General features: G+C 54.4%; 5 protein-coding genes and 1 pseudogene across 17 annotated transcripts; 4 read left to right on the top strand and 2 right to left on the bottom strand.

Annotated features, from left to right (window-relative positions):
* Nucleotides 1-29,284: 29,284 nt before the first annotated feature.
* On the top strand, nt 29,285-38,209 carry DUSP9 (dual specificity phosphatase 9). Of its 3 annotated transcripts, none has more exons than XM_007993072.3 (4): nt 29,285-29,491; nt 34,782-35,189; nt 36,147-36,602; nt 36,871-38,209. In XM_007993072.3, exons 2-4 carry the CDS (start codon nt 34,817-34,819, stop codon nt 37,194-37,196), a joined length of 1,155 nt encoding a protein of 384 aa, XP_007991263.1. In that variant the 5' UTR covers nt 29,285-29,491; nt 34,782-34,816; the 3' UTR covers nt 37,197-38,209. The 3 variants fall into 3 exon arrangements, with proteins under 3 accessions (XP_007991263.1, XP_007991261.1, XP_007991264.1); XM_007993070.3 differs by lacking the exon at nt 29,285-29,491 and adding an exon at nt 29,715-30,550; XM_007993073.3 differs by lacking the exon at nt 29,285-29,491 and adding an exon at nt 34,080-34,296.
* Nucleotides 38,210-47,555: 9,346 nt separating this feature from the next.
* On the top strand, nt 47,556-52,879 carry LOC103232988 (large ribosomal subunit protein eL20 pseudogene; annotated as a pseudogene).
* A 2,314-nt stretch (nt 52,880-55,193) lies between these two features.
* On the bottom strand, nt 55,194-60,680 carry PNCK (pregnancy up-regulated nonubiquitous CaM kinase). 4 transcript variants are annotated; one of them, XM_073013336.1, is made up of 13 exons: nt 60,582-60,680; nt 60,100-60,394; nt 58,449-58,518; nt 58,029-58,160; nt 57,585-57,659; nt 57,339-57,477; nt 57,007-57,130; nt 56,743-56,818; nt 56,536-56,648; nt 56,376-56,454; nt 56,202-56,289; nt 55,909-56,053; nt 55,194-55,590 (listed from the first exon to the last, which is right to left on the bottom strand). In XM_073013336.1, the coding sequence occupies exons 3-12, from the start codon at nt 58,514-58,516 to the stop codon at nt 55,916-55,918; spliced, it is 1,032 nt and encodes a 343-aa protein (XP_072869437.1). In that variant the 5' UTR covers nt 58,517-58,518; nt 60,100-60,394; nt 60,582-60,680; the 3' UTR covers nt 55,194-55,590; nt 55,909-55,915. The 4 variants fall into 4 exon arrangements, with proteins under 4 accessions (XP_072869437.1, XP_037844722.1, XP_037844721.1 ...); XM_037988794.1 differs by lacking the exons at nt 60,100-60,394; nt 60,582-60,680 and adding an exon at nt 59,224-59,281; XM_037988793.2 differs by lacking the exons at nt 60,100-60,394; nt 60,582-60,680 and adding an exon at nt 58,961-59,206.
* Nucleotides 60,681-71,927: 11,247 nt separating this feature from the next.
* SLC6A8 (solute carrier family 6 member 8) lies at nt 71,928-80,514 on the top strand. Its single transcript, XM_007993075.3, has 13 exons — nt 71,928-72,823; nt 74,334-74,465; nt 75,253-75,502; nt 75,940-76,072; nt 76,974-77,108; nt 77,196-77,299; nt 77,385-77,509; nt 77,828-77,940; nt 78,054-78,191; nt 78,270-78,372; nt 78,458-78,558; nt 78,649-78,819; nt 78,988-80,514. Exons 1-13 carry the CDS (start codon nt 72,562-72,564, stop codon nt 79,126-79,128), a joined length of 1,908 nt encoding a protein of 635 aa, XP_007991266.1. The 5' UTR covers nt 71,928-72,561; the 3' UTR covers nt 79,129-80,514.
* A 3,841-nt stretch (nt 80,515-84,355) lies between these two features.
* BCAP31 (B cell receptor associated protein 31) lies at nt 84,356-111,666 on the bottom strand. Of its 6 annotated transcripts, none has more exons than XM_037988799.2 (8): nt 111,540-111,666; nt 110,337-110,473; nt 107,867-107,994; nt 101,922-102,069; nt 87,815-87,950; nt 86,792-86,915; nt 85,872-85,972; nt 84,356-84,836 (listed from the first exon to the last, which is right to left on the bottom strand). In XM_037988799.2, exons 1-8 carry the CDS (start codon nt 111,615-111,617, stop codon nt 84,798-84,800), a joined length of 891 nt encoding a protein of 296 aa, XP_037844727.1. In that variant the 5' UTR covers nt 111,618-111,666; the 3' UTR covers nt 84,356-84,797. The 6 variants fall into 6 exon arrangements, with proteins under 6 accessions (XP_037844727.1, XP_037844728.1, XP_037844731.1 ...); XM_037988800.2 differs by having other exon boundaries at nt 107,867-107,967; XM_037988803.2 differs by lacking the exon at nt 111,540-111,666 and adding an exon at nt 111,013-111,318 and having other exon boundaries at nt 107,867-107,967.
* A 348-nt stretch (nt 111,667-112,014) lies between these two features.
* ABCD1 (ATP binding cassette subfamily D member 1) lies at nt 112,015-131,586 on the top strand. 3 transcript variants are annotated; one of them, XM_073013337.1, is made up of 11 exons: nt 112,015-113,366; nt 116,372-116,552; nt 123,124-123,266; nt 123,357-123,525; nt 124,009-124,103; nt 126,911-127,056; nt 127,393-127,538; nt 129,841-129,925; nt 130,067-130,192; nt 130,335-130,527; nt 131,201-131,586. In XM_073013337.1, the coding sequence occupies exons 1-11, from the start codon at nt 112,467-112,469 to the stop codon at nt 131,555-131,557; spliced, it is 2,541 nt and encodes an 846-aa protein (XP_072869438.1). In that variant the 5' UTR covers nt 112,015-112,466; the 3' UTR covers nt 131,558-131,586. The 3 variants fall into 3 exon arrangements, with proteins under 3 accessions (XP_072869438.1, XP_037844725.1, XP_072869439.1); XM_037988797.2 differs by having other exon boundaries at nt 112,016-113,357; XM_073013338.1 differs by having other exon boundaries at nt 112,016-113,366; nt 131,229-131,353.
* The last annotated feature ends 6,891 nt before the right edge of the window (nt 131,587-138,477 follow it).

Raw genomic sequence — 138,477 nt, 5'->3', positions numbered from 1 at the left:
TTGTCGGACCTTATTTTCCATATGGATAACCAGCATAATTTATTGAACATCTCCTTCCCTCACTGGCCAGCAATGCCAACTTTGTCATACATTAAGGTTTTTGTTGTTGTTGTTGTTTGTTTGTTTGTTTTGAGACAGGGTGTCACTCTGTCACCCAAGCTAGAGTGCAGTGGTGTGATCTCAGTTCACCGCAGCCTCGACCTCCCGGGCTCAGGTGATCCTCCCACCTTAGTCCCCCGAGTAGCTGGGACTACAGGCGCCCGCCACCATGTCCGGCCAATTTTTTGTAAGTTTTGTAGACACAGGGTCTCACCGTGTGTTGCCCAGGCTAGTCTCAAACTCCTGGGCTCAAGTGATCCTCCTGCCTCAGCCTCGCAAAGTTCTGGGATTTCAGGCATGAGCCACTGTGCCCGGCCCGCACTATCTTAAATATGGCACCTTTATAATAATTTTTAGAATCTGCTGAGGCAACTCCACCCACCCCCTCCTTCTCTATGAGTGTCTTAGCTATGCCATTTGTTCTTCCATATAGATGTAAGAACCACCTTGTCAAGCTCCATTTACAAATGGCATTTAGATTACAATTACGTTCAATCTAAAACTTAAATTGGGAAGAACTGGCATGCTGAAAACCTTGATTTTTCAGAAAATCCTGTATATCCAAGGTAATGGCAGCCCCGTAAAGCTGGAACTCTCAACAGAGCTTCCAAACCAAAATCATTTTTTAAAAGCAAGCACAAATAAAACCACCCAAAACTCATGTCCTCAGCACAATCAGAAGACAAAGAGCATTTGAACTTCAAAGTACCTAAAACAGATCAAGTGACAAGGATGGGGAAATAGATCCTCACAGGAAATACAAACGGAAACAAGTGAAGCAAACCATATATCAAACAACAACACAACCACCTTGAAAGAGAAAAAAACTCAGCAAGCAGCCTGAACGCGGTATGGGACTCTATGTCCTCAAGGGAAAGACAAAAAGGACTCTAGACAAACCTGGAAATCTACATAGTAGTTTTCTTCTTTGCAGAGACATGAGTTGATGATTCTGAAACTACTTTCCAAGCATTCTAGGACTGAGCAAATACATAAATATATTGTGGATAATGGGAGCCAACTTTCTCAGCAAGAGGGAAAGAATTTACCAACCAAGAAGTAGGAGGAAGACTAGAATGGACCTGGTGCTGTTGGGTTGAAATTGGATGGGTCAGTATGAACTCATGGTAGATAGATACATAGACAGATAGATGTGGGACTGTATATACATATATATACATATATGTATCTGCATATATGTATGTATTCTCTATGTGTGTGTAATTTCCCAGTAAGCTTCTAAGTGCCATTATCCACTCAAAATGAATCAGGGATCCTAGGAGAAATGGCTGATTCCAGAAAAGGAGACCAGGGAAAGTCAAGATGAGCCTAGAATACCCTGTTCTTCCAGAAAGTAAGAAACCCCCAAATCCACACTGATAAAAAGAAATAAGCATAGTTGTACACTGAATAATGACATTTTGGTCAAAAACAAACTGCACATATGACAGTGGTCCCACAAGATTATTATACTGCATTTTTTTTGAGATGGGGTCTCACTCTGTTGCCCAGACTGGAGTGCAGTGGCATGACCTCAGCTCACTGCAGCCTAGACCTCCCAGGCTCCACCAATCCTCCCACATCAGCCTCCCTAGTAGCTGGCACCTGCCACCACGCCTGGCTATTTTTTAAACTTTTTTGTAGAGATGGAGTCTCATTATGTTGGTCAGGCTGTTCTTGAACCTCTAGGATCAAGTGATCCTCCCGCCTCAGCCTCCCAAAGTGCTGAGGCTACAGGTGTGAACCACTGTGCCCAGCCTATAATACTGCATTTTGACTGGACCTTTTCTAGGTTTAGATACACAAATACTTACCACTGTGTTACAGTTGCCTACATTATCATGCTGTACAGGTTTGTAGCCCAGGAGCAATAGGCCATACCATATAGCCTGGGAGTACAGTAAGCTACACCATCTAGGTTTGCGTATGTGCACTCTAGGATGCTCGAACAATGATGTAATCGCCTAACAACACTCTTCTCAGAACATAGCCCCATCATCAAGCAACACATGATGTAAAGGGGGAGAAGAGAAGCTCTTTCTCACAGAACAAAGCCAAATAATAAATGAAGAAGGAATGATGGAAATAGGAAATCGCCATTTGGCAACTATTGTAGTTATGAGTTTCAAGCAAAAAATAATCAATGAATGAAAAAACTCGTGGGAACTGGACAGCAGAGACACCTGGACGATGCCACCTTAACCACATGATCAAAGTGATCATCATCAGCAATGGGACAAGGGGACTGGCATCATGGCCTCCTGATGCCATACACAGAGAGGGACGCAGCACTTCTGAGCTATTGCCATGGAAAGTGCAAAACCTGGATGGAACCATGAAGAAACATCAGCCAAGCCCCAACACACAGAAATGCTGCAAAATCACTGGCCCATTTGCTCCTGAAAACTGTCAAAAGCCACAAAGAACAAAGAGCTTGTCCAGACTTAAGGAGACTAAAGGGCTAGGTCAACTGCATAGAACGTGTGATCACAGGTGCTCCTTTTCTGGAAAGAACTTTATAGAAAAGACATTATTGGCACAATTAACAAACTCTAAGGTCTGTAGATTATAGTATTTTTTTTTTTTTTTTGAGACAGAATCTTGCTCTGTCACCCAGGCTGGAGTACAGTGGCATGATCACAGCTCACTGCAGTGACAACCTCCCAGGCTCAAGCAACCCTCCCACCTGAGCCTCCCCAGTAGCTGGGACCACAGGTGCACAACTACATGCCTGGCTGAATTTTTTTAACTTTTTGTAGAGATGGGGTCTCACGTATTACCCAGGCTGGAGTGCAGTGGCACGATCATGGCTCACTGCAGCTTCCACCTCTGGGCTCGTGATCCTCCCGCCTCAGCCTCCACAGTAGCTGGGACCACAGGCATGCACCACCACACCTGGCTAAATTTTCTTGTATTTTTTTGTAGAAATGGGGTTTCACCATTTGCCCAGGCTGGTCTTGAGCTCCTGGGCTCAGGGATCTGCCCACCTTGGCCTCCCAAAGTCTAGGATTGCAGGTATGAGCCACCATGCCTGGGAAACACTTGTTGGTGTCCGTCCTTTTGAATAGAGCCATCTTAGTGTGAAGTGGTATCTCATGTGGCTTTGATTTGCATTTCTCTGACGACTGGTGATGTTGAACATCTTTTCATGTGCTCATTCGCCTCTCCTACATCTTATTTGGAGAAATATCTATTCAAATCTTTCACTCACTTTAAAAATTGGGTCATTTGTCTTTTTATTGTGGGGTTTTGTGAGGTTCTTGATATATTCTAGATACAAGTCCCTTATCTGATATATAATTTGCGAATTTTCTATCTCATTCTGCAAGTTTTCTTTTAACTTTCTTTTTAGTAACATTTGCAGTGCAGAACTATTCAATTTTCATGAAGCCCAATTTATCTATTTTATCTTTTGTCACTTGGACTTTGGGTATCACGTTTAAGAAATTATTGCCTGATCTAAGGTCATGAAGATTTACACCTACGTTTTCTTCTAAGAGTTTCATAGTTTCATAGTTTCATAGTTTCATTAAAGACTCGCATTTGAGTCTTTAATACATTTTGAGTGAGTGTTTCTGTATGGTGTGAGGTTGGAGTTCTGCTTCATTCTTTGGCATGTAGACATTTAGTTGCCCTAGCATCATTTATTAAAGAGATGATTCTTTCTCCCATTGAATGGTCTTGGTGCGCCTGGCAAAAATCAATTGACCATTGATGTGTGGGTTTATTTCTGGCCTCTCAATTCTACTCCATTGATCTGTGAGCCTTTTCTTATGTCAATACCATGCAGTCTTGATTCCCGTAGGTTGTCCTAAAGTTTGTATTTGATAATTCCACTATGGGTCTATTTCTGCTGCTTCCATTCATATTGCCTTCACTCTTCATATGCCTAGTTATTTTTATTGTTTGCTGAACATTTCAATTGCAGACATTTTTATAGTGATAGCTTAAGGACTAGGGCGATGTCACCTTCCTGCAGAGAAGATGCCACTTGACTGTCCCAGCTTCTGAGGATGCCAGCAATCTAAGATTAGTTGCCCTAATCCAGTTTCTGGTATTGAGAGGCTAAAAAGCTAGCTAAAGTACTAGGAGACTCTTTCTATTGCTGGATCACCTTTCCTCCTAGGGAACAGCCCTATAGGGTCCCCACCAAAATGAGAGAGATGCACCAGGGTGCTCCATGAGCAGGTCCTGGTTCCCGTGCCTGTCCTGCTAGCCCCAGGAGCCATCAAAAGCCCTGGACAGTTCGTACTCCTCTCGTTCTCAATCTCCAATCACGCTCAGGGTGTGAGCAGCTGCAAATACTGGCCTTGCCTCCCTAGCATCCTGCCCTGGAAGTTCTTCATCCTCTTTTTGCTCTATGATGCCTTCAAGCAGATGACTTTCATATTTTTCCAGTTTTTTTAATTGCCCTCAGTAGGAGGGAGGCACAAATTCACTAATTTATCATGATCACAAGTGGAAGTCCTTCACTGAATTCTTAAATTCAATTACCTTATTTTCCACTTTTAAAAGTATAATTTGGTCCATTTTCAAATGTCCTTGGTTGTTTCATAGAACACTGCCTTTTTGATATTTTCAACCCCCTCTTCGATTTCTCTCAATGTATTAAACACGCTGACGTTATGCTCTGTAGCTGATGATCCCAGCTTTGGCTGTGGGAACTGTGCTCTGCTGGCACTCACCCATGGAGTGGTTTCCTTTTTTACTCGTGTGTTTGGATTTTTTGACTGGATATTTTTCCTTCTCAGATCTCACACTGGGAATGCCTTGAGACCTGGTTGAAGGTGGTTCCCTCCAGAGAGGATTTGCATTGCCTTCTGACAGTTTTCCGGGGCACTCTAACCCAGAACCTTTTTTTTTTTTTTTTTTTTTTTTTTGAGACAGGGTCTCACTCTGTCACCCAGGCTGGAATGCAATGTTGCGATCATGGCTCATTGCGACCTCCAACTCCTGAGCTCAAGCGATCCTCCTGCCTCAGTCTCCTGAGTAGCTGGGACCACAGATGCCACTATACCCAGCTATTTTTTTTTTTTTTTTGTAGAGATGGGGGTCTGTCTATATTGTCCAGGCTGGTCTCGAACTCCTGAGCTCTAGTGATCCTCCCATCTTGGCCTCCCAAAGTGGAGGCATGAGCCACCGCACCTTGCCCAGAAGTATTTAAACTAAATTCTCAGTTTGAGGAGTTTATGGCCTATCTGGGTGTTGTAAATTCCAGCTGCAAAGCCACGTGGTGCTGGCTTGTGAGTACAAATACTCAAGAGGAGGTATTGTCCCCTCCCCCTCATGCCAGGCTTGGAAATGAGCAATTCTCCTTGAGGCCTGGTGATGAAGAGGTAGTGGTCGATATTTCCAGTTCATCCTGACGATGATGATAACACCTTTTATGGTCCCACCTTCATGCAGATGGTGGTAAGGGGGCTGGTTCCTTTTAGACTTCTCATTTTGCAAGTCTTGGGCCTTGTCTTCTGTCCCCACAATCCATGAGGCCATGAAAACTGAAGCCCAAAGTCACCAGGGTCTGCAAATGCCCAAGGGTGACAGTTAGCCTCACTGTTCTGGTTACCTCTCGGAGTTCCTGCTTTGACTTAATTTTTGGACTCTGGGAATTCCTTACTTCTTTGCCATATCACTGGTGCATTAAAAAAAATGATTTTAAGGCCAGGCACGGTGGCTCATGCCTATAATCCCAGCACTTTTGGAGGCCGAGGCAGGAGGATCACTTGAGCCCAGGAGTTCGAGACCAGCCTAGGCAACAGAGTGAGATCCCCCGTCTCTATAAAAAATTAGCCAGGCGTGGTGGCACCTGTAGTCTCAGCTACTCGGAAGGCTGAGGTGGGAGAATGGCTTGAGCCCAGGAGGTCAAGGCTGCAGTGAGGCAAGATCATGCCACTGCACTCCACTCTGAGCAACGGAGCCAGACTCTGTCTCAAAAAACAGAGAGATGATTTTAAAATATTTTCTTTTCTTTAGCATGTTTAGTTGTTTTCATCAGAAGGGTCATGCAGAGCACCTAGTTTATAATTGTAATGAAAACAGAAATCAGTTTTTACCTTTTGAAATGTCACAAAACTGACATGCATGCTGACATAAAAACAACTTCTTTCTTGGTTTTCTCATTGCGAAAATCTGGATACATTCACCAAAGATGAATCTCTCTCTCTCTCTCGGTTTCTTGTTGAGGAGGTGGTCTCGTATTTTTCTTTCATAGATATTTTTGCAATAATAATTACACATTTACTTATTACGTGTGTCATTAAATGACTATCCCCCCACTTGATAATAACAAGACCACATCTGTTTGGTTCTCTCTTCTATCAGTTAGGATGAGATTCGGGTACACAGATGACAAACTATATATATATATATATATATATATATATATATATATATATGCATATGAATGGGGGAGAGGGAGGAAGGGAAGGAGTCCTACAGACCTAACAAGAATAGGTGATTATTTGTAATAGCAAAGTACTGGAAACGACGCCACCATCCATCAGCTGGGCTTGTTTGAACAAGCTGGGGCTGACCTGCGTGTTGGAATACTATGCAGCTAGAGTCAGCATGCTGCCCGGGGCGCCCCCAGCATACCAAGATACACCCAACAGTGAAGCACACAACAATATGCCATTTTTTTGTATAAAAATGTGGGGATATGAATGCACATACGTTGTTTAATGAAAAATGTTTTCCATAATATAAAAAATCAGAAAGAAAGATCACTACCATCCCTAAGAATCAAAACAAACAGAAATAGATGAACCAAACAATATAAAATTGGTGGCATAATCATATGTAGAAGTATTTCAAGTGTCTTGAAAACACAGTATTTTGGTTGACTGGACGCGGTGGCTCACACCTGTACTCCCAGCACTTTGGGAGGCCGAGGCGGGCAGATCACCTGAGGTCAGGAGTTCAAAACCAACCTGACCAACATGGTGAAACCCCATCTCTACTAAAAATACAAAAACTAGCTGGGCGTGGTGGTGCACGCCTGTAATCCCATTTACTCAGGACACTGAGACAGGAAAATTGCCTGAACCTGGGAGGCAGAAGTTGCAGTGAACCAAGATTGCACCACTGCACTCTAGCCTGGGCAACAGAGCAAGACTCTGTCTCAGAAAAAAAAAGAAAAAAGAAAGAAAAGAAAAAGAAAGAAAAGAAAAGAAAAGACGGAAAAAGCAGTATTTGTATTGTCCACACCTGGCGGGATACATGTGGTTTTTTTGAAACACGGTCTTGCTTTGTCACCCAGCCTGGAGTGCAGTGGTATGATTACAGCTCACTGTAGCCTTGACCTCCTGGGCTCAAATGACCCTCTTACCTCAGCCTTCTGAGTAGCTGGGACTACAGGTGCACACCACCACACCCAGCTAATATTTTAAAAATTTTTATAGAGATGGGGGTCTTACTCTGTTGCCCAGGCTAGTCTTGAACTCCCGGGCTCAAGTGATCCTTCTGCCTTGGCCTCCCAAAGTGCGAAGATTACAGGCATGAGCCACTGTGCCCTGCCCCTAATGGGATAAGGATGAAAAAAATTGCAAAGAAATCTGAAATGGTATTCAGTAATGCCTAAGTGTGGTCTCTCTGAATACATTTCCCCCTAAAAGGACCTGGGGTTCCTTGGAGTGATGTGTATATATGCAGGTCTGGAGCGGAGAGTGGAGAAGATGAGACCAGGACATCCTGCTGGGACTGCAGCAAGGGACATGGAAGCCCCCTCCAAGGCACCCCCACTGGCCAACAGCACCAAGAGGAGGAAGGATGGCCATGGAATAAAAGCATGTGACATATGCCAGAGTCAGAATAGGGATTCTTTGTTTTCTTTTGTTTTGTTGTGTTGTGTTTTGTTTTGTTTCGTTTTTTGACAAAGTCTTGTTCTGTCACCCAGGCTGGAGTACAGTGCTGCGATCTCGGCTCACTGCAACCTCCACCTCCCAGGTTCAAGCAATTCTCCTGCCTCAGCCTCCCAAGTAGCTGGGACTATAGGCGTGCACCACCATGCCTGGCTAATTTTTTTTGTATTTTTAATAGAGACGGGGTTTCACCACGTTGGTCAGGCTGGTCTCGAACTCCTGACCTCAAATGATCTGCCCGCCTCGGCCTCCCAAAGTGCTGGGATCACAGGCATGAGCCACCGCACCCAGCCCAGAGTCAGAATATTCTTAACAATGAGTCACTTGCAGAAATTGTTGGGGACTGGCCTGTGACTCTGAAGGGTGATGCATAGAAAGAACACTCACATGGCTATCTGGCTTTTCCTGCCTCGCCTGTTTTGTGTGTGTGTGTGTTTTTTTTTATTATACTTTAAGTTCTAGGGTACATGTGCACCACATGCAGGTTTGTTACATATGTATACATGTGCCGTGTTGGTGTGCTGCACCCATTAACTCGTCATTTACATTAGGTATATCTCCTAATGCTATCCCTCCCCCCTACTCCCTCCCCACAATAGGACCTGGTGTGTGATGCTCCCCTTCCTGTGTCCAAGTGATCTCATTGTTCAATTCCCACCTATGAGTGAGAACATGCGGTATTTGGTTTTCTGTTCTTGTGATAGTTTGCTGAGAATGATGGTTTCCAGCTGCATCCATGTCCCTACAAAGGACACGAACTCATCCTTTTTTATGGCTGCATAGTATTCCGCCTCACCTGTTTTTTATGGTGACCAGTCGATGAAGGAAAGCTCTTCTGTTACAGAATTCCAACTAGGAAATGCCGGAATAATTATAGAATCGAAAAATCACCGTTTTCAACCCTAAATAATGGATCTAGGTGCTAAAAACACTGGGCAAAGGGATACTAGAGAATTCTATAAAGGCCAGATCAGGCTGACACCACTTGAATCGCCTGATCAGTCTTACCATCGTCAAGAGGTACATGAAAAGGGGCTCAGCATCACCAGCCATTAGGGAGACGCAAATCAAAAGCACCGTGCAGTGCCATTACACACCTATCCCATGGCTGAGCTAAACCACAGCAGATGTCGGAGTGGGTGTGGAGAAACCAGCACTCACCCATTGCTGGTGGATATGACAAACCGGGCAGCCACTCGGGAAAACAGTTGGCAGTTTCTTACAAAAACACTCATCTATAAAGGGGTAGCACAGGGGGTTTTGTGGTGAGGAAACCGTTCTGTAATTTGATTGCACTGAGTGTTACATGAATGTACACAGTGATGAAGTTGCATAGAGACGTACATACACGAGTGCACGCACACAGGAGACACCTGAGCATGGACATTGCGTCCAGGTTCCGGTCGTGCCTCGGGTGTTCAAGTAACCAATGTCAGAGGGACCTGTGGGGAGGGGCCACAGCTTCCCAGGCACTTCTCGCCGAAGTCCTCGTGAATCTAACGGTTTAAAAAGAACAAGTTAAAAAATATTCCAGCAGAAAAAAAGAAAAGTATAAATGAAAAATATGGGCAAACTATTGATGCCAGTTGATGGATCCACAGGGTTTCATGAACTCTCTCTTTGTTTATGTTTGAACTTTTCCATGATAAACCATTTTCTTAATAGTCACCGCTAAACAAGTGTCTGTTGAATAAGTGAAACATTCGTAAATAACTGCAGTCCAACTCTGTCCTTCCAGAGATAATGCGAGCAAGATCCCGCAAGGGGAGATGACTACTCAAGGTCACGCGGAACAGTCAAGGCTACTGAGATCCCGTCTAGCTCTTTCTTAATGTGTGTTTTTAACTTTATACAAGCAGTACATTATTTTTAAAGGAAAAGTGACCATAAACTGAGGGCTGCAACATCGGAGGGGGGAAGGGCAGAGGGAGACCCAGGATGCCAGCTTTGCCCAGGGGCAGGGGCAAGGCAGACAGCCTGGGGAGGTTAGAGGCTCTGCTGTGAAAGGGTTTCTGCAAGATGAAATCACTCGAACGCCGGCTGTGTTTGGACATCTTGAGAGAACATTTCCACACATGGATGGGGTCTAGGGTTGAGTTCGTGATACATGCAAACAGCAAACCCAAAGGACAATGATTAACTCCTGGGAAAACAAAATGCAGCTTGCATGGCCCCACCATGAGCAGCATTTATGTGGCCGCATAATTTCCAAGCATGGGGATAGGAAGGGGTAGAACAGCAAAGGTTTGGGGGATGGGACTCATGGAAGCCTTCGAGGAGGCCCCCAAGACGTGGGCGGACCCTTGTCTTGGCACACTCCTGCCCCCACATCCTTCGGGCCCCAGCGCTCCCTGACACCACTGGACCCGCCGCCCCCACCACTCTGCTTCCTGCCAGCCTTCCAGATGGCCTGTCCTTGCCCCCTGTGTTTGCTCCCTCCTGAGGTCAGCCCCTCTGCAAAGACACTGGCCTCTCCCCTCTGGCTAGGTTAGGTCAAGGACTTGGCCTCTCCAACGCCCACTCCTCTCTTTCACAAACAGGTGTACCCTAGGCATCAACCTGTACCCAAGCTCAGCCACAGACACATCCGGGCCCCCAGAAGGGCCCTCAGCTCTCCAGAGCCAGAGCAGGCAAGGGTGACAGAGCGTGTGGCTTTGGCGACTGGGCCAGGAGGAGGGAGGGGTCCCCACTGCAGGGCTTAGCCCTGTCACACTTCAGCAGAGAGAAGCTGCCCTGTCAGCATCCACGTGCTGCTGTCCTCAGAAATGGGGTGCCTGTCGGGGTGTGCTGGTCCTCAAAAGATGTGTCCACGTTCTGGAGCCTGTGAGTGGGACCCTGTTAGGAAAGAGGGTATCTGCAGATGTGATGACAGTCAGTCAGGCTCTCGAGATAAGCTCAGTCTACATAACGGGGGGCAGGGGGTGCCAAATCTCATGACAGGTATCCTTCTGAGACACAGGAGAGACAGAGAGGAGAAGGCCATGTGGAGATGGAGGCGGAAATTGGGGTGATGCAGCCATGAGCCAAGGAAGCCTGGAGCCCCCAGGAGCTGGAAGAAGCAGGAAGGATCCCCCCGGAGACTCGGCCCTTCGCACGCCTAGATCTCACACTTCTGGCTTCCGGAGCGTGAGGGAATCGATTGCTGCTATTCGAAGCCCCAGGGCCCATGGTCATTTCTTATGGCAACCATGGGACACTCGTTCGGTGAGAAAAAGCCCCTTGAAGCACACGAGTGGTGGGTGCCATGGATCAAGGGCCGCCAACAAGTCAAGCCCCAGGGCCACTGGCTGGGCAGACTGACCCCACAGAACCAAGCCACATGGAACACCCCCTGACCTGAAGAACAGGTCCCTGTCAGAACTGGCTCAGGAGGAACTCACCGACTGCGAACACCAGGCCGGGCTGGGCCACTGAGAGGAAAGCTGGGGACACAGCCAAGGTTGGGGAAGGACAGGCAGACTGGAGCCCCCTCCAGCTACACCCTTTTGCTCACAGGACCGCGCCTCCTAGCCAGATTTCTGGAAAGCCTGGTCCCACTTGACAGTCACCCGCCCCAACCAGGTGTCACTCCCTTCTCCTTCACCCCCTTTAGACAGTTCCCTCTGTCTCCCATGACCCTCCTCCAGGGCCTGGTGCTTCAGCTCCATGACCTCTGGCTTCAAGTAAGGGGGAGGGGCAGGAGGGACTGGGATGGCCCAGAAGTCTGTTCTCAGAGGCTGGCACCGTGAGCAGGAGAAACAAAGGGCAAAGCCAGGAGACACCAAATGTAGGTTAACTGCAAGGAAGGAGGGAAGGGAAGGCCATGACGGAGACTGCAGACCGTGGGCCAGAGGTTCCGTTGTGCAGACCCACCCCACTGAAGGCTGCAGGCTGGCCAGAGCCCCAACGCTTCACAGGCCTAGGGAGCCCGGGCTCACCATGAAGCCCAGTAGCCACAGTTTCTGGGCCCCAGGGAGGTCTCATGGCTGCACAGGCACTGCCACCCAGGACCCCCCAGGTGCTACAGGACAAGAGGTTGGTGAGTCAGGAACCTGCCACAGCCATGCTCATGCTGAGGGGCTCAGAGGATGCCTGGGCCCAGGTGCACCCTGGCTTGGAATAAGCTGACCTTCATTCAGGTAACCTTCCGGCTCCCCAGCCAGGTTGTCAAAGTCATGGGTACAGCCACTTGGTCGAGTCCACTCTTCTATCACCAGCACAGGTGCTTCAATATGTGTTGAATGAATGAATGAATGAATGAATGAATGAATGAATATATGAACAGGTCCAGTATTTCCTGCAGGGAGCAGAGAGTGGTCTGGGCAGCCTCTGAAATGAACGACTGTTGCTGAGGCATGACTGGTGTACCCTCCCCTCTTTGAAGGGTAGATGAGGTACCTGGGGGAAAGAGCCTTCCACTCACTGCCCTGGAGCCATATCTCTTCCTCATGGTCGATCTTCTCACGCCACCCCTCCGGGCAATGGCCCAGAAGCCACTTGCAAAGCGGCCACTGCCCGGCAGGTCAAAAGTCCAGGGAGTGAGACAGCCCCTGGCAGAGCCAAGGGAGGAGAAAGAGCTGGAATGTGAAGGTGGGTGAGGAGGGGCTGGGGAGGAAGAGTGGGGGTCTGGGAGTGGGGAGATCCCCTCTCCTCCCTGGGTCCTCGCCACCCCCTCCCAGTCTGGCTGGCCTGGCTGCTCCCCAGCTCCGGTCTCCCATTCTCCTCTTGTCCCAGGCTGGTCCACGAGGGGCAGGCAAGGTATCCGGGGCACAAGAGAGCAGGCGCTGTCCCACAGCTGTGGTCCTGCCCGCTGTGCTGGGGGCACCTGCCAGGCCAGAGGCAGCTCCCTCCTGGGGGCAGGTCAGCAGCAGGCCCCCAGAGGCCCAGCAGGGAGGTCCAGGGTGAAGCCAAGGTGTCCATGGGAGGCAAGAGAGTCCCCCAGAGGACTGAGCTAGTGGGAGAAGACCAGGCCAAAGGGGGCTGTGGGCCACCTTCACGGCAGGGCAGGGGCCAAGGCGGCACCTCGCCCCAGGGCTAACTGTGGAGCTACATGGTCTGAAGGAGGTAGAAGGAGAGTGGGGGCGGCCCTCCTCTGCCTTGGGCTGGCTCAGCTGACCCAGCTGGCTGCGGGATCCTGGGGGCAGAGGCCTTTCCCACATGTGCATCTAGTTGAAAAAGGAGGTTCAATGAGTTGAAGCGTCCTGATCCGGAGGACAGAGACCTTAGGAATCTGCATTTACCAGATGCCAGTGTCCCCTTCATATACTAAGGGCTCAGCACTCCCATGTCCCAGCCTTGCCCACCCAGCCCTGGCTGCTGGCAGCTGAGCATGAGTTAGGAGCCCCCTCGGCCCCTGAGAAACCAGAGCTCAGGGATTTCTTTTCTTCAGAGACCCTGGGCCCTGGCCAGGAGCACTTAGCCCACAGCAAGGATCCCTCAGCAGGCCTGTGCTCCCAGGATGAAAGCTGTCCATCCGGGGCTTAGGGGAAGGGTGGAGACACTGCTCAGGGAACCTCCGGCTGCAGGGAGCAGGGCCCCCAGGGGGCCTAGTGCAGGGACAGCTTCGGAGCCCCTTTTCCCGAGCAGAGGCAGGGAGGTGCCCAGTGGCCTTCGGCTGTGTGGCCTGGTGCCCAAGCTTGTCCCTTCACCAGGGCGCTGTGGCTGGGGCCTGGGCTGTTGACACGTTGTGGGGTGACTGGTAGGTGCCCCCACCAAAAGATACATCCACATCTTAACACCCGGACCCTGTGATCAGGGCCTTATATGCAAAAAAAGGGTGTCTGCAGATGTCATTAAATTGAGGATGTGGAGATGAGAGCAACCTAGAGGATCCAGAGGGCCCCAAATCCAAGGACAGTTTCCTTAGAAGAGATAGGAGAGACACAGAGAAGACCATGTGGAGGCAAAGGTGGGGAGTGCCCGGGGCCCCCAGAAGCTGGAAGAGGCAGGAGGATCCTCCCCCAGAGCCTCTGGAGGAAGCGCTCAATTGTGGACTCCGGCCTCCAAAACTGGGAGAGTCAATTCCTGTTGGCTGAAGCCAGACGGTTTGTGGTCATTTGCTGCGGCAGCCCAGGCCACTCCGACACGAGGGAATGGGCTGAGCCCAGAGTCTTCCTGGGCCGTGGAGGCGGGGGGGTGGGGGGACCTTTGCACCTGCATCGTCCAGTAACCTGGTGGGGGCTGGAGCGACCTTGGGAAGGCAGCTCCTGTTGTCCTTGGCTCATTTCCAGACAGCGTGAGCGGCCAACCTGCATGGAGGCTGGGGAGTGAGCCCCTTAGGCCGGGGGCCCCTGGGAGTGCACCCCACTTCCACTGCAGGAGGAAGAGTCATGTGCACTGGGCTGTGGGTCCCACAAAAGCCTAGAAATAGGGGAGCAGGGACTGCCGTGTGCACCATTGTTGGCACTGCGTGTGTGGACACATTGGTGGTGGAGGCGGCACTGCGGTCAGCTGAAGAGCGCGACGCCTAGAGCAAGTGAAGACGACCTTGACAAGTCCGTGATCCTGTCAGGAGATCAATCTCCCTTCCAGCATGTTTTCAGTTTTTCACTGTAAAGAATTGCAAACACACGCCCAACCTCCAGAGGATGACAGGGCACACCGGCCCCGCCGGCGGTCCTCACACGGCCCTCTCTCCTCTCCACTCCCCTTACTGTGGCCCCGAGGCCTGGGGCCTCCTGAGAGAGGCATCTCCATCTGCCTTAAGTAGGGACAGGGCCTCCCAGGCAGCAAACCCGGATTCAAAACCTGGATGCTTGTCTACACCAGCCAGGGCTGGAGGTTGGCCCTCTCAGCCTGGGGACTCACAGGGGTGCCCCAAACTCCAAGAATCAGCCCCCTAGACCTCCACCGGGTCGGGTCAAAGTCAGTATGGGTGGGAGGTATTCGCAAGATCGCCATGCAGGAAGTAGGGTCCCGGAGAGAGGACAGGCCCAGACAGCCATCGCCGCAGGCATCTGCCCACATGGAAAGCAAGGCGGTAAGCAGAGGCGATGGAATGTGTGTCAACACCGTGCAAAGGGCCAATGTGGCCGGGGCTGGGGCAGCGAGGGCGGCAGCCGGGGGCCTCAAGGGGCGGGCAAGAGGCCCGGGAGGCTGGGACTGCCAGGAAGTAAGCCAGCTGCTCAGCCTGGGGCGCCCTCCCCGAGGCCTGCCTGCTCCCTACCAGCCAGACTTCTAGCCAAGCTCCAGACCCAGGAACCCTGCTGCCCACGTAGCATCTCACGGGGACGGCCTTGCACACCACGCACCTCCACCCAAGTGTATATGCCAAGCACCTGAGCAATTTCTGATGCCAGGCTCCCCTGCCCCACCACATCTAGAGTGGCTCCAGGTGCAGTTGCCTCTTCTCTTCACACCCCTCCCAGGAGCACACACACAGGCATGTAGGCTGTTCCGAGGGATTCTGGAAGGCTCTGGCCCTTTCTCCTTCAGCAACCCCCTAAGGGGCTGGGTGAGGGGCGAGCAGCCAACACACATACATGCATACACACACACACACACACACACACACACACACACACACACTGGTCTCTGCATTTCATGTACATGTGAAAATCGTTTGCTCCCCAATGTAGGTAACATGGGAGGCTGGGCCCTGCAGCCCTGAGGCTCTCTACACAAACAGATCCTGAGACAGGACAGCCTCAAGGGGCCTGTCAGCCTGTGGCCAAGTCAGACGGTCACGTCCTGTTTGCCCTGGGAGGTGACTGGTCCAGAGGTGGGCCTCCCCGTGAGGACTCAACTGGTAGGGCCAGCAACGGGCACTGAATGCTCGTAGGCCCAGTTGTGGGCCAGGGGACCTCCCTCCCTCCCCCAGCAGGCTCCTCTCACTCACACTCTGGAGGGTACAGAGGGCCAGGAGCAGGGGGGAGGGGCAAGGGAAGGGATTAGTCCCAGGCAGCCAGCTAAAGAGGGGTCCAGGAGCAAGGCAGCACTGAGGGGCGCCTCCAAGGGCCAGCAGCATCAGGCTGACAAGGAAGCATACGTGAGCACACATTCGGAACACGCGGGAGTGCCTGCCTGTGTGCCTGCAGGCAGGAGTGTGCAGGAGGCCATGTGAGAGCCTGGGGAGGGCTGCGCCAGTGAACAAGGCAGGCTTGTGTGTGTGTGTGTGTGTGCGCGCGCGTGTGTCTATCTGCCTACCTGTGCATGTCTGTGTCTGTGTACACACGTGAGTGCATTTGTGTATGACCCAGGGGAGCAAGTGCACTCTGCCTCAGGGACTCCAGGAGCCGAGCTGGCATTCAGGAAGCATCTTTAGACTCTTGAACAAAAGGGCAGCCTCTGCTGTCTCCCTCCCCGCAGCTCCCTCTTCTGATGCGGCAGCCGTGTGGCACATCCAGGCTCTTTGGCTTTCAGTCTCATTTTTATCCTGAATATCTACACACTTGCGTGCACACGCACATGAGCACACGCACAGACGCCCTGTGGTACAGTACACTCCAGGAATACTATGGACCCTCTTTCTTTCTTTCTTTTGAGATGGAGTCTTGCTCTTGTCGCCCAGGCTGGAGTGCAATGACGCGATCTCGGCTCACTGCAACCTCCGCCTCCCAGGTTCAATCAATTATCCTGACTCAGCCTCCTGCGTAGCTGGGATCACAGGCGTGCCCCACTACACCTGGCTAATTTTTGTATTTTTAATAGAGACGGGGTTTTACCATGTTGGCCAGGCTTCTCTCGAACTCCTGACCTCAACTGATCCAGCCGCCTCAGCCTCCCAAAGTGCTGGGACTACAGGCAAGAGCCACCGCGCCCGGCCTACGGACCCTCTTTCTAGGTCCCTGAGCAGGGGAAGCATTTCCGTGCCTCCATGCTCTTGCCCATGCTGTGCCCCCAGCCTGCTATGACTTGCTTTCCAGAGCCACCTGGTGAACTCCTACTTTGAGTGGCAGCTCAGTGGTCTGCCTTCTTCCTCTGCAGAACCAGTGGCTTTCCCTGGTCCTGTCTTACCTGTGGGTCTTATGAGCTACTTGTTAAAAGTGGATCACTTGCTCCTGATACCTCAGCCACCATCCCAGTAACTATCCCAGACCTAGATTGTACCCAGAATCCAGCTGAATTGGTTCATCCATTCACTCCACAGGCACGGATTGGGAGCTTACTGCATCATGCTTCTCCCTAAAGATAAGCTCTTAGTTAACATCACCAACCATCAATTACTATACCAGAATACACACTCAGGAAAAACCATAATGTAGACCAGGATTTAAAGAAATGCCATTAACTAAGAAAAAACTAAGGACCTTGTTTCAATATCAGCCATGAGCTGCCACTGCTTGTTAAATATGAGTCTGTGTCAGAGGCAGAATTAACAATTCACCAAACACCTCCTTAAGGAGTTACAAGTTTCTTATCAAAACCTCCAGCCCCATTTGTGCTTCTGTTATATTGGCATTTCCAAGTGGATGAGAATGTTCACTGGTAGCTTTGTCCCTTTTCCATGGTGAGGGGCAGAGGGAGGTGCAGACTGTCCTTCCTCTTCCTCAGTCTAGGCCTAGAATAGCTAAAGAAAGCAAAACTACCTCCTCTGAGTTGAGTCTTTTTTCACTGAGACCCTCTTCTGTTGCCAGGCCTCAAATATCATGAAAACTGTAACTGGTTTAAAAAAAATCACCTGCATAAAAATCTTTAAAATTCATTTTAACAACAAAAGTGTTTATGATAAAGGGTCATTCCCCCAAGAAAACATAGCAATTTTAAATGCATATACACCAAACAACAGAGCTACAAAATATGTGAAGCAAAAACTAATAAAACTGGAGGGCTAGGTGCAGTGACTCATGCTTGTAACCCCAGCACTTTGGAAGACTGAGGCAGGTAGATTGCTTTGGCTTAGGAGTTCAAGACCAGCCTGGGCAACATGGCAAAACCCCATCTCTACAAAAAAAAATATATAAAAACTAGCCGAGTGTGGTGGTGTGTACCTGTGGTCCCAGCTACTTGGGAGGCTGAAGTGGGAGGATCACCTGGGCCTGGGAGGTTGAGGCTGCAGTGAGCTCTGATTATCCTACTGCACTCCAGCCTGGGCAACAGAACCAGATCCTGTCTCAACAACAAACAACTCTAACAAAACTGGAAGGGGAAATAGACAAATCCACAATTACGGTTGGAGATTTTAACACACTTCTCTCAAAAATTGACAAAACAACTAAACAGAAAATCAGCAAATTATAAAATAACTCAACATCACCATCTATATTGGGCACATCCCAATATAGATTATATCCCAGGCAAACTTCAATGAATTTAACAGAGCTAAAATCATACAGTGTGTTCTCTGACCACGATAGAATCAAATTCCAAATGAATCACAGAAAAATCTCCAAACACCAGGAAAGTAAGCAACATGCTTCTAAATAACCCATGGGTCCAAGAGGAAGTCTAAAGGAAAAACTTTTTAAATACATCAAAATAGTCAAAAACAAAACTACAAAACAGGAAAATTTGTGGGATGCAGCTAAAGCAGTGCCCTGGGGGACATTTATAGCACAAAAAGAAAGGCAATTGTTTCTCTCCCTAAAAAGGAATCAATTTCTCAGAGGCAGGTTGGTACATGGGAGAGGGTTGACTTGAACAATATCTGGAGAGCCCAAAGCTTTCAAAAAACATTAAAACTTGAATATATTGGGAAGCTGGAAGATGTTAGAGCACTTACATTTACTTTCCTGGATCCAGACTTCACATTGAAGAGTTGAATTGAACTCTGGGTCTACCTCCAGCTGGCTGAATTAGTCTGAACAAGTCATTCAGATGTTCAGAGTCTTCATTTCCTCATCTGTGAAATGCTAAGGCCCTCAACTTCACAGGGATCTTTTCGAGTTAAACGTTAAAGCACTTAAGAAAACTTCCTGAAACTCCCGAAGCATTGCATTCATTTGCTAGAGCTGCTGTCACAAAATCCTGCACATGGTGTGTGTGAAAATTGCACACATTTATTCTCTCCCAGCTCTGGAGGCCAGAAGTTCAAGATCAGGGTTTGGGCAGGGCTGTGGTCCCTCCGAAGGCTGGAGGGAAAGGTCCGTCCCAGGCCTCTCTCATGGCTTCTGTCAGGTTGTGGCTGATCTTCGGTGTTCTCTGGCTTGTGGATCTCTGCCTCCGCAGCAAGCTCTATACTAAACTATACTAAGGCTCTACTAGAAAACGTTAGCCTTGTCTCTATTGGACCCTTTGAGATACACACACACACACACACACACACACGCACACACATACACACATATATAGCTCAACCTTGGTTGCGTCCTTGCCAGTCGGCCTACGTGGCTGAGAGGCATTCTGCTATCCCTGTTCCTGTGAAGGTATATGCACAGCTATGCGTGGACGCAGTGTGGCTGCTCCGGCTCTGGACAGGGCCAGCTTCGTTACTGCCTCCAGCCCCATCTCATCCAGGGCATCTGCAGCCCTGGGAGCAGCCAGGCTCTCAGCGCACATCTCTGGGCCTGCCCAGGAGGATTCGGGCAGTTGCCGGAGCACCTGGTCCCTCACAGAGGCGCACTCTGCCCAAATCCCTCCTCCCAGATGACGAGCACTCACACAAGACTTCAGTTTCATCAGTAACGAAGGCCTGCAGCTGACTGGTCACAGAATTCGAGGCAGAGGTGTCCCAGGGACCACCATTGTGATGACATGGCAGCTGGCCCTCCTCCTGCCCCTGCCCCCACTTATTCCTCTAGCGCATGCCTAGCCAGCGCCTGGGGGGTAGCCAGCCCGCCTCGGGCCAGGCCAGCTGAGGGAGACTGGGAGGCCTGTGGCCAGCCTGGCCCTGGCAGCCACACTCTTTGCTCTCTGAGATGGCGCACAGCCACCTGGAGCATCATGAAGCCATGAAAGGTGCCCGGGTGCCAGAAGAAGGGAGCAGGGCTAGGCCGGGACTGGGCTGGGAAGGCCAGAGGGGCCTCCGACAGAGGTCAGGGTGCATTTAGAGAAGGGGAATGGCAGAAACAAGGGACAGACAGCAGAAACAGGGACTCAGCGGGCTCCCTGGAGCGGAAATGGGGACAGGTGGGCAGGTGAGGGGCAGCGGGAGAAAAGGCTCGGTGCCCTCAAGTTTTGGGGCACACCAGTGCACAGGAGAAAGGGATTCCACAGCAGGCCCATGAGCCTCACCCAGGAATCCCCAGTCTTTTCAAGATGGGACAAGGCTATAGAAAGAACGGGGGCCACACGGTACACACCAAGATGAGGGTATGGGGAGGACCTGTGCAGGGAGGGGACTGTGGGGTGTGCATCGAGTGCCACCTATGGGCATGGGCCTCTCTGGGCCCCAGTAACCTAGCCAAGCAGAGAGCCGCCCCAGTTCGCCATGCTCCACTCAGAACTCGGTGCCCAGTGCAGTGGCTCGAACCTGCAATCCCAGCACTTTGGGAGGCCCAGGCAGGAGGATCACTTGAGCCCAGGAGTTCCAGACCAGCCTGGACAACATAGGAAGACCCTGTCTCTATGAAAAAAAAAAAAAAATTAATTAGCTAGTGAGGGGTGCGTACCTGTTATCCCAACTACTTGGAGGGCTGAGGTGGGAGGATCACTTGAGCCCAGTGGGTTGAGGCTGCAGTGAACTGTGATTGATCCATTGCCTTCCAGCCTGGGTGACAGAGTGAGACCCTGTCTCAAAAACAAATAAATAAATAATAACCCACCAGAAATCTGTGCCCAGGCCCAATGCCAGGCACACTGGTGCACAGAGGCATCTGCAGTGCCCATGCCCTTACCAGCCAGCTGATGCCACAGGGGAGGGAAGCAGGGCACCTGAGGGGCATGTCCAGCACTGTAGGGCCAACGGGAAGGAGGGGAGGACCCTGCACGCAGGGAACATGGTGCCAGGACACCAAGCCAAGAAGCGACCTGCTGAGGGGGGTAAGGACCATGCCCACTGCAGGCCAAGGGGTGCCTGGAGGGAGTGGGGCATCTTGCAAAGGCGGGAGGGCCCCTCTCAGGCCAGGACATGACACTAATGTGGGGTTCCCCATTTCCCTCTCAGCGCACCCCACAGCCCATCAGAGGCCATGCCCAGCTGCTCCTCCAGGCCCCAAGCCTCCCTCATCGTCATCTGTCATCGGCGGCATCCCCCTCCTCCCCGGATTCTGTGCTCATGGACAGATGCCCACTCTCTCCACCGAGAAAGCATTGGGAGAGCATGGCCGGGCTGGGGACAAGACCTAGAGGGGTTGATTTCTGCTTTGCGTGCTCACCCCCTCCCCTACTCCTTTGGGGGGCACCCCAACACTGCCCATCTCCATCACAGGCACCCCCTCCCATGACTGTGCTATAGCCCGGCTTCCTCCTTCAGTGCAGGGTTGAGGGAGCGCAGGGAGCCAGGCAGTGGCCAGGAGCCCTGACCCACTCCCCACCTACTGCCCCATCCTACCTACAGACACAGCTACACAGGGCCACCAGAGCAGGGATCTCAGGCTCTTTAATTCCTTCCTTCCTGGTGTCTACACACATTGCTACGGCCCCATCCCAGAGCCAGGGCAGGGGCAAAGCCCCCGATGGAGACAGATGCCGCTCCTCCAAATGTCCTGTCTGCTCCGCAGCCAAGGACAGCAGTGGTCCGGGGCAAGTGGGACATAGGCATTCTGTGTTGGGCGGTCCTAGCAAAGGAAAGAAAGGACTTTCACGCCAGCACCAGCGTCAGGGGGAGGCTGGAAAGATGAGTGCCCTGCCAGGCAGATGTGGGGGCAGCAGTACAGCAGGAGGGTACAAGCACACAGGCACAGATGTGGGCAAATGCACTTTGCACATGTGATGGACATGAAGTGGGGGAACAGAGAGAGGACTGCAGTAGGCTAAACAGTGGCCCCCCAAAATATCTGTCCACCTGGAGCCTCAGCATGTGACCTTCTTTAGAATAAGGCAAGGGAACACGCGACATCCTGCTTCATTCTGGCAACTGCAAGGCACGAGTTGGGGCTGGAATGTGGGCCTGGAGGAAGTGGGGGAGAGGACGCTGGGGAAGGGAGCAGGAGCCAGATGGCTCAGGGCCGTGGAGCTGGACTTTGTCCTTGAGGCCACGAGGGGCCACTGAAGGGGGCTGAGAGGAGGAGTGGCCAGGCATCTGGGCAAGGACACTTCCTCTGGCCTTGATGTGGAGGATGGGTGTGAGGCTGGGGCCATCATCCAGGAGAGAAGGGACAGGGCCTGGGTCAGGAGAAAAGCTGGCAATGTGAGGGGTGATTATGGAGAGAGAGGAATCAAGGGCACCCCTGAGTTTGGGGTGTGGAGGGAAGAACTTTGGGACATCCAGGTGGCAATGGAGCTACAGTCATGGAACTCAGGAGACACTGATGTCACAGTTGTCCCCCAGAAGAGGGACATGAGAAAGAGACTTGGGACAAGTGGCCAGAGTCGGGGGAAGAAAACCAGGAGGGGGTGGGTATGAGGAGGGAGGCCTTAGGAGGGGACCCAAGCAAGCAGGGGCAGGTGGAGAAAGAGCCTTAGAGGCCTTGGCGTTTGACAGGAGGCAGATGAGTCCCGTGTGGAAGCCACCACTTCTCAAGGAAGGCAATGCCAGCTGGCCTGGGCTCTGGGGAGACGGGTGGAAGAACACACAGCACCCACCAGCTGCAGCTCAGGAGAAACCAGACCAAAGGGGGCTCTCGACTTGGAAGCCACGGGGTAGCATGGAACGATTTCGAGATACTCAGGCCTTTTAGGGAGGTCAGGATGGGCAGGCTCAAGGCTGGTGGCCAGGGGATGAGGGCCAGAGGATGGAGGACACGGGGATAGGAGGAGCCCTGGGGGATGGGTGGACTTGGCTAAGGAGAAGACGTTCTGGGCACTACAGACCCCCTTTTCCTGAAGACAACCTCTGGACTCCTCTCCCTTGCGGCCTACAGAGCCTGCCCAGGCAGAGCCGATGTGGCTGTCACTGAGAGAAGAGCCCTGGGCTTGAGTCTGGGACATGTGAGTTTGAGGAGCCTGGAGGTCACCCAAGGGAACTCACCTGGGGGCAGCTGGGCCCAGGAGCCTGGGGCAGAGACCTGGTGTCACAGGCCAGTGTATGAGCACTGGAGTGATGTCAGCCAGGCAGTGGGCTAGGAGGTCCCAACACTCATCCCTCCCTCAAAACAACAATCAATAAATGACACGCCCAGAGAAACAGGACAGCAGTGTGCTGAGGATCACCAGCTCCTGCTCCTACAGGTCTTCGGGCAACATGAGAAGTGTCAAGCGACAGGTAGCACCGACCCAAATTATGAGGACACAAAAGACCCTTCAGAGGCCGAGCAAGGGCCTTCACTGTGGCTCCCTTGGGGCCCTTGAGGTCCTGGCTGGGCTGGGCGGAGAAGAGGGAAGTGAGCATGCATCAGAGACGCCGCTGGCCAGGAGATCCAGCCCAAGAGCTCCCAGGCAGACCTCCCTGCCTTGCCTGTGCTGAGCTCCAAGGAAACATCCACCATCCACTATAGGGCAATTATGACCACAGCCAGCCAGGGAGCAGGGCCGGGAGCAGGCCAATCCTCAGATGCCAAGCAGCCAGCCTCAGCGCCAGCCATCTGTGACACCTCCCTCTGGCTGGGCTCACCACTGCAGCGGGTGGCGCAACAAAGGCAGCAGCCCTGCAGCTTCTGCTTGCATCCTCTAGAGACGGGACACTCACCCCTCCAGGAAGCCAGTCTCAAGCTGGCTGCCCTGCCAACCAGGAAGTCTTCCTAGGCTCATGGTCCTAGGGATCCCATCCTCAGCCTCCCCTGCTTTCCCCTTTAGGGCTGAGAAGAACAGGCAGCCATGGTCCTCATGGTTCTGGCCAGCTCTCCAACCATGCGTCCTGAGAGCTGAGCCTTATAGGCTGACAGACTGGACCCTGGGTCACCCTCATGGTCCTAGCCCATGTCAGCCACAGCCGTTCTTCCTGGGGTTCAAGAGGCAGTGAAAAAGGAGTCTCAGGCCCTGTGCCAGGTGGTGACAGCAGTGGCCAGGACTGATGACTAACTCCCAGAGCCCCCTGTGTGCACCCTCCTTTTCTCTGTGTAACGTTGACATGGCAGTGGGGATGCAGTGTGCAGTGGTAGAAGGGAGATGGCTGTGGAGATGGTTACCCTGTCATTGCAAGCAGGGCAGTAAGAAGCCCTGGAAGGGGCTCAGTGACCTGCCACAGCCTCCCACCGGGAAGGCCAGGCTGTGTGCCTGATCCCACACAAGGAGCCTTGGCTGTCCCCTTCCCACCCATGGCATCTCTCAGGCAGAGGCCCACTGGCCCTCTCCACGTGGATGCGGTTGATCCCTGGGACGTGGCTGCCACCTTCCTCACCTTCCCCCTCCTCTCCACCTTCTCTCTGCCCAGGAGCTGGTCCCGAGGTGTGAGAAGGTCATGTGGCACCGCGTCTGCACTGATCTCCTCTCCGGGGCTCTCGGGACCCAAATCAGCCACTGATGTGGGAAGCAGGTATTGAGGGGTAATTGCTGCTTTCTAAATTTAGACGGGAGAACTCCCCAGAGAGCTGGCAGAAATATCCTGAGCCTTCCTGTGGCGAGGCCCTCAGGCAGGAGAACGAGGAGGGGGCAGCGAGAACCCGAGGACAGGGGGCGGCAGGACTAAGAGATGGTGACAGAGGAGAAGGCCCGCACTTGGGCTGGAGTGCACATGCTCTGGACCACAGCCTTGAACTCCACTGTGGCGGGGGTGGCCCACATTCAATGGCAGGCCAGGTCCTCTCTGCAATTCGGGTCGCACCTGTGGCTCTCCAGCACCCTTCTGCAACCAGGAGGGAGTTGCCTCCTTCCTTGCTCTGGCCGGGTGGGTGGCTTGCCAGGTGACTGAGGCCTGGGGTAGCACATCCCCTCCTGCCTGTCCCCCAGCCTATGAGAAAGAGCCACTCAAGGGCAGAGGCAGTTCCCTGCAGAGGGGTGCTCTGGCCATGGGGCCCTGGTTGCTAGTCCATGGACCTGAGTGCATCGCCCAGTCACCGTCCCCCCATTCCATACTTCGGCGTCCTCATCTAGAAGCAAACAAGAAGTGCAGCAAACAGCATGGCTTGTCCTCACGGTCACGGACCCAGTGGTGGGAGGGGGGAGACCCTCATCTGTCCCTGGAGCTGCTGTTACCATTACCCAAGGGGCCTGCACACAACGTGGAAGCTTCAGGACAGCAGTGCTTCCAAGGGTAGCCCACCCGGAGCCCCTGTCCTGGAGGCTACAAGGCTCCATCAGCTGGGACTCCTTGTTTGGAAGGTGACTTGTGGCACCCACAGCTGTGATTCTGGCTCCAGCTGTGCCCCTGATCACTGCAGGGCCTTGGGCAAGTGGCAGTGGTGGGCAGGAGAGGTGCTGGGTTCTCCCAGACGCCAGAGCAGCAAGGGGCTCAGCAGCCTGAGGGTTCGGACGGGTCTGGGTGCAGGAAGCCAACAGGGCCCACCAGGCTGGGCCTTTCAGTGCTGGGAGGAGATGGGGAGTGGTGGAGGGAGGCAGCCAGATAAGCCAACAGGTGCTGTGACAGAGCGCGCAGGGGCAGAGGCCCCCGAGGAGTGAGATGAGAAAAACCCACAGCCTCCAGGAGCCCCTCTCCACTCCTGCAGACATCTGAGCCAGGGCAAGCACTCGCCACAAGCCCCTGCCTGGGCCTGGCCATGGCTGCCTGTCTCATGTCTTATCTTGTTACCTGTGATGAGACACCCTGACTGAAGAATCATGTTCCTGGCAGGGGAGCGAGGTGAGGGATGCTGAAATGTGGCCAGAAAGGCAGGTGGGCCTTCCTCCTGAGCCAGGCAGGGCAAAGCGGGGGAGGGGGGATCTGCAGTAGGAGAGCTAGGTAGACTGCGCACACCCTTGGCACCCCCAATCTCCCCAGACGCATCATTTCACCCTTGGTGGTTCCCCTCTCTCCTGGTTCCCTTAGCCCTGGACGTCCCTGGGTCACGCGGGAAAGTCACCTGCTGTCCTCTCTCCAGCTCTCCCCCTGCACGGGGTCTGGACAGAGGCTCCTTGTCTCCCCTCACTTCCCTTCCCCTGTCCAGCCCAGGGGTGTGGGTAGCTGGTTCTCCTGCTAAAAGGATTATATCATCTGTAATGTATATCCAGACACACATGCACTGCTGCTTGGGAGGACTAGACAAGGAGACGGAGCCTATGCAGCTGGCCAGAGGGGGATTGTATTGAACCTGAACCTGAGCCCTCCCTGAATGGGGGTGTTAATGGCTCACCAGGTCCCGGCCCCCAGAAATCAATCGTTGCACAGGCTGACGCTCTACGTTCTGCCCCCCTCCCTTCCCTCTCACCTACCTCCTGTCCCTCCCTGATACTCACACCCCTGGGCACTCAGCTGCCCGATTGACCTGCCTTTGACCTCGTCTGCAAGTGAGATTTCAGAGCCATTTTGTTTCAAATGTCTGGGCGTGGCTTCTTTGGGAGCTACTTCGGACGGGTAGGGTGCTTCTGAAGGCATGGTAACTGGTAGCGGGATACATCTAGAAGATGCTGGCTGAAGTGCTTCAGATCTGGGAGGGGTGCAGAGGGAGGAGTCGGAGGGTTGGTGCGGGGCGGGGGGATTGCCATGTGAGCAGATGGCTTCAGCTGCAGAAGCCATCTCTGTAGGACTCAATGGTTACCCAGAAATGAAGTCTTGGATGTGTGTGCACCCTGGCTCTGGGGCCTGCAGATGTGATCCGGGTTCCATGCAGGGACACAGGCAGGGAGGACCCAGCATTCAGAGGCAGCAGCAGCAGGCGCTGAGGTATGCTGAGACAAGCCAACAGCAAGGCAGCCTGGGGACCCTGGGCAGGGCCCTGCGGAGGGCGCTAAGCTTATGGCAGGAACATGCCTGCCCCTGTGCCAGGTGTGAGGCTTTGACGGCCATCACCTTTCCCACGGTCTCTTCCAAAACCTCATTTGCCTGGAGAGTGGCCCGCAATCGGGCCCTGAACAAACTGCCCCTTAACAGATACGGATGCCTTCAGCCAAAGCCCTCCATGTCAGAGGGTGTCAGTCGGACCGGTCGCCGGAGGCACTGCCAGGCTAAAGCAAAGCACACCTACCCCAAGCAAAGCACAGCTCCCTGGCCCCTCCACCTTGCCCGGGGCTGGTGGTTCCTGTGGCTGCTTTCAAGATCTCTGGGGAGCACCTTTGGGATTTGGGAGGGTGTGGGGTCTGACAGGAAACAAGATGGCCACTTCCCAGTGGCCATCCCCAAGGAAGGGACAGGAAGGACGGCAGTGGCCTTGGGGTTCCGGGTGGAATGGAGGGTGAGGGCTGGGGCGGCCCCATCACCTCACCCTGAGACTCCTGTCAGCAGCAGATGGACCCAGCTGCTTCGGAGTCAGAGGCCCAGCTGTGCCCTCGGTACTGCGAAGCAAACTTGCACTCACTGAAGTCCCCCTTAGGAGTTTTCTGCATTTTCTTCCCCAGCCCTGGGCATGAGGAGGGAACCACTATTTCCTGAGACCGAGCAGGCCTGTGCCTTGAGAGCTCCCCGGGCATCTCCGGGCAGGCCTGGCCTTTGCATGCTCCTCTTCCGGCAATGGTTGGGTCTCGTTGCCTGGAGAGCAGAGACACCAGGAAGGCTAGAGTGGGAGCTGTGCAGGGGTGAGGGTGGCATTCTTTAATCCAAATGTTTCTTCCCCAGCCTCTCAGCCCTGAGTCACTAAAGCACGGGATGGTGGCGGAGGGGGGGATGTTAACCAACCTTGCTAGAAACTCCTCTGAGTCAGCTCACCCACCAAGACTTTGCTGGTGGTCAGCTGGGCACCCAGGCCATGGGCAAAGCTGTCGTCCATCCTCCCCAAACAGGAGGCGCCCTCGGTGGAGGGGGAGTGTGAAAGCCAGCCCCCTGTTTTTAGAGCACAGCTTCTACGGTATATTGATTTATTAGGAAAGGTTCCGTAACTTCAGCACATCTAGCAGTACTGGAACCAGTGGCAGCTGCATGTGCTTGCCTGTGTGGCGTGGCTAGGGTAGGTGCAAGCTCAAGTCCAAGGCTGTAGGGGAGAGCCCCAGTGCAGTCCCACGAGGCCCAGCGTTCAGAGCAGGGAGAGGGTTGCAGGGCCAGAGGCCTCCTCCCAGGAGGGACTGTGCTGCTGCCAAGGCTGAAAAGGTGCAGAGGAGCAGTCGGGGCCCAGAGCAGGGTGGGCAGGCCTGGCTGGCCACAGCAGGACCCTCCCAGCTCCGGTGCCATGGCTTGAAACTGCAGCACAGCTAGGAGGGCCCTTGAAGATCATATGGTCCCACCTCTCTCCCCAAACCTACAGACCAGGAAATGGAGACCCAGATGGGACAAGGACCTGGGCTCCAGAGGCAAAGCCCTATACCCTCGTCTCTTCCAGGGGTAATGACTCAGGGGAATTCAGCGCTGCCGCAGACACAGCCAAGCGGCCAGCGGAGCTGCTGGCATCCCAGCCCTGCCTGGCAGCACCTTATCCTGTGCTCCCTGGGCGGAGTAGACGGCCCTTGATGCTCACAGCCTCCTGCCGGGTCTCAGGCAATCCCCCACTGAAGGCACCAGGCCAGGCTGGCCTGGAAGCCCCAGGAAGGCCAGGTGCACATCCCGGCGGGCTGCCCTTTGCCTCCCCTCCCCACGCAACCTTCCGCACTCACACTTGCTCAGGCTCTAGGCTTCTGAACTCAGCCAGACCAAGTCACATCCTACTCTGCCACTACACTATTGTGCCACCACCAGGGAGCCACGGCCTCAGTTTCCCTGGCTGTAGCATGGGGACAAACTCCTCAGACTTCCAGAACTGCTGTAAGGATAAAATGAGGTCCTCGATGGCAATGCGTGTGACCTTTGGTACAGAGGAGAAAGCTAACGGGACCAAGTGACAACAGCCTCTCCCTACTCACTCCCAGCCCCTCCCCCACCCAAACGTCCTGGCTCCACCTCTTCCAGGCACTGAGGCTCAAATGCTATTACTATTAGCCAGAATCTGACACATGAGAATGAGAGGGGACACTGCAGGGGGACCTGGGGTGGGGGGTGGAATTGGCAGCGCTGTCAGCCGGACTTTATACCCTCTCCACTGTGGGAGCAGGAGGTGGCTCTGGGGGACCAAGCTGTGCCCGGTCCTCAATGGGCCCCTTCGCTGGGGTGCCAGTGCAGATTCTGCGCTGTAACTGTCCCCCTAGCCCAGGCCCAGCTTAGTTCAGGGCCCCCAACCCCACTCCCGCGCCCCAAGCTCGGGAGCCCCCACTCAGTAGCGCCACTGGGGACCGGGGAGCGCAGGGCGCGTCGGACAGGGCTGGCCTAGAGGGCAGTGGCTTGCAGGTGGGAGGAAGGCGGGCGGGGGCGTGGGAGGTGGAGGGAGACGCCGGGCAGGCTGCGGCCCCTCCCCGCTCCCTCCCTGCGCGCCGCCAGCTACAGTGCCCCTCCTGGGCAGGGGGCGGAGAAGACGGCGACGGGAGGGGAGGAGGCGGCGGCAGAGGCGGAGGAGGCAGCGGCGGCGGAGGCGGGATTTGGAGTTTCCCTCCGCAGCGGCGGCGGCTGCCCCTCCGCTCCAGGCGAGGCCGCCACCCGGGGTTCCGGTGGCGTTAGGCGGCAGCAGTGGCGCTTCCCGCCGCCCGAGCTTCGGAAACTTCCCGGCCGCGACGCAGGGAACCGGCGCGGAGAACCGAGCAGAGCGGAGGTGAGTGAAGCACGCGGCGCCCAGGGGACCCCCACCCCACCCCCACCCCACCCGGCCTGGCTGCCCCCGCCCCGACGTGCACTGCTCCGTCCTGCAGCCCCAAAGTCCTGAAAACGCACACCCCACGAAGCCGGCGCACGCGCCCCCACGAGACCCATTCGGTGCTGCCGCCGCACACCCCCGCACCCCGCCCGTGCACCTCCCGTGTCCCCTGTCACTTACACCGGCTGCACACTCGCGCGCATACAAACCTCGCACCACAGACCCGGGTTCCGGTAGTGCACACACTAGCAGCCCCTGCCCCACCACTCACCACTGTCCCCAACTCATGCCAACCCACCGAGACCCTGCCACGCCCCAGTACACACCCAGGCGCACACGCACGCTTCCAACACATCTCTGCGATACCTGCAGTAACACAGCTCCCCCTACCATGCCCCCACCACCTCGAACTGCCCATCTGCCCATTACAGACACCCCACCCACGTTCCCAGCCCACAGACACTGCAGTCCACCCACCCCGGAGCAAGGTCCCATCAGAAACCCACATCCCAGCGGCTGACACTCCCCACGTCCCAAGCACACACCTCCAGCATCTCCAACGCGCACTCTCATCCACCCCAGCAAGCGCGCACACCTGCTGGATTCACGCTCTCCAGCACCCTGCCCCGCCCCCATCACAAATAGCCTTCGACACCCCCCAGCACATCTCTGAGTCCCTCCCTTCCTCCCCCCCCAACACCTGGCACGCGGGCTCTAGAGGCTGCAGCATTTGGTGGCATCCCTGCCAGGCACCTCTGGCTCTCCTTCGGCAGCGGCTCAGCAGCCTTGGGCCCCCCAGGTGCCTCCCTAAACAGACCTTGAGACTCCCCAGCGACTGGTTTGGCCTCTTCCCTAAGAGATAAAGAAGGCACTTTGGGGTCCAAGGTAGGGTACTTAGATGTGGAAGCAAGGGGCCCCGGGAAGGGGCGGGGAGGAGGCGGAGAGAGCCCGGCGCTGAAATGGAGGCGGCCCAGGTGGGACCAAAAGGACGCCAGCTGCCCGGCAAGCACGTAGTAGGTGGGTTCCATGGGGGCTGGCGTCCGCGCGCGCTGTCTGGGTGCCTGCCTGCGTGTGTGTTACGGGGAGGGCTGTGTGTGCACGTGTGCTTGTGCGTGTCGGAGTGGGGGAGGAGTGCGTGATCGGCAGAAGGAAAAGCAGGAGCAGCTCCCTCAGGCAACAATTGGTTTCATTCATTCATGCCTTCTTTGTTAACGAGCATTTCTTCCGCGAGCGCCGGGCGCGTGCCAGGCCCTGCACTGGGGGCTGGGGCCAGCTTGGGGCCGGGCACACACCCGTTCCTGCCTTGGAGGAACTCCCAGTCCCGCGAGGAGACCGACCAGGAAAAGCAGAAAGCCATCCCCAGCAGAAAGTGGATTTGATGGAAAAGACACTGGATTTGGCAGGCACGCTGTCGCTGGGACTTGTGCTCTTGGCCATGTGACCCGGCCGCGACAGCCGAAATCCTGTCACTCGGCCCGGCGGGAACGATGCATTTCGTGGGGGAAGGCGGCGCGGCGGCGCTCTCGGGAGGCTCCCGGGACCAGAGGGCGCACGCGGCGCGCGCGAGGCCTGCAGGCGGCGGCGTCCCCTCGGCCTCCAGGGGGCGCTGGCCCGGCCCGGCGGAGGCCCAGGGCGCCCGGCGGGGGCGGGGGCGGCAGGCGCAGCGCCCACCCTGCGGCTAGCAGCGAGCGCGCGGCCTGGCTCCGCCCGCGGGAGGGGGCCAGGCGAGGCCTGGGCGCGCGGCGGGGCCTCCCCTAGCACAGCGCACCCGCGAGCGGCTGTGGGCGGGTCGGCGCCCAGAGCCGGCGCTGCAGGGGGCCTGAGTCGGGGCGGCCCGGCTAGGGTCGCCGGTGAGAGGGGCGTTAGGGGGTTGGCTGCGCTCAGCCCTGCAGTGCGGAGGTGGCAACAGGTTCCCATTTGTCCTGTTGCTGGCGCTGAGGGCGCTGTGGGCCCCAAGCACTGAGCTCTGACTTTGGAAACTGAGCCCCTCGTGGCCTCCTCCCAAATGCTTTCTCCCGGTGGGAGGGCTTGCCAGCAGGGCTCCGCAGTTGAGTGCAGGGGAGTCCCTCGCCAGGCGTCAGGAGACGTGGACCCTTGGATCCTAGGCTTCCCCTTCCTTCACCATTGCGGAGGTTGCCTCTCCCCGTCCTCATCCCAGCCCAGCTCTCACCTCCAGGGATCCCTCTCCAGAGAGCGCGTCTGAGCACCTCAGGAGCTCCTTCTCCAGCCAAACTGAGTCCCCACTGCAGGGCAGGCGGGGGAAGTGGCTGTCCAGCTCCCTGCTGGTCACAGCCCTGTGCCACCCCCACTATCCACAACCAGACTGGCACATGGCAGAACCTCCGTGGTGCCTTCAACCCCTGCCCACTCTTAGCTCCCACCCACAGCTGCAGTGGGCCTGGAGGCAGCCCCCAGGCTGGGTGCCGGTGTCCACCTCCGCCACTGTGGAGCTAGGCTGTGAGACAGGAGAAGGTAGAAGACAGAAGACAAAGTCCCTGCCCCAGGAACACACTGAGAAAGGGGGAAAGTGACCACACTAGGGAGCACAGAGGAGGGAGACTACTGGCTCTGAGTTGGGAAGGCTGCCTGGAGGAGAGGGCCTGAAGAATGAGCAGAATCTCAGAATCTGGGCAGAGGGCATAGGAGGGAGGCCTGGGCTGGGGCCCATGCCCACTGGGCAAGAGAAGGAAGGACACAGTCCAGTTGTCCAAGGCCCTTAGATGCAGGAATTAGGACTCATGTTAGAGACAGGGACATGGGGGTGTGGCCAGACAGCAGCCCAGTGCCAGGGTCCTGGGAGTCCCCAGTTAGCAGCCCACTGCCCGAAAGGGAGGAAGAGGGGCAAACTGGAAGCCCCTTAGAGGTGACCCACCTAGCTTTCCATCACCTGCCCTCTTACCTAACCATGACCTCAGACATTTTCTCCTCTAACTCCATGGCTCCTGAGAGGAGTCTTTGGACTCATAGTTTGCTTTGCATTTTCCACTCGTTAGAAAAATGTTTTGTGGTGCCCATCTTTCTGTGCATAACTTTGCTTTCTTTTACTTTAGTTCCTTAGATTCCCAAAAGTGGTCAGAGGGTTGGGATTCTTTCCTAGCTCTTGATATTGCCAGATTAATTTCCAAAAGGGCCGCACCAATATATAACCCTGCAACAGTTGAACAGCACGCTGATTTCGCAGCAATCTTGCCAGCACTGCATGTTCTCAAAAATGAGAACATTTCTAACGCGCTAGGTGGGAAGTGTTACCTCCTTGGTCGTTGTTACTTGTTTATTGGAGTTGCTTTCCTTCTACGCCTGAAGTTGAACCTTCCCCCAAATATTTGTTAGGCCACCACATTCCCTCCTTCCTGCAGTATGCAGTGTTTTCAGGTCCTTTGCCCATTTATCTACAGGGGTCTTAACCTTTTGGTTGGGTATGAGCTTTATCTTATCTATTGTACATTTTCCTTCAACACTGTTATTTGCTTTTGTTGGGCTTTAAGCAGAGAAGGGACTTTTAGCCAGATCAGCATTGTGGACACCTCCCCCTGACCCTGGTCTCCTGCCTCAGTGCTCACCACACCTGAGACCTTGTCCAGTGCTCTTGCTGCCTGTGGATCTGTCCCTCCTGTTGTGCCCATGGAGGAAAGGATGGAGGCCGTCAGCCTTGGTTGAGTGGATGGCATTCTGACATTGGGCAGGGCTGGGCAGGGCAGGGTGGAGGGCAGGTCGTTGCAGGCCCAGAGGCAGGGAGACTGTTGTGCAAGACATGACAGTGACCTGGCCTAAAGCTGATGAATTTGAGCCCTTGGCTAGGGCAGGGGACAGGAGAGAGAGGCATGGATGTGAGAGATATTTAGGTAGAAACTACTTCTCTCCACTTTGATCAGCCGAAGGGGGGTTAAGGGAAGGAGGCAGAGTGGGGAGACAGGGGTGACTCTTAGGATCAGTAATGTGATAAGACCAGAATGCCCCAGTTTAGGGCTGGGAACTCAGGGCTCCTGGGTGCTTTTGGCCTGTCCTGTGCGAGTGAAGCAGGCTGGGGTTGGGAGGTATTCAGGAGCTGCCTCTGCCTGCCTTGCCCTGCAGCAGAGCTCTGGGACAAAGCTGCACTAAGTTTCTGGTCCTGCTTCCTCCTCCCCTCCGTGATTTCGGTGGCATCCCATGTTTGCCCAAGCTGGTAGCTATGAGCCCATTACAGAGATGCGGCCACTGAGATCCAGGAAGGGGAGAAGATGGTCCAGTATCACCTAGTGAGTTGGGTTGGAGGCAGCTTCCGCGGCAGAGGGGCTGGGCTCTGGTCCCCACCCCTCCCCCTGCCTCCCGAGGCCAGGCTGGCGCCGGCCAGGGGAGCCGCAGCTGGTCCCCTGCTGGGCCCCTGACCTGCCCTTGGCCTCTGCCCCGACCCCGTCCCGCCTCGGTGGAAGCCCCAGCTCAGCCGACTCGCAGGTCCCACCCGACTGCTTCGGCTAGCACCCGTTGGCTCACCGGCCCCCCGGGCCCGCCCCCGGAGCCCCGCCCCGGCCCGCCCCTCGGAGTTGTAACTCCACGTCCGAAGGCAGTTTCCAAGGTGGAAGCTGGGTCCGGCTGCCAGGAAGCGGCCAGTGCGCGGGCTGCGCGGGGCTCGGCTTCCACGTGCAAGCCTGTACCGCCACCCCGCCTTCTCCTGGCGGCCAGGCCTGGGGACTCCCTGCCCCGAGACGGCGCCCCGCGTTCCGCAGTGGCAGTGACCGTGGCCAGAACGTCCACGCGCGGTCGTCCACCTCCGGATTTCGCTCCAGGTCTCTCTCCTTTTGTTCCCTCCTAGGGGTGGGGGAAGATGGGGGACCGGGGACCAGGTCACCTCTGAGAGGACTCGCTGAGGCCCAGCACCTCGGCGCCTCCTCTGTTCCCCTGTCCCACCTGGCCGTGGGGGAGATCTAGGCCTCGAACTGGCACCCCTCACACGCACACCCCCAGCCAGAGTCGGAAGCTCGAACTTGGGGAGCATTCGCGAGAAGGCCGAGAGAGGAGCAGAAAGGCGGTATGGAGGGAGGCGGCTGCGGCCTCAGGGATGAGCCTCGAAGGGGCAGTTAGTCGCTCAGCCCTCTTCTCGAGGACCCTTCCCCGGGCCAAGCTGCTGCCTGGGGGTTTTCTTGGGGCGCCTTGTTGGGAGTCCTCACGGTGGGGGACCCTGGGCTCCCGCCTTCAGGACGCAGGGCGAGCTTCAAGTCTCAGCCCCCTCGGCCCTCCGGGAGCTCACACTGCGCCTTCTCTCTCTCCGCAGCGACCGTGGCCCGGCGTGTAGGGAGCCGATCGCCCATGGAGGGTCTGGGCCGCTCGTGCCTGTGGCTGCGCCGGGAGCTGTCGCCCCCGCGACCGCGGCTCCTGCTCCTGGACTGCCGTAGCCGCGAGCTGTACGAGTCGGCGCGCATCGGTGGGGCGCTGAGCGTGGCCCTGCCGGCGCTGCTGCTGCGCCGCCTGCGAAGGGGCAGCCTGTCGGTGCGCGCGCTCCTGCCCGGGCCGCCGCTGCAGCCGCCCCCACCTGCCCCGGTGCTCCTGTACGACCAGGGTGGGGGCCGGCGCCGGCGCGGGGAGGCAGAGGCCGAGGCCGAGGAGTGGGAGGCCGAGTCGGTGCTGGGCACCCTGCTGCAGAAGCTGCGAGAGGAAGGCTACCTGGCCTACTACCTTCAGGGTAGGTGCCGTGGGGCCCTCCTTCCAGGGCGTTTGGGATTCATTTGACCTTAGGCCAGTCCCACTTCTTTTTTTCCAAAGCGAGTTGAGGCCCCCCTCCTCTGATGACCTGCCAGGCTGCTTTGAGAGGAGGGAAGCCTGAGTGTGACCGTGGGCAAGTTCTTTACCCTTGGCAGCCCAGTCTCTGAGCCTGGAAAATGGGGAGAATTGGCCTGACCTGAGCTAGTTCTCAGGATGCTCAAGAGCGAAGTAGAAGGTGTGGGCTCCCCAGGGTCTCGGCAAGGGTATCGCCACCTCTCCCACCTGCTCAGCAAATGAGCAAGGGAGGCAGGGGTCAGACAGCATTGGTGCAATCACGGCTCACTGAAGCCTCCTGGGCTCAAGCGATCCTCCCACCTTAGCCTCCTGAACAGCATATAAAGTGTCAGGTTTCCAGCCAGGGGAAATAGTATGTCAATAGAGATGCTGGCTTCTTGAGACTTTAGAACCATTCTGGTGGAATGTCACATTCTCCCCCAAGTTCCCCACATCTTGGGGTCCCACTTCATCCCTGAGGGTCAGGATATGCCCAGGCAGAGAACTTCCTTTTCTTTAACTGATGGCCACAGTCCTCCCTAAGGCTGGCAGTATATCTCAGCTCTGTTGAGCCCTCACACCTGCCTCAGCTTGACCCTAGGGGTGTAAGATCCTCTCCGGTGGTTCAGCGTGAGCCCAGCTTCTTGCAGCCCCAGCAGCTGCAGTGGGCACTTGCTGTCCAGAGCAGTGGCCGAGAGTGCTGAGTGAGGGTGGCTAGGGCTCCACGTGGCACCAGGACACACCAAGCTGCTGGGTTTTGTGTTCCTTTTAGGAACATTTGCAAACCCTCCAAGTTGTCTAGGGTCAGCTCCCCAGCCCCAGACAGAGGTACTTGGCTGCCCAGGAGGCCAGGTCAGCAGGCCCCATGCCCTCTCCCCCACAGGTGGCTTCAGCAGATTCCAGGCCGAGTGCCCTCACCTGTGTGAGACCAGCCTTAGTGGCCGTGCCGGCTCCAGCATGGCCCCAGTGCCCAGTCCGGTGCCTGTAGTGGGGTTGGGCAGTCTGTGCCTGGGCTCCGACTGCTCTGATGCGGAATCCGAGGCTGACCGAGACTCCATGAGCTGTGGCCTGGATTCGGAGGGTGCCACACCCCCGCCAGTGGGGCTGCGGGCATCCTTCCCTGTCCAGATCCTGCCCAACCTCTATCTGGGCAGTGCCCGGGATTCCGCCAACTTGGAGAGCCTGGCCAAACTGGGCATCCGCTACATCCTCAATGTCACCCCCAACCTCCCAAACTTCTTCGAGAAGAATGGCGACTTTCACTACAAGCAGATCCCCATCTCCGACCACTGGAGCCAGAACCTGTCGCAGTTCTTCCCGGAGGCTATTGAGTTCATCGGTGAGTCCACCCCACCCGCCCTCCCCAAGACCTGCTCTGGCCTCCTCCTTGTGAGCACTCCTCCCAAGCCCAGCCTGCCAAAAGCCAGGGTGGCACTTCTAGGGGACAGGCAGAGCTGGGGCGGCCCCCAGAGGCCACCAGCAAAAACTCCAGGCCGTGGCCTTCTGGCTCAGGGGGCAGGGTGGGGTCTTCAAGGGCCCTTCGGAAGGCCTCGGCCTCACACACGCTTGCCCTCGGGGTCTCCCGGGCCCTGTCCTGCCCCATCTAGATGAGGCCTTGTCCCAGAACTGCGGGGTGCTCGTCCACTGCCTGGCGGGGGTCAGCCGTTCTGTCACCGTCACTGTGGCCTACCTCATGCAGAAGCTCCACCTCTCTCTCAACGATGCCTATGACCTGGTCAAGAGAAAGAAGTCTAACATCTCCCCCAACTTCAACTTCATGGGGCAGTTGCTGGACTTTGAGCGCAGCCTGCGGCTGGAGGAGCGCCGCTCACAGGAGCAGGGCAGTGGGGGGCAGGCATCCATGGCCTCTGACCCGCCCTCCTTCTTCACCACCCCCACCAGTGATGGCGCCTTCGAGCTGGCCCCCACCTAGGGCCCCGTGGCCGGCGGGCCGGCCCCTGCCCCACCCCCACCCACGGGTGTCCCTGCCCACTCGTGCGGCAAGGGAGGGGAGGGCAGGAGGGCTCGGCCTGAGCAGGGTGCTGGGGGGAGAGCGCAATACCTCACGCGGGCTGGCGTCCTAATCAACGTGCCTACGGCAGGGCTGCTCTGAGCCTGCCTCTTCTGCGACTGTTACTTCTTGCTTTGCGGGATGGGGGTGGGGGTCCCTCTCCAGGTGGTTGTCCAGGCCCCGGCCCCGGCCCTGGGTGCTCGGCCAGCTCGGCTGGGCCCTGCACCTCCCTGCGCTTCCTCCTTCAGGAAGGGTGTGTGCCACCTTGTTGCCACAGGGACTGGCTCCCAGTCCCTCCCCTGTCCCCAAATGGTTGCTTGGGGGAGAGGAGTTTGCCATCACTGGTGTTGTCACCTCCCTGTTTCTCCACCAAGGGCTTGGGCCTCTCGGGGCTGGGGCCTCCCAGGGAATGGGGACCCAGAGGTGCAGTGGCCGCCTACATCCATGGCCTAGGAGCAACTGGGCAGGTTCCCGGCCACACATCTGGTGGGCTTTTTTTTTTCCCTCTTCCCCCAGATGTCTTGACGGCATCACTGGGGCTCTTTGTGAGTGAGGGTGGTCAAACTGCTGCCGGAGGAGATGGGGTCTCAGAGCGAGAGCGGGGGAGGGGGAGGGGAAGAAGAAGGCCTCACTTTTGCTGCTGCGGGGCCCACACAGCCGCTGCTACTTTGGGGGCTGGGGAAGGGGCCAAGCTGCAGACACACACAGTCATTCATTTCTGTCCACACCCCTGTGGGTGGCGGGTGTGCGTGTGTGTGCGCGCGTGTCGGCACTCACACACACATGCTAACCCACTGATTCACCCAGCCCAGGGCTGGCAGTCTTTGCGGCATGGGGCCATCTTACTCTGGAGCCTGGAGAGGAGCTATGCTTGTTTTTGTAATCCATATCACAGTTGCTTTCTTTAATTATTCCTTCTGAATAAACAGTTTATTTAAGATACTGAGTAGAGAGGCAAGCTACCTCCTGAGCACCTTGGAGGGTTTGGGGGAAGGTGGGGAAGGAGGCCCTCTTGGTCTCTCTGGACTGCCCATGGTGGAAAGGGGGGTATGTCGGGCTGGCCAGGGACTCAGGCACCACCCCACTCCCCGCCCCATGTTATCATTTCCCATATTGTGCTTACACTGCCCGCTGGCCCAAGCTCTGAGTTGCACATTCATTCACCTCCATTTGAACCCCTAGTCTGTGCCACACACTGTCGGGGGACTGGGTTGCAGCAGTGAGCTCTGCCTGCTCAGAGCAGACTTCCTAGTGGGGGAAGAAATGATAAATGCAACAGTCACAGCACTGCAGTTATGCCATAGATGTCCACTGCCATGGACACAGCAGAAAAGCGAGGACCCAGCACTCACAAGTGATCCCTGAGACACCGGCCAAGTCAGCCCGGAGCCCTGTCTGGAGCCTCCTGAGGGCTGCCACGGCTGGGTGGCATCCTGAGAGTGACAGGGAGGGGTGTGGGCAGACTGGCACATGTGAGTGTTGTGGTTCTCTGGCTGTGGAATTTGGGCTGCAAAGCCCAGGCTGGGGACTAGAAGAACCCCATGGAGAACATGGAGACCAACAGGCTACCTAAAGGGACAGAGGTGAACTGCACCTCTCCTCATCTTGGGACACTGCCAATGCCTTCTCCACACCGTAGCTTCCGGGGTCTATAAAGCTGTGACTCTCCACCATGGAGATGTAGCAGAGGGAAAGGGCAGCTGGAGGGTGGCGGGGAGCAAGCGCAGCCCGAGAAAGCTGCGGAGACTTTGGGAACAATGTGGCCCAGAACCCACAAGATGTTGGGGGCAATCTAAAGGCATTTGTGTGAATGGCTGAGCTAGTAGGAAAGGAAGAGCAAGGTGATGAGGTGAGAAATGATGCGAATCCTCTGGGCCAGTGGAGTAAGCCACCCTGGGGCTAGCCCAGGAGCCAGGACCCTCCATGGGAACGCAACCCCACCAACAACTTGATTTCAGTCCACTGAAATCTATTTTGGATGGCTGATCTTCTGAAATGGAAGATATGAAATCTGTGTTACTGTAAGCCACCAACTCTGTGGTAATTTATTACAGCAGCCACAGAAAACTACTAGAACAGGTGACCTAGGAAGATACATCCCAAAGAAAGAAGAGGGTGTGTGCTGATCTTGACCTTGGATCTGGGGGGAAGTGGGATAAAAGGAAAATGTTCCCCCTCCCCTGAGAGCTTATAGCCACAAGCTGAACTGTTCTTTTAGAGTGGTCTCAGCATAGAGTAGTGAACACTCCAGAATCTCTCTCGGAGGCACTTAGAAACAGTGATTCAGCCAGGCACCGTGGCTCACACCCGTAATCCCAGTACTTTGGGAGGCCAAAGCAGGAGGATCACCTGAGGTCGGGAGTTCAATACCAGCCCGGCCAACGTGGGGAAACCCTGTCTCTACTGAAAATGCAAAAAAAAAAAAAAAAACACAAAACTGAGCTGGGCATGGTGGCACGTGCCTGTCCAAGCTACTTGGGAAGTTGAGGCACGAGAATCACTTGAACCCGGGAGGCGGAGGTTACAGTGAGCTGGGACTGCGCCACTGCACTCCAGCCTGGGTAACAGTGAGAGAATGATGAGAGAGTGAGAGTGAGGCCCTGTCTCAAAACAAAGAAACAAAACAAAACAAAAACAGTGAACTGGCTGCTGGAGAAGGCTCCTGGATTTGTCTCGAAGCTGTATTTGACTATCTTACATACAGTTTTACTTAGATTGTGACAGCCCAATAAAAAATAGCAGTTTAAAACATTAATAAAATACATTTTTAAAGTTTTTTATTTTAGAAACAAGGTCTCAATATAGAACTTAAATAGGCCAGGTGCAATGCCTCAGCCTCCCAAAGTGCTGAGATTACAGGCATGAGCCACCACACCTGGCCTATCTAAGTTTTAAATGAAATGGTTCAGAGGTCACATTGCTCCAGAGTGACCAGCAGAAGCAAGCACAAATCCTCTGTGGAGGGAGGGATGTCCTTTAAACACAGGCCTCAAAGCACTCCTATAGAAAATTCCAAAATACGTAATTGTTTTAAATCCTAAAATGTACAAGGAAATAAGCCACCATGAGTTATAGAAACATTTAACATGTGAATTCAAGTATCAGTCCTGCAAAGATAGCAGCTTTTGAAATTATATGACAAAGGCTATAAGTATAATTAATATGCTTAAAGAAATAAAAGGAAGTATTGAAACTGTAACAAAAAAGCAAGAGAATATAAAATGACTAGATACACTTGAAAGAAAACCAAAAAGAGCTCCTAGAAATGAAAAATATGACAATCGAAATTGGACATTTAAAGTTTAAACAGCATATTAAACATAGCTGAAGAAAGAAATAGTGAACTGGAAGATGGATTTAAGGAAATTACCCAGAATGCAGCACAGAGAGACAATAAGATAGACAGGTCACACATATATTTAGTTGGATTTCTAGAAGACAAAAAGGAGAATAGGGAATATAAAATATTTTAATAAACAATGCCTGAGAATTTTCCAAAACTGATGAAAGACACTGTGGAAGAGACTACTAAGTGTCCCCCAGTATCCATTCTCTGCTTCCCCTTTTTAGAAGTAAAATGTCCAAAGGTTAATAGTGTATATGGCTTCACAGCTAGAAACTTTATTTCCCATCCTCCCTTGCAGCTAATTGTGGCCATGTTTTTGCATATTGTCTCCTATTTCCATTACAGCCCTTAGCATTTTAATCATAGTTATTTTAAACTTCTGGTCTGATCGTTCCAACACCCCTGTCATAGCTGAGCCTGCTTCTGGTACTGGCTCTATCTTTTTGAACTGTGTTTTTTGGCCTTTAGCATGCTTTGTCTCTTTTTTTTCTTTTTTTTTTTTTTGGTCAAAACCTGGACATGTACTGGGTAAAAGGACCTGCTACGAATAGGCCGTAGCGATATAACAGAATGTGGAGGGAGGAAAAGCATTCAGTCCTGTGATTAGGTTTCTGTCTTTGGGCGTGCCTGTGCCTCTGGACTGTGAATTTCACCAGTGCTTCTCAGATTGTGCCCTGCTTAGATGGGCCAGAATGGCTACAAAAGACTGAGTTGGGTATTTTGCTTCCCTCAGTTCAGTTAGGCTCAGGCAAAACCCTAATAGGTTGGGCCTGGTAAGGGTTACTCTTGAGGGCAGGACTAGTTAAGAACAGAATGCCCTGGGCCTCTTTCAAAATGACCACTTTCCCCTCCCCTTGCCAGAAGTACGATGAGATTTTTCTCCTGAACCAGGAGGCGAGGCCGCAGTGAGCCATGAGTGTGCAGCAGTATGATCGGTGGAAACGACTTCTTGGAGGCAGGCTGGCAGGGAAGATTTTTTCCATTTAAAAATATATATTCTACTTAAAAATGTTAAGTCTGGTTTCCTAGGGGCTACCCTGTATCTGCCTAGCTTGGTGGTCAGCCAATGATTGGACAGAAGCTGTGCTCAAACATCTCAAGCCAGTAAGGCTTGTGTCCTCTGTAGATGGGTCTGGGTGTGGGTAGGGGAGCTTATTCAATGTTCAGGCTACTTTCAGGTCTTCTGGGCTTTCCTTTCCACCGGGCCCTCTCACATCTTTTATATACACGTGCATAGTCCCAGGGCAGTCCAGGAGAGCATGAGTAGCATGGGACCTCTCCAGTCTCTGGTCAGCTAGAAATATACTGCCACAAGCACATCCATAGCCTCAGTTGAGTAGAGCTGATCTGTTTGCCCTTCCCGGCCCGCCCACCTCCAAGAAGTCACTTCCACCGATGACACCACTGGGCACAGGTGTTGCCCACCAATCCAAATGAGCGAGCGCCCTTCAAGCCTACGGGGAGAAGCTGCTGGGCTTCATGACCTTCCCTGCCTTGGCGCAGCCTCCATGCCCAGCAAGCCAGGAGGGATGGGAGCAGCCCTGGGCCAGAATGCCATAGACTCCCGCTGTTCTTACTCAAAATCCAGCCGCTTGGATTATGAGACATCTTCGTTGGCTTCCAGATCAAAAAGCTTGTTTTTGTCAATTTGGTCCAGCTTTATGGTTACTTTCTTGGGGAGGTTGTTTGCTGATATCCACATTTGGCCACAGCTGGAGGTCCTGCGCTTTCTTTTTCTTTTCTTCTCTTTTTTTTTTTTTTTTTTTTTTTTTCCAGACAGGGTCTCACTCAGTCACCCAGGCTGGAATACAGTGGCAAAATCACAGCTCACAACAGCCTCAACCTCCTGGTTCAAGTGATCCTCCTGCCTCAGTCTCCCAAGTAGTTGGGACCACAGGTTCGCACCACCACGCCCAACTAATTTTTTTTATTTTTTTGTGGAGATGGGGGTCTCACTATGTTGCCTAAACTGGTCTCAAACTCCTGGGCTCAAGTGATCTTCCCCCCTTGGCCTCCCCAAGTGCTGGGATTTCAGGCCTGAGCCACCACTGTGCCCAGCCAGTCCTACCCTTTCAGCCTTTTTCAGCCCTATTCTTTTAGATGTATCTCTTACAAACAGCTTATAGTTGGATTTTTTTTTTAATCCTAACTGGATAATTTAATCTATTTATTTTGCTTAATGCTTTTTGGATCTATTTTTAACATATTATGTTATACTTTCTACTTATTCCAATGTTTCCGTTTCTTTTTTTTTTGAGACAGAGTCTCGCTCTGTCGCCCAGGCTGGAGTGGAGTAGCATGATCTCAGCTCACTGCAAGCTCTGCCTCCCGGGTTCATGCCATTCTCCTGCCTCTGCCTCCCGAGTAGCTGGGACTACAGGCGCCCGCCACCACGCCCGGCTAATTTTTTTGCATTTTTAGTAGAGACAGGGTTTCACCATATTAGTCAGGATAGTCTCGATCTCCTGACTTCATGATCAGCCCGCCTCGGCCTCCCAAAGTGCTGGGATTACAGGCACGAGCCACCAGGCCTGGCCTATTTCCATTTCTTTATTTCCCTTACTTGACCTTTATTTGATTAACTGATATTTTCCTTCATTATCTGCTATTTTCTTCTACTAGTTTGGAAGTAGTACATCCTATTTATAGTCTAGTTCCTCTAAAAAAGTTAACATGCATATTTGTCTTAACAAAACGTAAAGTCACTCAATATCAATACAGCCATGAGGAAATCAGAGGGTCCAGAATTACTGTCTCACCATAAACAGCTAGAAACTGGGCAAAATATATGAAAATCCATTGTTTTCAGATGGGGGACAGCAATCAGTGAAGGACTGTGGTCCCTGAGAGAAAGGAGACAGACTAGGAGAGCTCTACGTCCCGGCTTTCTGACTCAGGTAGAAGAGACATAAAAATGTGGCCCATATGGATTGCTTTAGCCCAGGAGTTCAAGACCACTCTGGAAAGTATGGCAAAACCCCATCTCTACAAAAAACACAAAAAATTAGCCAGGTGTGGTGGTGCACACCTATAGTCCCAGCTACTCGGGAGGCTGCATCAGGAGGATTGCTTATTGCTTGAGCTCAGGAGGTGGAGGTTGTAGTGAGCCGTGATCACACTAGTGCACTCCAGCCTGGGTGACAGAGACTCCATCTCAAAAAAAAAAAAAAAAAAAAAAAATCCCATAATGAGAAGAAAAATCCGCCAATGAAAACAGACCCAGAGGAGTTTCAGTTTCTGGTCCAACATGTAAGGAGCCCAGAAGTCATCAGTGTCTCCTAACAACAAGTACAAGCGGAACAGACTTAAAACCGAACACATATTTTGATATGTGTAATTGGAGGCTCTGAGGAAGAGGAGAAAGAGAAAGGGGCAGAATAAATATTTGAATAAATAATGGCTAAACACCAACGTTTGGTGAAAAGCATTAATCGGATCCAAGAAGTTAGATTAACCCCAAGTAAGATAAACACAAAGAGAGTCACTCATAGACATTTCTTTTTTTTTTTTTTTTTTTTTTTTTTTTTGAGACGGAGTCTCGCTCTGTCGCCCAGGCTGGAGTGCAGTGGCCGGATCTCAGCTCACTGCAAGCTCCGCCTCCCGGGTTTACGCCATTCTCCTGCCTCAGCCTCCCGAGTAGCTGGGACTACAGGCGCCCGCCACCTTGCCCGGCTAGTTTTTTGGTATTTTTTAGTAGAGACGGGGTTTCACCGTATTAGCCAGGATAGTCTCGATCTCCTGACCTCGTGATCCGCCCGTCTCAGCCTCCCAAAGTGCTGGGATTACAGGCTTGAGCCACCGTGCCCGGCTCAGAGAGTCACTCATAGACATTTCATGGTTGAATTATTGAAAGCCAAAGACAGACAATTTTGAAAGTATTATAGCAGAAGAAATAAATGACTCACATAAAAGGGAACCGCAATAAAATTAACATCTGACTTATCATCAGAAACAATGGAGGCCAGAAGGGAGTGGAATGACAAACTGAAAGCATCGAAAAAAAAAAATACTATCAACTAACAAAAAAAAATTTGTTTTGAGACAGTCTCAGTCTGTCACCCAGGCTGGAGTGCAGTGGTGTGATCTCAGCTCATCGCAGCCTCAACCTCCTGGGCTCAAATGATCTGCCTGCCCCAGCCTCCCAAAGTGCTGAGATTACAGGTGTGAACTACTGCACACAGCCCCCAAATTTTATATCTAGCAAAACTATGCTTTAAAAATTGAAGGTTTAGCTGGGTGTGTTGGCTCACGCCTGTAATCTCGACACTTTAGGAGGCCAAGGCAGGCGGATCACCTGAGGTCAAGAGTTTGAGACCAACCTGACCAACATGGTGAAACCCCATCTCTACTAAAAATACAATAATTAGCCAGACGTGGTGGCATGCACCTGTAATCCCAGCTACTCGGGACACTGAGGCACAAGAATCGCTTGAACCTGGGAGGCAGAGGTTGCAGTGAGCTGAGATCACGCCACTGCACTCCAGCCTGGGCAACAGAGAGAGACTCCATCTCAAAAAAAAAAAAAAAAAAATTTGAAGGTTTAAAAAAAGACATTCCCAGAAAAACAAAGGCTGACGTAGTTCATTGCTAGCATGCCTCATTACAAGAAATACTCAAGGAAGTCCTTTAGGCTGAAAGGAAATGACACCAGTTAGTAACTGGAATTCAAAGTAAGAAATGGAAAGCAGAAAAAATGGTTAAAAAGTGAGCTAATATAAAAGCCACTCAACATATTTTTATTCATTTACTTTCTTTTAAAAACGTAAGATTGGCCGGGCGCGGTGGCTCACGCCTGTAATCCCAGCACTTTGGGAGGCCGAGGCGGGCAGATCACAAGGTCAGGAGATCGAGACCATGGTGAAACCCCGTCTCTACTAAAAATAGAAAAAATTAGCCGGGCGCAGTGGCGGGCGCCTGTAGTCCCAGCTACTCGGGAGGCTGAGGCAGGAGAATGGCGGCAACCCGGGAGGCGGAGCTTGCAGTGAGCCGAGATTGCGCCACTGCACTCCAGCCTGGGCGACAGAGCGAGACTCCGTCTCAAAAAAAAAAAAAAAAAAAAAAAAAAAAAACGTAAGATTGCATTTAAAAAAGGTATTACACTGTATTTCAGGGTTTATAACCTATATAGATGTAATATACATGGCATTACTAGCTCAAAAGAAGTGGGAAAGAATGTAGCCATACTGGGGCAAAGTCTCCATATTTCACCAAAATTAAGTGAGTATTCACCTGAGGTGGATTGTGATTAGTTAAGACTCATAATGTAATCGCTAGAGAAAACCCTAAGAAAATAACTCGAACTTGGAGTGAATGAATGCCTATTTATGTCTAAATTTCTGCTTCAATGTAATTAAAAATCAACAGAGGAAAATTGGCCAGCGCAGTGGCTCATGCCTATAATCCCAGCACTTTGTGAGGCCGAGGTGGGTGGATCACTTGAGGTCAGGAGTTCGAGACCAGCCTGGCCAACATGGGGAAATCCCGTCTCTACTAAAAATACAAAAGAAAATTCAAATATAACAGATGGACATTTCAATGCTCTATTTTCAATAGTTGATAGGACTAGACAGAACATCAGCAAGGATATATAAAATCTGAATAATACTATCAACAAATTTGACCTAACTGATACCTATAGAACACACCATTCAAAAATTGCCAAGTATACATTTTTTTCAAGTGCACATGAAACATTCTCCAGGATAGACCATAACCTAGGTCATAAAACAAGTCTCAATATATTTAAAGGAATTTAAATAATATAAAATATGTTCTCTGACCACAACAGAATTAAATTATAAATCCAAAAAGATAGAAACCTAGGAAGTCCAAAATACTTGGAAATTATGCAACACTCTTCTAAATAAGTGGCAAGTCAAAGAAAAAACAAAGGAAATTAGAAAAGCCTGAAGAGAATGAAAATGAAAACACAACATATCAAAATCTATGGAATGCAGCTAAAGCAGTACTCAGAGGGAAATTTACAGCTTTAAAGGCCTACACCAGCAAAAAAAGAAAGATCTCAAATTAATAACCTTGCATCTACCTTGACAAACTAGAAAAAGAAGAGCATACTAAATCCAAAGCAAGCAGAAGGAAGGAGATAAAGATTAGCACAGAAACTAATGGAATTGAAAACAGGAAAACAATAGACAAAAATCAATGAAAACAAAAGTCAGCTCTTTGAAAAATCAGCAAAATTGATCTTGGCTAGAGTGACCAAAAAGAAAAGAGAATCAAATTACCAAGATCAAGAAGAGAAAAGGGGGGCATTACTACTGACCTATAGAAATTTAAAGGATTATAAGAGAATGCTTTGATGACTTCATGCCAAAAAAATTGGACAACTCAGATGAAATGGAGAAATTCCTAGAAAGACACATGACCAAAACTGACTTAAAAATAAATTAAAAATCTGAATAGACTTATACCAAGCAAATAAATTGAATTAGTCATTGAAAATATTCCCACAAAGAAAATCCAAGCCCAGATGGCTTCACTGGTGAATTCTATCAAATAACTGAAGAATGATGAACGCCAATCCTTCACAGACTCTTTCAGAAAATAGAGGAGTAGGAACACTTCCTATCTCATTCTATCAGCCCAGTATTACCCTCATACCAAGGATATCACAAGAAAACAACTACATCTCAATATGCTTCATGAACTCCTGGATGCAAAAATCTTTAACACAATATTTAAAAACTAAATCTAGCAGCACATAAGGATTAGACACCATCATCAAGTGGGATTTATACCAAGAATACAAGCTTGATTTAACATCTGAAACTCAGTGTAATACACCACATTAACAGAAAAAGGACAAAAACCACATGATCCTCTCAATAGGTGCATTAAAAGATTCAACAGAATCTAACATCCATTCATGACTTGAAACAGTCCTTTTGCGGGTGGCGGCGAGCGCAGAGGACGCCATGAAGGTCCCGAGCGCACTACAAGAGTACAAGGTGGTGGGTCGCTGCCTGCCCACCCCCAAATGCCACACATCGCCTCTCTACCGCATGCGAATCTTTGCGCCTAATCATGTCGTTGCCAAGTCCCCCTTCCGGCACTTCGTATCTCAGTTAAAGAAGATTAAGAAGTCTTCAGGGCAGATTGTCTACTGTGGGCAGGCGTTTGAGAAGCGCCCCCTGCGGGTGAAGAACTTCGGCATCTGGCTGCGCTATGACTCCCGGAGCGGCACCCACAACATGTACCGGGAATACCGGGACCTGACCACCGCGGGGCTGTCACCCAGTGCTACTGAGACATGGGCGCCCGGCATGGCGCCCGGGTCCACTCCATCCAGATCATGAAGGTGAGGGAGATCGCAGCCAGCAAGTGCCGCTGGTCGGCCATCAAGCAGTTCCACGACTCCAAGATCAAGTTCCCGCTGCCCAACCGGGTCCTGCGCCGTCAGCACAAATCATGCTTCATCACCAAGAGGCCCAACACCTTCTTCTGGGCGCAGGGGCCTCGCCCGGCTGTGCCCCAAATAAACTCAGGAACGCCCGGTGAAAAAACAAAACAAAACAAAACAAAAAACAAAACAAAACAAAACAAAAAACAAAACAAAACAAAACAAAAACACCTTTCTACAAACTAGGAACAGAACAGAATGGAAGTTACTCATGACAAAGGGCATCTATGAAAAATCCACAGCTAACATGACACTTAATGATGAAAGACTAAACGTTTTCCCTCTAAGATTAGGAACAAGGAAAGGATTCTTTTACCACTTGTATTTAATGTAGTATTGGAGGTTCTTGGTAGTGCAATAAGCAGGAGAAACAAAAAGGAAAAAGAGAGAAAAGGAAGGGAGCAAGGAAATAAGCATCCCAATTAGAAAGGAATAAGTAAAATTCTCTTTACTTGCAGATGACACGTGCTGTGTGTAGAAAATCACAAAGAATCCACACAAATAAAACCTATTAGAACTAATAAAAAGGGCCAGGCATGGTGGCTTGTGCCTATAATCCCAGTGCCTTGGGAGGCTGAGGCAGGAGGATTACTTGAGCCCAGGAGTTCAACACCAGCGTGTGCAGCATAGTGAGACTCCATCTCTAAAAACAAAATAAAATAAAGTAAATTAGAACCTAACATGGTGGCCTGCTCCTGTAGTCCCAGCTACTCTGGAGGCTGAGAAGGGAGGATTTGCTTGAGCCCAGGAGTTCAAGACCGCAGTGAGCTGTGATTGCACCACTGCACTCCGGCCTCTAGCCTGGGTGACAGAGCAAGACCCCGGTCCCCCATCAAAAGAGAGAGACAGAGCGAGAACTAATAAAAAGTTTAGGAAGGCCACAGAATACAAGATCAATATATTTTTAAAAATCAATGGTTATTTATATACACTTTTAATGAACAATTCAAAAATGAAATTATGAAAACAATTCTGTGTACAAGAGCATACAAAGAATAAAATTCACAAATAAATTTAACAACAAAAGAAGTGCGAAATGTATACACTGAAAACTGTAAAACATCATTTAAAAAATTAAAGAACAAAATAAGTGGAATGATATTCTGTGTTCATGGATTGGAAAACAATATTGTTTTAACATAGCAACACTCTCTGGCTGGGCACGGTGGCTCACGCCTGTAACCCCAGCACTTTGGGAGGCTGAGACGGGAAAATCACCTGAGGTCAGAAGTTCGAGACCAGCCTGGCCAACATGGTGAAACCCTGTCTCTACTAAAAATACAAAAAAATTAGCCAGCCATGGTGGCAGGCACCTGCAATCCCAGCTACTTGGGAGACTGAGACAGGAGAATCATTTGAACCCGGGAGGCGAAGGTTGCAGTGAGCCAAGATCGTGCCATTGCACTCCAGCCTGGGTGACAACAGTGAAACTCTGTCTCAAAAAACAAAACAAAACAAAACAAAACAAAAAACAAACAAACAAAAAAACCCATGTGCATCAAAAGACACTATCAAAGAGTGAAAAGATAATCCACAGAATGGGAGAAAATATTTACAAATCATATATCTGATAAGGATCTAATATCCAGAATACATAAAGAACCCTTACAGCTCAACAATAAAAAGATAAATTATCCAATTAAAAAATGAACAGAAGTTTTGAATGAACATTTTTCCAAATAAGATATACAAATGACTAATAAGTACATGAAAAGATGCTCAATATCATTGGTCATTAGAGCAATATAAATCAAAACCACAGTGAGATACCATTTCACACACACTAGGATGGCTATTTTAAAAATCACACACAATAACAAGTGTTGACAAGGATGGAGAGAAATTTGAACCACATGCATTGCCGGTGGGAATGTAAAGTGGTGCTGTTGCTTTGGAAAATGGCTTGGCATTTCCTTCAAAAGTTAAACATGGAGTTATCATATGGCCCAACAATTCTACTCCTAGGTGTATACTCAAGACAATTGAAAATACACATCCACACAAAAACTTGCACACAATTGTTCATAGCAGTATTATTCACAATAGCTAAAAGTAGAAACAACCCAAATGTCCATCAATGATTAATAAAATGTGGTCTATCCATACAGTAAAATATTCTTCAGCTGTAAAAAAGAATGAAGTACTGATCCATGCTACAATATGGATGAACCCTGAAAACATCATAGTAAGGGTAAGCCAGACACAAAAGTCCACGTATGGTATGATTTCATTAATTTAAAATATTGAAATAAGCAAATCCACAGATAGAAGTCAATTAGTGGTTGCCAAGCAGCGGGGGAGGGGTTGTAAATGGGGAGCTACTGCAAATGCATACAAGGTTTCCTTTCGGGGTGATGAAAATGTTCTGGAATTAGATAGTGGTGATGGCTGCAAAACACTGTAAATACACTAAAAACTGCTGAATTGTACATTTTACAGGGTGAATTTTATGGTACGTGAATTGTACCTCAATAAAAAACAAATTTTTAATTTGAACGGAAAAGGATTGGAAAAAATATACCAGTCAAATGTTAACCAAGAAAAGTTATAGTTGCTATGTTAATATCAGACCAAGTAGACTAGAAGGGAAAATCATTGCTAGTATTAATGTATATCACTATATTTTGATCAAATATTCAACTTACCTAAAATATATACCAATTCTAAACTCATATATACTGAATAACATAACTTATAAATACATAAAGCAATAATTGAAAGAACTACAAGGAGAAACTGGCAAAAAGCAGTTGAGCCTCTACTCAGGGCATCATGTGAGGAAAGACTTGGCTCCCTGGGGTGAGGGAAACTATGGAAATCTCCATGGGGTGTGAGGGAGGAGCTCTGGAGAGAGGGGCATGAGCTTTTGTTTTTTCAAAGACCAGCGTGATAGTAAGCCTGGGCTTTTTCTATTTCTCAAAAGGGGGCAGATAATAGGGTTGAAAAATACTGAAAAATTCTCTTAAAGCAAAAATCAGATCCTGTCACTTGTTCTGTTTAAAACGTCAGTGGCTCCCAGTGCCCTCTTGAGAAAGTTCACTTTCCAGGCTGATCTCTACCCACCTCCTCTCACAACCTCCTTCAACCAGACGGGATTCTTTGTTATTTCTGAAACATTCCATACTTCTTATCTTGCCCACCTGGTGTTGGGCTGGTGATAGGGATCCCTGAATGAAGCTGGGGTGGGGTGGAGAACATGGTCACCACATGCCCAGACAGTACCTGGCAGGAAGAAACATGTGGCTTATAGTGCCAACTCGGCCACCAAGTCTGGCTAGGGGGCCTGACTTGGTCACTTCGTCTCTTCAACAGACCTGTTGCTCTCGTGGGTTCCCTGGCAGCATCCTCAACTCCCTCACAACTCCACCCCTCCCACTCCCATTGACTCCATGACCAAGCTCCATCCTTCCAGTAGTCCCACGTCTCTTGCCTTGTCCTATACATGGTTCAGGCTTGTCTCCCAGCCACCAGCCCTGCCCTGCCCCACTTCTAGACCATTGCTCACACTGAACTCCAAAGGGATCTTTGTAGGGCCCAGCTCCCATGCCCCATTTCCACCACTGTGAAAAGACCTCCCTGGTTCCCACTTAACAGGACATAAAATTGAGGCACAGAGGACCTTAAAGGCAACACAAGCCACGTGGCATGGTGGCTCACACCTGTAGTCCTAGCTACTCGGGAGGTTGAGAATCACTTGAACCCAGGAGTTCTGGGCTGTAGTGTGCTATGTCCATCAGGTGTCCATATTAACTTCAGCATCAATATTCTGGGAGCAGAGGACCACTAGGTTGCCTATGGAGGGGTGAACCACCCCAGGTCGGAAACAGCGTAGGTCAAAACTCGTGTGCTGATCAGTAGTAGGATCACACTTGTGAAGTGAATAGCCACTGCACTCCATCCTGGGCAACATAGTGAGACTCCATCTCATAAAAAAAATAAAAAAATAAAAATTTTTTTTAAAAAAAGGCAACACAAACCATGTGCAAGACCCAAACTCAAATCCAGCGTGGGGTCCCCCAGCCCAGGGTTCTCTTTCCTTCAGACACACAGAGTTTGCATTCACAAAGAGAAGTGGGGAACAAATGCCGCCTTGTTTTCTTCAATTCCCCACACAATTATGTCCCAAGCAAGACCTCGCTTGCATGGATGCAAGCAAGAGGATGCAGTGGGAGAGCGTGGGTTCAAATCCTCACTCTGCCACAAGTTGTGTAACTTTGGCTCACTTAGCCTCTCTATGCCTCAGTTTCTCCATATGTGAAGTGGGGATGATGATCATGATAGCAGCTATCTCACAGGTGAGGTTCAAGTTAATACACAGGAAGCTCTTCAATAAAGAGTCGTTACTAGCTTTTTTTTTTTTTTCTTTTTTTTTTGTAGAGATAGGTTCTCTCCATCTTACCCAGGCTAGTCTCAAACTCCTGGGCTCGAGGGATCAGTGTTCTTTTTATTACAAGGAATAAACCTTCCAGAACTACTAGATACAATGCTAGACACATATTGCAAAGAGAAGGGTGAAAAGTAAGTCTACTTTCATAACCCTCAGGCAACTCGAACTCACCACATCCAGAATCAATCTCATCACTCCTCCCCCAAAGTGATGCCCATTGAACTCTTCTTGATGAATGTTCTGCTGCCAGAACCATGACCTACCTGGATCCTCTCGCTTCATTCCCTACCTGCAACCCATCACCAAGACCTGTCCACGTGACTCCCAAAGAGCTCCTAGGACCACCTCCGTGTCTCCCTGTCCCTAGGGTGGACCCACAGGTTGAGCTTCCCTTGAAACTCTGCTACCTACAGGTTTGCTTCAAGATGGAGCACGTGACCCACCCTGTGTGACCCAGAACAGCAGAGACAGCTTCCTTTTGTGATGCCCACCAGGGTTCCCCCGACCCTCGATTCTGGTCTGGTTCCAGACACTCCAATTCCCAGCAGCCAGCCCCAGCTCAGCACCTAACCCACACTGGACAAAAATGCTCTCTGGCTAAAAACCCCTTAGGTGGCTCCCCACTGCTCCTAGACTACAGCTCCAGCTCCTTCCCCTGCCAGGATTGGTCTGGCCCATTCCTCTTGCTGCCAGCCTCAGCAACGGCCCTGAGCCTGAGAAGCCCTCACAGGGTCCAGCGCAGCTCCCTTGCCATCACTTCACACACACACCACTTTTGCCTTTGGCTAAACCAGTCCTTTCTCTCTCCTTGGCTGCCATCCCACTGCCTAAGGGACCCAAATTGCCTTTCTCATAGGGGGTCTTGGAGGGATGAAGGAGGGGTGCCACCTCTGCTTGACCTGGGGGTTCCCCCTCTCACCCCTATCACAGATGGGCAGCACCTCTCCCCCAAGGTTGGACTTCCCCAGGGCAGGATGTGCAGGGTGTGGGGTGGGGGCAGTGGCGAAGAGGAACGGGTTTGAGAGGCTGCCCAGGTGCTGAAGGAACTAGGGGAGGCTAATGGACGTCTAAAGATGGGGCCGTGGCTCCCCCTGCTGACGGGAGGCCATATTGCACCCTGTGTCAAGGCAGCCCAGAGCTGGCTTGAGCTCCAAGCGGAGGCGATCTGGCCAAGTGCCTGGACTGGAAGAGCTGGCTGTTCCTGAGCAAGTGCCGGTTTCTTCTGGAAGGTTGGCTCTGGCACTCCTGCTCACGGCTCCCAGACCCACAAAGATCATTTTTATCATCCCCGTAAAACCACCCCTCCAATAGAGGGCGTCCTCCTGGAGGGCAGGCACCTATTCAGCGCCCAGCACCTGACACAGAGTAGAGGCTCAGTCAACATCTGACCAAAACAAGAGCAAGTAGGTATCGTGGGAGTCCAGTGTGAACAATGGAGAAGATGGGAAGGGGGACCCGCAGCAGGGGTGCCCGCAGGCAACAAGGCCCCGGGTAGGGGTGATGGCAAGTGGGACAGGTCTTGGAGGTGAGGAGGCCATGGTACTGGCTGACTGAGGTCCCCTGTGCGGCCCAGAGTCTGGAGCGAAGGATGGCCTGGGAGTGGCTGTGGGGATAGAGGAGGAGGCTGCCCACCCACCTCCAGCCTGTTCTCCCTGGTGGAAGCCAGGTCCCCTGGCTCCAACCCTGAACCCCACTCCAGCCTTCACCCACAAGGCCCAGACCAGCCTTGGTTTGACCCTCACCGCCTCCCTTTGGGGCCCAAAGTTCAACAGGGAGGGTAATCTTCTCTACCATTCTCGCCAGTCAAGCCGTGGGTCATCAGGCTACACTCTGGGGGCTGGCAGGGAGCAAGGGTCTCAGAAGGTAGGGAGGGGTGGCCAGCTTGCCTGGAACTCTGGCTGGGGCCAAGGAGTGGCTCTAGAGGTCTTCCCCTGATGGGCCCAAGAGAAAGGGCTAGAGGGGCCAGCAGAGGTTTGGGACCCAGCAAGGCAGGGCTCTGGAGCCCTGGCCGCTCCAGAATGGAGGTTGGTGGGCCTGGGGCCACTGAGACCAGAGGACAGGCCACGGCTCTTCACTTCAGAAGCCACTGCCAAGCTGCCACTGCTCCCAGAGCCCCAGCTTCCAGCCCAGGTCTACCCCAGCCTGGAGCCTAAGGGTTCCAAAGCCCCCCACACAGCAGAGGGGAAGAGGGCCCCGTGTGGCCCTCTCCTGGACAAGGAGCTCCTCTCACCCCCTGACCCTGGGGTTCCCTATTCTTCTGCTTGACAAGATGGCCTCTGGCCATCAAGAAAGGGAAGGGAGGGAGGGATGGAAGGTGACAGTTCTGGGCTCTGGTCGCCCTCCATGCACCTGTGAGCCCTTCCCAGTCCCAGGCACCTGGCTGAGGCACTCCAGGCCCGGCCCTGCATGGCAGGGGCACTGCAGCCCATCCCTGAGGGTCTGGAGCCAGCACTCAGCCTCCTGCCAGCGCCCCCTGCTGGCAGCCCAGCAGGCGTGTGCTGCCTCCACTTTGTCCCAGGACCCCAAGGCTGGGCAGTTACACCTCTGGGGTGGCAGAGCTGCCTGGCCACGCTGTCACTTGTTGGTGCTTTGGGGAAAGGGGACAGGAAGTTTTTGGACAGTTGGAAACTTGTCTGCCACGATGAGAGGGAGCAGAGGTTCAGGTGGCAGTGGGTAAAGCCGTGTGGCAGGGTCTCATTGGTTTCCTTCCCACAAGTGACCAGGTCCCCTCCACACTCGCCGCATCCCCAGTTCACCACTGGCCCATTGCTGTATCTTTCTTTATTGGTTTGGGGAAAACTGGAGGGGGCTGGAAGGCCATGACCATGACACAAGCAGGACCACCCACACTCAGCGAAGCACAGAACAGCCGTGCAGGAAAGACAGCCCCTGAGGCCCGCCTGCCAGTACCTCCTCGGCTTTTGGTGGGGTGGGGGGCAGGGGCGGGAGAGGCAACAGGGGAGGGGATCCACTGCCCCCAGGCAGGGCAGAGCCTGGGGACAGACTTGGGGGTGCTCCATTCCAACCCCAGCACCATGCGCCACACCCTCGAATCTCAAACTCCAGCAGAGGCCAGCCCCAGGGGTGAAGGGTTGGGGGAGGGGACCAAAAGCATCCAAGGGAAGGAAATCTGGGGGTCAGTCCACTTGGCCTTGGTATCTGCCTGAGAGGGAGAAGCAGAGGGAAAGGGGGTAGTTAGGAGCCGACCTGCCAGCCCTGTGCCCCCACCCCCACCTCGGTCAAATCCCGGATTTCTTAGAGGCCCTCTCCCCCTCCACTCCCTTGCCCAATCTCGGGCACCCACAGGCCCTCCCTGTCCTTCCACCTCTCCTGGGGCCCTGGCTCCTCCCTCTGCCCTCTGCCCTCAGCCCTCTGGCCTGTGGGGGCCACCCGACTTAGCTCTTGGCCACATGGAGTGCCACCACCCTCTAAGCTCTTCAAGGAGCCAGCTCCTGGGGGTGCAGGGTCCACCCAAACACACCTGGGGATCACCACTTGGGGGGCTGGCCAGCATGGAGGCCTGAGTGGCTGTGCCGGGCCAGGCCCTGCTCAGAGGCCCCCTCGGCCTCTGGGCTCTGCCCCAGCTTCCGGATGTGGCGCAGGAATGAGGTGGCATTGAAGGCTCGCTGCCAGAAGAGAGGGAGATCAGGCCAGGCCTGGGCCAGGCCCCAGCCCCAAGACTGTGAGGACCACAGTGGCCACTGGGCAGTCACAGCGATCAGGCTACAGCTGGGATGCAGCGGGTGACCACACTGGGTCTGTCTCCACACTGACCTTCCAGTGCATCCGAGCAAAGTTCTTCTGGATCTGCTCACTGACAGAGCCTAAGATGTCCCTGTCGAAGGCTGTGTCCCCAGAGATCCTGGGGAAAGGCTGAAGGTCGGGGGGGGGCCTCTCTGCAGGGGCAGTCCCCCGGCCCTGGGGCAGCTCGGCAGGGCTCCCACTCACCAAAGATGCTGCAAGGCCTGTTGGCAGGTGAACCTCTTCTGGGGGTCTCGCTCCAGAAGGTGCCGGATGAAGTCTTTGGCTGGAGCAGGGAGGCTGGGTCAGCCCATCGGGTCCCCACTCCCTTGCATCACCCCCAAGCACGGGCCAGCCTGAAGCTCACCTGATTCTGAGATGTCATCCCAGAAAGGAGAGTCAAACTCATAGCTGGCCCTCAGGATCTGGTTGAAGAGTTCAGGGTCGCTCTCGTCGTAGAAGGGGGGATACCCACACAGCCTGGCACCCACAGATGAATCACCCAGCTGTCCCACCCTCCCCAACCCAGTAGGGGCAGGCAGGTAGGAGACAAGCCTTCCCAGCAGTAACTCACAGGATGTAGGAGATGACGCCCAGTGCCCACACATCTACGGCCTTCCCGTAGGGTTTCTGCTCCAAGAGCTCTGGGGCTGGGGGCCAGAGACAGACAGACGCACGCACAGGCACACACGCAGCCATGCTGCTCAGTGTCGCTGGCTCAGCCTACTCAAGCCCAGGAATGGCCCACACAAAGGCAACGGGCACAACAGCCTTCCCGGCTATCTAGGGTCCCCCAGGCCACCCCACTCCCAGCAAGCCTCAGGGTGCCGTCCCTCACCCACATATCCGGGGGTCCCACAGGCGGTGCCTAGCATGTTGCCAGCCTGGATTTTGGAGAGTCCAAAGTCAGAGACCATGATCTTTGAGTCCTCAAAGGGCGTGGCATACAGGAGGTTTTCGGGCTGTGACACACGGACACCGGGAAAAGGGCCAGGTCAGTCCTGATGCGGTGCCGGTGCTGGGACAGGATGAGGACTACACACTCTCAGGTTCCCCAGAGCCTTGGTGGAGTGGGAGATCAAGAAAGGCCCCAGCCGTGCTCCCGGGAAAACAAAGGCAGGACCAGGTGGGCAAGTGGGAGGGTGGGGCGCAGAGGCCCCAGCCAGGCACCTTGAGGTCCCGGTGCACGATCCCCAGGCTGTGCAGGTAGGAGACGGCGCCGAGGACCTGACCCACCAGATGGCTGGCATCCTTCTCTGTGTAGGAGCCGCGCTCCATGATGCGATCAAACAGCTCGCCACCCGTCACCCTGGGGGTGCCAGGGGTTTGGCTGACCCAGGCACTCAGCCTGGCCTTCAGCCCCACTCACTGCTCAGTCCCTCCCCGGCTCCCACAGCCTGCCCAGGCCCTCCTCACAGTTCCATGGCCAGGTAGAGGTGGGAAGGGCTCTCGTGGACATCCTCCAGAGCGACAATGTTGGGGTGGCTGATCCTGCAACGGCAAGGAAGCACCTGTGGGCCAACAGAGTCAAGGGGTGCTCTGTCCTGAGGCCCCGGGAAAAGACTCCTCCCTCTTCTCCTCCTCCCACCTCTGTTCCCCATTCCCTAACCACATGCCACCCCTGCCCGGTCCAGGAAGGCAGAGCTCCAGCCTGAGCCCTGGCCTTCCTTCTAAAGCCCATTTGAAAAGCACAGATCAATATCCACTAGCTCCCTGTGGCTGCCACAGGGACGTGCAGGCCCAGAGAGAGCACTGCCCCAGGCTTCCCAAAGGTTGGTGGCCAGGCCTAGACTAGAGCCAGGGACTCCTTGCACCCCTCATCGACCTATGCCACATCCCAGGGCCCCGCGAGGTGCGCACCTTCGGAGCACTGCGATCTCGTTCTCCACCAGAGCCTCCTTGCCCCGGAGGGCCTTCTTGGGGATGCACTTGAGGGCCACGAGGTGTGCGGAGCCCCGCTCCTGGGCCAGCACCACCTCGGAGAAGGCACCCCTGCCGCAGACACGAGCGGTGGGAGGTGGGAAGGAAGTGGGAAGAGAGAAGAGGCAGGAGGGAGAGAGAGGGGAGCAGGGAGGGCCCCCTGTGAAGAAGATGGGGAGGCCCTACCTGGCCCTGTGCCACCCCCCACGAAACTCAACACATGCCATCTCACAGACTCACTCACATTCACACACCCCTATATATTCACACACACATCATCTCACACCCACTCGCGTAGTCACATACACATGCCATCTCACACAGGTACACACACACACGATCACACGCGCGCACACTCACGAGCCGAGCCTCTCGCGGATCTCATAGACGCTGCTGATGTCCTCCGTGTGTTTCTTCAGCAGCAGCATGTCTGCAGGGGCAGGGGAGAGGTGATGGGGGTCCCTCCTCCCTCCCCCGCACCGGGGGCGAGGGCAGCTTCCTCCTCCACCCCTGTCAGGCAGGCCTCAGCCGTTGCCGCTGCACTCGACCCTCCCCTCCCCCGTCCAGGTCCACACCCCCAGACGGACGCCTCGCAGCGAGGCCACCGCAAACACGCCTCCACATCCCAGGCCTACAGCTGCCATCCCACGCCCCCACACCCTGCACCCTGACAGCGACCAGCGCCTGGATGCTGCCTCTCTGCCTCCACATATCCGGCCGCTTTCCAGAAGGCTCCATGCTCACCCACGCCGGTCCCTCCCCCATCCACACATCCACAGAGCCCACGCCCCCACCGCCGCCTAGACCCGCCACCCATGGCACAGCGCCCACAGGCACCCGCTGCCCAAGCCACCAAGCCGCCCGGGATGCACCTGCGACCCCCGCGCGCAGCCACCTGCCAAGACCGCGGCCACCCACGCGGCCGCAGACGCAGCCCGGCCTTCGGCGCCGCGGAGCAGGGGGACCTGGCAGCCTGGGCCGCACGCGTCCCAAGCTGCGTGGACCGAGCGCGAGCGGGCAGGCGGCGCGCCAGGCGTGACAGGTGTGCTGCGGGCGCGCAGGGCTGTGGCGGCTGTGGGCCAGACCTGGTGCGCCCCCGCCTCGCGCGTCCCCGCGCCCCGAAGCAGGTGCGGACCTGGAGCGGGTGCCGCAGCGTCGTTTCGTGCAGTGGCCGCCTCGCCAAGCCCCCCGCCCGCTTCCCGCCGGCCCCGCCCCCTCCGCGCACGCCCCCGCCGGCAGCCCAAGCACGCAGTGGCCGAGCGCGGCCGCGGCGCCGCAGGGCACCTTGTAAGGCAATCGCCGGGCTCCGACTCGGGCGCCGGCCGCCACCGCCCGGCCCACTGCTCTCTCGCGCCGCCTCCTGGAGCTGCGGCCCAGCTGGGCCGACCCCAGGACCTTTGCACCACCGGTGGCTGTCTCCCAGAGAGCTCTCTTCGGCCACAGGTCGGCAAGGCTCTCTGCCTTCCAGTCTCTGCTTTCACCGCCTCTCCGAGGACAGGCCGACCAGGCCACTTGCCCGAAAACAGCCTCCATCCCTAGCTCCAGGACCCTGCAACCCTGCACCACAGCTCTGCCACCCTGGGCTCCCGGCACTCACTGGGCTCCCTCTAGCTCCACCATTAATCCCTCACCCTCACTCTCTTCTCTACCCAGCAGCCAGAGCATTCCTTTTATTGAGATCATGTCACCCTCCCGCAGCTCTCTATGTCAATCCAAGTAAAAGTATGAGTCCTTAGGGGGTGGCCTAATGACTGCTCTGGCCCCTCCCCACCTTTCCCGGCCACTGGCCTCCTGACTGGCCCTAACCCGGACCACATTTGCAGCTGCGTCCCAGCCTTTGCTCCCCTGCCTGGAATGTTCTTCGCTCAGATATCTGCCTGGCTTGGCTCCTCACTCCATCAGATCTCGGCTCAAATGTCCCCTCCTCAAACCGGCCTCCCCGGCTCTGCCTCTCCCAATTCTCCCCGCATACCCCTGCCCTGTCTTTAGAACGTCCAACAGCAAAAATCACCTTCTTCACCTGGTCGTCCTCACCAAAGCGTCTGCTCCTAGAGAGTGTATCTCCGCGAACCCAGCCAAGACGAGCACAGGAAATAAGTGCGGGTGACTGAATTCAATTCTGCATCCAACAGTTACTGGACGCCCCTCGCTGCCCGCCATCCAGTCCCATGAGGTTCTGGTACCCTCCCCAGGGTCTGTGCTCCACATCCCCGCAGGTCAGCATCACAGGGGTTCCATCAAGTGGCAGGGTCCAATCTTCACAGTGACCCATGGACCCTGGCATGGCACAGAGTCTTCAAGAGAGTCTGCGGGGCAGGAAGAGTTTTTTAAAAATCATTTTTCCAGACCTCAACTCCCATATATACTCTGTGTAAAAACTGGGAAATCTGAGAAGGCCCTGGCAGCTCTTGCCCCCTGGCCTTTCCCAGTCACCCCTCCCAGGGCACTGCAGAAGGCTCCAGGGACCCCAGCACTCAGAAGCTCCAGACCTACCTGCTCATCTATGTGAACAGGGTTTCCTGGGACCGACATCTAAAACAGAAAAAAAACAGGAGTGGAACTGATGCTGAGCCCCTTCTCATGACAGCAGGAAGTGCAATTTGTTCACAGATACCTACAGATAATTCCCCAGAATGTCTAATATGCCAATGGTGCTTTGCTCAAGCCAGAAGCAGCATGAGCAGAGTCCTACAACATGGTCCCGGGTTATAAAAAGAAATCGAAATACACATATTTCTGTGTCCCAGAGAAATATGGTGGCGTGAGTAATAAAAAACTGCCCACGTGGACAGAGATGGCACAAAGAGACCTCTCTGAGGGGCAGCAGATGGAAACTAGGAAAGAAGAGCCAATGGGCAGGTATTGGTCCACGAGGTGACTCAGATGCCCCTGGCCTCATGTAAAAACTGATGGCACAATTTTTGTTTTAAATCATTGTATCATGGGGTTTTTTGGTTTGTTATTGTTGTTGTTGTTCTTGTCGTTGTTTGAGACAGAGTCTTACTCTGTCACCCAGCCTGGAGTGCAGTGGTGCAATCTCAGCTCACTACAACCTCTGCCTCCTGGGTTCAAGCAATTCCCCTGTCTCAGCCTCCTGAGTAGGCTGGGACTACACGTGCACGCCACCACGCCCAGCTAATTTTTGTATTTTTAGTAGAGGCAGGGTTTCACCATGCCAGGCTGGTCAGGCTGGTCTCGAACTCCTGACCTCAGGTGATCTGCCCACCTCAGCCTCCCAAAGTGCTGGGACTACAGGTGTGAGCCACCACACCAGGCCTGTATCATGTGTTTACAAGAGAAATTACACCTTCCGGCCTGGCAAGGTGGCTCATGCTTGTAATCCCAGCACTTTGGGAGGCTGAGGCTGGAGGATCACTTGAGCCCAGGAGTTCCAGCCTATCCTGGGCAACATAGCAAGACCCCACTTTCTTTTTTTCTTTTTTTGAGATGGAGTGTAGAAAGTAAAAAGTTCCTCTTCAAAGTTTCCCTTCTTATTAAAAAATAAATCATAAGTGTTAGAAATAATAGTTTCTTTTAAAGACTAACTTCCTTCAAGCCTCCTTGCTTTGTGCTAGTAACTCTTTGTTAAGCCCTATCCTATGTAGCTGTTAAACATGCTTACAGGCACGTAGTACATTCTATGTCCTTGTACTTTAACCAAGATATCTGTGCTGGACGTGCTCACAGGCATGTCCCAGCTCGCAGCCTATGTCCCTTTCCTGTTTGGGAATATTATTACTTTTCTAAGTCATTTCGTAAGCAACTTCCTCTTTTCCTTTATCCTTCCATTGCTTTTACCTATTTTTAAAAGTTTTAAACTATTAGCCAATCAGGTTTTAGTTTAGATTGTGAGGTCTGGCTCCAGCCAATGGAAACAGGACACAGTAGCAAGGACAAACTGCGTAGGCGATAAAAATTGCTTCCCTCCTTTGTTTGGTGTACTTGCATGGCAAAACTGCTGGCGAGTGTAACCTTTCCACAGAAAGTTAAAAAATGGCCTTGCTAAGAAAATTAAACTTATGCCAGGTGTGGTGGCTCACGCCTGTAATCCCAGCAGTTTGGGAGGCCGAGGTGGGCAGATTACCTGAGGTCAGGAATTCAAGACCAGCCGGGCCAACATGGTGAAACCCTGTCTCTACTAAAAATACAAAAATTAGCTGGGCATGGTGATGGGTGCCTGTAATCCCAGCTACTTGGGAGGCTGACGCAGGAGAATCGCTTGAACCCAGGAGGCAGAGGTTGCAGTGAGCCGAGATTGTACCACTGCACTCCAGCCTGGGCAACAGAATAAGACTGTCTCAAAAAAATGAAAAGAAAAGACCCAACTCAATAAGAAAACAACCCAATTTAAAAATGAGCAAAATATCTAAACAGATGGCCGGGCGCGGTGGCTCACGCCTGTAATCCCAGCACTTTGGGAGGCCGAGGCAGGTGGATCACGAGGTCAGGAGATCGAGACCATCCTGGTTAACACGGTGAAACCCCATCTCTACTACAAATACAAAAAATTAGCCAGGCGAGGTGGCAGGTGCCTGTAGTCCCAGCTACTTGGGAGGCTGAGGCAGGAGAATGGTGTGAACCCGGGAGGTGGAGCTTGCAGTGAGCCGAGATCCGGCCACTGCACTCCAGTCTGGGCGACAGAGCGAAACTCCGTCTAAAAAAAAAAAAAGATCTGAACAGATGCCTCTGCAAAGAAGAAATGCAAATGGAAAATAAGCATATCAGAAGATGTTTAACATTATACATCATTAGGGAATTGCAAATTAAAACCACAAGGAGATACCGCTGCATACCTACTAGATAGCCAAAATCCCAAACACTGACAACCCTAATGCTGGCAAGGACCTGAAGCAGCAGCAAGAACTCCCATTCATTGCTGGTGAGAATGCGACAAGGTACAGCCACCCTGAAAAACGGTTGGCAGTTCCTTCCGAAGTTAAGTATACTCTTACCATACAATTCAGCAATCATACTCCTTGGTATTTACCCAAATGATTTGAAAACTTATGTCCACACAAAAACCACCACACACATATTTATAGCAGCCTTTTTTTTCCTAAAAGACCAATGTGATAGCATTAGCAACTTTATTCGTAATTGGCAAAAACTGGAAGCATTTAAGATGTTCCTCAGTAGGTGAACAAATAAAATGTGGTATATCTGGACAATGGAATACTAGTCAGTGATAAAGAGGGAAAAGCTGTGAACCCATGCAAAGAAATAAGTGAATCTTAAATACATATTGCAGAGTAAAAAGCCTGACAAAGCTGCCTACTCTATGACTCCATTTACCTGACATGACATTCCCGAAAAAGCAAAATAGACGAAAAAAAGACAGAAAACAGATCCACGGTTGCCAGGGGTCTGAGAGAGGGGATCATGCTTGACTAGGGGCAGCACAGGGATTCTGTAGGGCAGGGAAACTTCTGTATGATGCTGTAATGGTGGACACGTGACACTCTGAATATGTCAAAACCCACAGAACTTTACAGCAGACAGAGGGAACTTAAAATAGGCACCTTTTAAAATGATCTTTTAGAAGGTTGGGGGATCACAAGACGGAATGCAGATTGCAACAAAAGACAATTAGAAATGTACAAAACAAACAAACAAAAAAGGAACAGAAATGTACAAAACAGCCTTACTGAAGGGGGTCAGGGAGAAAGGGGTTGATCTCAGTCACTCTGAAAATGAGTGGCATCTGTCAGACTAAAAGCAAAAGGAAGCACATATAAGCGCTGTACTCTGATTGATAAGATCGCTCCCCACCAGGGTAGGGGTGAATGATTCTGAAACCTCTCCACCTTTATACCGGAATTCAAGAACTATGGCAATGGATGGAAGACGGTGGGAGCCAGGCTTCTCACTTTAATTTGAATTTTTTATTTTATTTTTAGAGACAGGATCTTGCTGTGTAGCCCAGGCTAGAGTGCAGTGGCACAATCATGGCTCGCTGCAGCCTTGACCTCCTAGGCTCAAGAGATCCTCCCAGCTCAGCCTCCCGAGTAGCTGGGACCACAGGCATGCACCACCATGCCTGGCTAATTTTTCATATTTTTGGTAGATTTGGGGTTTCACCATGTTGGCCAGGCTGGTCTTGAACTCCTGACCTCAGATAATTCACCCGCCTCGACCTCCCAAAGTGCTGGGATTACAGGCATGAGCCACTGCGCCTGGCCTGGGTTTCTCACTTTTAGAGTGGGAGGTTATAGACAAGCAAGGACAGACAGCTAGAATGACCCAGGTGGTGATGGATTAGAGTTGGAGACATCAGTGTGCACTCATGTTGAGTTTAATATAGATACTGATGCGCATATGTATCTGTTTATAGATGTTATGTTAGTAACATAACATGAGTTAGTATATATATAAAATGGGTTAGTATATATATGGGTTTATATATATCTCTCTATCTATATGTATATGGGTTAGCATGCATATATATATATATATATATATATATATATATATATATATATATGTTCTTGCTGTCAGCAGAGAGGGCCTAGAAGCAGCAATACTCCAGGAACAATGGGCACACCTAGAGCCCAGAACTTTGTCTCCAACACCATTCTCTCAAAAATGGCTCCTTAAAGAAAATGGCTGGTTCTAGGACTGGTTCAGGAAATTTAAGGGATGAGCACAGAGCCAGAAAGTAAGGAAGTGCTCACACAGACAGCCACACCCACACCCACACAGGCATGCAGACACACAAGCAGTGATGAAGGGACATCAAAAGGACATAGGTGGCAGGGTGCGGTGGCTCACTCCTGTAATCCCAGCACTTTGGGAGGCCGAGGAGGGTGGATCATCTGAGGTCAGGAATTCGAGATCAGCCTGGCCAACGTGGTGAAGCTGTCTCTACCAAAAAATACAAAAATGAGCTGGGCGTGGTGGCGGGCGCCTATAGTCCCAGCTACTTGGGAGGCTGAACTGGGAGAACCGCTTGAGCCCAGGAGGGGGAGGTTGCTGTGAGCAGAGATCACACAACTGCCCACCAGCCTGGATGACAGAGTGAGAACCTGTCTCAAAAAAAAAAAAAAAGGACACAGGAGCCAACTGAAAGAGACCCCAATGGTCCAAGATGGAAATTTTGAGCAAGAAAATAAAGAGTTGTGTTAGATTAAAACCAAATATAAGGTACACATGTACGAGTCCATACGGTTATAAATAAATGATTACATAAATAAATGTGGGAGAACAGACGAAATTCCTGTGCAGAACTCCACATCACTTGTATAGATATTCCCCCTCCAGGAGGTGGCCCCACTCCCTAACTGGGCCACACGGAGTAGCTTCCTTCCCAAGACCAAGGTATGGAAAGGGGGAACAATCACTTCCCAGTGGAGAAACCCGACAAACAGGACCCCAGCCGGTTGTTCCAGGTCCACAGGGGCCCCGATGAGGCGCCTCATCCCCGTGGTCTTCCTCCCGATCACCCCGGAGGCCCACCTGATCATGGGAAACAGCAAAAGGTTCTCAAGAGACGTTGTTTTACAACATACTGCCCAGTCCTCCTCGAAGCTGTCAGGGCTACCAAAAACAAGGAGTCTGAGAAACTGTCACAGCCAAGAGGAGCCTCAGGAGACAGGATGACTAAATGCAACATGTGATCCTGACAGAAAAAGGACATTAGGGAAAAGCCAAGAAAACCTGAATAAACTATGGGCTTTAGTTACTAACAATGTTGATTCATTGTTTGCAATAACTGATGTTGATTCATTAACTGCAATAAATGAGCTGTCGTAACGTAAGAGGCTAATAAGGCGGGAGATGGGGGTGGGCTGTATGGGAATTCTTGATACCTCTTCACAGTTTGTCTATACATCTAAAACTAGTCTAGAAGGTGAGGGTTGAAAAATTACCTATTGGGTACAACGTTCACTATTCAGGTTGTAACCACCTAATGGGTTCATTTTGCCCGCTGCCCAAATAGATAGAGCCGATTTATCAAGACAGGGTAATTACAAAAAGGAAAGTTTTGTTTTTTTGAGACAGAGTCTCGCTCTGTCACCCAGGCTGGAGTGCAGTGGCGCGAGCTCAGCTCACTGCAACCTCCGCCTCCCAGGTTCAAATGATTCTCCAGCCCCAGCCTCCTGAGTAGCTGGGACTACAGGCGTGCACCACCGTGTCCGGCTAATTTTTGTATTTTTAGTAGGGACAGGGTTTCACCATGTTGGCAAGGCTGGTCTCGAGCTCCTGACCTCAGGTGATCTGCCTGCCTCGGCCTCACAAAGTGCTGGGATTACAGGTGTGAGCCACCGCACCTGGCCTGTTTTGTTTTGTTTTGAGGCAGGGTGTCGCTCTCTAAGGCTGGAGTGCAGTGGTACAATCACGGCTCACTGCACCCTTGACCTCTTGAGCTCCTCTTGCCTCAGCCTCCCCAGTAGCTGGGACCACAGGTGCATGTCACCACCCCAGCTAATTTTTAAATTTTTTGTAGAGACAAGGTCTCGCTATGTTGCCCAGGCTGGTCTCGAACCCCTGGGATCAAGTGATCTGTGTCAGGCCTCTGAGCCCAAGCTAAGCTACCATATCCCCTGTGACCTGCACGTATACATCCAGATGGCCTGAAGCAACTGAAGATCCATAAAATTAGTGAAAATAGCCTTAACTGATGACATTCCAGCATTGTAATTTGTTTCTGCCCTACCCTAACTGATCAATGTACTTTGTCATCTCCCCTACTCTTGAGAAGGTTCTTTGGAATTCTCCCCACCCTTGAGAATGTGCTTTGTGAGATCTGCCAAACATTGCTCCTAACTCCACCGCCTATCCCGAAACCTATAAGCACTAATGATAATCCCATCACCCTTTGCTGACTCTCTTTTCGGACTCAGCCCACCTGCACCCAGGTGAAATAAACAGCCTTGTTGCTCACACAGAGCCTATTTGGTGGTCTCTTCACATGGACGCGTGAGACAACTGCCCACCTAGTCCTCCCAAAATGCTGGGATTATAGGTGTGAGTCACCAGGTCCAGCCCAGAAAGAGTTTAATACACGTAGAGGAGACTGGAGTTTTATTATTACTCAAATCAGCTGCCCTGAAATTTTGAAGGCTATGATTTTTTTTTTTTTTTTTGAGACGGAGTCTCACTCTGTCACCCAGGCTGGAGTGCAGTGGCATGATCTGGGCTCACTGCAACCTCCGCCTCCCCCAGGTTCAAGTGATTCTCCTGCCTCAGCCTCCTGAGTAGCTGGAATTACAGGCTCGTGCCACCACACCTGGTTAATTTTTTTTTTTTTTTTTTTTTTTTAGTAGAGACAGGGCTTCACCATGTTAGCCAGGATGGTCTTGATCTGCTGACCTCATGATCCACCCATGTCAGCCTCCCAAAGTGTTGGGATTACGGGCATGAGCCACCGTGCCCAGCCCTGAAGGCTAGGATTTTTTTTTTTTTTTTTTTTTTTGAGACGGAGTGTCACTCTGTTGCCCAGGCTGGAGTGCAGTGGCATGATCTGGGCTCACTGCAACCTCCGCCTCCCGGGTTCAAGCGACTTCTGGCTAACTTTTGTATTTTTAGTAGAGACAGGGGTTTCACCATGTTGGGCAGGCTGCTCTTGAACTCCTGACCTCAAGTGACCTGCCCGCCTCGGCCTCTCAAAGTGCTAGGATTACAGGTGTGAGCCACCGTGCCCAGCCCGAAAGCTAGGAATTTTTTAAAGATAGTTTGGCGGACAGGGGACTAGGGAATGGGTGCCACTGACTGGTTGGGTGGGGGATGATTCTTGTGTGCTGAACTGAGTCTGCTTTTAGATGGGGCCACAGGACTTTGAGTCATAGGTCTCTGTGGTCCGGGTGGAGCCATCTGGTAGTGAGAAATGCAAAAATCTGCAAAGACCTCTCAAAAAGCCTTAGGTTCTACAATAGTGATATTATCTACAGGAGTAATCGGAGAAGTTACAAATCTCTTGACCTCTGAACAATGGCTGGTCATCATTAATGCTTACATGTTAGCAGAATCCAGGCCCCTCTCATCCTCCTAACCTGCTGCTCTTTAATTAGTTTTTCGTCTTGGGAACGTCTATTATCATTTAAACTATAAACTAAATTTCTCCCAAAGTTAGCTTGGCCCATGCCCAGGAAAGACCAAGAGCAGTTTGGAGGGTAAATGCAGATAGGGTTGGTGAGATCAGATTTCTCACTGGCGTAATTTTGTTACTGTTATAGTTTTTGCAAGGCGGCTTTAGGGTGACGGGTCTGCTGAAAGCTTAGACTTCACCACCACGAAATACATGTATATAACAAAACCACACTTGTACCCTCTCAATATATAAAACGAATAAAACCAGTCTAATAAAAGTTTATATAAAATGTAAAAAAAACCAAAGCCTCCTTTCTGCGGGTCTGTGTAAACGAGCACAGCTGGTGGGAAGGGCGGGGGTGGGGGTTCTGCTGCCCCCCATCCCCTCCCTGCTGCAGGCCCTCTCCCCCAGCCCCATTCTTTCTGTTCTCCGCTTGGCTGCAGCCGCACATCGGCCCCCTCCCCAGGAGCTGGAAGTACAAAGCCCTTCCAGGTGGACTCTGGCTCCCTCTTTGTTCCCAGCTTATTCTAATTCCGAAGCTCATTGTGCCCGGCTCGCCTCCAGAAGAGGAGGCGCCCCCACCCTGTCTCCAGCTGCCCGTCCTCCCAGGATAACCAGTCACCCCAGGACCGGGTGGCCCCCCCACCCAGCCCCTCCCTCGTCCGCAGCTGCCCTAGACTTGAGTGGGCCCAGGCCTCCCCCAACAAACGGGAGCATTCCGGCTAGCCCCCCTCCCCTGCCCTCCCTCCAGCTCCCCCTCTCCTCCCCTCTCCCTCCTCCTCAGCTCCTACTCCAACCTCCAGCCCCAGCTGGGGCCTGAAAGGCCGCCCGCTCCCTGGGACACTGTAGGGGGAGGGCGCAGCTCTCCTTGGTCGCCTCTGCCCCAGAGAACAGTTTGCTTCTCACCCAGGAGCCATCATAAGAGCTCTGGGCTGGGCACAGGTCGCAGGGCACCCCCACCCCCTCCTGCACATGCTTGGAACCCCCATTCGGTGAGTAGAACACAAGGGCTTGGCAAGACAGGCAGAGGCTTGGACAGGGCTGGCGCGGGAGAGCCACCTGGCCCTCAGCTGGGGGCCTGGAGAGCCCACCCTGCCCCTCGCCAGCAGCTGCTGCCCCCAGGCCGAGCCTGACATGCCTTGACAAAGCCCGAGAACGCTTTGAAGCCTTCGGACGTGGGAGAGGACCCAGCCAGGGCTGGAAATCGCTTTGGCTTCGTTCCCCCAACTGCTCAGCAGCTCATGGGAGCAGCCTCAGAAGACCCTGTCACTGGCCGCCCAGGTCAGAGCCTGTGACAGAGACCAGAGCTCTGTCCTGGGTTCCCCGGGAACTCCAGCCTCACCAGCCTGAACTTCATGCACTGCTCAAAGAGGCCCAGCTCGCCCTGGCTGGGCAGGGGCGTCTCCCAGGGTAGCTGACGTGGGGAGGATTCCTGAACCTCCCTCAGGAGCCTCCTGGGACAGAGTCCTGGAGGTCAGCAGAGAAAGGGAAGCCCAGGCTGTGGGTCCTGCGTGGAGGGAAAACTCAGGGGGAATGCCCTGAGGCTGGGAGGCCACAGCCCCGTCACACTCCATCTTGTAGTCTTGGAGAAAAATTTAGTTCTACCTCCAGGGCACAGAAAAGCCCAGAGAAGGGATGAGACAAAGGAGGGGCTGCTTAGATTTGTGCTTCAGGAGGGTTCCTCTGGCTGCTCAGAGAATGCGGTTTGGGGTCTGGCCCAGGCCGTGAAGAGTTCAGTCACTACCGGGTCCAGACCAGCTGGAGGCAGGGAGGCGGGGGCCTGGCCCAGGGGCTGGTAGTGGGTGCACCCCAGGCTGGGCTGGCAAGGGGTGGGGAAGAAGGTGGGTGTGGGAAGGGGTGGCTGCCCGGAGAAGAGCCCAGTTCCAGGAGGTCGAGGGAGTCAGGTATGGGGGCCCACTGAACCTCCCCTCAGATGTGTGGGCCCCCACTCCGAGGGTCCGTGAAGCAGTGGCAGCCCCTCACCCTTCACTTCTGTCTCCAGTACCCTCCAGCCCGGCCACCTCGCCCTCTGCCTCGGCCACCTCTGATCTCACAGAGGCAGCAGCAGTCGGGGGTGGCAACTTCTCATGATCCTGCCCCTGGCCTCGGAACCCACCAGAGGAGGAGCTGCAGCAGTGGTCACTTCCCCAAAGTGCCATCGGCTCTCCTACATCCTTCTCGAGCCTCCACTCTCTCTCCCTTCCACACCCACCCCTTGGACAAGCAAAATCTGAAAGTCTCCCCTGCCCGCGGCTCCCAGAGCTGTCTGGCGGTGGCCTGCACTCTCCCTCAAAGCGGCCCTCCCCCAGGTCACTATCCTCCCTTTGCTGACATCAGGCGCCCACCCCACACTCCTGCTGGGCTGAGGCCCTCCGAGCCTACTTCACTGGGTCCTCTTCTCAGTTCTCTCAAAGGCCATGGGGTTTGCCTGCAGTCCAGCTGGGTCAGCCCTCTTCCCTCTGTCCTGGGTCCTTGAGTGGCCCCGCTTCTTTAGGCCATCTATGAGTCACTTCTCTAACGCCCCTGTCTCCAGACCAGCTTCAGTCAAAAGCTGGGCCAGAGAAGACCCTAGTGAGAAACTTCAGATGAGCAGTGTGACCCTGCCACCTCAAAGGTACCCACCCACCACCCCTAGTCTAAGCATAGGTGACACCGCCTGTCTCCCCCAATCACACACACCCCTTGAGGCTCCTCCTCCAAGCCTGGGTGGGGACACTGCCCCTCCCTCACCCAGCAAGCTCAATCTGGCTTGGGCCGGAACTGCTTTTCTTCCTAAAGCTGGCCGGATGGCCTCGGGCTTAGCTTAACGGGATGAGCCATCTGGGGACTGCAGTGTCCACGATCAGATCAGGGAGCTTGAGGTTGAGGGGGGCACACCTTACCTCCCAGGCCAGGACAATGACCCCTTCCTTCCCCACCCCACCCCCAGGCTACTCTTAGCCCTAGAAAATTCTAAACAAGCTGCTCAGCTGGCGGCGGAGAGGCAGCCCAACATGCTGACTCTTGCTGGGGAGGCCTTGAGGGTCCTGGGGAGAGGAACACGGGGTGGGTGGGGGGCGGGCATCCAGGACCTCAGGGCTGAGGCCTTTGGGGAAGGGTCTGTGCACCCGCCAGGCACCAGGGGGCAGCCTTGCCTTATTCCCGCTCCGGTCCCCTCAAGTCCGAAGCCCCTACCCACTCTCACGCCAGGCAAGGGGTGGGGGCCGCCGGGGTCATTTACCCAAGCCCCTTCTCTGCCTTGGTGACAAAGTCGAGCCTTGCTCATCAGCCAGGCAGGCTCGCCTCTGCCCACTGTGGAGACACAGAGGCCTGTCACCTGAAGAGCTGGTCCCGGCCTCCAGATCCAGGGTAGCCGGGAAGCTTTAGCCCCCATTGGGGCAGCCTTGGACAGAGCTCGAGGAAGGAGGGGATACCAGGAGGAGACGGCTGCAGCCTGCCAGGAGCGGGCAGAAAGGGAGAAAAGGGGAGGCGGAGGGCTGAGGGGGCCCGGGGGACGTCTTCCTAGGGCTGGGAGGGGCCGGCCGGCCGGGAAGCCTGGGCCGCACTAGGGACCGGCGACCCTGGGGCGAGGGGCGGCCCGGGGCCCTGCGGGAGGCGCTGCCGGCCGCCCTAGGTAGCAACCATCCAGCCTCCCGCTGGAGCGGCGTCTCCTCCCCGGGAGGAGGGCAGGGAGGAGGTGGGCGGAGTGTGACGAGGAGGGCGGGAGGGAGGGATGCGGGAGGGGGAGGGGGAGGGAGGCCGGCCGGCCGGCCGTGGGGGTGGGGCGATAGTGACATCACCCCGGAGTCGGTTTTTAAGCGGCGGCCGGCCGGGGACGGGGAAGAGAGGGACAGTCGGAGCGTGGTGGCGAGTTGCTGAGCCCGCCGCGGCCCCGAGAGCGGCTGCAGCCGCCGCCGCCGGGAAGGAGGGGGCGAGGCGCGCCCGAGCCGCCGTCGCTGTCGCCGCCGCCGCCACCGGAGTCGCGGGCAAGCCGGGCAGCCGCTGTGGGCCCCGGCCGGGGCGGGGGGCGCGGGCCGCAGGCCCCTGCTCCGGCCGCCGCTTGCAGACCGCCGGCGCCGATGTCGCCCGCGCCCCGCTAGGGTGAGCCTCTGGTGGGGCGAGGAGCCGCCGCAGCCGCCGCCGCCCGAGCCGCGGGCAGGAGCCTCGGGAGCCGCCGCCGCCGCCGCCCGGCCGGGCCCCGCCGCCGCCCGCGCGCCCCCGGGCCCCCGACACACATGAGATTCTTCAGGCTCACTTTCAAGTGCTTCGTGGACTGCTTCTGACTGCGCCGCCTGCGCCCCATACCCCGCCGCCCGCCCGCCGCCCCGTCCCCCGGCCCGGCCGCCCCCCGGCCCCCGGCGGGCCCGCGCCCTCGGGGTCCTCCCCGGTGCCCCCGGCGCCCCCGCCTGACCGCCGCCCCCCGCGAGGTGCCGCGACCCCGGCCCGGCCGTGCGGCCTGCCGGGGCCATGGCGAAGAAGAGCGCCGAGAACGGCATCTATAGCGTGTCCGGCGACGAGAAGAAGGGCCCCCTCATCGCGCCCGGGCCCGACGGGGCCCCGGCCAAGGGCGACGGCACCGCGGGCCTGGGGACACCCGGCGGCCGCCTGGCCGTGCCGCCGCGCGAGACCTGGACGCGCCAGATGGACTTCATCATGTCGTGCGTGGGCTTCGCCGTGGGCCTGGGCAACGTGTGGCGCTTCCCCTACCTCTGCTACAAGAACGGCGGAGGTGAGCGCCCCCGCCCGCCGGGGCCCCCTCCCCCAGCAGGCCGCCGGCCCCCAACGCCCGACCCCCCGGGCCGCCGCGGGGAGGTGAAGTCCGGGCAGCGGGTGGCCCCCGGGCACGCGGGGGTCGGGGCCGCCCCTCGTCCGCCGCTGCCGCTTGGTGGCCGGGCCGGGCGCCTCCACCCCCCCTAGCAGTCATGTGCCTGGCAGGGTGGGGGGAGGGGGCCGGCGATGCCCGCGGGGCTGCCCCCCAGACTCCCGGGCTGGGAGGAGCGATTGGCCACCGAGGTGGGAAACCAGGCCTGCGCCTTGGGGTCTACGCGAGGTAAGGAGCCCTGGCTGCCCCCGCGGGTCGGGCACACAAGCGGCATATTGTGTGGGCCCCCCACGTGTGCACACACACGAACACACACACACACAATGGGCCACTCTGTCCCTCCCCTGCCCTCCCCACCCCTCGCGGCCCTCCTGCCCCTCCCCTCTGGCCCGGGCCTGGAACACTGGGTGCCCGAGCCAGGCTTGGGAAGCCTGCGGCCTGGCCCGCCTGGCGCCGCCACTGGACACACTGCATGCACGTCCCATGCCCGCCCGCCCGGGTCCAGCTTAGCAACAGCGATGGGCACGCGTGTGTCCTATGACTACAAAACAGCACTGGGGTTGCTGGAAGCTGAAGTGACCCGGTGATGGGTGGGAAACAGAGGTCCAGAGCAAAGGCCTTTGCCCAAGGTCAGGAGAAGGATGCTGGGACCTGGAGTCAGGCAAGTTGCAGCCAAGCTCAGCCTCTGAGTAGTGGAGGGAGCCCAGCCAGGGCAAGGGTAGGAGGCCTAGAGAGAAGGGGGCGGTGGCACCCGGCTCTCCCTGCCCTTCTGCCACCCTCACCCCAGCCTGCTGGCCAGGGCCTGTGTCTGGCCTTGCCCATATGCCTATCTCCTGCAGAGCCTGACTCCCTGGGCTTGCTAAGGCCGGCCTGGCCCCTCTTCCCACACCTGTCTCCCTCTGTCCTTGCACATCGCCATCCCACCAGCAGTAGACTGCGACCCACCCACCCTCTGCCTTGGACCTCACATTTGCAGGCAGGCGTCCAAGTGCAGGACAGTCACGTTCCCTGCCTTTGGACAAGCCCCCCAGGCCTGATCACCCATCCTTGGCGCACATACCCCACTGTGCTGCCTGAAACAGGGAACTGCGGCACTAGGGACAGCCTGCATGTCTGAGCGTGCGTCCTCCATGGCCATCACCCCAAGTGACCATGGGGGTGGAAGCCCTGTGGGCCTAGGGCCCCTCTGCTACCCAGGGAATAGGGCTCCAATGGCTCAGGGGCTACTGTAGCCCCTCTTCAACACACTCAACCCACCCCCACAAGACTCCACCTGGGGCCTGAGTCAGCGGCCACCCCTACACTGACTCACCCAGTGGGAAGTTGTGATGGGGCCTTTGGAGTCTGGGCTGGCCCGCTGGGCCTGGGCAGCCTGGCTGGGGGCCACCCTGAGTTCACCCTGTCCCTCCACCCCCAGGTGTGTTCCTTATTCCCTACGTCCTGATCGCCCTGGTTGGAGGAATCCCCATTTTCTTCTTGGAGATCTCGCTGGGCCAGTTCATGAAGGCCGGCAGCATCAACGTCTGGAACATCTGTCCCCTGTTCAAAGGTGAGCAGCCCTTGGCCAGCCTCAGGGACTGCCCCCTTTTCCCAGCTGGCTTCCACTTGAGATATCTTTTTCCTGTCCTGAGTACCAGGCCTGGGGCCACGTGATGGCGCCCCAGTCTCAAGGGGGGAGCCTGGAGATGTTCAGGCTGCACAGTGAACTTGGGGAAGCGGGGACTAGAGGGGGCATAGGCAGCTCCACAAGGCAAGGACAGGCCAGGCATAGCCAGGCTGGGGGCAGACCCGCCCAGCACACTTGGCTTTCTAGGTAGGTACTACTATTACTATCCCCAAGGACGCGGGGGCACAGAGTGGAGCAACATACTGAGGTTGCCCACTGCGGGGGCAACTGTCTCCAACACTACCTTAGGCTACTAGAAACCGCCCCCCCAACCGACCACCACCACCAGCTGCTGTGGACTGGAGGCTACTGGGTGGCTAGGCGGAGGCTTGGACCTCCTGGAACCGCCATGGTGGCCGTGGGACCCGCAGAAAGGGGCCAGGTGTTGTGAGGCTGGAGACTCAACATTACTTGGTCACATGGGGACAGGGGGAGAGGGGCTCGCTCTGCCTTGGGTTTGGGGGGCGGCTGGAGGAGAGGAGACAGGCTGGGGAGTCAGCCTAGTGTTGGGGCTCACACAAGGGGGAGTCCAGGGGGGTCAGGAGCACCACACAGAAGGCTCCAGGAGGACAGACGGTGGGAGCATTGCCAGCCCGGGTCGGGAGATAAAGGGGTGGTGGAGGGAGGTGGCCAGGAAAGAATTCACATGGCAAGGACTTCCCGGCCCCAGGCCTGGGCTACGCCTCCATGGTGATCGTCTTCTACTGCAACACCTACTACATCATGGTGCTGGCCTGGGGCTTCTATTACCTGGTCAAGTCCTTCACCACCACGCTGCCCTGGGCCACATGTGGCCACACCTGGAACACTCCCGACTGCGTGGAGATCTTCCGCCATGAAGACTGTGCCAATGCCAGCCTGGCCAACCTCACCTGTGACCAGCTTGCTGACCGCCGGTCTCCTGTCATTGAGTTCTGGGAGTGAGTCCGGCACCCCTGGGCCAAGCCCATCCCATCCCCTAGGTCTCCCTCACATGGCCTGGCTCCAGGGGAATGGCCCTGAGCGGGGGGCCAGGGTGTTGCCTGGCAGTCCAACCTGGATCCTGCCTGCCCTCAGAGAGTCCTGGGGCTAGCCGCAGGGGCTGGGCCAGGTCGGGCCTCGCTCTTGGGTTCGGCAGCCTATCACTGTCCTGGTCACTCCCACCAGATGGGGGAGCTGGGGCTGCATGTGGGGTGGGGTGGGAGTGGCCTCCCAATGGCCAGGGGCTCTTGGGCTCCAGGCCGAGCCCAGATGGACAAAGAGGGACCCGCTGAACCCTGGGCTGTAGGAGAGAAAGGAGCCACAACTCCTGGGGGTAGACCCTGTGGCTCCATCCTCTGCTGGCACAGGCCTCAAGGGACCTCCCTCCCTCCCCTAGGAACAAAGTCTTGAGGCTGTCTGGGGGACTGGAGGTGCCAGGGGCCCTCAACTGGGAGGTGACCCTTTGTCTGCTGGCCTGCTGGGTGCTGGTCTACTTCTGTGTCTGGAAGGGGGTCAAATCCACGGGAAAGGTACCACTAGAGGCATGCAGGGGGGAGGGTGTCTCAGCCCTGGGAGCGGGATGTCTGTGCCAGGCACACCTGTGGCAACAGGAGGTGACCAGACAGGGTCTAGCCCTAAGGAAGGGGGAGGTACTGAAAGCCAAGCAACGCTCCCCACCCTCCACATCCAGGGCCCGGCAGGTACTGCCCCTTCCCTGTGCCCATCACCCCCACCGGTGCCCTCCTGCCAGTCTCTGACTCTTGTGACAGTCTGGGTGGACCTGGTCTGACCATCTGTTACCTGCTTGTCTTGCCTTGGGGACCCAGAGCAAAGTCTGGCCACATCCCCTGGGGGCTCCCGGTCAGGCTGGGGAGTCACCTGAACAAAGAAGACAGTGTCTAGAGCTGTGGGACATGGCCAGGTCCCTGGGGGACAAGGTCCCCAGAGCAGCATGTGGGAAGAGGGGGCAGATGGTGTGGCGGCCGCATCTCGCCTGCCTCTGCCTGGCCCAGTTCCACTCTCCACCTGCTCAGCCCCCACCTCTCTCCAGAAGAGGAGGGGACCTGGCCCTGATCCAATACCCCGCTCCCTGCCTGGGCCTCCCACACCTGCACTGCCCACACACACGCACACAGCCCTCACTCCCCACATGCTCCACACCTCCTGTCCCCACTGAGGAGAGCTCCCAGAGGCTCACCTGCTCCCGAACGACATGCATCCTGCAGACAAGGTGCCCAGAGAGCTTCCCCCAGCAATTGCCAGGGCTGCCAGGGCCCAGCCTTGCCCCTAGCTTCCTCTGGTGGGAGCCATGGCTCCGAGGAGAATGGGGACCTCTGAACATACCTGTCCGCAGGGGGGACCGGAGGCGCCGGGAGTGGGGGTGTGAGGGAGGTGGTGCCATGGCGCCCACTGAGCAGCCTGGCCCCCCAGATCGTGTACTTCACTGCTACATTCCCCTACGTGGTCCTGGTCGTGCTGCTGGTGCGTGGAGTGCTGCTGCCTGGCGCCCTGGACGGCATCATTTACTATCTCAAGCCTGACTGGTCAAAGCTGGGGTCCCCTCAGGTGAGGTGGAGGTGGGGAGGCTGCAGCAGGGTGCTGCGGGGGAGCCCTACAGGCCCCTCACGCCTGTGCTCACCGTACCTCCTCTAGGTGTGGATAGATGCGGGGACCCAGATTTTCTTTTCTTACGCCATTGGCCTGGGGGCCCTCACAGCCCTGGGCAGCTACAACCGCTTCAACAACAACTGCTACAAGTAAGCACCGCCGCCCTACTACTGGTGCCCTGCCCCGCCCTGCCCAGCAGCCTAACCTGTCCACTCTGGCCCCTCCACCCCTCAGGGACGCCATCATCCTGGCTCTCATCAACAGCGGGACCAGCTTCTTTGCTGGCTTTGTGGTCTTCTCCATCCTGGGCTTCATGGCTGCAGAGCAGGGTGTGCACATCTCCAAGGTGGCAGAGTCAGGTAGGGCCCTACCCCCAGCCCCACCTCCAGAGCAGCAACTGCCACCCAGATGCATGATGTACACGAACACACAATATAAATGCTGAGAAGTGACAAGGATTCAAACGGAACTTGTCAGATTGTGGGCCTGCGGGGGCAGGTCCTGGGATTTGTCAATGTTGACAGGGAGAAAGGACCTCCCAGCCCCTGCTGCACGACCCAGGGTTCACAGCTCCTGCGGCAGGAGAGGGCACGGGCGCGAGTGTTGCAGGCAGGGCTCAGGGTGCACACAGGGCAGGATGTCAGCTGCAAGGTCTAGAGCCTGCACCTTTCCCACAGGGCCGGGCCTGGCCTTCATCGCCTACCCGCGGGCTGTCACACTGATGCCAGTGGCCCCACTCTGGGCTGCCCTGTTCTTCTTCATGCTGTTGCTGCTTGGTCTCGACAGCCAGGTTTGCATGGAGCTCTGGGACAGGGAGCCAGGAGGGAGGCAGGGTGAGGGCTGCAGGCAAGGAAAGGGGTGGGAGGGTGGTGCGGGGCTCGGCCTGAGCTGCCCTGGCCACAGTTTGTAGGTGTGGAAGGCTTCATCACCGGCCTCCTCGACCTCCTCCCGGCCTCCTACTACTTCCGTTTCCAAAGGGAGATCTCTGTGGCCCTCTGTTGTGCCCTCTGCTTTGTCATCGATCTCTCCATGGTGACTGATGTGAGTGGGGTGGGGGGGTCTGCCTGTGACCTCTGGTGGCCATCCGCCATCCTTCCCTGACTGGGCTCTGTCCCCCAGGGCGGGATGTACGTCTTCCAGCTGTTTGACTACTACTCGGCCAGTGGCACCACCCTGCTCTGGCAGGCATTTTGGGAGTGCGTGGTGGTGGCCTGGGTGTATGGTAGGTCATGGCTGAGGGCTGGGCTGGGGGATGGTGGCAGGGAAGGCAGGTCTCCAGCTCAGCCCTCCCGCCTCTCCTGTCGCAGGAGCGGACCGCTTCATGGACGACATTGCCTGTATGATCGGGTACCGACCTTGCCCCTGGATGAAATGGTGCTGGTCCTTCTTCACCCCGCTGGTCTGCATGGTAAGGGCTAGGGTAGGTGGGGTGGGGTGGGGTCGGGGGCGAGGCAGGGTGGGGTGGGGGCCTCATTAACTGCAGCATTCTGGTCCATAGGGCATCTTCATCTTCAACGTTGTATACTACAAGCCGCTGGTCTACAACAACACCTACGTGTACCCGTGGTGGGGCGAGGCCATGGGCTGGGCCTTTGCGCTGTCCTCCATGCTGTGTGTGCCGCTGCACCTCCTGGGCTGCCTCCTCAGGGCCAAGGGCACCATGGCCGAGGTAAGGCTTCCGCCTGGCCCGCCCTCCCCTCCCCTGCTGTGAACATTCAACCCGGCCTGCTTCCTAGCCAGGGAGTGGCCCCAACTAGGGTGGCAGGCAGTGGGAACTGGAGAGAGGCAGAGGAAGTCGGTGACCCTGGGGGCTTCAGCATGTCCTCCTCTCCTGCAGCGCTGGCAGCACCTGACCCAGCCCATCTGGGGCCTCCACCACTTGGAGTACCGAGCTCAGGATGCGGATGTCAGGGGCCTGACCACCCTGACCCCAGTGTCCGAGAGCAGCAAGGTCGTCGTGGTGGAGAGTGTCATGTGACAGCCCAGCTCACATCACCAGCTCACCTCTGGTAGCCATAGCAGCCCCTGCTTCAGCCCCACCCACCCCATCCCTCCAGGGGGCCTGCCTTTCCCTGACACTTTTGGGGTCTGCCTGGGGGAGGAGGGGAGAAAGCACCATGAGTGCTCACTAAAACAACTTTTTCCATTTTTAATAAAACGCCAAAAATATCACAGCCCACCAAAAATAGATGCCTCTCCCCCTCCAGCCCTAGCCAAGCTGGTCCTAGGCCCTGCCTAGTGCCCCACCCCCAACCCACAGTGCTGCACTCCTCCTGCCCCTGCCATGCCCACCCCCTGCCCACCTCTCCAGCCTCTGCTCTGCAGCACACCCTTGGGTGACCCCTCACCCCAGAAGCAGCAGTGGCAGCTTGGGAAATGTGAGGAAGGGAAGGAGGGAGAGATGGGAGGGGGGAGAGGAGAAGGGAGGCAAGGGAGGGGCAGCAGAACCAAGGCAAATATTTCAGCTGGGCTACACCCCTCTCCCCATCCCTGTTATAGAAGCTTAGAGAGCCAGCCAGCAATGGAACCTTCTGGTTCCTGCGCCAATCGCCACCAATATCAATTGTGTGAGCTTGGGTGCGAGTGCACGCGTGCGTGAGTACGTAGAGTATATATAGATCTCTATCTCTTAGCAAAGGTGAATACCAGATGTAAATGGTGCCTCTGGGCAATGGAGGCTTGTATTTTGCACATTTTATAAAAACTTGAGAGAATGAGATTTCTGCTTGTATATTTCTAAAAAGAGGAAAGAGCCCAAACCATCCTCTCCTTACCACTCCCATCCCTGTGAGCCCCACCTTACCCCTCTGCCCCTAGCCAAGGAGTGTGAATTTATAGATCTAACTTTCATAGGCAAAACAAAAGCTTTGAGCTGTTGCGTGTGTGAGTCTGTTGTGTGGATGTGCGTGTGTAGTCCCCAGCCCCAGACTGGATTGGAAAAGTGCATGGTGGGGGTCTTGGGGCTGTCCCCACGCTGTCCCTTTGCCCACAAGTCTGTGGGGCAAGAGACTGCAGTTCTCCGTCCTGGGTGTCTGGGCTGCTCACCTGGCCTGTTCAGGCTTCCCACCCCGTGCCCTGGGCTGGGCACGCCCCCCGGAAGGGACCCCGGACACGGCTCCCACGTCCAGGCTTAAGGTGGATGCACTTCCCGCACCTCCAGTCTTCTGTGTAGCAGCTTTAACCCACGTACGTCTGTCACATCCAGTCCCAAGACGGCTGAGTGACCCAAGAAAAGCTTCCCCGACACCTGGACAGAGGCTGGAGGGCTGGGGCTGGGTGAGGGTGGCGGGCCTGCAGGGACATTCTTACTGTGCTAAAAAGCCACTGCAAACATAGCAATAAAAACATGTCATTTTCCAAAGCAGGCTCCTGCTTCCGCCTCTGCTGCTCTAAGAAGGGGTTGGGGTACAGGAGGTAGGGGGAACCCCCTCCAACTGGAGCTGCTGCAGTGTGGGCAAGGCTCTGCTCTGGAGGCCTCTGAGGTCGGCACCCTTCTGGAGAATGGGAAGGGAGTAGGGAAGGCAGCAGTCCAGGGAAAGCCTCATCCACCTGGAGCCTGGGAGAGCAGGACGAGAGTCAGCTGGAAAGCAGCCACACCCGTGGGGAAGGGTGGGTGTAAAGCCATGGGTGCTGAAATTTTCAAAACGTTGCCCCAAGAATTTATCACTGAACAGGTGCCTTGTGTCACTTGGGTTGGGCTGATAGCAGCAGAGAGGATAAGTCTTTGCATCAGGGATCAATTTTGAAGGTGGAGCCAATAGGGGCTGTGCATGACCAGGATGCAGGGCTCAAAGAAGAGTTAAGGACAACAGATTTGGCCTGAGCAAGAGGAAAGATGGAGCTGCCAGGTCCTGCAACGGGGAGGCAAGGAGAGAATGGTCCGGAGTCAGCCTTGGGTGTGTCATGCAGGAAGTGTCATCCAAGCGGAGATGTCTAGTTGGCAGGTGGACACAGAAGTTCCAGAAAGTACTGGAGATGGAACTTTGCAAGTTCTTACCACATAGAGATGACACTGAAAGCCCTGAGCCTGGGGAGCTCCCAGGGACGCCACAAGTCCGGAGACACAATGAGAGGGGCAGAGGGGAGATGGCAGCAGCGATGGGGGAGTATGCCTGAGAGCTGGTGGGGTCCCTCCACATGTCAGGGAGGAGCAGTGGCTGGCTCCATCTGTCCAGTGCTGCTGCTGCTGGTGAAGGACAGTGACCTGCAGAATGCTCACTGGGTCTGGCAAGGGGGCCTGGCGAGGGTGGCTTGTGTGAGGGGGTGCGTGTGAAAGGCTGGTTGTGCGACTGAGAAAAGGGGTGGCGGCAGCTCAGTGTTATCTGCAGATAAAGGGAGAGACACAATGTAGTTCATCCAGACAAGGAAATATGAGCCGGCCTAGAAAAGGAAGGAACTCCAACACAAGATAACATGGCTGACCTTGGAGGACATCTGTGAAATGAGCCATCACAAAGGGACACTTGCTGTAGGGTTCTGCTCCTGTGAGACAGGGCCTTACATGAGAGGAGGGAGATCCACAGAGACAGAGGGCAAGTGTGGGTACCAGGGGCTGGGGACAGGGTGAGGAGTGTTGAGTGGGGACAGAGTGTCAGTTTGAGAAAATAAATTCTAGAGGTGGATGGAAGTGGTGGCTGCGCAACACAGTGACTGCACTTAATGATGGTGAAAATGGCTCATTACATATACATTGATGACACTATATATATGTATGATATATATGCATTTTACCATGAGAAGAAGAGGCGGAGAGGAATTGGAGACAGTGAGTACAGACAGGTCCTTTGAGGGACGGGACCCCATGCACAAGATGAGCATGTGGCACCCCACCCTGAAAGGGCTGGGTGCCGTGGCGGGGCAGAGCAGGCAAGGCAGTGGGCGGCTCAGGCAGGCACAGAGAGCATCAGGGATTGGAGCCTGTGAAGGGGGAGCAGGTGGCCCCTCAGAGCAAAGTAACAGCTTGGGCTGCTCCGTTTGCGTCCTGCCCAGGACTGCTATCGTGCTATGGGAGAACACCCAGAGGCCCTGCTCCTCAGCAGGCAGCACCCCCTATGGAAGGGCTTTACCCCTAAACTTCTGGAGCCAGGGGAGGGACCTGGCTTGGAATACAGCCAAGAAGAGCCTGGGTGAGAAATACATGGACCAGGCAGGGAGCAGAGAAAGGAGTGGCAGTGTAGTCCCACCCTAGCTCAGCCGGGGGCTCTGGAGCCTGTCCTGCGGTCCCCAGGCCCCATCTCTTCAGCACTATTGTTTCCAGTTTTCTTTCTCTTCCTGCGAAGCCTCTCCTCTCACCATGCCTGTACCTTCAAGAACCCTGCCTGCTGGCAGCTCCCAAATCTCCAGCCTGGCCCTCCTTAGCTGCAAAAGTGCTTCCAAACGTCAAGACCTCTCCCCAGGGTGCCCCAGGCCCTCACACAGCCCCTGCCCCCAACCAACTCCAACTGTCCTGCAGCCCACGGTCACCCTCAGGACCCCTTGAGCTCAGGCCAACTGCTTTATATACTATCAGCCAGGTCTCTCTGCCTGGATGACAATCACCCTCTGCTAATTGTTCTCCACAACTCCAGGCCAAATGCCCTCCAAGTCACCTCATGCACCACAATGACACCAAACACACAGAAAAAAGACATTGAAGAAAGGAAACTTCACAGAGGCGTGTCATTTAAAGTGGGTCCTGAAATAGAGACACCATTTCCTCAGGACTTAGCTCCTGCATCAGGGGTTAGGACACAGAGATCAACAAGCAGCAGGCTTTGCCCTCAAGCAGCTCGCAGTCTAGCGGAAGATGGGTAAGAAAACAGATCAGGACGCCCACGGGTGCAGATGCCCTGGAACAGAAGCTGATCCAGGAAAACGTGAGCCTGCAGGTCGCCCTCCAGTCAAGGCTGGGCAAGCGCCTCAATTTCCATCTCTAAGAGCCTGTGCCCCCTTCTCCCGCCCAGTTGTTGTTCCATCACTCCACTAGAAAGGGCACTCCAGAAGCTGGCCTCGTGAAGCTTTCTGTCTGCTGCTGGCCTAGGCAGAACAGCGGAAAAGGCCGTCAGGGCTGGTGAGGGAAGCACCCATTTGGACTTTAGCCTTTCAAAGCTCAGAGAAGGGTGAGCTCAGGGAGGTCCAAGGTAGCAGAGAACATTTCCTGGAAAAGTGGGATCAGCCTTCGGCCTTGGCACAGCAACCAGAGGGCATCGCCCACGTGTCCCCTACTCCCTCAGACACCACGTCTCAGACCGCCTGGAAAGGGACAGAACTCAGCATGAAGCAGCTGTGCTGAGCACAGGGAAGGGTAACAGGATGCTAGAGAAGGGAACCACTGGCGTGGGCCCGGACAGGACAGGCAGAAGTGAGCATGCACAGCAGGCCATCAGCTACCCTGCCAGCATCAACATCCTTCAGGGGTCCCCTACCCCCGGTTCTAGGAGACACACCTCTAACCTGTTCCCCTGACCCTTCCGCCCAGTCCTCATGCAGACACCAGGCATAGCAGAGGCCCTGCAGGGTGGGAGCACTGTGCTACCGGCAGGGGCTGCCTTCCTCATGTGCTACTAGAGAGCAGCACAGCGCAGAGGCCTGGGCACCGACGCCAGGCAGCAAGCCCCGGTTCTGGCCTGGCTTGCTGTGGGCCTTCAAGACACAGCTCTGAGGGAGCCACGGGAGGGACACCCTGGAGCCAGCACAGCGCTCTGGTGGCAGGCACACACCCAACACGTTCTCAGGGACGGGGGCCCCAGCCCATTCCCAGCCCCTTTCTGCCTAGCTCTGCCCTGGGCCAGCTCCAGGTCACTGCCAAGGACAAGTCTCCTCTCCCAGCTGGCATTAGTCAGAGGTCATCCTGCAAACCTTCAGGAGGGGGTGGGGCAGGGAGTGACTAGTGGCGTTCTGCCACGTTCTGTCTGTCCCAAATGTGACGAACAGGAACCCAGAGAAGGCAAGCGAGTCCTCTACCCGGAAGCCCCGCCGCTTTACTGAGCCTCCCAAGCTGCCCACACCCAGGGAGGCAGACAGGACACACGCTCGGCGGGTGGCCCTGAAGTGAGGCCTGGCCCGGCCCAGGGAGCAGGAGGGCAGACAGGGCAGGGCCTTTGAGAACAGGTGTGAGCCTGGCCTTCAGTGGGGGAAACAGGTTGAAGGGCTGTGGCCGCTTGGGGGCTCCGGGCAGGAGAGGAAGCAGAACCCTCCCCACAGCCGCAGTCACACAACACACCACGTACACACCATGACAACATTTATTGCCCTAAAGAGAAACTCCAGTCCACCTGCTCCACCCACCCTCCTGCGGGACCAAAGAAAACACCCAGAGGGCAAAACTAAAAGGGCTCAACCCAACAGGAAGTCAGCCCCACCACAAGCCAGACTACAACTAACTCGTGCCCTCCACGCTCAGGCGTGGAAGCCAGGGCTGCGCCAGGCATGGCCAGGCCAAGCCAAACAGGATGACAGCAAATGCATTCTGAACGTGTAGCAGTCAGGTCCCCTGTAATGTGCTGGGAGACTGTGGACGGGCCGAGATGACGAGCTATGAGCTGTGGAAGGGAATGGGGGAAGCAGAAGGGCACAAACAGAAGTACTGGAGGAAGAGGCTGGGCTCTCAGGAAGCAGCAGGCACGTGCCAGGTGGAAGCCAGCTGCAGGCAGGGGAGGAAGGAGGCCCTTACTCTTCCTTCTTGTCCATGGGACCATCTACTGCAGCCTGGAAAGGGACAGAAATCCCACAGCAGTAGGTTGGTTGGGTCCACTCCTCCCCTGCCACCTCCAGCCCCATGCCCCAGAGGTCCAGCTCAGTTCTCCTCTCTCCTAACAACAGCTGAATTCAATTAAGCAAGAGGCCCCCTCCTCAGCTGTACCCAAAGGCCTGCCAGGGTGGGAGCGTCAGCCCTGGCCCACCCTCTCGGGAAAGCCCTGGACCTAACACCAGCCAAGGAGGACTGCCAGGACCTCACTGGGGGCTGAGTCCTGGCTGCAGGGAACAGCAAGGCATCCAGTCCCCTTGAAGACCTGATCAGGCCCTTCCCAACTCTGCACACCTTTGAAAGGTGCCCTCGAAGCCCAAGTCCCGTTCGCCAAGCCTGCCCCATACAGAGGGCATGGGTGCCCCCTTTGAGGCTGGACCCTTCCTCCCCATCTGCTGTAGTGCCCAAACTTGGGCCACCAAGCACTGATGCCAGGTGTCCAAAGTTGGGAGTATTTACGTGGCCCTCACTCCCAACGTCAAGACCTCCTGGGCTTCCAGATGCAGCCCGGTGCACCCAAGCTAATCAGAGGACTCGGATCAGGCCTAGGGCAGCAGGCGATGGCAACAACCAGCGCCTGCTGGGGGAGGTGCCTTTTTGACACCTTATGCCCTCACTTGCCCAGGGATGTTTGCCCAACATCACCCCCCCAGTGCTCTAGGAAAGAAGGCCAGCAGTGGGTCCTAGAGTTTCACCTGCTTCTCTGTTCTTGACGGGGCCCCAAACCATGGACTGAACCTGAGCACAAAGGTAGGAAGGCTCAGAGCCTAGTGAGCCAGTGCCACTCCTGAGGGCCGCCTCGGCAAGTGCCTACATCTGCTGCCAGGCCACTCTCTCCTGTCCGGTGAAGGGTCCCACTCAGCAGGGCAGAGGTGGCCAGGGGGAGTCGGGGATAGGGCAGCCGGCCCCTCGGCCCCTGGAAGGTTCCCTCCCCACCCGTGGGGCTGCCTCATCGTGCTGTTCTGTCCTGGGCACAGCGACACAGGAGGGCTGACCTGCAGCTTTGCGTGTTCCTCCAGCAGGCGGTCGTACTCCTTGGTGAGGCCCTCAGACTGCTTCCGCATGGCCAGAACCTGGTTTTCAGCTTTCTCTAATTCTTGAAATGATGTAAATGACCAAGAAAACAGAAATGAAAAGACCCGAATTAGGGGGGAAAAAAACAACTGCTACAGACATAAGAAACTGGCCCAAATCCATCTCAAAGGAGGTTATACAGGAGACTACTTCTCAAAGCCACTCTGCTTTTGCAGGTCCCCAAAGTAGAGGGAAAGGGCTGACAAAAAAGCTAGATAAAGCAAAAGAAATACAGAGGATGTCCCCTAGTCCCTTTCATGGAGGGGAACTCTAGTGGCTCTCTGCAGGGGTAACCTCCAGGGAGGCTGAGAGTGGGAAACAAGGAGCAAGATCCCAGCCTGAAAGCGACACCCAATGACAGCCATGTCTTGCAGACAGCAGCAGCAGGCAAGGCCTGTGATGTTGGGGGAAAACGCCCCAGACTTAGTCTATGCGTGGGAGACCAAAAACAGGCAGGCCGCTCGGGAGCCGCCCACTCCCCTCCTGAACGCCACTCACACACTCCCCTCATTCTCAGCCCCCAGGCATGCTGGGGCTACCATGCCACAATGTGGACAGGAAAACCCCAGTGTGCATTGCTCTAGCATGGGGCAATCGAGGCCCACCAGCTGCAGCCTGGTTCCTCCTGAGCCCCATTCAAACCACTTAGCCTCACTGGCCTGAGGGCTAAGCATGACTGCATTGGGGTTGGAGGCACAGGGTGCTATTTGTTTGTTTTCAGCCAGCCCTCCAGCGTGCGTGCAAGGCTTGTTACTAATAGTTTAGCACAAAATGGGCAGCAGCGGGCAGAGGAGGCTCCTCTGGACTTCCCTCCAGGTAAGGACACAAGGTCGAGCCTCACTTTGCTTAGTGCTGGCCAGCTCATCATTTAGCTTCTGCAGGTCAGCCTTCAGGCTCCTGTTCTCTTCCTCCAACTTCACCTCAGCATTCCCGACATCCAACTTGCCTCCGTCAACAGCAGCTCCCTGGGAAAAGTGCCAAAGGCCAGGGTTACTCAGGAGGGAGGGAGGGAGAGGCTCCAGCCCCATCCTCCCCACCGAGATGCGGTTCCTCAAGCTGCCCTGGCGACTTGCCCCTTCAGAAATGTCAACGCAGAACCGAGCCACCACTTGCTCCCAGCTCCTAGGCAAAGGCCAGGGCGTGGCTGCCAGCCGAGGGAAAGAGAAGCGCCAGCGGGGCCACCTGCTGCAGCTCGCCAGGCACGCCTTGTCTGCCCTGGCCCCTGGCCCTGCCTCCTTCCTGAGCAGCAGGGCTCACCAGCTCCATGGTGCTCACCAACCCCTCCACGGATGATGGTGCCTTCTGCTCCCCACGTGGTGCCGCTCGCTGCCGTAAGGAGCCCGCTGTCTGCCTGGCCAGCTCCATCCCCCTTCTGCATCCACATCCCTCCGAGCTTGGCTCGCAGCTCGCCTCCTGACAGGATGTCTAGGACTGGCCAACCGCTCTGCCCCCACCTCCTCTCCAGCACTGAGGGATGCCACAGACCCCATGTTCCAGAGGGGGTGTGGCAATCTTGCAGGGAACAAGGGCCTAGCTGAGGGCCTTCAGTTCACACAGAGGGCCTGGCTCACTGAGGGGCCGTTTTTCTCAGGGAAGGGTCTGACTGGAAGCAGTAGATGGAAATGAGAGCAGCAACACCCTCCTCCTCACCCGGACCCTCGTACACAGACACCTCCTGCGGGCATACCCTCCCCACAGAGGACTTCCCCTCTGTGCCTCCACCCAACTCTGGTTTTTCAGGCAGTGGAAGTTTCATACATTTCCCAGCGTGACTGGCTAGCAGTGGCCACTGAGGCCCTACAGAACGTGGCTCCCACGGTGTAACACCAGGGCGCCCCATGGCGGGTCAGGAAGCTGGGCTCACCTTCTTGAGCTGGTCATTCTCTTCCATGTACTTCTTGGCCGCCTCACTAGCACTCTCTGCCTGCTTTTTAAAGGCTTCATTGGAGGCCAGCAGTGTGGCCTGCTGCGAGATGAGAGTCACCAGGCGTCTAAGCAGGCTGCAATTATTTACAAAAAGAAGGGAGAACTGAGAAAAAGAGCATGAAGGGCTGGCAGGGGCACCTCCTGGTTGCTCCCACCCCACATCTGGTTCCAGCCTGGGCCTGCCTTCTTGCCAAGGCAGCCGAGCGAGAAGCCGCCAACCTGGTGCTGGCAGCGGGTGGGAAAAGGTGGGGCTCAGAAGCTGTCCTCTTCCGCTGTGCCCAACGGCCACCCTCAGCTCTGGGAGGGGCTGGAAGCAGGAGCGTGGGGGGTTGGGAAGAGCCTTGCTACAGCATGAGGTCCCAGAACGCGGCACTTTCCAGGTCGGGGCCTAAACGTGCCAGACAAGCCACAGCACCACATTCCTCCCTGCGAGGCCGGGCTTGCCTCGGTAAGGTAACAAGAGAAGCTAATCAATTCGGGCACTTCCAACATGCCGGGCCGCATGCTCACATCTACCTGATGAGGAAGTTACTATCACTGCCCCAGCTTATAGACGAGGAAACTGAAGTTTAGCAGAGTAAATCAACATACCCAAGGCCAAAAACCAGAAATGGACATGGCTGGAATTCCAACTTATGTCTGCCTGACTCCAGAACCTGAGCTCAGAACCACTATACTCTCTAAACTAACAAGGAACAGCTCCCAGGTCCCAACGTAAGATAGAACTCTCTACTCTGGCCAGCCTCCATCCCAACCCATCATGCAGGCTGCGCTGGAACACATCCGTTATGTAACAGCGCCCCGAATGAGGTCTTCTTGGGCTGGAGGGTGTAGAGGAATCAGGACACAGGCGCACGCTGCCTATCTGAAGCAGCCAGGAGAGACAGGCAAACAGGTGGCAGTTGGAGGCAGATGCTGGTCCCCAAGCAGAGGTTAGAATGGCCACTTCATTTCCCTTGGTTCACCCCTGCCCCGAGATGTTAGCTGGCAGGAAGAGAGGAGGGAAGGACTCGTTCAAACAGTCAAAACAAGGCAGGGGTACCTTTCTCACACACTTCAGAAGGTAAGGGACACACAGGGCATGGGAGAAGGAAGAGACAAATCTGCTTAGTTCAGGGTACTTCAACAACAGCTTACTCAGAAGAGTTGAAGTGGCCTCCTGCCCCAGCCAGGCCTTCACACTTCACAGCCTCTGCTCATGGCCAGGGGCAGCCCGGAAGGGCTGGAGAAAGTAGAGAGCAGACAAGGTGAGCTACCTCCCTGGCCCAAGCCATGGCTGTCCAGGGCCTCAGCAGAGCCCCTTTCTAGACGCACTCAGCACAGAAAGGACCCACCCGGGCCAGGAGACGCCCCTGAGGTTCCTGGTTTGGGGAGAGGCTCCCAGGGGCCCCTGGCAGCACCAGGAGAGCCAGGCCATTGATTCCTGGCAGAGAAGGAGAGTTTCCAGTGACATGTGCTTTCTAAAATTAGCGGCCCAGGACCTCGTGGCCTAGGGCTCAGGTTTCCCTGCCTCAGCCCCCAGCTGCCCACCAGCCTGCCTCCAACTGGGCTGGAGCCTGAAGGTAGAGGAAGCTACTGAGCACCCTAGGAGCCAGAGAGAAACAACGTGTCTGACTCACATCGGCATGGCCAGAAGTCACTGGGGAGACCGAGAAAGAAAGGCAAGTCTGACTAAGACCCAGCCCCCTGGCAAAGAGCTGCCCAGCCCCAGAGCAGATCCCAGTGATGTAGAAAGAGGAAGAGGACTGCTCCTCCCAGCTGGAATTGAGGGGTGGGGGTCATGCCACCTGGTGGTAGAGATAGGACCAAGCAAGACTGAAGGCTATACTCCCCGCCACCAGGCCAGGCAAGTGGCTGCTGGTGAGTGCCCATGGCTATCACCCCAGTACCCAGGGAGACAGCTAACACGAATGCTTCCGCGGCAGTGCAGGAGAGGCCCAGCTCTTTTCGGACCGTCCCAGGCCTTTCCCGGCTATTGAGAACCAGGGCTTCCAAGATAAGCCAGGGCACACACAATGTGCGGTGCAAAATCCACGCCGTGTCTGCCCGAAAGCCTGGCCCTGCTCAGCCCCAGCCCGGGCCTTCAGTTCCCAGCCTTGAGACAGTCTGGGGCTCCCCTGTGCCAGGTCCCAGTTCCCCTTCCTCTTGCCAACCCTCACAGGCGCTCCCCACCCCCACAGCACCCTGGGCATACTCCTCCCACTGCACCCCCAGCCCGACAGTTCTTTTTCACACCTTCTAGGTCCTCTCTCTTCCTGCTGAACGACCCGGGATCATTCTCCCCCCAGGAACCTCGTCTTCAACCGCCTCCTTCCTGGAGTCACCCTGACCAAGTCCCTGGTCTTTTCCTTCACATATATTCCTCAACCTAGGCTGGCCAAGGCCTGCCCTTCCAAGCCAGCAGCAGGGCCACCAGTGGCCTCCTAACTGCCAGTCCAGAGGCCACCCTGAACTCCTTGCTCTGCTGCTAAGTTACCCTCCTGAGGTTCCCTCGCAACACCCTCCTCCCACGGTTATTCTGCTCCCTCTGGAGTCTGCACTCTTCAGCTGACACCCTTCCTCCCAGCCACTCTTATCCCTGAAAGGGTTTTCTCTGCAGCCCAGACTCACACCTAACCTCCTGCTAAACGTTGGCTCCTGGATGTCCCCAGAGACATTCCAGACTCAGCTTGTCCAAAACAGGCCTTCCCTTGCCCTGCCTGACCTGACCACCTCATGTAGCCCCTGCTGTAGTGGTGGACAGGCAAACCGCCTTAGACTCGGCCCTCTCGGCCCCTTAGCCCGAGCCACAACCCAGTACTCTTTCCATGTCAACTGCAAACATGCCCGCCATCAGCCCCACTGCCGGCGCCTCTTCCCTATCTGCCGCCATACGGCTTTCCCATCCACCTCCCAGAGCAAGGCAAATCCAACCACGTCAGCCCTCTGCTTAAGCCACCTGCTGTCAGCACGCAGGCCCTCAGTGAGCTCTCCTCCCTCACTAACCACGTGGTCCCCCTGCTCTAGTAACACCTAACCCCTCACCATTCCTGGAACATGCCTGGCTCTGTGTGGCAGTCCTCCAGGCTGGAATGTCCTCTCAACCCAGCTCGATCCTCACCTCCCCGAAGAAACCCTTTCAGATCTCCCACCCCATCAGAGGGATGCCTTCTGGGGGCTCCTGCAGCAGCCCCCTAGGCACCCACATGTAACTACCTCATTTTCTGTTCTCTGCGTGGCTGCCATCCGTTTATATGGCTGCCCCACCAGGCTATGAAAGTCTTTAGGCTGGGCACTGTGCCTCCATCTGTGCACTCCCATACCTGGCACACTGACAAGGGGTCTTCCGCCCACTCCAGCAAGTATAGCTAAAAAAAGGCTGGGCTTCCAGATGACCCGATCTCACTCCCAGAAGAGAAAGTGCTCCCTGACAGGTGAGGGGACAGGTTTGAGGCTGCACATCAGGCTGGACAGAATCTCCCTGGGCCTAGACTGCACCTGCGTTCACCTGGGAGCCTGGCACCAAGAGGGGCAGAGGCAGACACAGAGCTGCTCAGTCTAGCAACTGACGAGACAGAAGACAGTGGGAAGGAGCTGTCTCAGACCCGTGCTGATGAGCAAGCCAGGCTCATGGCTGCAGGGGGAAAAACCATTCACTGCCGCGAGCTGAAGGCATAACCCAGAGCTCCAGCCTCTGCGTCTTCGCACCCTTAGCCCCCACCCAGGGCCCCAGCAATGCAGACCAGGCCCCCTCTGATCACTGGCATTTTTCAGCCTAGGAGCCAACCTTCTAGAACATTTTCCTGCTCCCTCACACTGGGTCACTCAGGAACATTAACGTGTGCTTCTGTCTGTTCCCTTGTAGCTTCCCAGGCCCCCAGGAGGGGGCACGGAACATGGCCTTTACCTTCTGCCTCTACTGGATCTCCCAAGTAGTCTTACTTGGCAGAATCACTGTTCTTAGCTATTCATTTCCGGAAAACAGGCAAGAACCTAAGAGCCAAAGGCATCTCCTACAGATACAGGGTGGTCACCAGGAGAATGGCCCAGGGTCCAAGAAAAGGCCAGTGAACGAAAATTAACAGAATCCAGATGTGGCCTTGGCAGACACATGGCAGCTCCAAATGCCTCAATGTGACTGGGCTTTCTTGATAGAATGTTCTTGGACACTAAGCAGGGCTATCGTGCTTTTATAAAAGGTTGAGTAAACCAGAGAAGGCAGGAGAAACAGAACCTCTCCACAGACTCTAGAGAAACAGAGCCAACCATATCAAGTAGGGAGAGCCATGACTCATAAGTGCTTTTCGGCAGCCCTGTCTTCCCCCATGAGCAAGGGGAAGAGGACATGGGCTTAATAGGAAATGGGGAAAGAGCAAATCCCGACCAAAAGATTCCATGCTATGGCTTCCCCAGCCACCCCTTGGGCCCACCCTGCTGATGGGTTTCAGGTGAGTCAAGTCATTCAACCCCCAGCCCCTGCATACATACAGTGTTCACACAAACTCACTCCTCTGCCCCCAGCCGGCAGAAAGCCTGTGTCCCAGCGCCACCTGCTGACTTTCCAGGCCTATCGCAGGTGGCCAATAGACTGGGTGAACACGCCCAAGCTGTGGAAGAAAAAAATGAGGCAGCGCCCAGGCAAGGAACCAAGTCAGGCGACGCCTCAGGAAGGCTTCAGTGAAGGAGAATGACTAACACCAGGGCTTCCACTGTCCTGAGCGACTCTTACCCACCAGTCTGGAATCAGGAAGACAGGTTACAACTAGGAGAGTCACCTAGAGCAGACCCGAGAAGGCCGCCCCGAAGGGTTGCCCCAAGTCCATTTCGGTACAGCTGCTTGGCCTTCCCTGTAGCCTCCCAGCACACAGATGCTGGAGAAGACGGGAAGAGGAGGGCTAGAGTTGGGGGAAATGGAGGCCGTTTCAAATGAGAACATGCCTTGTGGCAGCTCCAGCCCACAACCCAGATGGAGCTCGCCCGTCCTGAGGACAGTGCAGCAAGCACAGGGCGAAGGGGCAGGTGTGGGTCTGGCCTGTCCTCCCTTCTTCTTGAGAACAAGCGACATGGACCAGCTGGGTTTCTGGAGTTTTGCTGTGTATCTTTTTTAAAACCAGCTATCTGAGGGGTTTGGGGTAAGCTGGAGGGCAGAGAGCGACCGAGTGAGGTAAGACAACTTAGGCAAAGGTAGTCTGTGATTAGATGACTCAACCTAAAAAAGAAGAAAAAGGAGCTGAGCAAAGCAGCACGGGCAGCTCCATCTGGGCTAATGGCAGCAATGGGATTCTACCCTGGAGGGTAAGGAGGAAACAAAAGATGCCTGTGGATCAAGTTCAGGTCAGCAAAAATCCAGGGGGCTCCCACACAAACAGGGGCCTTCCTGCGCCTGGCTGCTAACCAGCACTTTGGGCCTAACCTTGACCGCCACCGAAGCTGAATAAGGCAGAGAAGGCAGTGCAAGTCCTCTGAATACACAAACCCCAGCCCAGAGGGAGCTGCTGTCCCCAACACACTCCAAGACTCAAGAGGGCCTCTAGCTAGCTGTGCCCCCGAAGCGCAAGGTTGGCAGGAAGAAACAGGAGCGACTGCCAGAGTCTTCCCCAAGCGGAAACCAGTGGCTCATCCAGTGTGGTCCCCTGGAGGTGGCCCCGATGCATCCATCTTCACAAACTGTCATAGCTCCTAAGACCTGAAAAGCTAGGCTTCTCATCTAAAAAGCCTGACAAGTTCGACACAGACACGCATCTAAAGCTGTCACCATCATCCCAGGACAGCCCATTCAGTCACCAAAGATTTCAGCAGCCCTTCACACGTGCCACGCCCTTGGCACTGAGCTGAACAGTCTAAAGGGCAAGAGCCCAGGTTTTCCATGATGGGCAACCCTGCCAAGTGCCACGCCTCAAGAGCTGGATGTGCAGGCTGCCCTGGGACCCAAGGACAGCACTATGGGTCAGCCAGGGACACGGTGTGGGCCCCTCGGAACAGGCTCCACAGGGAAGCCTTGGAGATTCACGAAGAGGAGGTGCTGGCTAGGCCGTTCCGCACAGAGGCCCCCAAAATGCTCAGAGAATCAAGTGGGGGGAGAGCATGTGTTACGTGAGGCTCTCCCATGAGGCCCACATGACTGCTTCATGGCAGGGGGAGGTCAAAGCAGAGACTGTGGGGGAGCCACGTCCTGGTGGATCCATGTGATAGCAAGCCACTGGAAGCGGGGTACACAGGCCAAAGAGGGGAAGACAGGTGGCAGGGAGCCTGCTTGGTCTATACGGGATGGTGGTGGCCCCACCACAGCAGTGGTCCCAAGGGTTGTGAGAGAGAGGCTTAGGAGGTGACGTCTACAGGCTGTTTCATGGGTGGAGTCCAGCTCTGCAGGGTGAAGACTTCTGGAGGTTGGCTACTTGACAATGTGAAAGCGCCTCAGCCTGCTGGGCTGCACACTGAGAAATGGTCACAATGGTTGGGCAGTCACATGGGACAAGAAGAAAGGGCAGAGCAGCCCCAGGCTTCTGGGTCAAGTCACAGGATTTAGATAGTAGTGGCAGAGGCAGGACAAAAGCTCAGAAGGCTTTGGCTAGGAAGCTGGGACTCTCCCACTGCTGTCCCAGGGAGCAGCAGCAGACTATGGGGGGCGAGGAGTACAGGCTTGCTTCTAGGTGTGATGTTTCCTTTCAGGCCAGGCCCCCTTTCCCAATTACAAGGGCTACTCGGGGGCTCTCAGGCTAACCTCCTGTATGTCCTGAGCCCAGTCCCGCTGAAAACTAGTGCCAAGCACGAGACTTTCTCCGGAATGTGCTCCCCTCCTTGGCCACTAACCTGGTCACATCCTCCTTCTTGATCTTGCTTCCCTCTTCCTTCTGATCCCCGATCTTCTATCGCTCTGCTAGAGGCTGGAGTCCATCCTGCCAGCACATTCCCTTTGCCCTGGCCTCAACATCTTTGCAAAGCCAGCAACGCAAGCTCGACTGCCCGGAAGCACCCTATCCTGCTCATCTGCCAGGCCTCCCCTGCTCAGTCCTGCTTTCCCTGTCCCCTCCTTTCCTTGCTGTCCCCAGGTCTGGCCAGAGGTCCCACTCTGCAACCAGCCCTCATGCCTAGCATGGTAGTGTTACCCCATGGGCAGCCAGAGCTCCCTTTCCAGCAGGGGGCTGGGTCCTCGCATTCCGCAAGTCCAGAGCAGAACCAATATCATCTCAGACTCCCAGAGACTGGAAAAGCCTGCTGATTCAACTCCACCTGGGCCCCTCAGGTCTGTCCCCTCCACCCTACTCCTGCTATCACTGCCTCAGTTCAGGTTCCCAGCAAGTCTCACTGACAACCTCCAACTTGGTCTCCCCATCTCAGGCTCTCCTGCTCCACTCCATCCCATACACCCTTGCAAAATATTAATCCCCACAGGTGACCGTATCCCAGCAGTACTGGAATACCCACTAGGCAGGCTCTCTACCACTCAGGAAAGTTGCATACAAAGTCTGGAACCCTTTACTCCTAACCGTCTAACCTGCTCAGGTCATGAATACCTGCTCACGTTCAAGAACTGAGCCTCTCAGTGGGACATAAAGAACATGGAAAGAAAGAGGGGTGGGCATGGTGGCTCACACCTGTACTCCCAGTGCTTTGGGAGGCCGAGGTGGACGGATCACATGAGGCCAGGAGTCAGAGACCAGCCTGGCCAACATGGCGAAACCCTGTCTCTACTAAAAATACAAAAATTAGCCAGGTGTGGCGGCATGTGCCTGTAGTCCCAGCTACTCGGGAGGCTGAGGCATGAGAACTGCTTGAACCCAGGAGGCAGAGGTTGCAGTAAGCCGAGATTGTGCCAATGCACTCCGGCCTCGGCGACAGAGTGAGACTCTGTCTCAAAAATAAAAAAAGAAAAGAAAAAAAAAATCAACAACAACGAAAAAGAGAGAGACAGATAATAGGAGTGGCACAGATGCTCCAAAGAGGATCAGGAGGCCGAAAGAAAGCTGACTAGCTGAGGCCACTGTTTATGACGTCAGAAACAGAGCTGCGGGCTCAACGTCCACCAAAGAGGAATTGGGCAGACACTCAAGAACACTCAAAAACGCTGGAGAGGCCAGGCATGGAGGCTCATGCCTGTAATCCTAGCACTTTGGGAGGATGAGGTGGGAGGATCGCTTGAGCCCAGTAGTTTGAGATCAGCTTGGGCAACAGAGCAAGACTCTGTCTCTAAAACATTAGCAGGACGTGGTGGCACATGCCTGTAGTCTCAGCTACTCGGGAGGCTGAGGCAAAAGGGCAGGGCTGCAGTGAGCCATGATCACACCAATGCACTCCAGCCTGGGTGACAGAGTGAGATCGTCTCAAAAAAAAAAAAAAAATGCTGGAAACAGGTCAGTTGTCCCAGAAAAGCATTCATGATAAACTGAGTAGAACATTCAAGTCACCAAGGGGCATTTAAAGCATGTGGTGCTTTAAAGCCCCGTGGTTAACTTTTTTAAAACACGGAAATGTTTTTTAAAAAGCATGTGGAGGCTGGGTGTGCTGGCTCACGCCTGCAATCCCAGCATTTTGGGAGGCTGAGGCGGGTGGATCACCTGAGGTCAGGAGTTCAAGACCAGTCTGACCAATATGATGAAACCCCGTCTCTACTAAAAATGCAAAAATTAGCCGGGCGTGGTGGCATGTGCTGCAATCCCAGCTACTCTGGAGGCTGAGGCAGAAGAATTGCCTGAACCTGGGAGGCGGAGAAGCCGAGATTGCACCACTGCACTCCAGCCTGGGCAACAGAGCGAGACTCCGTCTCAAAAAACAAACAACAAAAAAAGAACCCGTCTTCTCATCGGCAGGCCTGGGCCAGCCCAAGCATCTGCATTTCTGAGAAGACCAGGTCCTGCCAAGGTTGCTGGGCTCTGGGCCACACTTAGAGTATCAAGGTGCAGCAGAGCAGATGTCAGTTACCCCAGTTCCAATGATTAAGATGGGAAAAAGGAGAAAAGGAACACAGTGTGCAGAAAGCGCAGATGAGAAACCATGGATGTGGGACACTGGTTGTTTAGTAATAAAAATTGCAGCTGGGCGTGGTGGCTCACACTGGTAATCCTGGTACTTTGGGAGGTCAAGGTGGGCAAATCGCTTGAGCCCAGATGTTCAAGGCCAGCCTGGGCAACATGGGAAGACCTCTCACCTCTACCAAAAAAAAAGTTAGCCAGGGTTGGTGGTGCACGCCTGTAGTCCCAGCAACTCGGGAGGCTGAGGAGGGTGAGGCTGCAATAAGTCACCTCACTCCAGCCTAAGTGTCACAGTGAGACCCCATCACAAAATCAATCAATCAATCAATCAATCGATGGCGCAAAAAGGCTGGAGTAAAATAGAAAACAAAGATTTCAAACCAGGTCACACATCTCTGAGTAGGGAACTGGTTAAACCCCAACAATCCCTTCCAACAACAGAACACTGCGCAATGGCTGAGGATGAGAGAGGTCTATGTGAAGAATGTGGACCAATTGCTAAGATGCGCTGTTGGGTGGTAAGGGCTAGTCAAAACAGTGCAAAAGCAGCCCTGGCACTTGTAAGGAGAAAGTTATCCAAACATGGAAAAATTTACTGAACAGTTCAGAAACACAACAACCATTACCAGCCACTATCTCTGGGGATGGGGCCACAGGGGAGCTCACCTGACACTTCTCTATTATGTAAAGTTTTTTTGGGGGGGGCGGGGGGGTTTGTTTTACAATGAGCAGGTATAACTTTCGTAACGGAAATATGAAGAGGACAGCTTTGTTTGTTTTGTTTTGTTTGAGATGGGAAGTTTAGTTCTTGTCACCCAGGCTGGAGTACAATGGTGCCATCTTGGCTCACTGCAACCTCCACCTCCCGGGTTCAAGTGATTCTCCTACCTCAGCCTCCAGAGTACCTGGGATTACAGGCGCCCACCACCATACCCAGCTAATTTTTGTATTTTTAGTAGAGACACGGCTTTACCACGTTGGCCAGGCTGGTCTCAAACTCCTGAGCTCAGGTGATCTGCCCACCTCAGCCTCCCCAAGTGCTGGAATCACAGGCGTGAGCCACCGCACCCAGCCTGCTTTGTTTTTTAAGTGTTTTCTGCAAGCTGCAAATGGGGTGCGTGGCCGTAAGGCTGGACGACAGCATCACACAGAAAGCCAAGTTCCTCTAGGGTCACAGCCAGCATCTTAGATTTAACTCTTAGACTAGCAAGAAATATGTATTTCTGCCAAAATTCCAGAAATGATTAACTAGATCACTTATGGGCAACTGGTGAGCCAAGATGTGGGCAAGAAGTGTGTGGCTGCTTGAACCATCTGGTTGAGAAAGTAGTAGAGCCACTCACTTGTCAGACTTGTTCAACAGTGAATTAGGTGAGGCCTCACATGCGTGTCAAAGGGAATGGTAACAGAAAAATGAGATAGGCTATAGACACCAGAGAGCAGATCAGGACTGTGAGAGCAGATTGCAACAGCAGGCCAAAGTGAACTCTGCACTCTAGCCTCCAGGCGTCACTTTGGGAGTATACTGGAGGGTCTCATGAGAACTGCCTTTACCGGAAGCCACGCATTCATGGTAGAAAGGAAAGTACAAGCTGTTCTGCATCCTGATTGTGGTGGTTATTAACTGATGCTCTGCATGTCAAAACACTCACAACTGTATGCCAGAAAGTTAATTTTACTATATGTCAACTTTTTAAAATGTCGACTGTAGGAATTAACCTGGAACATCCTAACTTCACACTAAGGCACACGGAGAAGACTACACTGAGCGTAGCACATTCGTCTAGTAGCCTAGCTATCCCAAAGCCACAGGAGGGAGGTGACCATTCCACTGTCCTCTGGCATGGTCAGACAATACCCGTAGTGCCCAACCTGGAGTTGTCCTAGAAACAAGATCATGAAAGCAGAATGGAATCAGGAGAGCAAAGGACTTATTACTAAAAACCAGTCTGTGGGGAACCAGCACTGGCATACCTGCTACCACTATAACAGCTTCTGAGGCTGCAATCTGTTCTCAAAAAGTTGGCCCTTGAATGCAGCCCCCCAGATATCACAGAAATGGCAGCAAGCCTGACAGGGCCAGCACCTCCCTCCTAGTAGCTCCAGCCTTCACTCAAGGGTGCTAACAGCTCATTAACTTTCGCAGTAGCTCTGCCACTAACTCAAACTGAGTTGCAGTAAGCTCCAACCCCCAAGTCTTTGAGCTCCTGGGTAGCCCAGTCCTCCCTGCCCTTTATGAACCTACATGCATGCCTATAATAATGCCTCCCCATTGAAAACTCAAGTCTCATTAAAGTTGTTCTGATCAGGAAGCCCATCTAGATAGCTGAGGATTCTGAATGGTCACTAACCTTCTTGCTATTCCTCCTAGCATCCATTTCTCCCTACTTCTGCTGACCATGACAAACATCCTCGTGCAGATAAATACTGAGCAAGCCAGATGTAAAGAGTGAGCCCCCTGGCCAGGCGCGGTGGCTCACACCCGTAATCCCAGCACTCTGAGAGGCCGAGGCGGGCAGATCACGAGGTCAGGAGATGGAGACCATCTTGGCTAACATGGTGAAACCCCATCTCTACTAAAAATACAAAAAATTAGCCGGGCGTGGTGGCGGGTGCCTGTAGTCCCAGCTACTCGGGGGGCTGAGGCAGGAGAATGACATGAACCCGGGAGGTGGAGCTTGCAGTGAGCCAAGATGGAGTCACTGCACTCCAGCCTGGGCAACAGAGTGAGACTCTGTCTCAAAAAAAGAGTGAGCCCCCTAAGGCTTCTACGTGGATGTGTTGATGGAGCCAATCCACAAGGCAGCCACTCATGTAGGTTAGGACCACACCTAACTACACTGTTCTGCCGGCACCTTCCCCACACTTTGGCATCTGGTCCTTAAGAACAGACTCAGACTGGCAAGTGTCATGCTAAAAATCCATCTACACTCCATCTATAGAAGGCTGACAGAACTTCTCCAGGAATTCACAGCAGTCACCAATGATCCCACTCTTCTTTTCCGAAAGCATACAAGCTATTCTTTCTAGAGCATGGTTGGAGATTAAAGTCAACCCTCCCCAGATCAATTCCTCATCTACCTTCTCCCTTTGGAAATTGGGACGTTTGCCAGGCTGCAGTCTGCCAGTATCTCTCCCACTCTGCAAATCCTCAAGCATCGGTGGCAATTTCATCTACAGATGATCTCAACAGCTTCTGGACATAATCTCATCAAGTCGAAGTGCAAAGTACATCATTTAGGGATGCTACTCTTGCCCACCTGTAATTTCCATTTTCTCATCCCAGTGTTTCCTTTGCCCTTGACCACCTACCCTCCATCTCCTTCCTTACACAGACATATAAAAGGGACTGCCTTCTCCCCACTTCTCCATATCTTTCATGATTCAGAGCTCCCGGCAGGTTTTTACCTTCCCAATACTATTCCTTTTTTTTGAGGCAGAGTCTCGCTCTGTTGCCCAGGCTGGAGTACAGTGGTGCGATCTCGGCTCACTGCAACCTCTGCCTCCCGGATTCAAGCAATTCTCCTGCCTCAGCCTCCAGAGTAGCTGGGATTACAGGCACCTACCACCAAGCCTGGCTAATTTTTTTTTTTTTTTTTGTATTTTTAGTAGAGACAGAGTGTCACCATGTTGGCCAGGCTGGTCTCAAACTCCTGGCCTCAGGTGATCTGCCTGCCTCAGCCTCCCAAAGTGCTGGGATTACAGGCGTAAATTACCGTGCCCAGCCCACCCCCTCCCCCATACTATTCTTAAAGCTCTAGATGCTTTTCTGGTAGATGGCCTAGTTTCCTCTCTTTCCCTCCTCACTATGGTCTTTTTTCCTCATTTTGCTATCATACTCAGAATTCTGGTTTTGAGACTCAGTCTTCCAGAGCTGCTTCCCTTTCAGCCTCAGACCACAAGATAATATTTGTTTGGAACTTCCTGAAAAATCTAGGGTATGTGTCTCATTCCTCCCAGCCTTCTCATTTCCTGACTTTCCTAAGTTTGAAGATAACAAGCTTGTTGATCAAATCTGTGATCAAACCCATCATCTTGAAAAAATGTGTTTGCGTTTTCTACCTCCACCCCTCTTCCCAACTTGGTCGCAGAGAATACAAAATCATCTAAACGACAGACTTTAAGACAAGTCTAGTGACTGGTAAAGCACGACACACCAGGTGACTAGAGAGCAAGAATCTCTTAGGCATGGAAATTCTTGAGTCTCGCAGCACAAAACCAAGTGGGGAATAACTGTCCGTGAGCCTGAGAATCACTTGGTGCTATTGTCTGAGTGCCCTTCAAACTTCATGTGTTGGAATTTAATCCCCACTGCGGCAGCATTAAGAGGTGGGGCCTTTTGAGAAGTGATTAAGTCATGAGAGCTCCACCCTCAAAGCAAGCACCTTTCCAATGCCTTCATACACCCTTGGTCTGAGCTCCCATCTACCTCACAGCCAGGCCCTGCTGATCAGAACGGCTGCGTGAAGCAGGAGGCAGCAAACAGGGCCCCAGGCTCAAATAGGCACTTCGTAGTTGTCTAGTTTTGCCCAACTAGTTACCCTTGGCCCTGATCAAGGCACTTAGTTTTACCAAAAACATCGCCAGAAATACTCTGGCTGCCATGGAACGTAACATGCCCTCATGAGTTTCATGTGGGGAAGGCCCTGAGGTGAGGTGAGGAGAGGAGAGGCCTAGCCTCTTCATGTCACTTCTACCTGCTGTCCCTAGGTCAGCACCCCAAACACAAAGAGCCCCCCATTCAATTGCTCCCTTGTGAGTTGGACTCTGAAGGTCCTCTCCCAGAGGAGGGCAAGGCCTTACCCGTTACACCTCACTCTCCATGCAAACAGTGTGAGACAGTAATCTGTTTGCCTCAGAGTATGTGGTGTGTGAGGGTCTTCTGATATTTCGAGCAGCCTTCTCCTATCCTCCACGCAGCCTCTGGAGGTCAGGAGAAAACTATGTGGTTTCCCTAACACAGACAGGGCTTTGGGGTCCAGGCCACAGGCTGAGGAGGAATCAAAGTCACAGGGGGAGACTGAGCCCACTGAGCTCCGTGTCCCTGGCTAGCCCATGGCTCCTTTCACAGCACCTGCCCCCTCAAACCCCACTCACAAGGACAGCAGCAAGGAAAAGCCAGCAATGTAGAGATTCCTCTGGGCACGGAAAAGCTTCATGTGGAAGTGTTCCATGGCCCCAGGATTGTTCTGGAGGTTCACCTTTTCGGTCACATCATCATACTTCCGAATTTCGCGCACGGCATCTGTGGTGGAGCAGAGAGGAGACAAGCATTTAGCGGACGCTAGGGCAAGATAAGGCCATACCAGGCAGACAGGCGGCATGAAACAGGTCAGATTCACTTCCCTCAAATCGGCCTCCCCAGTTCTTCCCACTTCTACGCACACACACCCATCATGGGATGCTGTTTGTCAGAAGCTCCCACCCTCAGGCCAGGCGCAGTGGCTCACACCTATAATCTCAGCACTTTGGGAGGCAGAGGCAGGCAGATCACCTGAGGTCAGGAGTCCGAGACAAGCCTGGCCAACATGGCAAAACCCCATCTCTACTAAAAATACAAAAAAAAAAAAAAAAAAAAAAAATAGCCCAGCGTGGTGGTGGGCACCTGTAATCCCAGCTACTCGGGAGGCTAAGGCAAAAGAATCATTTGAACCCGGGAGGCAGAGGTTGCAGTGAGCCGAGATCACGCCATTGCACTCCAGCCCGGGGGACACAGCGAAACTCCATCTCAAAAAAAAAAAGGAAGCTCCCATCCTCAGACCCACTCCTTCCTCCAGCTTTTCAACCCCTGGCCCCCTTCTACACAGGCCCCCAAGCTTGCTCTGCAGTTCAAGATGCGAACCAAGCCTAAAGAGTTTCTGGAAATGGCGGTGGCTTCCTTTTCCCATGATGCCCCCAACCACATCTTGTTCTGCTTATCTCAAGTTGGCCCAGAGGTACCTCCCTGCCATGATAAGCCAGGTTGAACTTGGTGATGGAAATGCCTGCTCAGGGGATCTAAGGTGCTTAAGAGTCAAGACCCAGGCCAGATGTGGTGGTTCACGCCTATAATCCTAACACTTTGGGAGGCCAAAGCAGGAAGACTGCTTGAGGCCAAGAGTTCAAGACCAGCCTGGGCAACACAGGGAAACCATGTCTCTACAAAAAAAATTTTTTTTTTAAATAGCTGGGCATGGTGGTGCACACCTGCAGTCCCAACTACTCAGGAGGCTAAGACAGGAAGATCGCTTAAGCCCAAGAGGTCAAGGCTGCCACGAGTTATGATCACACCACTGCATTCCAGCCTGGGTGACAGAGCGAGACTCGTCTCAAAAAAAACAAAACAAAACAAGCAAACAAACAAACAAAAAAACAGGAGTCAAGACCTGCAGGATGCCAGCTAGCGGTCAAGGGTTTCATTTCAAAGCTTTACAACCGGTTTTATTATTTATAATGTTTTATTCTGGTTACAAAAGAAATTCACACTCATGGAAAGTTCAAACACACCCAAAATGTAGAAGGGGAAAGGATCCCATAACATAATCACCTCCAGCAATATATACAATAAAAATGTGGCCACCTCATCTAAAGTCATTTTTAGTCATATTACCCTATGTTACCTGCTTCGTAATAGACACCCATCTCTGAAATTATCTTAAACACATTTTTGGGGTCCATCTCTCCCAAACTAGACTACAAACTTCATAAGAGCAGAAATCTTTTATATTATATCCCCAGGGCCTGGGATAGTTTTGGGTGCAGAGTGGGCACTGAAATAATTGCTGAGTCAGTGAGCAGCCTCTGCTCCTGAAAGAGCCGCTGTTACACATAGAGCTCCAGTTAAAAATATATTTACGTTCGTCTCTAATGTAGAAATTGAGCCACACCAAACCTACTGCTTTTCCCCATGCATCCTGAGACATCGTTTTAAGTCAATACACTAAGATCTACCTAAAGAATGCTCTTAATAACTCCCATATGAGAGAGGCACTGTATGGGTATCAAGGTTTTTTTAGGGTGGGTTACAGGGTATCACTCTGTCACCCAGGCTGGAGTGCAATGGCATGATCCCGGCTCACTGCAACCTCCACCTCTCAGCCTCCCCAGTAGCTGGGACCACAAGTGTGTGCTACCACACTCAGTTAATCTTTTCTTTTTCTATTTTTGGTAGAGACAGGGTTTTGCCAAGTTGCCCAGGCTGGTTTCAAACTCCTGAGCTCAAGCAACTGCCTGGCCTCACGAAGTGTGGGGATTACAGGTGTGAGTCAGGGCACCGGTCTCATGGGGTTCTTAATTTCTGGTTTTAGGTTGCTTGGTTTTTATGTTGATCTTGCATTATAAAAATCTGCCCATCCCTCGGTACCACGAAGCGAGTACTCTCAAACGCTGTTAGCAGGGGTAAAGACAGCACACCTGTATAAAATGCAAAATGTTCATACCCTTGGGTTCAACAATCCACCTCTGAATTTATCCCACAGAAGTATTTGCATAAATTTGCAATGATTCAAGGATGCTTATAAAGAATGAATTATGGCACAACCACATGAGAGAACACTACATGATCTTTTTTTTTTTTTTTTTTTTGAGACAAGAGTCTCGCTCTGTTGCCCAGGCTGGAGTGCAGTGGCCGGATCTCAGCTCACTGCAAGCTCTGCCTCCCAGGTTTATGCCATTCTCCTGCCTCAGCCTCCCGAGTAGCTGGGACTACAGGTGCCCGCCACCTCGCCCAGCTAGTTTTTTGTATTTTTTAGTAGAGACGGGGTTTCACCGTGTTAGCCAGGATGGTCTCGATCTCCTGACCTCGTGATCCGCCCGTCTCGGCCTCCCAAAGTGCTGGGATTACAGGCGCGAGCCACCGCGCCCAGCCTACATGATCTTTAAGAAGAATGAGATTGCTATAAAAAGATGTCAGCCAGGCACAGTGGCTCACGTCTGTCATCCCAACACTTTGGGAAGCCGAGGTGGGGCAGATCCACTTGAGGCCAGGAGTTCAAGACCACCCTGGCCAACATGGTGAAATCTCGTCTCCACTAAAAATAACAAAAAATTAGCTGGGCATGGCGGCGGGCGCCTGTAATCCGCAGCTACTCGGAAGCTGAGGCAGGAGAATCACTTGAACCTGGGAGGTGGAGGTTGCAGTGAGATAAGATGGCGCCACTGCACTCCAGTCTGGGCGAGAGTGACTCCATCTCAAAAAAAAAAAAAAAAAAAAAAATGTTTAAGGTGCAGTAAGTAGAAAAAGCACAATCCAAAGTATTGGCTGGGCTTTGCTATGGACAGCAGTCTTGTCTCAGAGCTGTGCTGCCTGCTTAGGTGTGGAATGCTCCTCCTGCCATTTCCCAGCAGGAATGTGGAAGGAAACATAAATACTTTGTGAGTATGATCCCACTGCTGTAAACATTTTATTAAAGATGTCAGTATAGAAAACGCCTGTGGAAATGCACAACAAAATATTCATGATGGTTACCTGTGGGACATGGGATTATGGGGAGTTTTTCTTTTTTATTTATTTATTTATTTTTTGAGATGGAGTCTCGCTCTGTTGCCCAGGCTGGAGCGCAGTGGCGCAATCTCGGCTCACTGCAAGCTCCACTTCCCGGGTTCATGACATTCTCCTGCCTGTCTCCTGAGTAGCTGGGACTACAGGAGCTCACCACAGCGCCGGCTAATTTTTTTTTGTATTTTTAGTGGAGAAGGGGTTTCACCGTGTTAGCCAGGATGGTCTCGATCTCCTGACCTCGTGATCCGCCCACCTTGGCCTCCCAAAGTGCTGGGATTACAGGCGTGAGCCACCGTGCCCGGCCAGGAAATTAACTTTCTAAATTCAATTTTTGAGTTTTTAAGATTACCCATTATTTTTGTAATCAGAAAAACAAGATAAACATGTTTTCTTACACTGTCACCTGCATCCAGGAATCCCACCATCCTAAGGACCACTTTGGCCAATGACCATGAGTGGGGATGGGAGACTGAGCAACACTAACCCAAGTCCCACAGTAGAACCTGGCCCTCCCTGTCTCGGGTCTCAGCCCAGGTGGGAAGATCCTGCACCCTCAGCAACTCCACCCTCCAGACGGATCTTCTCAACCCTCCCCGCCCCCAGGCAAGGCCACAGCTCTAGCTAGTTATGCCCGTTACCCTTCACTAGTACCTGTGACTAACACTTCTATTTGAAGAAGGCTCTGCAGATCTTTCTAGATTATGCTTAACATGAGAGTAGGAAGTAGCCAGCCATCATGGCCATATGTCCCTCTAGAACTTCCAAGCAGTTCCCTGATCCCAAAAAAGAATGAAGGCTTTGTCAACTACTGGATTCCGCAAAGGATCTCTCAGCCCACTCAGCTGCTCTAGGAAAGAAACATACTCCTTCTGGTTTGGGGAAGGGGCAAGGCCCTGAGGGAATCATCCTCAGCATGGTCCCTCCCTTCCCCAGTTCTTCTCCCCACCCCAGACCCAAAAGCCAAAACACACATGCTCAGTTCAAAAACTCAGTAGCCTGGGGACGACACATACATTCCCTACCTACTCCTGGCTTGGAGGCTGCTCAAGGAGAGAACCCTGGTTAGAAAGAGCTACCTCTTGGGGCCTTGCCAAGTATTTCAAGAACACTGAGGTACTCGGGCAGCTGGCACCTACCCTATGTGGTTGGAAGCTGTCAGGTCACACTTGGCCTGTTCAGAGGCAGTCCTGCCTGAACATATCCTATCAGGCTCCGAGACAGCAGGAAAGAGAAATGCCTAATGCTGAAGCTGGTGGGTGAGGCTTTGCACATTCCCCTGAACCACAGCCCCTCACCCGCTCAGCGTTTCTGCTGGGACTCGGTGGGAGGAGTGTTCCACACCTAGGCAGGCACCACAGCTCTGAGACAAAAGAGTGGTATCCACAGCAGAGCCAAGCCAATATTTTGGAACCCGAACAGGGGAACATATCGATCACTTACCACAGCAAAACAACAAACATCTAACAGTCAGACAAGAGCTTTATTGATTCTTGTCTCCAGATGGTCACCCCACCACCTCATTGCAAAATGTCTGCCTTTCGTCTTAACACCACCTGGCCTGGCCTTATCCCTGAGCTTGCTTGCCCTTAGATCAGTTTATCTTTCAAGCACCTGCTGGTATGCACCTCAATGTCAGAGTTTACAGAACTACAGAGCTGGAAGGACCTGGGAAAACCTCAAGTCTAGCCCAGATGCAGAGAGGTCTAGGATCTCTCCCCAAGATACGCTGCCACACATTTCTGTGTCCTCCTCCTACTACTACAGGGAACAGCAGGACTTCCCAGCTAGACTCACTGTGTGCTTAGTTGCTCAGTCCCCCATTAAAGGTCCTGCTCCAGGCAACTCTGCTGTTCAAGTGACTGGTGAGCAGCACTACTCAGACCAAGGTCACAGGCCAGTTAGCTTCCCTTAGCTTCAGTTCTAGAGTGACCTGAGGAGCAGCCTCAGAAACCTAAGGCGTCCCTTCTCCCAAGGTCTTGAAAAAAAGCAATGTAAGGTGGCCATCACAAGGCTGCACACAAACTGCTTTGGTATAAGCCCACGCCCACTGCTAGAGAGGCCTCTTTTTTTTTTGAGATGGAGTTTCACTCTTGTTGCCCAGGCTGGAGTGCAATGGAGCGATTTAGGCTCACTGCAAACTCTGCCTCCTGGGTTCAAGCGATTCTCCTGCCTGAGTCTCCCAAGTAGCTGGGATTACAGGCTCCCGCCACCATGCCCAAATAATTTTGTATTTTTCGTAGAGATGGGGTTTCACCACGTTGGCCAGGATGATCTTGAACTCCTCATCTCAGGTGATCCACCCACCTCAGCCTCCCAAAGTGCTGGGATTACAGGCATGAGCCACCATGCCCGGCCTAGAGGGGCCTCAAAGTGAAGAACCGACTAGAGGTCAGCAGCATGGGCAAAGGGAGCCTCTTCCTCCCCACAAGAGAAAGACACAGCATTTCATTGGTCTATCTCCCAGCAGCCAAAACTGGATGCTACACATCAAAAGCGGCAAAGGGTTTTGCAGCAGAGACCAGGGTCTAGGTCATGTAGCTGCCCTCAGCCACAGCTCACTCACCGATGACCAACAGCACAAGGATGACAATGAGAACCACAAAGAAGGTGTTGCCATAGGACACTACCAACTCCACCAGCCGGGACTTGAAAATCTTCTGCCATCTGTGAAGACGACAAAAAGGACGGGAGCTGAAGAGAAAGCACACACACGGGCTCTAGGCTCCTGAGCAAAATGGAAATCCAGCTTTGCACTCTTCTCCAATGGCCAAATAGCCCACACAAAGTCAGCCTCAGTGGCTTGCAATTCTCTAATTTGATATCCATTCAAGAGTGTTGGAAAAAAGGCCAGGTGCGGTGGCTCACACCTGTAATCACAGCACTTTGGGAGACCAAGGTGGGTGGATCACTTGAGGTCAGGAGTGCAAGACCAACCTGGCCAACATGGCAAAACCCCGTCTCTACAAATAAAGTACAAAAATTAGCCAGGCATGGTGGTGGGTGCCTGTAATCCCAGCTACTCAGGAGGCTGAAACAGAAGAATCACTTGAACCTGGGAAGCAGAAGTTGCAGTGAGCTGAGATCGCGCCACTGCACTCAAGTCTGGGCGACAGAGCGAGACCCTGTCTCAAAAAAAAAAAAAAAAAAAGGTGCTGGTCCACGTACAGATCGAAATGTCTAGAAAACTAATCTTTTTTTTATTTTGAGACAGTCTCCCTCTGTCACCCAGGCTAGAGTGCAGTGGCATGATCTCGGCTCACTGCAAGCTCCGCCTCCTGGGTTCATGACATTCTCCTGCCTCAGCCTCCCGAGTAGCTGGGACTACAGGCGCCTGCCACCACGCCCGGCTGATTTTTTGTATTTTTTATTAGAGACGGGGTTTCACCGTGTTAGCCAGAATGGTCTCGATCTCCTGACCTCATGATCCGCCTGCCTCAGCCTCCCAAAGTGCTGGGATTACAGGCGTGAGCCACCGCACCTGGCCTGGAAAACTAATCTTAAACACAGGTAGTTGGCTGGGAACAGTGGCTCACGTCTGGAAACCCCATCCCTACAAAAAAAAAAAATATATATATACACACACACACACACACACACACACACACACACACACAAAATTAGCTGGGCATGGTGGCAGGCGCCTGTAGTCCCAGCTACTCGGGAGGCTGAGGCAGGAGAATCACTTGAACTCGGTAGGTGAAGGTTGCTGTCAGGCGAGACCACACCACTGCACTCCAGCCTGGGTGACAGAGCAAGACTGTCTCAAAATAAAAAAAAAAAAAAAAAAAAAAAACAAAGAAACCACAGCAACAAAAAGAAAACACACTGATAGTCTCTGAAAAGGGAAACTTACTTTCCATTGTTCTCCCCTTTGTAATATTCAAAATGTCTGCCCCACACACATGTTATTTCTTTAAACTGTCTTTCCACATGATAAACCTTGGTTTGTCTATATCCCCCCCCCCACCCTGGGTTATGATGAGATGGACCCTAGACCTTACATCATTTCCCTCCACAAATGCTTTGGGATGCAGCTCTAAGAAGAGACTTCAGAAGTCTTTACATATTGTTCAAACCAGCAAGAAGCCCTCATCATCAGGGCTAGAGATGAAAATGCCAATCACTGTAGGCAACAATATTTGTTTGAATCTGGACCCAACAAGGTAATGATTTGGCATTTGGTAGATAAATGTCTTAAATCCCTCTTATTCTGGAAGCTCCCCCTTCCCTCCCCTCTTTCATTTGCTTTTCCAATTTGCTTTGTGTAGAAATCAGATTGTCTGTCCTCTAAAGCTTCCCAGATTAAAGCTCCCTGGGGCCCTCTATCTCTGCATGTCTTGTCAACTGTACGAAGGTTTGGTTTTCTGCAAGAATCCTCCTCAGGCAGCGCTGCATACTTTCTGTGGTATCACATCAGGGATAATTTTTCATGAAAAAACAGTTTTTAAAAATACCTGTGGAGATTTGGCCTTATTTGTAATATGTGAATTTAAATAAGGACGTGTTCAGGTATTATACATAATTAAAAATTAATTTCCAATTCACTTTTAACAGGTCCTCTGTTCATTAAAAGGGAATATGGCTTCATCCTCCACAGGCTGAGTAATGTTCATGCAGCCACTGCGCAATGCCAGTGAGACTAGTTAGGACAAGAGTCACCAAATCAGCAACAACGTGACCCAGTGGTGCAAGTCTTCCGAATCCCACGCTGCCATCCCAAGACCCCGGGGGCCAAGAGTAGGCGGGAGGGCATCATTTCCAGAACTGTAACATGGATCTTCCTGCCTCTCGGGGGCATTCTGAAGACCAGAAGGCAGGGGACACAGGAAAAGGAACTGAGCAAGTCATGACGAAGCAGAACCCTGGGGAGGGTTGGCAATAACAAACACAACCCCTGCCACCCCCACCCCTGACAGGTTCTACCTGTTCCATCGGGTTCCAATTCCAGGGTCCCCCAGCTGCACACACCAGTCCCAGGGCTAGGGCACAGGGACCCTCCCGCCTAACTCGCCTGCTTGCTCCACAAGCCATACCTTTTAGGAGAAATGAAGGGAATGCAGAGAAGCAACACAACAAACACCTCCGCATAGAGGAAGGTGGCAACTGCAGTCCACTGCAGACTCATCCTGCTGCTAGAAGGTTTCCCCACAGGAAGATGTGAGCTTGTTTCCTGGCAGGGCACAGAAGGAACAGGATTTGTAAGCGCTGGGCAGCCAAGAACATCCAGTTCAGTTACCCTTCGAGGCTGGGGCCGCCACTCTCCACTCGACCCCCTGCACTTTGCTTCACAGTCTCTGACGCGCTGGCGGAAGCAGGGCTCCACTAGGCAGGGCCGCTTGGCCAGCAGCGTTCACAGGCCCCACAAACTTCCGTTCGCTGGTCAGTTACCCGCCCCCCTCCAGCACGTGTGTCAACACGTCCAGAGCGGCCTCTCCCAATGATCCCTGTCCCAGGGAGTCCGAGATTTCCGACGCCCGTTTAACTGAAAGGCGTTCTTCGGGAAGAGCAGTGCCAGAGCGCCAAGAGGAGGACGCCTCGGCACCCACTGGACGCTCCCTTCCCCGCCAGGCAGAACTCAGCCGCAGAGGCGGGCGCTCTGTTGGCCCAAATCCCCGCTACCAGGCGGGCCCAAGGCCGCATCTAGTCCAAGCGCTGCCGACGCCCCCGCCTCCCACCGTCCCCACGGCGCCCGCGGAGAGAAACCGGCACCTCCCTCGAGGCTCAAGCGGCCTTCCGCCCGGGGCCGCTTCGCCTCCGGTGGGCTGGAGGCCCACAAGAGCGACTCCTAGAGGGCAGGATTCGGGACCAAGCGCAAAAGCAGGTCTCGACCAAGCACCTCAAGGCCCCATACGGGGAAAGTTCTAGACGCAGTCTCCTCAGAAGCCAGGGGTCCTTCCAGTAGCCCTCGAGGGCCACAGCGCCCACCCAGAGCGAGAGCCGACTGCGCGCACCGTGGGCCCTGCCGACATGACCCCGGCCTGGCACACCGTCCCCGAGGCCCAGCCCGGCCGCTCCTCCAGGTGGGGCTTCACCGCCCCCCACCCCGCCCCCGAGCCCAGCTTCTAGAAGCACCGCCCGTTTTCCCCTCTCCCCTGCCCCTCACACCCAGGTCGGCTGCGGGCCCCGAGATTCCCCGGCCCCCGGCCCTCCCCGCGCCGCTCGCCTCTCTCCCTGGTCGAGGGGCCAGGGAGCCTCGGCGGTCCCGGAGCTCAGCCTGGCGCGCGGAGCCCGCTCACCGAGTTTCCCACAGTCAGCGTGCAGGCCCCGCCGCAGCAGCCCAACTCTCCCACAGTAGCCCCGGCCCCGCCCCTCATCCCGCGGCCGGAAACCGGAAGCGCCCGCCGGGCACCGCCCACTAGCCCTCGCGAGGCCCAGGAGGCTCCGCCCACCGCCGCTTCCCGCCCCGCCCCCGAGTGGAGGGCCGACGCCCCGAGCGCGAGAGGAAGCGGCGCCTGGGGCTCTGGGCGCGCGGGGAGGGGTGGAGCGAGCACGCGGGCGGGGCGGGGCTTTGGCGGGCCTGCGAGGGCCGCTTATCTAGTCCGCGCGGCCGTCCCACGTCTCTGTGGTGCGGAGAGGCCCTGCCGAGGGGCGAGAACGGGGTTGGTGGGGGACGGGCCTCGCCGAGGGGCGAGAACAGGGTGGGGCTCCCGCGCCCGGACTCCGCCCCTCGCCCCTCCTCCGCCTCCTCCCCTTCCCCCGACTCGCCCCTGGGGAGGGGTGGGTGGGGATTCTGGGCCGGTGGCGGAGTCACTGTCGCTTCAGCCAGGCTGCGGAGCGGACGGACGCGCCTGGTGCCCCGGGGAGGGGCGCCACCAGGGGAGGAGGAGGAGGAGAAGAAGGTGGAGAGGAAGAGACGCCCCCTCTGCCCGAAATCCTTCCAGGCCCTGACCTCAGGAGCCAGGGCACTGACAGGACAGGAGAGCCAAGTTTCTCCACTTGGGCTGCCCGAAGAGGCCGCGACCCTGGAGGGCCCTGAGCCCACCGCACCAGGGGCCCCAGCAGCACCCCGGGGGCCTAAAGCGACAGTCTCAAGGGCCATCGCAAGGTTTCCAGTTGCCTAGACAACAGGCCCGGGGTCAGAACAACAACCCTTCCAGCCACCTGCCTCAACTGCTGCCCCAGGCACCAGCCCCAGTCCCTGCGCGCCAGCCAGCCCAGGTGACATGCCGGTGCTCTCCAGGCCCCGGCCCTGGCGGGGGAGCACGCTGAAGCGCACGGCCGTGCTCCTGGCCCTCGCGGCCTATGGAGCCCACAAAGTCTACCCCTTGGTGCGCCAGTGCCTGGCCCCGGCCAGGGGTTCTCAGGCGCCCGCCAAGGAGTCCACGCAGGAGGCCTCCGGGGCCAAGGCCGGCATGAACCGGGTATTCCTGCAGCGGCTTCTGTGGCTCCTGCGGCTGCTGTTCCCCCGGGTCCTGTGCCGGGAGACGGGGCTGCTGGCCCTGCACTCGGCCGCCCTGGTGAGCCGCACCTTCCTGTCGGTGTATGTGGCCCGCCTGGACGGAAGGCTGGCCCGCTGCATCGTGCGCAAGGACCCGCGGGCCTTTGGCTGGCAGCTGCTACAATGGCTCCTCATCGCCCTCCCTGCTACCTTCGTCAACAGTGCCATCCGCTACCTGGAGGGCCAGTTGGCCCTGTCGTTCCGCAGCCGTCTGGTGGCCCATGCCTACCGCCTCTACTTCTCCCAGCAGACCTACTACCGGGTCAGCAACATGGACGGGCGGCTTCGCAACCCTGACCAGTCTCTGACAGAGGACGTGGTGGCCTTTGCGGCCTCTGTGGCCCACCTCTACTCCAACCTGACCAAGCCACTCCTGGACGTGGCCGTGACTTCCTACACCCTGCTTCAGGCGGCCCGCTCCCGTGGGGCCGGCACAGCGTGGCCCTCAGCCATCGCTGGCCTCGTGGTGTTCCTCACGGCCAACGTGCTGCGGGCCTTCTCACCCAAGTTTGGGGAGCTGGTGGCAGAGGAGGCGCGGCGGAAGGGGGAGCTGCGCTACATGCACTCGCGTGTGGTGGCCAACTCGGAGGAGATCGCCTTCTATGGGGGCCACGAGGTGGGGCAGGTTGGGACGCTGGGCACGGAGGGAAGCGTGTGGCAGGGAGGCCCAGGGGCAGGCAGCCGTGAGCAGTGGGGACAGTCCAGGGCGGGCTGGGGCTGATGCCAAAGGTGTGGGCAGGCCATGGGAGAGCAGGGCTGGGGTGGGCAGGGCCTTGGGCAGCCGTGGACTCCGGCGTGGCAGTGGAGAGGCAGGAAGGCTGGGTGGGGACTGTCCTGTGCTGGTTGCCTGCATGCTCCTGGCCACTTCTGCTTCCTCTCCTCCTCAAGGAGGTTGTCCCAGCCTTAGAGCTGCGATCCTAGCAGTTTGAGCCTTGAGAGGAGATGCCTGCCATTCGGGAGCGGGGACCAAGGGACGTGACCTGCTGCCTAGCCCCTCCTGGGCCCTTGGGCCCTTTGAAGGCCGGCGTCCAGCAGAGCTGGCTGGCCAAGCAGGCAGGCATTATGGGCATGACTCAGCCCAAGCGAGGTTAATGAGCAGTGCCCAGCGCAGCAGTGGGACTTGGGGTCAAGGCCACCCCCGCCTGAGCCCACAGGCCTGCCCAGCTACCAACTGGCTCAGCTGCCTTCCCAGGCCCCCAGACCAGAGATGCCGGGTCCAGGCTGCCACTGCGGCGGGACACACTTCCTGCTCCTGGCGTGGCCGCCCTTCCGCCCCGTCTGTCTCCTAGTTCCCTGGTGGGCCGGGGCGGGGCGGGCCAGGCAGGCGCTGGGAAAGGTTACTTCAGGTCAATGCTCCCTTTATCTCGCCTCAGCCCCTCCCCTTCCTCGTGCCTGGGGTTGCAGTTGCCTTGGGCCCTGCTCTCTGCGACTCAGTTTCCGTTCCCCAGTGTTTCTTGGGAGGAGGGGCACAATGGCATCCATCCCCCAAAGGCCTGTGTGTGCTCCCTGGGTCAGGTGGCCTCTTGCCCTGGGACCTTGTCTCACTGTGCACCAGCAGAGAAGCAGGCTTGTCCCCGAACTCCACAGAGCGGGGCATCCCGGGTGTGGGCCAGACTGCAGATTCAGAGAAAAGTCCCCTGGACTTCAGCCACCACTCCAGCTTCCCTCTCCTCTTTACCCGCATGCTGGGCTGCAGGGCCTTGGCAAGCAGCCGCAGCCTTGGGCGAGGCGCTTGGCACATTCCCCGCAGCTACATTGTCAGCCTTGGCTGGCACCCCTGCCAGCTCCCAGCACGAGTCTGGATTGCCGGGGTGCTTGCTTTAGGAATGGGAGATCGGGCTTGCAGGGAGCTGAGCTGTGCAGGCCGACCTGGGTGGAGGGGGCAGAAGAGAGATCACTGGCTCTTTGAAGGCCTTCATCCAGGCTAACTTCAGGAAGTAGATTACTGGTTCTTTGAAGGACTCCATCCGGGCTAGCTTCAGGAAGTAGCGCGTTGGCCAAGAGGGTTTGTTGGCCAGGGCAGGAGGGCCCGGTGTGCATTCACGGCCTGTTTGCATAGGCCTCGGCTGGAAAGCTGTGTGGGATAGGAAAGCTGTGTGATAGGACCCCTCGGGTGGCATGTGGCCCGTGGCAGTCCCACTGGCTGATGTCCCCGTGGACACTGGCCTAGGCTCAGATCAGGGCAGAAGCAGCTGACTGGCTGGAGGGCACACAGCAGAGTATTCTGTGCTTCCTGGGATTGCCTCGAGGAGGCTTATTGAAATGCACATGCACATGATCTCTTGCTTGAGAACAAAGTAAAGCTCTCTTGGTAAGTCTAAGCATCATTTACAAGAAAGTGGTTCTCCTGGCAGCTCTGCCAGTGTGGTTCAAATTCCCACACTGGTTGCCACCGTCAGGCTGTGTGGACTTGGGCAGGTCACTTTGCCTCCCTGGGCTTCAGTGTTCTGTGTACAGTGGGCACGTGAATACACATGCAATGGGACGTGGTGAGAATCAGATGCAGAGACATGAAAGCACTTGGCAAACAGTGCCAAGCTGGGCAGCTGTCATCAGATGGCTATGGGGAGGCAAGGCTGGGGCACGTGCCCCTGGACTGAGCCCAGAAATTCACAACCCCTTGGCTACCTTGCTGGGAGCACTTCCCGACACCTCCCACCTCCCCCACCTGTCTGACTGCTGCTGCCACCTCTTCTCTGCAGATGTCCCTTTCACCACCTGCTGGTGTCCTGACATAGTGGTGGCCAGTGCAAGAAGGGGAACAGAAGGACAGGGGAGGCCTACCCACTGCTGAAGGAGCGAGGTCCAGGCTCAGCAGTGGGGACATCCACTGGGGCGAGTCCTGTAGGGCCCAGCTCAGCAGCACATCCGTGCAAATTTCTCACCAAAAGGAACTATGGGAAAGTTGAGGGGAGAGGGGGCCTAAATAGGCCAAGACTGTTGAACTGAGTTTTTCAGAACCAAGAGACAGGGTCTCACTGTGCTGTCCAGGCTGGGGTGCAGTGGTGCCATCACTGCAGCTTCAAACTCCAGGGCTCCAGCGATCCTCCCACCTCAGCCTCGCGAGTAGCTGGGACTACACGTGTGTGCCACCACGCCTGGCTAATTTTTTTTTTTTTAATTATTTTTGGTAGAGACAGCATCTCACCATATTGGCCAGGCTGGTCTCCAACTCCTGGGCTCAGACAATTAGCCTCTCAAAGTGCTGGGATTGCAGGTGTGAGCTACTGCACTCAGCCCAAGAGACACTGCCTTTTGCTGTCCTGCGCTGCTCTTTGCTTAGTTTAGTGGGGGAAAAATTAGAGCTGATGGATGATCTCTCTGGGTCAGGAGGAGGGGCTAGCAGGGAGCCCAGAGAAATGGGCTCAGCAGAGGACAGAAACAAGGTGACTAGAGAGGGAGTGGAGAGGGGACGGCAGCCGCACTGTGACATCAGCCAGTCCCTTATATCCCGTCACACCTTGAGTTTGAGACCTGGCCCCACCCAATCGTAACCTCTGGCTCTCGTCCTTCTGATGGCCACCATGGCACAGCGTGTGTGAGTGGCACTCGGAGACTCTGACCATTGCCCCCATGGGAGCTGCCACTGTGCATGGCCATGAAGCCTGTCTGTGTCTGTCACCCCCTCAGGTGGAGCTGGCGCTGCTACAGCACTCCTACCAGGACCTGGCCTCGCAGATCAACCTCATCCTTCTGGAACGCCTGTGGTATGTCATGCTGGAGCAGTTCCTCATGAAGTATGTGTGGAGCGCCTCAGGCCTGCTCATGGTGGCTGTCCCCATCATCACCGCCACTGGTTACTCAGAGTCAGGTGAGACCCAGGGCTCTAAGAGGATCCAGGCCAGGGGCCTGTCCCCCATACCACTGGGTGCTGGGCTCACGAGGGCCCAGCTCAGCCGGCCCGCCTCCCACTTCTGCTGCCAGGGCTGCCGGGGCTGCCGAGGCCCTGCTGCTACCCTTGATGCTCTCAGAGGTTGGGCTTGCCTTGCCCCTCCTTGTTGCCTTTTGCCCTGCGCTCACCTCACGTCCTTTGGTACCACTCAGCCAAGCCCAGGACTGCAAGTCAAGAACACAACATACCACTTCTCCAGGCACAGATACCCTCACCCACCTGTCCCTGTCCTCAACCCAACTGTGACTTAGAGGTGGGAGGATGTGCGGAGTACCTCGAGTGAGCCCCTTTATCACTCCAGCCTTGGTTTCCTCGCCCTGAAACAGCTCTTGTAGGTTGCAAAGGGGAAAGACCTCCACCCTAAGGCGTTTTAGAGGAGTAGGAAGCCTGTTCTACCTGTTATTTTAGTGATAAGAGTAAAGATTTAGGTTTTCTGCATTCCTGTTGATTTTGTTTGTTTGTTTTATTTTCTTTTTGGTTTTTGAAACAGGAGTCTGATGTCACCCAGGCTGGAGTGCAGTGGCACGACCTTGGCTTACTGCAGCCTTGACCTCCCAGGCTCAAGTGATCCTCCTACTTCAGCCTCCCCAGTAGCTGGGACTACAGGCGCAAGCCACCATGCCTGGCTAGTTTTCATATTTTTTGTAGAGACAGGGTTTCACCATGTTGCCCAGACTGATCTCGAACTCCTGGTCAGGTGATCCTCCTGCCTCAGCCTCCCAAAGTGCTGGGATTACAGGCGTGAGCCGCCGCGCCCAGCCTGCATTCCTGTTTTGTTTCTCTACTGGATTGCAACTTCTGCATTTGATTTTTTAGTCCGTTAGTGGTTACCCTTTAAAGGATCAACACGTGGCCGGGCGCGGTGGCTCACGCCTGTCATCCCAGCACTTTGGGAGGCCGAGGCAGGCAGATCACGAGGTCAGGAGATCGAGACCATCCTGGCTAACACGGTGAAACCCCATCTCTACTAAAAATACAAAAAAATTAGGCGCGGTGGCGGGCACCTGTAGTCCCAGCTACTCGGGAGGCTGAGGCAGGAGAATGGCTTGAACCTGGGGGGCGGAGCTTGCAGTGAGCCAGGATAACACCACTGCACTCCAGCCTGGGCAACAGAGTGAGACTCCGTCTCAAATAAAAATAAAAGTTAAAAATAAAAGATCAACACGCATACTTGTTAGGTTAATCAATAGCTCCACCTCCTCCTGTACCTTAGAACACAGAAGACCCCCGTGGGGCATAGCGTCATAGCCCAGCCAAGAGTTGGATTTGTACCTAGTTTTTCCTCTTTGCTATCGCCTTATCCACACGTGATAAAACTCGCTTACACGTTTGCTGAGTTCTATGCTCACCATTTCGCTCCTACATCTCAATTTCTCTTCTATGTTCCGTTGTCTTTCTCCAGATAGACATGTTTTTAGTTTTTGTTTGTTTGTTTGTTTTTTAACTCACAACTATACTCAGGACAAACAGTCATCAGTGCTTCTAATTCTTGATTATTTTATTGTAATTCTTTGTGTTGTTTTGTTTTTTGTTTGTTTGTTTTTTGTAGAGGCAGGTTCTTGCTATGTTGCCCAGGCTAGTGTGGAACTCCTGGGCTCAAGCAGTCCTCCCACATCGACCTCTCGAAGTGCTGGGATGACAGATGTGAGCCACCGCACCTGGCCTGTTGTAATTCTTGATTATTTCTGTTGCAAATGTTTCTATTTCACCCTTATTCCGAAGCTAAAGTTGAGTTGCGCAATGGAGTCTAGGTGGACAATTCTTTTCTCTCAGCCCTTTCACAATGTCTTACTGTCTCCCTGCTTCTTCTGTAGCTGCTGACAAATTGTCCTCCCTGAGTACCCTGTGTTTTTTCTCTGGGTGCTTTGATCATTTTCTTTCTTTTTGGCATTCTGCAGTTTCACTATGACATGTTTAGATGTCAGTTTTTGTTGATTCTGCTTGAGACTTGTTATATGTCCTTTGAATATTCAGGTTTTTCAATCATTCTGGAAGATTCTCAGCTATTAGCTTTTGAGATATTGTCTGACTCTCATTCTTTTATCCCGTTCTTCTAGAACTGGCAGCCAGCGCTGAACTTCTGACTCTCTTCGTTGCGTCTTTTGGTTTCTGTTTACTGTTTCCCATCTCACACTGTGCTGAATTCTGGGGATGCCCTCAGGCTTTCTTCCTGCTTGCTCATTTGCCAGTTCACCAGTTTTCTTTTCGGCCATGTCTAATTGGAATTTTGTTCACATTTCAGTGGCTGTTTCTGTAAGTTCTATTTCATTCTATTTCAAATAGAAATTTGAAAATGGATATTTCCTTTTTCAAGTAGAAATGTCAGGCTGTTTCTGTGTCTTATTTGCTCATCTTTTTGACTGCTCCTTTTATGCTGTGTATCATGTTAGTCATACTTACCCCACCGTCTCTATCCGATGGTTTGGTTAGCTTCAGTTCTTGGGAGTCTCATTCACCTGTCTTCTGTCTGCTGGTCCTCACTCATGGTGGATCATTTCCTTGTGGGTTTTGCAACAGAACTTCTATAGGGATTGGTATGACCTCAATGGAGGGTGTAAGTCCGTATTTCTTTCTGTTTTGGCCAAGCACTCCAGGGTAAGCAGTTGGAGGCCGTTAGTTAGTGTGGAGGGGATGGTTCCTGAAATGAGAGGTGGTTTCATTTGAATTCATTTGAACTCCAGGCACAGGCACATTGTTACAAATTCTTAGAGGAGGCTTTTTGTTCATTGCTCATAGAGCCCAGGCTAAGCAAAGAAAGCTTCCTGGTCTTTGCCCTGCCTGCCTCTGGGGCTTTCAAAGGATCACCTGGCTGCCTGCTTCTCTTTGCTCCCAGGAGTTTTCCTTGCTTTCCATCAAGCTTGGCTCTGCTTGAAATAGTGTCATAGTTTTTACACAGTTTGGTAGGAAGAGGGTTTTCAATTTATAAACAGAAGTCTGATTCTCTCCCTGTTTCTGTTTCCACCTCGGGGCTTCCATGCCCTCAGCTGTCTGTGTCGTCCTCTGGGTGACTCACCAAGAGGAAGGATCAGCCTTGATGCTGGCGTGGGTGCCTAGCCCAGTCAGCGCACCTAGCCCCAGGCACCGAGGCAGCCCATGAAACAGCACCTGCAGCTGCTTCGTTCCATGGCTGCCACTGATTGCATCAGGCTGCTCCCTGCCCTGAAGGCCTAGGACTTTTCTGAGCCTCTGCTGTGCCAGGCTTTGTGGGCTCCTGGCCCTGCTCTGCTGGCCCTCAGAGCCAGCAGCCTTTGAAGGCTGTGAAGCGCTCCCTTTCCCCTGGCTTGATTGGTTCTGTCCTGTGGCCTTCCGTTTTTTGGGGGGGTTTTTTGAGATGGAGTCTTACTCTGTCTCCCAGGCTGGAGTGCAGTGGCACGATCTCGGCTCATTGCAACCTCCGCCTCCTAGGTTCAAGCAATTCTCCTGTCTCAGCCTCCCAAGTAGCTGGGACTATAGGTACACACCACCATGCCCTGCTAATTTTTGTATTTTTAGTAGAGATGGGGTTTCGCCATGTTGGCCAGGCTGGTCTTGAACTCCTGACCTCAAGTGATCCATCTGCCTTGGCCTCCCAAAGTGCTGGGATTATAGGCATGAGCCACCGTGCCTGGTCTTATGGCCTTCTTATTTCCCCAAATGCCAGACCTGCTCTGTCTTGGGGCCTGTGCCAGGAGCACTCTTTACTCTGCTGCCCTGTGGCACAGCCCACCTAGGCAAGGCCCGACCTACCTACCACCACCTTTCCTGTCTCCTTCCCTGCCTCATTGCTCTCCCAAGCACTGAACACCCCGTCAGTGGCACTTTTCTCTCTCCCTGCCATGGACTGCAAGCCCCATGGAGGGCAGGGATTTTTGTCTTTGTCCCTGCTATGTCCCCTGCACCGGGTGGCTAGTGAGGGCTCCAGGTGCTTCAAGGAGGTGCAGCGTGCTGGTTGGGGAAGATTTAGATAAGCTTTGCTGGGCTGGCGTGCAAGGCAGGTGGGCTCAGGAGATGGGCAGGGCCTGTGGCTCCCACTCCAACCCAGAGGCCTTGCTCTGTCCAGCTCCAGGGCCCTGGCCTTAGTCGCCCAAGGCTCCAAGAGAACCTGCAGAGGGCAGCTGGTTCTGCGCCAGGATGCCCTAGGCACAAAGACTTGCAGACCCTTCCCTTTGTCCACAGAGACTGTCCAGCTCTCAGAATACCTGGGGAGGAGGGCTGTGTCCTTAAGAGCACGGTGGGAAGGAAGGTCCAAGGCCTTCAACCTTTAGGATTAATGTCCCCACCCTGCCAGCCCAATCTAGTTCCCTGGTTTCCCAGGCCAGGCCCCTTTCCACCCTGCATGGCCCTGAGCTGACTCTACGTTTCATGTCCTCCCCCAGCCCCCAGCCAATGATCCCTGAGGCTTCCCCCTCAGGATCACACACACCCCTGGATAGAGTCCTCAGGTCCTTCACAGGACCTTCCCACCACCTCAGCCACACCCCAGCACCCTCAGAGGCAGCCTTCACCCTTGCTCCCCACCTCTGCTCCTGTGGGGACTCTAAGGATCAAGAAACTGAGAGGGCCATTGACGAGGGTCAAGGGTGCTGCCACGGGGCCCTAGAGTGTGACAGAAAAGCAAGTTAAGACAGGAGCAGCTCCTGGGAGAAACAGACACCAAACAATATGGCTGCTGGCCCAGAGGTCAAAAACCATGGTGTAGAGGTCAGGAAGTGGGACATTAGGCTGGGCGCGGTGGCTCACGCCTGTAATCCCAGCATCTTGGGAGGCCAAGGCGAGCGGATCACCTGAGGTCAGGAGTTTGAGACCAGCCTGGCCAACATGGTGAGACCCCATCTCTACTGAAAATACAAAAAAATTAGCTGGGCTTGGTGGCAGGCGCCTGTAATCCCAGCTACTTGGGAGGCTGAGGCATAAGAGTCACTGGAACCTGGGAGGCAGAGGTTGCAGTGAGCCAAGATCACACCACTGCACTCCAGCCTGGGCAACAGAGCAAGACTCTGTCTCAAAAAAAAGAAAAGAAAGAAAAAAAAAGAAAGTTGGTGTTTCAAAGCCAAACAGCCCTGGTTGTTGGATGACAAAGTTCAGATATTCCCCAGGAGGGGCGACATCAGTGGTGCAGGACAGAGGAAGGAGCTGGTTGTACCCAGAAACAAAGCGAGATGCCTGCTGGTGCATTTTAAAAATCAATGTTATTGAGATGTAATTAACATACCATACAATTCATCCTTTTCCATGTACAATTTAAATTCATTCACAGAGTTGTGCAGCCATCACCACTAACTCCAGAATGTTTTATTTTTATTTTATCCCCCAAAGAAACCCCAGACCCATGAACAGTCACTCCTCATTCCCTCTCTCCAGCCCCTGGCACCCACTCATCTGCTTCCTGTCTCTGTGGATTTGCCTATCTGGACATGTCCTAGAAATGGAATCATGTGCTCTGTGGCCTTTTGTGACTACCTTCCTTCACTGAGCATCATGGTTTCAAGATTCGTCCATGTCATAAGATGAATCAGTCCTTCATTCCTTTTCATAGCTGAATAATATTCCATTGTGTACATAGACCACAATTTCTTTATCCATTCATCCATTGATGGACATTTTGGGTTTCTTCATGTTTTGGCTATTGTGAATAACACTGCTGTGAACATCCATGGACAAGTCTGTATGTGCACAGATATTTTCGTTTCTCCTAGGTGTATAGCTAGGAGTGGAATTGCCAGGTCACACAGTAACTGGACAGTTCACTTTTTGAGGAGCTGCGAGACCGTTCTCCACAGTGGCTGCCCCATTTTACCTTTCCGCCAGCAGTGTTGGAGGGTTCCACTATTTCATTCTGGCTAGCACTGGTTGTCATCTCCTTTGTGTTCTAGCCACCTAGTGGGTGGGAGGTGGTATCTCTTGGTGGTTTTGATTTGCATTTCCCTGATGACTAATGACGCTGAGCCACTTTTGATGTGCTGAGTGGCCATTTGTATGTCTTCTTTGGAGAAATGTCTGTTCACGTCCTTCGCCCATGTGTGATCGGGTTATCTCCGTCGTTGAGTTAACCTGGATACTGCACCCACATCAGATGTGTGGTTCACCAGTCCAGAGTTTTCTCCCAGTCTGTAGGTTGTCTTTTTCACTGTCTCGATGTTGTCCTTTGGTGCACAAAAGTGTTGAGTTGGATGAGGTTCAGTTGATGTGTTTTTCTCTTGTTGCTCATGCTTTTGGTGTCCTAGTGAAGGAACTGTTGCCATATCCAAGGTCGTGAAGCTTTATCCCATTTTCTTCTAAGAGTTTCATGGTTTGGGCTACGCTACACATGAGCCTATGATGTGCTCTGGGTTGGTTTGTATGTATGGTGTGAGGAGTCCCTCTCTTGCACATGGAGAGAAAGAGAGAGAGATCTGGTTGCCTTGGCACCATCTGAAGAAGAGCCTGGCCTTTCTCTCCAGCAGCTCATTGTTAACTTTCCACTGTCTCTGCCCCTCCCCGCCCCGCCACCCACCCCTCTGGGGCTTTGCAGCTGCAGAGGCCGTGAAGAAGGCAGCCTTGGAAAAGAAGGAGGAGGAGCTGGTGAGTGAGCGCACAGAAGCCTTCACTATTGCCCGCAACCTCCTGACAGCGGCTGCAGATGCCATTGAGCGGATCATGTCGTCGTACAAGGAGGTACCTCTGGCCCAGCCCCACCCTTGCCATCCTTGCCATGCTCCTCTCCCTGCAACTGGCAAGGGCTGAGCCAGGGTCACCCTCCCTCAGGTGACGGAGCTTGCTGGCTACACAGCCCGGGTGCACGAGATGTTCCAGGTGTTTGAAGATGTTCAGCGCTGTCACTTCAAGAGGCCCAGGGAGCTGGAGGACGCTCAGGCGGGGTCTGGGACCATAGGTCGGTCTGGTGTCCGCGTGGAGGGCCCCCTGAAGATCCGAGGTAAGGCTGTCCCCTCCTTATGAGTGACCCCGCCCCTGCTGCTACTGCAGATGCTGACCTGCTGTCCCAGCTCCTCCCATTCCTGCTCCCTCACTCAGGGACCTCCGTGCGCTTCTGGCCCATCCCAGTCCACCCAGGACTGGAGGGCTGCCCAGCAGGGTCTTTGAGGACTTCGGCCTGGTCGAGCTGGGCCCCTGGAGGGTTTCCTGGGGAGAGAAAGTTCCAGTCAGTGTGTCAGCCCCTGGCTGCCGTGGGAGGCAGGTGCTGCAGAAGTGGGTGGCGGCCCAGGGCACCGTACTAGACACTGAGGGAAGAGTTCAGCTTGTTGGAAAACCTGGCTGTGTTCCCTAGGGGCCCTGGACCACAGGCTACTGGTGGGAAACCAGCTGGCATGCTGCCGGGGGCACGCAGACCCCCCCCAGAATGAAGAGGGGTTGCCACCACTCCTTCCCCTCCCCACCCCCCGCCGTACTCTCTCTGCAGGCCAGGTGGTGGATGTGGAGCAGGGGATCATCTGCGAGAACATCCCCATCATCACGCCCTCAGGAGAGGTGGTGGTGGCCAGCCTCAACATCAGGGTAGGTCCAGCAGGGAGGGCGCCAGCCACGCACATATGCAAGCCTCAGCCCTTGGTTCCCGCCTGTCTGTGCTGGCAACAGCCATTGTCCCTAGATCTACGTGGCAGGTGGGCCAAGGTCAAGGTGAGAGACCAACGTGTCTCTGACTGTTCATCCTGGGACAACAGAGGCGGATAAGAGAGACCAGTGATACCAGGATTGGCCAAGGTTCACCCCAGCGTTCCTGGCCCTATCATCTGATGCCAGCTCCCCATACTCCTAAGAAAGCCAAGACCCGGGCGGGGGGCTCTGCTTCAAACCTTGCCACTCGACCTCCCTGGGAAGGCCACAGATTACCTGTGTCCCCAGCCAGGGGTTTAGATGGGGCTGGGGAGCAATGGAGTGAGGGGGAGACTGGGGTGGAGGGACAGGTAGAGAAGTGACAAGGAATCACTCATTCATTCATTCATTTAACCAATATGCCCTGAACTCTGAGCTGGGCACCAGAAACCTGAGGTAAATCAGGAGCCCTGCACTCAGGGAGTCCTCACTGTGGAGGGGCACTAAAGTGTTACAAAGGTCTCCAGGTGGACAGCTGTTCAAGGGACAGTGGGGATCACAAGAAGAGTGGTCAAAGTCCCTCGGGGTGGTGGGGGTGGGATGAAGCCTTGCCCAGGAGTCGCTGCGAGCAAGTGGGCAGGCAGCTGACGGTAGAGGCCGTGGGCCTGAGGGGCAGCTCACACAGGAGAAAGCAGACAGGAGGGGCATGCCAGGGAGGAGGGGCGTGCCAGGGAGGAGGGGCGTGCCAGGGAGGAGGGGCCAGCACAGGTGGTTACCCCTCACCGCCGGCAGTGGCCACTCCTAGGATATCGGGGGAGCTGATCACCAGTGAGTCTGAGGAGGGTAGTTTCCAGGCTGGCCCCAGGCAGCACAAGCAGGCAGGGGCAGCAGGCAAGCTCACAGGGCCCCTGCACACCGGGCCACAGCTGCTCAGGGAGCCAGGTGTGCAAGATGGGGCAAGGCCCAGGCCCGGCCCCTCAGGAGGGGACAGTCAGGTGGCTGCATTAGCATCCTGTGGCTGCGGTCACAAAGCGTTACAAACTTTGAGTGGCTTTCCCAGCAGAGATGGCCTCTCTCCCAGCTGGGGAACGGCAGTCCGAGAGGAAGGCGCAGGCGGGGCGGGCTCCTGCCGAGTACCGAGAAGGCGCCTCCGCTCGGGGCCTCTGTCCCAGCTTTTGCTCTGCTGACCATCTGCGGGCTTCCTTGGCTTCTGCCACGGCAGGTTGGCCTCAGCCTCTGTCTCCACACAGCACTCTCCCTCTGGGTGTGTCCGTGTCTCCATCTGCCCTGTCATGACATGGGTCACATTGCATTAGGGCCCACCCTTCTGCAGAATGACCTCATCCAAACCTAATTCGTCACGTCCGCAACGACCCTGTTTCCAAATCAGCTCACACTCCAAGGTAGTGGGGATTAGGGTTCCCACATAGGAATTTCAGAAGACACAGTTCCGTCCATGACACTGCCTGAGGTAAGCTAAAGACCACGCCCTCAAGTCTTCCCAGGAGCCCTGTGTAGCATTGTTGTTGTTACCATGGACTTCACTGACTCCAGGCCCCTGGCCTCCTCCCTGCACACAGCCCACCCCCCCCAGCCTGGCTGGCATTTTCCCAAAGTAGACCTTTCCTAGCTCCAGTGAGGACCATGGAATCAGTGAATTGAGGGGCCTGGGGTCCATGATGCAGAGCCCAGGGGCCACTGTGGCATCTCTGGGTCATTCTGGCACCTGGGAAGGCAGTGGGTCTGTACTGTCAGTCTAGAGCCATAAAGAAAGTACCTTTTGGGCCGGGTGTGGTGGTTCATGCCTGTCATCCCAGCACTTTGGGAGGCCGAGGTGGGCAGACGCTTCAGCCCAGAGTTCAAGACCAGCCTGGGCAACATGGCAAACACCGTCTCTACAAAAATTTTTAAAAATACAAAAATAAGCCAAGTGTGGTGGCCGTGCCTATAGTTCTAGCTACTTGAAAAGCTAAAGTGAGAGGATCTCTTGAGCCCAGTAGGTTGAGCCTGCAGTGAGCCATGATCCCACCACAAGGCCCTGTCTCAAAAAGAAAAGAAAGAAACTGCCTTTTGTCCCCAGTGACTCAGGAGGCCAAGGTGAGAGAATTGCTTGAGTCCAAGAGTTTGAGACCAGCCTGTGCAACATAGCAAGACCCCGTCTCTAAAAAAACATTTAAAACTTAGCCAGGCATGGTGGCGTGCATCTGTAGGCCCAGCTACTCAGGAGGCTGAGGTGGGAGGATGACTTGAGCCGAGGAGTTGGAGACAGCAGTGAGCTGTGGTCACACCACTGCACTCCAGCCTGGGCGACACTGAGATCTCGTCTCTTGAAAACAAAGTGCCTTTCAGGGCAGTTCCTTAAAGGGGGCTGAGAGTTGACCCTGCACTTAGATTCCTGGTGAAGTGGAAGTTGGATGGGACTGAGGATGGCGCTGGCTGTGTTGAAACACACCTATTCGTTCAGCTGTGGCAGAATAGGCCCTTCCTCTTGTGCTGGACCCACGTTCTCTGGGCATGTCAGGGCCTGAGGACAGGGCCAGGTCTTGTCCATTCCTATGTCCTGGGCCAGGCATTTAGTGAGAGCTAAATTTAGCTAGGGCCGTGGATGCTGGACCCCATCCCCCAGGCCCTGCTGTCCTTTATCAACAGATCAAGAATGGCCCGCCTGCTGGCCTCGGGCATTGGGAGCCTCTCAAGGCTGGGCAGGAGGCCATAGGGTACAGGAAGGAGCCTGCGCTCTCTGGCGTCAGTGGCTGTTGCCCCTGCAGGTGGAGGAAGGCATGCATCTGCTCATCACGGGCCCCAACGGCTGCGGCAAGAGCTCCCTATTCCGGATCCTGGGTGGGCTCTGGCCCACGTACGGCGGTGTGCTCTACAAGCCCCCACCCCAGCGCATGTTCTACATCCCGCAGAGGTGAGGAAGCCCATGCGTCTCTCCTGCACCTCTTCCTGCCTGTGCGCTCACGCATGGCTTCCTGCAGAGGCCCAGGAAGTGGTGAAGAGTCAGCACCTCAGGAGAGGACACCGAGGCACTGTCCCCAGAGCCAGAGACAGGCTATGGTTCCTGCTCCCTCCAAACCCGCCCAATCCACTGCCCTGTTTTGGATCTGTGTGGAGTGTGTGCACGGGCGGCGACGTGAGTGTGTGGGTGTGTGTGAGCGTGGCATGTGGATACTGCCTGGGAGGCGCAGAGTATCTTGGGAGAGGCAGGGCCAGCCCTTCCCTCTATGGACACCCAGCTTTCCCACAGGCCCTATATGTCTGTGGGCTCCCTGCGTGACCAGGTGATCTACCCGGACTCAGTGGAGGACATGCGAAGGAAGGGCTACTCAGAGCAGGACCTGGAAGCCATCCTGGACATCGTGCATCTGCACCACATCCTGCAGCGAGAGGGAGGTAGGAGGCCTGGGGCTGGCATCCGCCTGTTGTCCCACCGTGGCCTCTCCCTTGGCCTCCAGGGAGTGAAGATTATCTCAACATCCAGGAGTCTAAAGTGCCAGGTGCCACAGGGGCAGGACAGAGGGTGCTGCCTCTAAGGCCTGCCTACCAGGGAGGACCAGCACCACACAGATGGCCCCAGGTGGCATGGGTGCTCTAGAGAAGGGGGCACCTAACAGGGATGTGCACCTCATTGGGGGACCCAGGATACCCTCTCCCAGAGAAAAGAGGTCTGAGCTGAGCCCTGCAGAATGCTGAGCGGTTACCCTGTCGGGGAGCCAGGGACAGCAGGGCGAAGTGCGGCCCACAGGCTTGGTGGCTCGAGAGGCTAGCTCACAGAGTCCCCTCCGGACCAGACGGGAGCCTAGGCTTTCCCTGAGCAGGATCAGACGCTCTTGGAAGGACCATGGGGCGGTGGGCAGGGGCAGCCTGGGAGGGGCAGGCACATGTGTGCAGTGATGGCTACTGTCAGGAGGTTTGTGCAGACGCTTGGAGGGGGCTGGGGCCAGCAGAGTCGGGTGGATTCTGAGATGAGTTCACGGAAAAGGAGGCCAGACTAAGCTGTTGTCTTGTCCTGGGCTTATCAAGGAATGCTGCTTGTTCACAGTGTCCATCGTGCTGGGAGAGCAGAGGAGGAGAGGGGGGTGCGGCTGCAGGGACATGGTAGGAGTGTTTAGTTCTCTCTTTGAATTCTGATCCTCTGGGTTCAGCTTCTAGCCCCCAGTGCTGGGTGCAAGATTGCCCTGGGCAAGGGCCTCGCCTTGCTGGGGCTCCCCTTCATGGTTCAAGGGCACAGGCACCAAGCCCTGCCTTGGTGGCAACATGAGAAGAAGTGGCTCCTGCAGGAAATGGCTGGGGTGTTGTCACCTGCCTGTGGAGGAAGCGGGGACCCAGGTGGCGATGGCAGTGGAGCAGCCCCTGGCGCGGCCCTGCTTCTTGCTCCTGCTGCCCTCAGCCTGGGAGCAGTGGCCCCTCCCGCCTCTGTGGCAGCCTGAATGCCCAGGGCCTGTGGCCGGCCAGCATGAGCCGTTAGGATGGAGTTGAGCTGCGAGGAACAGAACCGGCCTCCCTGCAGTAGTGGCTAAGATCGTTTGTGAGTTTATTCTGCTGAGCTGTTAGGTCCCAAGAGAGCCAGGCCACAGTTGCCGGGGCTGGCCCTGCTCTGTGAAGGTCCCAGGGCTCTAGGCTTTTCTACCAGGTCACTCTGCTGTGTGTGACCTCCATTTCCAAAGTCACCTCATGATACAGGGGGGCTGCTGCAGCCCTCACATCATGTGCTAGGCTGTAGGATGGAGGAAGTAGAAGGGAAGGGGCAAAAGGTATGTGCCTTCTGTCTTTTAAGGAAGGTTCCAGAAGCCACCATATTGAATACTTACAGTTACATCTCATTGGCCACAACTTAGTCTCATGCTCACACCTCACCACAAGGCCACCTGGGAAGCGTAATCTCTATTCTGGGTGGCCATACACCCTGTCGCCACTTCCAGTCCTGGGCCGCAGGGGAAGGCAGCATGCCCGAGAATACAGGAGGGGCCACTTCTGCCACAGTGCCCCGGCCCAGTGGAGCAGCCAACTCACCTGCTTGTTCAAGCAGCCCACTCGAGCCTTGCCAAAGTGCTGGCACAGGGCAGTGACAGGAGGCCCAACCCCTGTGGGTGGTGACAAGCCCCTGGTCTGGGGAGAGCACTGTGGCAGCTCTGGGGCTCTGTGCCAGGGAACTGTGTGGGTGCCCTGGGGCTGCCATAAACCGCAGGGGTGGGTCATCTCCTGCATCCAGCAGCCTGAGATCCAGGTGCCAGCAGGGTGGACTCCTTCTGGGTGTCGTGACAGAAGGATGTGTTCCAGGCCTCTGTCCTTGGCTCACAGATAGCCCACTTCTCCCTGTATATCTTCACCTCATGTTCCCTCTATGCACATCCTCTGCCCGCGTACCCCCTTTTTATGAGGACACAGTCATATTGAATTAGGGTCTACTCTGATGACCTCATCTTAGTGTGATCACCTCCATGAAGGCCCTGTCTCCAAATAAGGTCACACTGAAGTGCTGGGGCTGGGACTCCACCATATCTCTTCTAGGAGAAGGCATGATTCCAGTCCCCACTCCTCCATGATTAATGCCTGGCAGACGGACAAGGACACAGAGGCACAGTGGCCCTGTCATCACAGCCAGCTCATTCCCACAGCTCCCCCAGCTCCCCGGCCGGCCCCCAGGGCTGGGTGCTGCTGGTGGAACTGAGCAAAGACCCTTGCCCCCGCCCAGGTTGGGAGGCTATGTGTGACTGGAAGGACGTCCTGTCGGGTGGCGAGAAGCAAAGAATCGGCATGGCCCGCATGTTCTACCACAGGTGAGCACTCTGGGCTCCCTGGGGTCCCCTGGAAGGGGAAGTAGCAGCCATGGGGAGGCCTGGGCTCAGTGGAGCCTGAGCTGGGCTGAGGTACTGGGCCCTGGAGGGTGCACAGACTCTCCTCTCGGCCCGGACCCCCAGGCCCAAGTACGCCCTCCTGGATGAATGCACCAGTGCCGTGAGCATCGATGTGGAAGGCAAGATCTTCCAGGCAGCCAAGGACGCGGGCATCGCCCTGCTCTCCATCACCCACCGGCCCTCCCTGTGGTAGGTGCCCTCTCCCCCTGCCTGGGGTCGGTGGGAGTGGCAGCCTGAGGGGAGGACGTGGCCTGGTGAGCCTAGCAGCAGCAGGCAGCTCTCATCAGCAGCCCTCGTGCCGTGCCCCTGACCCTGTCCCTCTCCTGGCCAGGAAGTACCACACACATTTGCTACAGTTCGACGGGGAGGGTGGCTGGAAGTTCGAGAAGCTGGACTCGGCTGCTCGCCTGAGCCTGACAGAGGAGAAGCAGCGGCTGGAGCAGCAGCTGGCAGGCATTCCCAAGATGCAGCGGCGCCTCCAAGAGCTCTGCCAGATCCTGGGCGAGGCCATGGCCCCAGCACAGGTGCCGGCACCTAGCCCACAAGACCCTGGTGGCCTCCAGGGTGCCTCCACCTGACTCGGCCCTCCCCGGCCCCTGCCCCGCCCCCAAGCTCAGATCATATGAAGGAGACAGCAGCACCCACCTGCGCATGCACCCTGCCCCTGCATGCCTGGCCCCTCCTAGAAGACCCTTCCCGCCCTTGGGAAAGTAGATGTGGAGGGTGACGCCCTGCATAACCCCCACCCTGTCCCTCCCACTCCCTGGGGGGCTGTTCCACAGTGACTGGGCCCTGTCCAGGGCAGTGAGTCTTCTACTTTGATCTGTGGAGGAAGCTGGGGCACGGGGGCCCAGTGCTGGCCACAGCAGCACAGCCGAGCCCCAGGAGCCACTCAGGCCACAGCCCCTGGTGCTGCAGGTGGCCTCCCTCCAGAGACTCGAGTCCCCATGATTCCCTCCTCGTCAGTCTCTCAAAGACCCCATGATCCCATCCCCTGAGGGTGGCCAGCCAAGGCTTCTGTCCCATGGGATGCCATAAAAGCCGCCCAGTGGGACCCATGGTCACACAGAGCCCCTCACCTGCATCCTCTCCCCAACAAGAGCCCTGAAGAGCCCACGGGAGAGGGACGCACAGCACTGCCTGCCGAGCGAGAATGTAGCCGCAGCCCCCTCGGCCTCTCACCTCTTCTTTCTACAGCCTAATTTATTGGATTCCCTATTCGTAGCCATCTCCATGGCCAATGTGACTACCCTGCCAGCAGCGGGGGTGGCCCAGCCTCTGAGTCCCATGGGGCCCTGGCTCCCACTGGTGCCAAACCCAGCCCCTGTGGCCGTCACCCCGCCAGCCTACACTGCCAGCCGCCACCGGAGCACACGGGCCTCTGCTTGCCAGCCAGGAGTGCGGACACCATGTTCCCAGCTCAGTGCCAAAGAGGGGTCACCAGGGGGAGCTGTCTATAGAGCCAGCACCTGCCCGAGAGACCCCACCGCCACCGTGTGCCTTTCCCAGGCCCTCAGCCCTCGGGCTGGGCGCCACCCCCAGTCCCCCCAGTAAAAGCCTCCATTGGCAAATGCAGTCCTTCCTCCCTGCCTCGGAGTCTGGTGGTGTCTGCTGCGGGTCTCGGAGAGATGGAGGAGAGGGAGTGGGTTGCCTGTGGGAGAAAGAGTGAGTTTGGGAAAGGAGTGGGCCTGACCCCCAAGCCCTTCTGTGAGGGAAAGTCACCAGAAGACACGGTCCAGCATGTCCTCCGCCAAGCCTCACACCAATGCTCTTAGGGTTCCCGTGACGGTGGCGGGGCAGAACCTGCAACAACATTGCACAGAAATACTGGCTGAGCCCAAATAGGACTAGGGGAGGGGATCATGCTGGTCCCTATGGGAGGAGCACGAAGGCAAGAGAAGGGATGTCTAAGCTGCCACACAGGGTGCTGCTGGCTCTTCTAGGGAGAAGGGGCCATTTGTGCAGGGACCTGGGGGGAACCAGGAGCACAGCACAGGGTGTTCGTGCTGCATGCAGGGGAAGGGAGGGCTGCAGCCGGCGGGCCTTGGAGGCCACACTACAGAGGCAGGACTTAGCCCAGAGGCCACCGAGGCCCTGTCAGCAACAGGGAAGCAGTGTTGAGTTCTGCAGGCTGCATGTGAGGGTGGCCGGTGGGAATGGGGTGCAGCAGCCCACCTGGCCTCAGAGGCACTAGAACTGAGAACAGCTGTACGGCCATACCTTTATGCATGGATGGCCATAGCCTCCCAAAGGTGGGGCAGCCTGAGTGCTCGTCAACAGACAAATGGACAAACAGCCTGTCCATAAGGCGCAGTGCCATTCCGCCATAACATGACGGATAGACCTCGAAGAGTTCATGCTGGGTGAAAGAAGCCAGACACAAACGTCCAGAATAGGCTCATCGGGACAGAAAGCAGACAAGTGGGTGTCAAGGGCTGGGGCAGGGGAAGGAAAATGGGGCGGGGGTCCTTTTAAAAATATATATCTAGAGAGAGTATGTATTTTTTATTTTTTAATGAGACAGGATCTCACCCTGTCACCCAGGCTGGAGTGCAGTGGTGCAGTCATAACTCACTGCAGCCTTGATCTCCCCGGCTCAAGCAATTCTCCTGCCCCAGCCTCCTGAGCAGCTGGAACTACAGGCGTGTGCCACCATACCCTGCTAATTTTGTGATTTCTTTTGTAGGCAGGATCTCACTATGTTGCCCAGGCTGGTCTCAAACTGCTGAGCTCAAGCGATTGTCCTGCCTCAGCCTCCCACAGTGCTGGATTATAGGCATGAGCCACCCCACCCAGCCTCAGATTTCTTTTTATTGTGAAGAAAATGTTCGGGAACTATAGAGCATACTAAATGCCACTGAATTGTGCACTTTAAAGGGATTGATTGTATATTTTGTGAATATCACCTCAAAAGCAGATAGATGGTAGATGATTGATGGATAAATTGATACATAGATATATACATGTATAGACATGATTGATATAGATGATTGATAGATGATGGATGATTGATGGGTGATAAGTGATAGATAAAAGATAATACATGATAGATACATGGATAGATAGATGAATAGAGAGAGAGAGATGATTTAAAATTTTTTTAGAGATGAGATCTCACTATGTTGCCCAGTCTGGACTCAATGTGCAAGCATCAAGCAGTCCTCCTGCCTCAGCCTCCTGAGTTGCTGGGACTACAGCCACATGCTACTGTGCCTGGTGATAGATAAATGATTGAAAGATAGACATGATAGAGGCATAAATGATAGACAGATGGAGAGACATGATAACAGGTAGATAGGAAGATACATGGGATAGATCAATGATTGATTATACAGATAAATGATATAGATTGATAGATTATTCATTATAGACTGATAGGTGGATAGTTGATTGATAGATGATCGATTGATTGGTTGGTTGGTTGATGGAGAGAGAGAAGCAAGCATAGCCATTGCAGCCACCCAGACAAGACATGCTGAGGCCTGAAGTTCCAGAAGTTTCGAGCAGTTAGAAGAACTCGACAGGCATGGGGGCAGCTTCTTCAGGGAGTGGAGGGGGCAGCAAGGTTCCACTGGGTTCTGGTTTGGAAGGTTAGGTGAGTGACAGCACCCTTGGTGGACAGAGGCAGCTCCAAAGGAGGGGCAGACCTGGGGAGCAGGCGCAGCCTGAGGGGATGGTGCACAGGCAGTTGGTTCAGAGCTTGGTGCTCCTCAGTGGGACGTGGGTCAGCAGGGAGGCCAGTGGTCATTGAAGTTTGGATGGAGACAGCCTGGCTGAGGGGAGGGGCATGCTTGGCATCTCATTTAGGGGACAGGAGGTAGACTGTTTACCTGCATTTTGAGATTAGGATTTATTCCTGATCCCAGGAGGTGGCCGATTCGGAGGGCTGGAAGCTGTTCCTCCATTCTGACGATTGTGTAAGTCGCCCATGCTTGATCATAAACCCCTTTTGTTTATTTTTGACACATAGCTGGAATGGCTCTAATTGCTACAGATAGGAGGAGACACATCTGGCAAAGACCATGCAAAAGGAAGCTAGTGGAGAGAAGCTCATATCGTACAAACTAGGCTCCAGGGCAAAATCATTATTAGGATTAAAAGAGGTTGCAGCATACTGATGAGTATTCATTCCAAAGCATTCACTGGTGGGGGAGGGGTGGGGGAAAATAATAAATACATAAATAAGTAAATTATTTTAAAAGAAGTATTAGCGGCTAGGCGTGGTGGCTCACGCCTGTAATCCCAGCATTTTGGGAGGCCAAGGCGGGCAGATCACCTGAGGTCAGGAGATCGAGACCAGCCTGACCAACATGGTGACACCCCATCTCTACTGCAGTACAAAATTAGCCAGGCGTGGTGGCTCATACCTGTAGTCCCAGCTACTTGGGAGGCTGAGGCAGAACTGCTTGAACCTGGGAGGAGAAGGTTGCCATGAGCCAAGATCACGCCATTGCACTCCAGCCTGGGTGACAGGAAAAAAAATAAGCATTAACCATTCTGATCTTGTGTGCCTTCATAATGATAGAGCCTCAAATGACTACAAAACAAGAAAAGGAAAAATTAATTTAAAAAAAGCACATTCTCCACGCAGGAAATTATACCACCTCTCACTGGAACTGCTGGTCTAAGCAGACTCAATTAGTAAGAATGTAGAAAAATTGGGCCAGGCATAGCGTCTCATGCTTGTAATCCCAACACTTTGGGAGGCGAAGGCAGGCAGATTACTTGAGGTCAGGAGTTCGAGACCAGCTTGGCCAACATGCTGAAACTAAAATAAAAAATATAAAAATGAGCCAGATGTGGTGGCTCGTGCCTGTAATCCCAGCTACTCAGGTGGCTAAGGCAGGAGAATCACTTGAACTTGAGGTTTCAGTGAGCTGAGATCGTGCCCCTGCACTCCAGCCTGGGCAACAGAGTGAGACTCTGTCAACAAAAAAAAAAAAAAAAAAAAAAAAGAATATGGAAAACTTGAACAAGCTTAATTTAGTGGACACCCAAAAACTACAGACCACACATTGTTTTTAAGTTCACCTTGGACATTTACTAACACTCACCATGTCCTAGGCTGCAAAACAAGACTCAGCAAATAGCAAAAGAACTCACATCACACCAGCCGTGTTCTTGATGCAATAGAATAAAGGCATAAATTGGCAACCAAACTAAAACTAAGGGCTCCCCTATGTTTGGAAATTTAAAGATACACTACTGGCCAGACATGGTGCCTCACATCTATAATCCCAGAATTTCGGGAGGATCGCTTGAGCCCAGGAGTTCAAGACCAGCCTAGGCAACATAGTGAGACGCCCCCATCTCTATAAAAATAAATTAAATTATTTTTTAAATTAAAAAAATTAATGCACTGGTCTGAGAAGAATTATAATGAAAATCTAAAAGCATTTAGAACCGAACAATGAAAACTATGTACAAAAGCTTAAGCCATGTAACCCAAGCAGTACTATGAAGAAATTTTAAAAAAAGAAAAGAAAAAACGTGTGACCAGGCGCGGTGGCTCACGCCTCTAATCCCAGCACCTTGGGAGGCCAAGGTGAGTGGATCACCTGAGGTCAGGAATTCGAGACCATCCTGGTCAACATGATGAAACCCCGTCTCTACTAAAAATACAAAAATTAGCTGGGCGTAGTGGCGGGCACCTGTAATCCCAGCTACCTGGGAGGCTGAGGCAGGAGAATCACTTGAAACTGGAAGGCAGAGGTTGCAATGAGCCAAGATCCTACTGCTGCACTCCAGCCTGGGCGACAAGAGCAAAACTCCATCTCAAAAAAAAAAAAAGTAAAAAATAGAAATAATATTATGAACTACAGAGTGATCTCCCTCCAGACACCACTGGGAGCTGAAACACCAGGGGCACCTGGGGACGAAAGACATGAGTGGGAACAACTTCAGCCCTTGCTTCTCCTCCAAACGCCACTAAAAGGAATGCAAAGGGATTGCAGATGTAAAAGGGAAGAGTTCACAGCAGAGAGTGAGAGGAGTGCCTGCCAGGAACATCACAGAAGCTGGAAAACAAGTTGGGGAGTGATAACTGATTCAAGGGATCAGAGTGAACTTGGAAAAAAGTGATGGGAAGCACCAAGGGCACGTGCCCACAGAGGAAAGGCCACGTGAGGCCACCACCCAGAAGAGAGGCCTTGGAAGAAACCCACCCTGCTGGCACCATGATCCTGGGCTTCCAGCCTGCAGGACTGTCAGACCATTACAGTGTTGGACCGACACTGTAAAGAAAGAAGTAGTGATAGCAGGCATGCTTGTCTCGCTCCAGTTCTAAAAGGGGGAAGGATGCCAGGTGCGATGGTCTCCACAAGGCCCTTCCATGTTTCTCTGTGGCACCTGCAGTGCCTGGATGTCAGCACTGGGAGAAACCACCTCCAGATTCATCTGTAAAATCCAAGCATCAGTGAGCTCAACTCTCCCGCTTTCTCAGCTCTCTGTTTCCATTGGATTTGGTTGAACTGGGCCAGGGCCAGCATCAGAGGCAAACCCAAAGCTGCTCTCTGCGGACTGACTTCTTCTCCCTTCTCTTACGTGTTTGCCATGTCCGCTAGCCTGTGAGCTTCAGGAGACAAAGGAGCATGTTTCTCCTTCCTGACACCCCCAAAACTTGCACAGTACATGCTATAAAATGCATGAGAGCTCTTTGCATTACAATTTTGAAAAAGAATCATGAACTATGATTTAGCGTCTCTTCCCATCAAACCCCAGGCCCATACAGCAATTGCCTCTACCTGTGACGCACACCTCCTACCTGTCCTCCCCCGAACCTGGCATCCCTGTCCTGCAGACCAGACACAAAACTCACTGCCATCCCTCTTCAACCTGGCTTCCTTTCTGACTTCCCTTCAGGTGCCCCAGGCAGAACCGCGGGGATCATCTGACCCTCTGTCTCTGTCATCCTTCCCTATTCCACTAGCCTGTGTCCTATTGACTCAGTCCCCAAAGTCCCTCTCGCTCCCCACCGGATGCTCAGTGTCTGGTAGCACAGTGCCTGGCGTAGAGATACATAGCAACCACTAGGTGAATACAAGAATGATGTGATTGAGGGTGTCTGCGGTCTCATATGCTGCCCATGCTCGGTGACGCAGTGAATCATCATCTGTTTGGAACAGTCTAAGTCTCCAGCCAGAAAGGAGAGAGAAAGCACCATGTGACCCTGCATGTCTCTTGCCAGTGCTCTGATTTGACGTTCTAGAAGAGTAGTCTTTATACCGGGGCACATGCTCCCCTGAGGATTATGAAGCCTGTCCAGGAGGGGCTCGGCATGGATGGTCCCAAGGAGCCAATGTCCCACCTCAGCTTGCACAGGGGCTCTAACCTGACGGTGCCCAGTGCCTTTCCCAGGAACCTGACCCCAGTTGACAAGAGCAGGGTGTTGCACCATGATATGCCGTGGGGTCAAAGGCTACCAGGCACCAGGAAAAGAAGTCATTTGAAATACTGCCTCCTTTCACCAACCTGACATCTCCACCTCTGCATTTCAGGAAAAGAAACCCTGTCTCTACTAAAAATACAAAAATTAGCCAGGTGTGGTGGCGTGCACCTGTAATCCCAGCTACTCGGAAAGCTGAGGCAGGAGAATCGCTTGAACCCAGGAGGCAGAGGTTGCAGTGAGCTGAAATTGTGCCATTGCACTCCAGCCTGGGTGATAGAGTGAGACTCCATCTCAAAAAAAAAAAAGGTGATCGGGCCCGGTGGCTCAAGCCTGTAATCCCAGCACTTTGGGAGGCCGAGGCGGGCGGATCATGAGGTCAGGAGATCAAGACCATCCTGGCTAACACGGTGAAACCCCGTCTCTACTAAAAGTAAAAAAAATTAGCCGGCCATGGTGGTGGGCACCTGTAGTCCCAGCTACTTGGGAGGCTGAGGCAGGAGAATGACGTGAACCCGGGAGGCGGAGCTCGCAGTGAGCCGAGATCGTGCCACTGCACTCTAGCCTGGGCGACTGAGTGAGACTCCGCCTCAAAAAAAAAAAAAGATATTTTACTGTGGCTTTAATTTGCATCTCCACAGAAAAAAGTAGTGGGAGGCAGCCAGTGGCAGAGGTGGAGAGGTGGTTTGCACAAGAATCGGAGGCACCAAATAACTCAGAAACAATGTGTGTGTGTGTATGTGTTGAGGAGTGCAGAACAAGAAGATTGATTGAAAGTCTCTATAAGAAGCTACTGTCCTTGCACTGGCTATGCAGATTAAAAAAGAAAAAAGAAAACAAAGAAGCTGTTGGGTGCCCACATCTCTGCCCCACTTTGTACAGAAGACTGGAGTCTCACTCTGTCTTTTCGAGCAGCTGGGATTACAGGTGCACGCCACCACACCTGGCTAATTTTTGTATTTTTAGTAGAGACAGGGTTTCATCATGTTGGTCAGGTCTCAAACTCCTGATGTCAGGTGACCCAAAGTGCTGGGATTATAGGCATGAGCCACCACGTCCGGCCCACAGTGAAGTATCTTTTTGCATCCAC

This window comes from Chlorocebus sabaeus, chromosome X, assembly GCF_047675955.1.
Source record: "Chlorocebus sabaeus isolate Y175 chromosome X, mChlSab1.0.hap1, whole genome shotgun sequence".
Taxonomy (NCBI): domain Eukaryota; kingdom Metazoa; phylum Chordata; class Mammalia; order Primates; family Cercopithecidae; genus Chlorocebus; species Chlorocebus sabaeus.
This window is presented reverse-complemented; position numbering and strand designations above follow the sequence as displayed.

Bases quoted from the DNA above. Each gene is read 5' to 3' on its own strand.
- BCAP31 (XM_037988799.2), bottom strand. From the start codon at position 111,617: ATGAGGGGCGGGGCCGGGGCTACTGTGGGAGAGTTGGGCTGCTGCGGC. The intron at 110,474-111,539 runs GTGAGCGGGCTC...GTGCCCTGCCAG, and splicing joins CGCTGACTGTGGGAAACTCG to GAAACAAGCTCACATCTTCC. The intron at 107,995-110,336 runs GTATGGCTTGTG...CTTTCTCTTCAG, and splicing joins CCCTTCATTTCTCCTAAAAG to CTCCCGTCCTTTTTGTCGTC.
- SLC6A8 (XM_007993075.3), top strand. From the start codon at position 72,562: ATGGCGAAGAAGAGCGCCGAGAACGGCATCTATAGCGTGTCCGGCGAC. The intron at 77,941-78,053 runs GTTTGCATGGAG...CCCTGGCCACAG, and splicing joins TGCTTGGTCTCGACAGCCAG to TTTGTAGGTGTGGAAGGCTT. The intron at 78,559-78,648 runs GTAAGGGCTAGG...TCTGGTCCATAG, and splicing joins TCACCCCGCTGGTCTGCATG to GGCATCTTCATCTTCAACGT.
- ABCD1 (XM_073013337.1), top strand. From the start codon at position 112,467: ATGCCGGTGCTCTCCAGGCCCCGGCCCTGGCGGGGGAGCACGCTGAAG. The intron at 127,057-127,392 runs GTGAGGAAGCCC...GCTTTCCCACAG, and splicing joins ATGTTCTACATCCCGCAGAG to GCCCTATATGTCTGTGGGCT. The intron at 129,926-130,066 runs GTGAGCACTCTG...CCGGACCCCCAG, and splicing joins GCCCGCATGTTCTACCACAG to GCCCAAGTACGCCCTCCTGG.
- PNCK (XM_073013336.1), bottom strand. From the start codon at position 58,516: ATGCTGCTGCTGAAGAAACACACGGAGGACATCAGCAGCGTCTATGAG. The intron at 56,649-56,742 runs GTGAGTTACTGC...TGTGGGTGCCAG, and splicing joins GGCGTCATCTCCTACATCCT to GCTGTGTGGGTATCCCCCCT. The intron at 56,290-56,375 runs GTGAGTGGGAGC...GCCTTTCCCCAG, and splicing joins CAGGCCTTGCAGCATCTTTG to GATCTCTGGGGACACAGCCT.
- DUSP9 (XM_007993070.3), top strand. From the start codon at position 30,493: ATGGAGGCGGCCCAGGTGGGACCAAAAGGACGCCAGCTGCCCGGCAAG. The intron at 30,551-34,781 runs GTGGGTTCCATG...CTCTCTCCGCAG, and splicing joins GCCCGGCAAGCACGTAGTAG to CGACCGTGGCCCGGCGTGTA. The intron at 35,190-36,146 runs GTAGGTGCCGTG...TCTCCCCCACAG, and splicing joins CCTGGCCTACTACCTTCAGG to GTGGCTTCAGCAGATTCCAG.